Consider the following 144,179-nt stretch of genomic DNA (forward strand, 5'->3'; position numbering starts at 1 on the left):
CGAGAACTGGCTTGCAACCCAGGAGTGTGCCCTGACTTGAATTCTTGTTTCTTCAATCTGTTCTGGATGAATGTTGATTTCTTTCTACTGTTCCAAATCACTGATTTGAGTCCCAGTTCTCTTCCTTTCCTTGTTGGTTCCCTGTATATTTTTCTTCATTTCACTTTCATAGCCTTCACTTTTTCCTGCATTTTGTGAACACACTCAACCATTTTTGAAAGCATCCTGATTAGTAGTGTTTTGAACTGTCCATCTGTTAGACTGGCTATCTCTTCATTGCTTGGTTGCCTTTTTTTGTTGTTTTTTGGAGCTTTGAGCTGTTCTTTCATTTGGGCCATATGTCTTTGTCTCAAGGCTACAATTATGTTGTAAGGGGAAGAACCTTAGCTATTTACTTGGGTGAGGAACCCACAAAGATGTGTTGTGGTGTTGTATGTGGAGGACGCATCCAAGAGGGAAGAATGCCACTTGCTCAACTCTTGGCTGGCTTTCAGTCATTTTCCCTGCTACTCACAAGCAAATTGGGCCCTTCTGGTGCTGATTCCCAGGTGGGTGGGTTTATGTATGTTCTAGGACCCTGTGGGTCACTCCAACAGACTCTTCTGTAGGGCTAGGTGTTTCTCCTACTGCTGCTGTAATCCCCACAGCTTTTTACACTCAGAGGTTGTGAGGCTTTCTTTTACTGCGCTGGAACCCTAGGTTGTGTGGTCTGTCTTACTGCTGAGTTGTTCCCCCCAGTTCATCCTCAGGCAAGCATAGGACTGCCTGGTCTGCCAGCTGCAACCTTACCTTGATCAGTCCTCCAGCAACCACCTTGCCACATGTCCTCTGCATCCTGGCTGCCCATCTCTGCACCTCCTTCTAGTCTGAATGAATGTTTCTTCTTTAAGTCCTTGGTTGTCAGACTCCATACAGTTTGATTTTCTGGCAGTTCTCGTTATTTATTTATTTTTTAAAATTTGTTGTTGTCCTTTTTGTTGCGTGAGGAGGCAAAGTGTATCTACCTATGGCTCCAACTTGACCAGAAGTCCTGTACCCTCTCTTATTCTCCTGTTTTCATGGCCTCAGTGGAATAGGGCCCGAGGACCCAGTGTACTTTGTCTCTCTGTGCAGAGTTCAAAATGGGCCCTTTTAGACATTAGCCTTGTTGTCTTACTCTTGAAAAAAAAAAAGCTGCCTGCTGGTTGGTAGGCCTGCCCAGCCAGTTTTGCTGATCTTTCCAGCTCCTGCAGGCAATGCAGTGTTGGGCTCAATTTTCCCTTTTTGGTGGTTTTGCCAAGGAAGTTTGATCAGTCTGTCCTACAATAATCACAGGTTTCCAGCCCATGTCCTCACAGCACTCTGTAGCCCACACTCTGCACTCTGCACCCTGCACCATTGCACCAGGTTGGGGCCAAGAGATTGACACCTTGCTTTGCACCCCTTGGATCAATCCTCCAGTTGTACTGCGTGGAAGCAAATCACACCCTCAGTCCTCCTTCCTTGTTGGTCAGGCAGCTGTGCATGAGAGGTCCCTGCATACCATGCCTCAGTTTGCCTTTGAAAAAAGTTTCCATGGGTGCCCCTGTGGTCTGAGCCACTGCCTGGCTTTCTACACACTCCACACTTGATTTCTACACACTTGATTTTCTGTGGAAAACCAAGAGTCCATCTCAGTCATGGCTAGTAGTGGCCCTCCTCTTGCCCCAGCTCTGGGTGCTGCTACAACGCACCCCACTCTCTGGTACAGTCCTGACCATTGACCACTGCTCCAGCTTCACTGTGCTGCCAGCTGTGTGTGTGTGTGTGTGTGTGCGTGCTGCCTTTATTTCCCCTGGAGACTATGCATTCAAGTTATTTCTAGCAGGGGTCTGTGGTTTTCTTTCCCTGGAAGGGGAGGAAGTCACTAGGGTGCTATCCCTGATAGGGCTCACCTGGGATGTTGTTCCCACTGTTTCTGTGGTTTCTGGCACCAAGTCCAGGGACTTTCCCTGTCTACTTATAATACCTCTTTACTGTCCATTTTGAAATATCCACTGCACACTTTGGATTCCAAATTTCATATCAGCTAAGATTCTCTTGACTATTCACTTTGTTTTTTGGAAGATCAGCTAAGTGTCCCACTAGGATGCCCAGGCAAGTGGGCTCAGCTCCCACCTGATTAACTGCCATCTCCCACTCCTCCAGAAATTTACAAACTTTGATAAGTTATTTTTTAATGCACACTGATGTGACATCTGTCACAATATAAAACAATCTAACAAAATTGTTCTGAATAAACCTAAAGACAACTAAGCACTATTAGTTTCATCTTATAGAAAACAAACAAAATTTTTGGCCAACCCAATAGAATAAAATTTATCAATATTGAAAAAAACAGTAAAACAGTAAATCTGTCCAAAATGAGAACTAGATGAGTAAGATTATATAACCTTCAAAAAAAGATGACTCTAAGACCAGAAAAATGGCCCAAATAAAAGAACAGTTCAAAGTTCCAGAAAAAATACAAGTGAGCAACAAAAGATAGCTATCCTGTCAGATGCACAGTTCAAAACACTGGTAATCAGGATGCTCACAGGAATGGTTGAGTATGGTCGCAAAATAGAGGAAAAAGTTAAGGCTAAGAGAAGCAAAATAAAGAATAATATACAAAGAACCAACAGTGATGGGAAGGAAACCAGGACTCAAATCAACAGTTCGCAATAGAAAGAATAAATCAACATTCAGCCAGAACAGAATGAAGAAACAAGAATTCAATAAACTGAGGAGAGGCTTGGGAACCTCTGAGACAACTTTAAACATTACAACATCTGAATCATAGGGGTGCCAGAAGGAGAAGAAGAAGAGCAAGAAATGGAAAACTTATTTCAAAACACAATGAAGAAGAACTTCCCCAATCTGGCAAAGGGAATAGATTTCCAGGAAGTCCAGGAAGCTCAGCGAGTCCCAAAGAAGTTGGGCCCAAGGAACCACATAGCAAGACATGTCATAATTACATTACCTAAGATTAGAGAGGAAAAGAGAATCTTAAAAGCAACAAGAGAAAAGGAGTGACCTAAAAAGGAGTTCCCAGAAGACTGTCAGCTGATTTCTCAAAAGAAACCTTAGAGGCAAGAAGGGGCTGGAAAGAAGTATGCAAAGTCATGAAAGGCAAGAACCTACAACTTAGATTACTCTACTCACCAAAGCTATCATTTTGAATGGAAGAGCAAAGAAAAGTGCCTCCTAGACAAAATAAAGTGAAAGAAGCTCATCATCACCAAGCCCTTATTAGGGAGTTATCTAAGAAAAGAAAAGATGATAAAAAATATGAACAGTAAAATGACAACAAACTCACAACTATGAACAACTGGACCTAAAAACCAAAACCAAAACCAAAACCAAATGAACTAAGCAAGCAACTAGAACAGGAAGAGATTCATACAAATGGATATCACATGGAGGGTTATTAATGGGGAAGGGAAGCAGGGAGAAAGCAGAGGAAAGGCACAGGGAATAAGAAGCATAAATGATAGGTATGAATTGGATAGGGGGAAGTTAAGAATAGTATGGGAAATGGAGAAGCCAAAGAACTTATATGTACAACCTATGGACATGAATTAAGGAGAGGGATGTGGGTAGGGTGGTATGCAGGACAGAAGTGAATAAAGGGGTGAAAAAATAAAAAAAAGACATTAAGATTGAGATTCCCAATGGCTCACAGGCTAAATATACATATGTCGTACAGGCCAATATTTTCATATCCTTTGGCTTTATCTTTTATACTAAATAGAAGTAGGCAATTAATATAAATTTATAAACTCTTAATTAATTAATAGGAAATAACAAAATAAACACAAAGCACATTTCCTTAGATCACAGGAAACTATGTCCACTGACCAATCTCCTGCTTTCATAAAGTTTAAATGTACCACAACTATACCTATTGGTGCATCATTTGTGGCTCTGAGTAGGTATGGCATGGAAAACCTAAACTGCTTTTAAAAAAGAGTGTACCTATCCCTGCCTTAGGTAATTAAATAATTTTTAAATAAAATAATGTTCATTAGATTCCACATATGAATGAAATCATATAGTATTTGTCTTTCTCAGACTGGCCTATCTTGTGAGCAACTGAGCTAACAGGGAAAATGGGAACAGACTCATAGATGGAGAGCAGGGTGTCAGCTAGTGGTGGGGAAGCGGAGGGGTGGAGGGATTGAGCAAAAGGAAGAAGGAGTCATGGACATTGTCAATGGTGTAGTTGATGAATGCGGGGCTGGGGAGTATAAGGGCATGAAAGGGTAATTGAAAAATACAACAAAGATTAAATAAAATACAAAAATACTTAAAATAATGTTTATTAACAGTAGCATATTTTGATAATTTCTAAAGAGTAGTCTTGATGACAAAAACTGTTGTTTTATCTGTAAGCCTACTTATTTACATAGGTTTAGTATGAGTTGCTAATTGACTATATAAGCCTCAAGTACACAGTGTCAAATAAGTCCTAAGGATAGATAATAAATTTCTTTAAAGAAATTTTAATTTAAATATTTCATATACAATACTTTTAAAAAGCCTCTACAATTTATTCTTCTGCCCTGAGGCTGGAAAATCAGGTGAAGGAAACTCTCTCCATCAGGTTTCTCGGACAATATGTGCGGATTTCAAAGACTTACTGAGGTTCACCAGATTTTTTAAAGCTTCTGTCCTCTCTCACCTTTGTCACCACCTGAGAGCTGGAGACCCTGGAACTGAGTGCCACACTAGTTTCTTTGGAGAGAATTGAAAGTGTTGCCTCTATTTATAAAGTGCAATCCTTTGTCGTTAATGGTGGGCTTAGTATTAAATTGATTTATTAGCCAACATGACATTCCCAGTGATCTCAATTAATTTGGTCATAATTAATTTGATAAATTATACCACAGTATAGAGGAGAATTAAGTCTTATTGCACTTAGGTAAATAGAAATATTATAAAAAATTAGGAGGCTGAAGGAAAGTAATTGTTATTCAAATCACTTTCATTAGAACAAAATTCCTCTTTTCCTTGAAAAACAAAGAGATCCCATCATGTTTTGTACACAGTTGATGTCTTTTCCATGACGATTTCCAGTATAGAATCAATCACTCATATTAACTATAACTTCAGCAAAATGAAACTAACCACTCACCCATGTTAATTTTAACTTTTAACCCAGTTAACTACTATTCACAAAGAACCCTGGGATTTAGGTAATTGAAATTTGTATGTTGTATGCCAGCATCGTAGCAAACACAGAGCTCATGAGCATACCTATTGGCCACCTGTCGCTACCCACATCACTGTCTCACCAAAGATAAAGCACTCTGAAATAAGCACATAAGAACTAAAAAATATAATTTTGTGTCATGTGAAATTATACTTTGTGACCAATGTTTCAGTAATTTAGTTAGGCAATAACATCTCTGCAAAGATTACATACTAATGAACTCCATATTATCCAAAGTTTTCAAATGAAGGAGGACGCTTGGAAATTATATTTAGGATGACATACTAGTGAGCAAAATTATTGAAATGTTTTAAAAAATACAGTTTAATTTAGTGGAAACTATAATTATGTTTTTTAATCCTATACATGATGTAAGAGTAACACTGGATCATCTAGTAACCAGTATATGTTTAGGAAGTTTAGAATATTTAGTTCTCACAAGGAAAAAAATACTTGTATTATGTATTCAAAACCGAGAAAAATCAGAGAAAACATATTTAACTGGCTTGTTTTCAAATCAAATTTTCAAACCATCTGGTTGGTCTAAGAATTCATCTTGATTGACTGCATTTACATTCTTACATAAAACTGCTGCTGAAGTAGCAGTTTCTATAAGAGAGATTTTTAAGAGGGTAGCACTTGACGGTATTAAAAGTTCCATTTAAAAAATTATTCCTGATAATGAAGGAATATATTCTACTTATGTAAACTTGTTAATCTTTCCAAATTAGTCAAGAGTTGCTAAGATATTATATGGTCTTATTTATTAATATCATTCAGAAATAGGAAAATATTTCACATTCAATAAAAGATAAATGCATTTTTAGTTTTTCAGTCTAAACAATAGGTTAAGACAGTAGAAGCAGAGTAACTCATAATTCAGACATCAAAGGGCCATCCTTCTTTATAATGGTCAACAAATATTTTTCTAACTGACATGAGGTCATATGTATAATAAACAAACTAAAAGCCCCCAAAGAAAAAAAAATGTAGCAGAATGTTTTGTCTTTCGACTGACAGGAAACAGGTTTATATCAGAATATAAAATGTGAGTCACATCATTGCTACCAGCAGTGGGGAACAATTTATTGATTATGATCTATCATAAACCAAAATCAAAGTTGGCGAAGAACCAGAAACAAAGAGAAGAGAATCAGGGAAGATGAAATTCTGTTGTTCTAGTTGCCACCAGGTCAAGAAAGGGCATTTTTGAACCTAAAAGAGTTCATAAGGTACACTTTTCAGTTACTCAATTTTATTGGCTCCCCCAATTGGATTCTCTTACGCATTCTGAAGTAACAATCATACATTTCAAAATAAAATTTTCAGAAAGTTGAAAAAGAGGCATCATGCATTTAAAATGAATGAATGTCAAAGCTAAGTTTATTCTATGAAGAAGGGAACTGTAACTATAGGCATCAAATTCAGATAAAATTGATACATACAGACCTGGTTAATGTACTACAAGTCAATAATAATATAAACCTCGGAGTTACTATACTTGTCTGACAAAAAATGTCTATAAATGAACATGTGTGTTCACAGTGTCTGGACTCTAATTATGTGAGGGGGACCCCCAAAACCAGAATTTATTTATATAAAACTGTGTATTTATTCTTCCATGTTTAAACTTCAGTCACCTTCAAAGTACTCTCCATTTGATGCAATACTCCTATTGATACATATTCCCGCTGCTCAAAACAGTATTTGAACTTGTTAATTTTGATGCCTTTTAGCGCTTCTGTTGTTTTTTGTTTTATCTCTTCCATATTGACAAGGCATTTCTCTTTGAGAACTTCTTTCATCCAAGGAGATGAAAAAAAAGTCACTTGGGGTGAGATTAGCTGAATAGGGAGCATGGGGCACAGGGATCATGCCATTTTTGGTCCAAAACTGCTGAACACTCAGCATGGTGTGGGCAGATGTGCTCATAAATCACCCATCATGAAGTGGGAAAATGAGTTGAAAGAGTTTGTAGAAAATACTTCACTGAAGCCAAGCACCTTTCACAACAATGCCAGCTTGTATGATGACACAGATGGGTTCCTAGAACACTCACCTGGTGGAGTGGAGTATGTACTACAAGGGGCCCGCCCTCCAGAAGTTAATTTCATTTTTTTGGTCCTTTCATAATAATATCAAAACTAAGCATAAGTGAGTCACCTTCTAAAATTGAATAAATTTTGGGCTGGATTATTAAACACTGCCCAAGCATGATACTGACAGGTTAAAACCCCCTCCACGGTCTTATTTCCAAGTTTTAATTAACTTTTTCTTAGCAAGAAAAAAGCACCTAAGAGCTACAAGGGAGTTTATTGGCACTGAAATATAACAATGAAAACATGTAAGTTTTTGTCTTTTTGGAAATTGGAATTATTGGGGGAATTTGACTGCACAAACAGATAATTTTATAAGTGCTTATAAGTAGCACACAAAGAGATTGCTAAAATGAGAAATAATGGAGGAAAGAGAGGTGCTTACTTTAAATAAGGTGGTAAGGAAAAACGTTTTGAGGGAGTAACATGAGGATAAGACATAGATGAGGAAGATGAAGAGAATCATTCAAGGTGTGGGAGAACCATGTACAATGTATCTGAGAAGGGAAAGTGGCTGGCATGTGCAAGAAACTAAAAAGATGTGATTTTTCAATGGTACAAATAAAACTGTGTCTGATTAAAAAATAAATCCCACATATAAGATATGAAAAGGTCATATTTACCAGAATTTTGCATAGAAAAGCTATATAAACTTTAGTGGACCATAAGGTCAGTAGTATTTAGTTGTGTGGCAAAACTGTCAAGCAAACTAATGTTACAAGGCTGTATCTAAAATATATCTCTTATGAAGAAAGGAAATAGTTAAACTCTGGGAATTGAGTTAATTGACAAACTGCAGAAGAATCTAAATATGAAATGAGGAAACATTAATAGAAACTATACCATATTGGAAGCCCTGGGATAAATTGAGAATACATAGAAGACATTGTAGAGATGTAATAGTTATCATTTGGAGAAAGTACCAGAATGTGGGAGCATAATTAGATTGATTTTTGTTTGGCTTCAAAGTGTGGAATTAAGCCTGGTGAATAGAAGTTATAAAGAAGCTCATTGTAAGGATGAGTTCCATTTTTAAAAAAATTCTGTCTTCTATTGTAGTTAAGTTGATTATTACCAGAAGTTTTCAAATTGAAGTTGAAAGACAGCATTTCTTTTCTTGGGAAAGGATCAAAGTATGACATCCAATTTATAAATGTGTGAAACCATCATTTTAGGCTTATGAAGTCTCTTTAAGTTATTTCTCTATTTCTGAACCTGCTGCCCTATCACTACTTATTGTTCTCTCTCTACAACTGCCGACAAACTGATAGCCTCGTGGTGCTGCTAGCTGTAAAGCATTGCGCCTATATTACTCCTTAGCCTAAAAATTAAAGAGTGATTACACTGCCTCAATAGTTATCTATTTTTAGAATAGGAAAGGATATTATTATCCTGTTTTTAATGTCCTATTTATTTTTAAAGTTTATTTTTTAATATAGTTTTTTCATTATGCTGTTACAGCTGTCCCATTTCCCCCCTTTATTCCCTGCTGCCCTGCACACCTTCTCCCACCCACATTCTCCCCTTCCCCCTTAGTTCATGTTCAGGGGTTGTACGTATAACTTCTTTGGCTTCTCTATTTCCTATACTATTCTTAACCTCCCCCTGTCTAATTTGTACCCACGATTTATGCTTCTTATTCCCTTTTCCTTTCCCCTGCTTTCTCCCACTTCCATTCCCCATTAATAACACTCCATGTGATCCTTATTTCTGTGAATCTGTTCCTGTGCTAGTTGTTTGCTTAGTTCATTTTTGTTTTTGTTTTTGTTTTTAGGTCCAGTTGTTGATAGTTGTGAGTTTGTTGTCATTTTACTGTTCATATTTTTTATCATCTTCTTTTTCTTAGATAAGTCCCTGTAACATTTCACATAATAATGGTTTGGTGATGATAAACTCCTTTAACTTGACCTTGTCTGGGAAGCACTTTATTTGCCCTTCTATTCTAAATGATAGCTTTGTCGAGTAGAGTAATCTTGGATGTAGGTCTTTGCTTTTCATGATTTGAAATACTTCTTTCCAACCCCTTCTTGCCTGTAGGATTTCTTTTGAGAAATCAGCTGATAGTCTTATGGGCACTCTTTTGTGGGTAACTCTCTCCTTTTCTCTTGCTGCTTCTAAGATTTTCTTCCTGTCTTTAATTTTGGGTAATGTAATTATGATGTGCCTTGGTGTGTGATTCCTTGGGTCCAACTTTTCTGGGACTCTCTGAGCTTCCTGAACTTCCTGGAAATATTTCCTTTGCCATATTGATGAAGTTCTCCTTCATTATGTTTTCTTTTTTAAAAAAATATTTTTAATTTATTTATCTTTAGAGGGGAAGGGAAGGAGAGGAGGAGAGAAATATCAATGTATGGTTGCTTCCCATGAGTCCCCTGTGGGGAACTGGTCTGCAACCCAGGCATGTGCCCTGACTGGGAATCGAACCATGTTTGTGTGGTTCGCAGGCCCGCGCTCAGTCCACTGAACTATACCAGCCAGGGCTCCTTCATTATGTTTTCAAATAAGTTTTCCATTTCTTGCTTTTCTTCTTCTCCTTCTGGCACCCCTATGATTCAGATGTTGAAATACTTTAAAGTTGTCCCAGTGGTCCCCAAGCCTGTCTTCATTTTATTGAATTCTTGTTTCTTCATTGTGTTCTGGCTGAATGTTTCTTTCTTCCTTGTGGTCCCAATCTTAATTTGAATCCTATTTTTTTCCCTGTCACTGTTGGTTCCCTGTAAATATCTCTTGATTTCACTTTTCATAGCATTCAGTTTTTTCTCTATTTTGTGACCACACTCAACCCATTCTGTGGGCACCCTGATTACCAGTGTTTTGAACTGTGCATCTGGTAGGTTTGCTATGTCTTCATCTGTTAGTTGTATTTTCTCTGAAGCTTTGATCTGTTCTTTCATGTGGGTCATTTTTTTTTTTGTACTGGAATACCTGTTACATAGTAATGGGAGGAGCCTTAGGTATTCACCAGGGTGGGCCAACCCATGTCACTGCTTTATGGTGCTGTATGTGGTGTTTGAGAGGGAACAATGATGCTTGCTCAGCTCTTGGCCAGCTTTCAGTTGCTTTCTCTGCTACCCACAAGCAAATTGAGCCCTTCTGGTGCTGGTTCCTGAGCAAGTGGGTTTGTGTACATTCTAGGATCCTGTGGGTCTCTCCAACAGGTTCTCCTGTAAGGCTGGGGGTTTCTCCTGTTGCTGCTGCAACCACCACAGGTTTTTACAGCCAGAGATTTTGAGACCTTCTTTTCCTGTGCTGGAACCCTAGGTTGTGTGGTCTGTCTCACTCCCCAGTTGTTCCTCCCAGTTCATCTGCAGGCAAATATGGTACTACTTGGTCCTCCAGCCACAACCTCACCCAAGCAGTCCTCCAGCAGTCACTTTGCTATATCCTCTCCATCCCGGCTGCCTATCTCTGCACCTCCTTCTAGTCTGAATAAATGTTTCTTCTTTAACTTGTTGGTTGCCAAACTTCCATACAGTCTGATTTTCTATCAGTTCTAGTTGTGTTTTGTTTTTTAAATTTGTTGTCTTCTTTTTTGCTTAACGTGAGGAGGCACAGTGTATCTACCTATGCCTCCATCTTGGCCAGAGTTCTTGGAATTGTTTTAGTAAAAAGGAAAAATAAGCAGAAGGTAGAGGAATTTCTCACAAAACCCCTGCCCACACTCACGCATAGCTTCTCCCATGACAGACACATCATTATCATGCAGAGTCTATAGTTTACATAGGTTTCCTTTTGGCGTTTGAGATTCAGTGGTTTGAGCAAATGTATAATGACATGTATCCACCTTTCTATTGTTACATAGAGTAGTTTTACTGTCCTCAAAATCCTCTGTGCTTGATTTATTCATTCTTCCTCCCCCGCCCCCCAACCTCTGGTAACCACTGAATTTTTTACTTTTTCCATAGTCTTTTCCTGAATATCATATAGTTGTAATCATAGAGTATCTAGTCTTCTCTGATTGGCTTCTTTCAATTAGTAATGTGTGTTTAGGCTTTCTTTATGTCTTTCAATGGCTTGATAGCTAATATTTTTTAGTGCTGAATAATATCTCCTTGTTCAGGTGTACCAAATTTTATCCATTTACCTACTGGGGGCATCTAAGTTGCTTCCAAATTTTGACAATTATAAGTGATGCTGCTCTAAATGTCTGTGGTAGGTCTTTTAATGGACATACATTTTCAGCCTTTTTGCATGAATACCAAAGACCATGATTGTTGGATCCTACAGTGAGAATATGTCCAGTTTTGTAAGCAACAGGCAAATTATTTTTCATTCCCACTGGCAACGAAGGAGAGTTCTTGTTGTCCCACAGCCTTTATAGGATTTGGTGTTGTCAGTGTTCTGAATTTTTGCCATTCAAATAGGTCTGTGGTGGTATTTCATTGCTGTTTTAATTTGTATGACCCACAGGGCACGATATGGAGCATCTTTTCATGTGCTCACTGCCATGTATATATCTTACTTGATTAGATGTCTGCTAAAGCCTGTGGTTCATGTATTTAAATTGGGTTGTTTTCTTTTAAAAAATAAAATGACATATAAGTTTCTAAAATGATGTTTTGATATACATATAGGTAATGAAACAACTACCACAATCAAACTAACACATCCATCTCCTCACATAGTTACCTTTCTGTGTGTGTGTGTTTTGTGAGAGCAGCAAAGTCCCTTTAGCAAATTTCTAGTGCACAATACAACGTTATTAACTGTGGTCCTCACACTGTACATTGGATCTCTAGAATTTATTCATCATACATGATGGCATCTATGTTCTCTTTGAAAGACATCTCTCTATATCCCCTGCTTTCTCACTCATATTAACCACTGTTCTACTCCATGCTTATAGGAACTTGACATTTTTTTAGATTTCATGTATACGTGAGCTCATGCAGTATTTTTCTTAATGCGTCTGGCTCATTTCACTTAACACACGCACCTCCAAGTCCATCCATATTGTCACAGATATCAAGAGTTCCTTTTAAAAGGCTGAATAATATTCATCTGTATGTATTGTGTATGTGGGTTTGTATGATACCAGTTTCTTTATATATAGTCATCCATAGACACTTAGGTTGTTTCACATCTTGGCTGTCATAAATAATGTAATGAACATGATCAAGTTGTTTTCCTATTGAGTTTTAAGAGTTCTTTGTATATTTTGCATAACAGACCTTTCATTAAAAATTTTTTTTGTATATATTTTCTTCCAATCTGTGGCTTGTCTTTTCATTCTCCTGATAATTGCCTTTTGTCTTCTGCAGAGAAGAAATTATTTATTTTAATAAAGTCCAGTTCATTATTTCTTTCTCCCACAGATTATATTTTAGGTACTATATCTAGAATGCATGTCATAACCAAGGTCATCTAAGTGTTCTTATATGCTATCTTTTTAATTTGATACTTTTGTTTTTTTATGTTTAGATCTGTGACCCATTGTGAGTTAATTTTTATACAGTGTAAGACCTGTATGCAGTTATTTAAATCCTCTTTGGTCATGGTCTGTCATTCTTTTTATACATTATTGGACTTGGTTTATTAATTTTTGCTAAAATTTATATCTATATTCATAAGAGATGTTGATTCATTTTTAAAAATACATATGTGTAATTTTCATATAATGCTGGCCTCATAGAATGACTTAGGAAGTATTCATATTTGCTTCCAACTTCTGAAAGGTATCATAGAGTATTGGTATAATTTGTTTCTTAAGTAATAGGTAGAATTCACTAGTGAATTCATCTGGTCCTTGTACTTTCTGTTTTGTGAGGTTTACTAATTGTTGATTCATTTTATTTAATAGATGTAAGTCTATTCAGTTTGTCTACTTTCTGTTTGGGTTTTGGCTCATTGTGTCTTTCAAAAAATTGGTCTATCTAACCTGGGCTATTAAATCTGTGGGTATAGAACCAGTCACAATATTGCTTTATTATCCTTTTAATATCCATGGTATGTGTAAACATGTTCCCTATGTCATTACTGATAATCATTATTTATTAGCTATTTGTATCCTTTTCTTTAAAGTTTTCCGGTTAGAGAGCTGTAAATTTTATTGTTCTTTTCAAAGAAGTAGCCTTTGTTTTTGGTTTCATTGACTTTATCTATTAATTTTCCATTTCTTTTTTAAGAATTTCTATTTATTTTATTTTTAGACAAAGGGGAACAGAGGGAGAAAGAGAGAGAAACATCAATGTGTGGTTGCCTCTCACATGCTCCCCACTGGGTACCTGGCCTGCAACCTAGGCATGTTCCCTGACTGGGAATCAAACCAGCAACCCTTTGGTTTGCAGCCTGGCACTCAGTCTGCAAACTGAGCCACACCAGCCAGGGCTAGTTTTCTTCTTTAATGTTATTAATTTCTCCTCTAAATTCACTTAATCTTCATTCTTTCACTCAAAAACATTTATTTAGTTTAAAAGTATATGTTTGATACTCTTTCAGGTACTTATTAATTAGTAATGAATCAAAACAGACAAAATCCCACAACAAAATGGCATGTACAATGTTCCTGTGATAGAAGTATGCCATAGGATGTAGATCTCATAAATGATATAAAAATGTCAGTTTTAGTCTAAAACTAATGTTTATGTGTTATAGATTTTAATTTATTGATATGCTAGTGATGAAGAGAAGACTTCATGGAGTTTATTTATAAAGTCATTCATTCAGTAGTCCAGATGAGACTTAAATTGATCACTAGAATTAGACTTGGGATGATAGAATTTGAGAAGATTATTGATATAAGAGAGGTTTATTGTATCATTAAGAGATTTTATGATGGATTGAGTTGGAGGATTATAAAATTCAAATATGTCATGTCAAGCGTGATACTGAGGTTTCTTGGTTACTTCCCAGTTTGTAGAATAGATATGTAATATTGAGAAATAGGAATTATTACACATGCTAAATAGTTTAAAGTTACATAGATGCTTTAAGTATGACTTCTCTTTCGGTACCAGCTTTTTTTTTTAATAGACCAAACATAAATTCTCATTTTCCAACTAAAAAGTGTGAGTTGAAATTTCTTATTTTAGGAATTATTACATGAATATTCCTGCAAAGTAAAGCCTTGGTATCCCTGTACCCACTAGGAAAAGTTTATAGAGATAAGTGCATCATATACTTTATTTATGAGAAAACTGAAGCACTGATATATTTTATGTTCTGAAAATTTAGTGCTGGTATTATTTAAAAAATAAGTTGCTTTGCTTACTTTCCTTTTGGTGTTTCAGAATAATGGGCAAAATCTTAATTTTAAGGTGCTTAAGTAATAATATATTTATTAATATAACTTGAATCTCTTCATATTTGCTCTATCAAACAGATATTCTATATTAACCATATTTTTGACAACTGAAAGAGGGCACTTCTTAATTTATTCACAATGTAGTTTACTCATAAACTATCTAATACTAGGTATATTAATGTATTTATGCAAACATGGCTTAGTTTACCTATACCAAGTGGGTATGCCCTATCCTTCTATATAACAGTCTTTAAAAAATATAACAAACTGTCCAGGATCTCTCTGATACTTGTGATTATTTTGTTGATGATAGCCACTTAACATGTGTGAAGTGATATCTCATTGTAGTTTTGATTTACATTTCCCTAATAGAGTGAATTTGAGTATATTTTCATATACCCCTTGGCCATTTGTATGTCTTCTTGTAAGACGTGTCTGTTCCGGTTCTCTGCTCATTTTTTAATTGTATGTTTGTTTAGTGTTGAGTTGTATGAGTTCTTTATATGCTCTGGGTATTAACCCCATATCAGAGCTGTTGTTTGCAAATATCTTCTCCCATTTGGTTGATTGTAGTTTTTTTGTTTGTTTATTTCTTTTGATGTGTTGAAGTTGATTGTTTCTTTTCTTTTTCTTTTAGTTTGAAATAGTCCCAGTCCTTTACTTCTGCCTTTATTTCCTCTGCCTTTGGGGTCAGATTTATAAAATCTCTAAGTCCAAGATCCATAGGTTAGCACCTATATTTTCTTCTATGTAATTTATTGTTTCAGATCTTATGTTTAGGTCTTTGATACATTTTAATTCAATTTTTATATGTATAGGGATGAATAATGGTCTAGTTTTATTCTTTTTCTTGTAACTTTCCAATTTCCCCAGCACCATTTATTGAAGATTCTTTCTGTTCTCTATTGTACATTTTTAGCTCTCTATCAAAAAATCATTTGCCCATATACGTGTAGTTTTATTTCTGGGTTTTCAATTCTGTTCCATTGGTCTGTGTGTCTGTTTTACTGCCAATACCAGGGTGTTTTGATTATAGCTGCTCTGTAGTATAATTTGAAGTCAGGTGATACCTCCAGGTTTGTTCTTTTTTCTCAGAATTGGTTTGGCTATTTTGGGTCTTTTGTGGCTCCATAAAAATCTGGTGATATTTTACATTCTATTTCTTTAAAAGATATTGGGATTTTGATGGGGATTACATTAAATTTCGATATTGCTTTGGGTAATATGGACATTTTAACCATGTTGATTCTTCTAGTCTATGAACAAGGAAGATCTTTTTATTTTACTGTCTTTTTCAATCTCTTAATAGTGCCTTGTAGTTTCCAGTATATGGGTCCTTCATATTCTTTGTTAAGTTTATTCCTAGGCATTTTATTATTTTTTCTGAAGTCACCATAATGACTTACTGAATCAATTTCTGGTGTTGATCTAAGGTTCAAATCATTAAATGGTCAACCTTTTATTTATCTGATAATGAGATCTAAATTAAAAAGTCTCTAAGAGCATTCAATATACATCAAATATTTTACAAGTGTTTTTGAATACTTCCTGATACCCACAGCACTATACAGAAAAAGCAAGATTTATATTAAAGAGGAAGAAAATGTCTTCTTCATCCCACAATATTTTGAAAATCATTACACCATGAGAAAAATCAATTAAAAATTGATTTTATTTTCAATTGTAAGGGAGAAATTTTATCAGTTCAATGTATCTTTTGAATAACAATCTAATCCCTGTGCTTTAGAGACCAATGCAATATTTATCTTTGCCTTTTTCTCTTTTAATTCTTTTTGTTTTTTAATGCTATTTATTTGGAATAGCGAAGTTTTGTTAAACATGTTGGTGATATACTATAGTGAGCTTTGTCTGTGAATTTCATAAATGTCATGAATTGATGTAATGGATTGATGTCTGTAAGACATAGATTTTGATTGGTACATTTAAGACTGGTAAGAAGTGTTGAAGCTATTTTTACTCACTTGACCAACCTACTCATGAGCAATATAACACAGTTTTTAGGTGATTGACTAGATTTATAAATGCAGTTACAAACATTTTTTATTGGCTTCAAGACTAAAAGGTGGCCTCTCAGACATTTTTGACCTTCTTCCAGAGATCAATCTATGACCATACTACCCTGAATGTGCCCAATACCCTCTTTCAAGAAATCTGGTTATCATTAGGATAATAAAATTTAAACTCTAGGAACTCCTCATTACTCTGTAACTACAATTGTGAGTATTATCAAATACATTTTACATATTCATTATTTATTTGGATCAGATTTATCAGAGAATATAAAATACTGGGTTTTAAAACTTTTCTAGCGACCATTTTCTACTCTTTCTCCTATTAATATATTTGATTTGATTTATTAATAATGTTATATATTTCTTTCATGATTAGGACAACAACTATGTTTCTCAGACCACTGGGTTTCTTTTTAATTCATTCTATTTCACGTGTTAAAATTATAATGAAGACACATGGTATTATATTTCCTGTGTCACCTCTGACTTGTATGAGGTTTTGCATATCTGTGACTAGGTTACTTATGTGGCTATGCACATCCTACTTGTTCTGCTAATTTCTTCAGACACATTCCCTCAAACAGAAAGAAAAGATCTGCATCTCAACTTCTTTAAAGAATTTCTTTACATTATACCTTAAACTTTAAAAAGAAAGATGATTTGTCTCTGTCTACTTTTGAATCTTGTAAACGTAATTTAACATGCAATTGTAAACATAATTTAACATGCAATTAAGAAAGTTTAAAAAATCAGAGACATATAGTGTTTTTTATTATGCCTATAAAGAACTGTATAACACATAAAGGAAGTAATAATGTGTGTCATATCGCCAAACAGCAAAGAATATTAAGTAGGTAAGCACTAAGATTCGTGCAATGCAATACTATGATGAATGCATATAAAAGATGAATATATATTGTTTAAAGTTTCAAACTAATAAATTAGCATTTCAATATAAATTTGCATATAATATATTAATTGGACCATTATTAATTGGATCTGATTATAAATTAATGTTATTTACAAATTCCAATTGGGTAGCATTTTAGATAGTATTTCCTATAAATTATTCAAAGTTGTCTAGGCATAGCCTCTGAAATGCCAATTTGCTTGCAGAATGTTTGAGAAGAGCTCTCAATAGTATTAATGCCTGTGTTATAGATTGATTGTTTTGTTCCCCCCAACATCATATACTTGAAATGCTAATCCCCAAAGTCAGAGTATGAGGAAAACCTCATGATTGGGATTAGTACCTATATAACAGAGACCCCAGAGAGCTTTTAGCCCCTTCTGCCATGTGGGGTTACAGAAAAAAGAGAGCCATCTATGAACCAGGAATCAGGCCCTCACTTGACACCAGACATTGTGGCGCCTTGATTTAGACTTCCCAGCATCCAGAACTATAAGAAATAGATTTCTGTTGTTCATAGAACACACAATCTGTAGTATTGTATTACAGCAGCAAGAATGGACTAAAACAATTTGTGAAGGGGGAATAATGGAATCAGGATCCTGTATAGTAACTGCAATGACAGGCAGGGTCCTGCAGCAATTTTGGTGCTCCGAATTGTGAGTTGAAACAAGGAGGCTAGAGCTTTGTACCCATGCACAGATCAGGAACTTGGGAGGGGGTTCAAGCTAGGGTGAAGCAGTTCCCTTGGGCTGAAGGCATTTCCAACAAAGGAAGTCAACTGTGAACTGGCAGCAGGTGTCACTCAGCTGAGGGAATGAGTGCCTGAAATCTGAAGTGGGGGTATAGGCAGAACCATACCACATCTGACCAGTAACACAGTGTATGTTGGTGATGTTCAGGACTCCAATACACTTTTTAAATGATCATAAAAGGGTCAAACCAACAAATGTATAAAGGTGGTACTTATTTAATATTTTAAACAAAACACTAATAATATGATGAAGGAAACCATTTAAATTTCTCAAAAGGGATGAATATAAAAGTAAGTTATACATCAATAAAATATAAAACTCAAGTGTATTAAGGGGTCTGGCAGTAAGGACTTAAAAAACAGTAAAAATTTAAAAAGTAAAATATGTCAAAATAATAAAAGTACTAATTTCTTATTTTAGGTAATTTTTTGTAGTAAAGGGTTTTTTAACACTTTTTCAACTTTTTGTCAATGAGCATGCATTATTTTAATAAATAGTTGATTTTAAAAAGTAACCAATAACTTTGGAAAATAGTTGACTATGTATAAAGAAGCTTGAAGGTGAGATGTAGGAATGGTGACAGTTTTTGATGCTGGATTTCAGTGTAGTTAAGGACAGGCCCAGGTAGATTCTTCTGAATGATTTTGCAAGCCCTGGATTTCTTGATTTCTTGGTGTTGGTTTACTTTGTCTCTGGGCAGGCAACCTATTGTTAGTTTTAGCGTGGTTGTTTTGCCTCACCAGTTGCACATTATTTCTGCTAAATTAAGACCCCACTGTCCTAAAAATCAGTTTGTAACTATTTGTATGTAACTTTTGTTGATAGCAGTTGTTTTTCAACTTTCACTACATCCTTGAGGCATTTATATAGATCTCTTTCAGAGGTTTTGTTGTTTCGCTCTTTCATATCCCACGTGCAACAGGAATAGGTATTGACATCACAGAGTAGGGAAAAAGTAGATGTGTAGTTGTTCATATGGAAAATAATACAATTGTTAGGAAATAATAATACAAGAATAAACTGTGTTTTGTGTACTCACAACTGTAAACCTACTTTTGCCCCACCCTGTATTATGTAAGAATCCATTCAACTCTTACTCTTGAGGTTTTCTTACCCAAGAGCTGGAACCTATAGTATTTTTATAGAAAAAGTGAGTTATATAAAACTCTGTAATATGTGAGACATTTTTGGNCTTTGCAAGCCCTGGATTTCTTGATTTCTTGGTGTTGGTTTACTTTGTCTCTGGGCAGGCAACCTATTGTTAGTTTTTGCGTGGTTGTTTTGCCTCACAAGTTGCACATTATTTCTGCTAAATTAAGACCCCACTGTCGCCCTGGCTGGTGTAGCTCCGTGGTTGAGCGCGGGCCTGCGAACCACACACACGATAGCGGTTCGATTCCCAGTCAGGGCACATGCCTGGGTTGCAGGCCAGTTCCCGATTCCTGGCGGGGGACGCACGAGAGGCAACCATACATTGATATTTCTCTCTCTCTCTCTCTCCTTCCCTTCCCCTCTAAGATAAATAAAAATAAATAAAATATTTTTAAAAAAAGACCCCACTGTCCTGAAAATCAGTATGTAACTATTCGTATGTAACTTTTGTTGATAGCAGTTTTTTTTCAACTTTCACTACATCCTTGAGGTATTTATATAAATCTCTTTCAGAGGTTTTGTTGTTTCGCTTTCATATCCCATGTGCAACAGGAATAGGTATTTTTTTTTAATATTTTATTTATTTATCTTTTTAGAGGGGAAGGGAAGGAGAGAGGAAGGAAACATCAATATATGGTTGCTTCTTGTGCATCCCCTGCAGGGAACTGGCCCCTGCCAGAAACTGGCCTGCAACCCAAGCATGTGCCCTGACTGGGAATCGAACCGCGATCATCTGGTTGGCAGGCCCGCGCTCAATCCACTGAGCTACACCAGCCAGGGCTGGAATAGGTATTGACATCCTATTTCCCTAGAGGAGGGAAAAAGTAGATGTGTAGTTGTGCATATGGAAAATAATACAATTGTTAGTAAATAACAATACAAGAATAAACTGTGTTTTGTGTACTCACAACTGTAAACCTACTTTTGCCCCACCCTGTATTATGTAAGAATCCATTCAACTGTTACTCTTGAGGTTTTCTTACCCAAGAGCTGGAACCTATAGTATTTTTATAGAAAAAGTGAGTTATATAAAACTCTGTAATATGTGCGACATTTTTGGAGGAAAGGTGTTGGGAAAGAGAGAGAAATAAGAAAATATAAATAAAAAGAGATGCTAAGTGGCGTAAGTTAAATAGAAAAAAATTAAGAACAATATGATTTCACTTATATGTGGAACATAAAACCGAAAGTAAGAAATGAAAAACAATCAAATTCAGAGACACAGCATGATGGTACCAGAGAGAGGAGGGTAGGGGTAGGAAAAGGTAAAGGAAGTCAACATATGGTGACAAAAGAAGATTTGACTTTGGGTGGTGGGCGCACAATGCAATATCCACATCATGTATCACAGAAGTGTGTATTTGAAACCTATATAATCTTTGTTAGTCTATGAAACCCAAATAAACTTGATTAAAGCACAAAGAGAAATGAAGAGAAGAAAGTAAAATAGTAAAGGAATACAAAAATTATTTCTGGTTGTAGCTCTGTCTCCACCCCATTAGCAACAGGTGTATAGATATATACACCTATGGCCTCTGGCTGCAGGGCTAACATCTTCTCCTGGAGGTGCAGAGGGAGGCTATGCTGCTTTAATTTTAGCACAAGGGTAACTGTGCTCTCAACCTGTATCTTCATAAGGTAAATTGTTTGTTTTAGGTATCTGATCTCTAAACATGGTGCTTTTGTATTTGCTGTATTTTGGGGTGGCAAATTATTTAGGCTACAACCCAAATAATGATATGTAGGTATGTATGTATGAAATAATTTATCCTATGATTGTGCTATGTGTGGCCTCAAAGCAAATGTCGACACGCTTATCAGCCCTGGCCTTCTTTCTTGTTATTAGAACACAGTAGTTACAGAAACTCACTAGTGAATGTTACCTTTTTTAAGCTTTTCATTATCAGCTGTTTATCTACCAGAAATATGAAGTAAATGCCGTATTTTATTATAACTTAGTATTTCCAAATATCTACTGCTATATAGGATTTATTATGTTCATTGTCATAACTGAATAATATAGGCAACTAGTTTTTATATTTAATAATGAGAGGTAAATAGGATTTATATATTGTATACTAAAAGAAAATAGTAAACATGCACACATATATAAACTCACAGGAGAAAAAGCTTAAGAAACTTAAAATGTTAAATCTTGGTAACTTTCCAAAAGTCTGTATATTTAAACAATTATTAGTCTCTTGAATATAAATTGTACTTATAATACTGTACAAATAGCATATATTTTATTCAACAGGTAAATATGCCTTGTCAGAGAGACTTCAAAAGAAGAATGTTATTAATATCTTCTATGTATATGGTTAGATTTCAGTAAAAATTAAAAAAGTGAACCAGTGATCCTCAAAGATAATAAATCTATGAATCACACTGAACGGAGAACGATAATCGATGTCTGTAATTATCTTGCGAGAAGTGATTTAATATGGCATCACAACAGAAAGGAGCCTGTGCTCCTTGATTGTGCTTTTGTGTACATTAGACGTCTACAGTAGATTCGTGGGTGTGTGGGGATCCCATGACACGATAAGAAGCTCTGTGTTAGGATGTGGCTATGGTATCACTAGTTGTTACTCAAGAAAATGGCAAGGAAAAATAGGTAAAACAGTTGTGGATGGAGTATACTATTTGTTTTAGCGATGGATATAAATCAATCAACACACAAGACTGCGATCATTTTGGCCATTTCTGCCATTCTGGCTTCACAGAGGTGTGAGTGCCTGGCCTGGAAGGTCCACTCTGGTATGAAGCTTGAGAATCCAACCAACAGATTAATCAGTAAAATTTGTACAGTAATATAAATGTCAGTTTGCCAGTTCTTTTAACTCCAGTTTAATTTAGTTGTTTTTCTTTCCTTTATCTCTCTCACACTCAATTTCTTTAAACTATGAGCTCCTCATCTGAGATACAGATGAAAAAATGGAGATGATGAAGAGCAGCATGGAAGAAAGTGCAAATGCATACTCTGAAGACCCAAAAATGTATAGATTTCCTCATAAAATAGTATGGAATGGCCAACAGAAATAATATTAAGCAGTAAAAGAATAATAAGGGAAAGGACATTATCAAAAAAAAAGAGCATAAAGAAGCCTAGGGTTACATTTTATTTATTTATTTATTTATTTATTTATTTATTTATTTATTTATTTAAAGATTTTATTTATTTATCTTTAGAGGGGAAGGAGAGAGGGAGAGAAACATCAATGTATGGTTGCCTTTTGTGCATCCCCTGCTGGGAGTTGGCCTGCAGGGAACCGGCCTGCAACCCAGGCATGTGCCCTGACTGGGAATAGAACCATGATCCTCTGGTTCGCAGGCCCGCGCTCAATCCACTGAGCTACACCAGCCAGGGCTAGGGTTACATTTTAAGTGAAAGCATCAAACTACTTCACATTTTTTAAAAAGGAGTTAAGGTAAGAACTTTAAGAACCTTAGAGAACTTAGTAAACACTTATTAAATCTGAGCTGCTCTTATTATTATCTGTCCTACAGATTTGTTGACATAAATCAAGCAGAAGTTTTAACTGGCCTTAATTTTTGATATAGCTAATCATGCCCATGTAAGGACATTTTTTCTCATTAGAATCTTAACTAATTTTCATAAATTACCTCATTCTTATCATTCTAATGTCAAAAGTGAATTGAATATGCTTCTCATATTTTATAGGTGTCTAGTATTACCTTTTTTGTAGGGGCTTTATCATAAGTAGAAGACAGGGTTGCTTCCCTTTCATGTCTTAATATACATATATATCTATTTTGAAAATAACCATTCAGTAAAGCCTTTTCTGACATTTTTCAGGTAGAAAAAAATCTCACTTCTATGGACCACATTTAAAAAATTCAAATAGACTTCCATCCGTTAACTAAAGGGACATACTACCATCAACGTTTTTATCCATGTTTGGAATATATGCTACTAAAGAAACACAGTGAATTTAAAGGGCCATAACAACTAAGTAGTTAGCAGATTTGCAAGTATTTTAGAGCTTTTAAAATGAAAGTTATAGAGACACATTATAGTAATTTATTTTCTCTCTCTCTTTTTTTGAGTAATTGAAACATTTTTATTCCCAACGTGACTGTTAAGTCTGTTTAGCAAAGACTTACTGCTAAATCTGGATAATAGGGTCTTTTCATTCTCTCTCTCCTGCTTGAAAAGGACTGTTCTACTCTATCTGAAAATGAAGGGTAAGAAACCCAAACTGATCCTTTGGCTTGCTCTAAGAAAATTCTTTGGTATGCTTCCTCCTAGGCCCCCCACCCTCTCGCTTTGGTCTTCTTCTCTTTCTAACTTTGTTGGTACTGTGCTACTGTTGAGAAAACCACATAGTCATTTCATGTTAAATTTGATTTTTCTTTTTCTTCTTCACATACTAGATGGGAAAAAATGCTTTGTAATCTTAAAACAGTGGTCTTAACTAATCACAAAACTATTCATCTCCAATTTCAGGACACATTTTGAATAATTTTTTTTGTTGAGTGTATAAATTTTTCACAACTATCATCAATGCAACATTTTTAATCTAGCAGCAAAGTTAAACTTAATTTTTTCTCAATAAATATTACCAATTCATCCTTCTTTTCTACCAATAAAAATGCAAGGTAATTCTCCAAAATTAATGAAAACAAACATATTTTCAACTCTTAAGTTCTTACCTTTAATCTTCTCTTATAATATCATATGGAAAATTGTTTAGTTTTAAAAGTTAATTTGAAGAGGTGCTTGGCTAATTCGATCATAAAATAGAGACTAAACATTGTTGTTAAGTCTATGTGTTGAATATGTATGTCTTAATGAACTATTTGTTGAGAGCTGGCTAGCTCTTCTCATTCTAGGTGATGAAATACCTGGATGATAGTCATCATACTTGTACAGACTCTCACAGCATGTAGAAGGTAGACAGGTATAGAAATAGTCTTTATGGGAAATTCGATGAGAGCTATTCAAGAGAAGAGAAGCAAATGATTGGCAGTGTGAAAGATTTCATAAACACTGAACTGTTTAATTTTTTAAACTTGGTAAAGTGAGAAGTACATGTAAAGTTACAAAGCAGTACAGGAACTTCATGTAATAAGTGCAAGCTTATTACCATGCTCAATGGATTCTTCAGAAGTTCAGGAGCAGACCTTTTCATTTATGCAAGTTAATGATAAGTATTGTAAGAGGAAATGGAATTTGACAAAGCAAAGTGTGGAAAGGGAATTCAAACTAAGACAGCCAAATCTGTGTAAAGTAAGATGACTTGAACTCACTAATCCTCCCGTGCTTATTTTCTTTTGCTGCAGTAAATGTAGGAGGTTTCCCACTAAAGCTGTGTGCTAGTCATAGCTATGTTGGAAAATGAGCAATAAGCTGAAAATCAAGAAATTCCCTTTGTCATGTGCTGTTTAACATTATTTTGAGTGTGACATTTGCACAAGAAATTAAGTCCAGTTTCTTGATCTATAAGATGAGGGTAAACAGTATTGATTATGCCACTATTGCTCACATGATTGTTATATCCATGAAATTAGACAATAAACTTCAAACATTTTAATAGAATTAGTGTTTCCTTCCTGTGTGCATGTAAAATGACTTTGGGCCTTACAAGACATAATCAGAAAATGCAAAGTGGCTCGTGATATCTTTCTCCCAACTATGTAGTCACTTTTTCTCTTGCTCTGTTAATTATTTAAGATGTATCATAAACACTTTCCATAGTGTTTATACCACTATGGAAAACAGTATGGAATTTCCTCAGAAAACTAAAAATAGAACTGCCTTTTGACCTGGCCATTCAACTCCTAGGATTATATTCTAAGAACCCTGAAACACCAATCCAAAAGAACCTATGCACCCCAACATTCATAGCAGCACGGTTTACAATAGCCAAGTGCTGGGAGCAACCTAAGTGCCCATAAGTAAATAAATGGATCAAAAACTAGGGTACATTTACACAGCAGAAGGAAAGAAGCAGCTCCTACCCTTTGCAACAGCATGGATAAAACTTGAAAGCATTATGCTAAGCAAAATAAGCCAGGTGGTGAAGGATAAATACCGTATGATCTCTCCTTTAACAGGAAACTAATCAACAAAACAAACAAGCAAGCAAAATATAACAAAGAAACTGAAATTGAGAACTGGCTGACAGTGATCAAAGGGGAGGGAGAGGGAATTTTAGGGGAAAAGGGTGAAGGGTTTGCAAGAACAATTATAAAGGACACATGGAAAATAACAGGGGATGTGGAAACAGGGGAGGTAGGTAAATTGGGCTGGGGTGCAGGGAAAAGGCAGAAACCTGTACTTGAACAACAATAAAAAAAAGATGTACCATAAATATAGGAAAATGTAGGGGTTTGTTGTATACAATGAATTTCCAAGATTAATGGTCCTTATATTAATAGAGTTGGGTCTAAAAAGTTTATTTCAAAATTAATCTTGTTAGAAATTCTAAAATACCCTTTAAATCCCTAAGGCAGTTATTATATATGACACATTTTGCTAACATGGAATGAAAGTTAGGTTATATAGTACACGGCTACTCCATGACAAAGGTGAAATACAACCTGAATTCTGGAATCTTATTTCATTCTTTCCTTAGTGTATAGAACAATGTGTTTATGTTTTAAATCTTTATTATGTTTGAAAAGGTAAAGTGCTGTCACTGAGAACCTATTGTAATTGCATATCACTTCCGATTTGCCTTAGCTAATCAGAAGCATAATTTGCCTATGGGGAAAACTAACATTTATAAGATACATTAAAGATCCTGTTGGTTTATCTTATCTGTGGAAAGCGTAAGTCTACTTTCTAACTATCTCTTTGAATAAATTAAGTAGTAAGAGTTGTAAATGTGCCTTCTATTAAATTGCATTGTGTATGTTTTTTTTGTTATATTATTTCTGTTACCGAACAAGGGTCCGAGGGGAGGGCAATACTTGGCCCACCGAGGGATGCCAAAAACTGCTTCAGAAAACAGGGGCCCCTCCCAAGGACGGTATACTAATATCTATTAGGCTCTTCTGTCCGCCGCCAATTGGAAAGACATCTCTCAATGCCAGAGATTTGTGGAAAGGAAACAAAATGTTTATTTAATGCTATTCAGGCCTAATGCCTTCCTTAAAATATTAAAGTCTTTAAGGGTATACACCTACACACACACACACAGTGCTCCCTTCTCCCACTGTCCCAACTCCGGGTACCGTAAATCAGGAAAAGAGCACACGTCCGTTTTTTCAGGTCGCTGGCACATGAGCTGTGTCGCCTGCCTGTCCAGGCAGGATCTCCAATTAATCCAAAGTCATGTGGCACCTTTCACTGGCAAGAGTTCTTTGTACCAAGTCCTAGTCAAAGTCTCTCCTGGTTTCCAGGCCACTCAGCCAAAGGGAGCACGCCAAAGCCGCGTGGGCCTCTTCTACCAAAGCCGCACTCCACCAAAAGCGCACGTCTTTCTTCTTCACCTGGCCGCAGGGATCTCCATTCCGGCAAAGCTGTGTGGTCTACCCTTTCACCTGGCCAAGAGGGGGTCTGCACTCTGCTGAAACCGCTCGGCTCTCCCTCCTAATGGCTACAGGGGTCTACATCTTTCCAAAACAGCGTGGCTCTCCCCCTCACCTGGCCAAGAGGGGGGTTCCTCACTCTGCTAAAGCCACATGCCTCTCTCGCAGGCACTCTCTCAGAGAAGCAGCTTCAGTTCCCATCCTGGGTCCCAGCCACTCACTTCTCCCTGGCCCAAAACTTGGCCACAGCTCTTTAACATATCTATGAAACCACTTAAACGTTATAGATATGTTAAATGACCATTCCAAAGGCTAGCTGCAAAACTGTTGCTATGCAAAACAGCTCTCAATGGCCCTGCTCCATTCGTCCCTTCCCCCAGCTGACACTTGGGGGGTGGTGGTGGTGAGGACATCTTAATATTTCCTCCAATATTCCTTTACACTTTGAGTTCTGGACACCATTCCAAATCTTTTCCGCCGCCCCCCCCTCCCCCCGCCTTGGCTGCACCCTGTATCATTTCTACATACTGTAACTATTATTTCTCTTTCATAATTAAAAGTAAACACCTAATTGTTTTTCACCATACTCACCCACTTTGTTAGATTTGATAATATACTATGTGTTTAATGGTTTAATTTTTACATGACAGTAGGAGGCCGTTCTGCATGGTGTGGGTCCAGCTCCCACTCAGAGATGCACAGGACCCCCACCCACGGATAGGTTCTCTTGTGGGAAATCAGGCCTGCAATATGCCTAGGCTGCTTTGAGTCTTGCTTTTCGCTAAAAACTCCCTCATCTGGATTTGCGGCAAATATTTACTGCAAAATAACTTCCAAAAATCCATGCTAAACCTTCCTAGGACCAGTGTAACCGGCCCAACCACTTTCCCTTTTCATTTGCAAATATCCCTGTTCTGTGATGTGAATAGCAGCATTGGCTCCTTTGTTTTCTGTAAAAGGTAACCACCTAAAGCAACTTGGGCATAGTAAATGAGCACCATCCTGGGATGTACGGAAAAACCCAATAAAGGCCTGTCATGGTGGAGGCTGTGGATTTTGCTCCCCTTGAGAGAAAAGCCATGCTGTCCCTTTTCCTCTACTGGACTCCGTACGTAATCCGTGTGAATGTCTCATTTCACTCATAATGATGTGGACACTGCAGGCCAGTGTCTGCATCACATGACTACTACAGAGCTTTATAAAATTATACTGTATGGGTTTGAAATTAATTACTTTCGGTCTTATCATTAGTGCTTGGTATAATATTAAGCAAAAGTAAGATATTAATGCATATTATCTTTCTGATATTACTACATACAATATTACTATCTCCCATGTGAAAATTTATGACAAAACTCAATTTATGACAAATTAAGTTGCAAGGGGACTATCTACCTTGATGATTTTTAATTGATGTGAGAATTGTTGATTTATCACTCTATAGTAGTCAACAGATTCCATACAATAACTTTATCATAGGGATTTTTTTTAAGTAAAATATATATGACTGACTTTTAGGCTGATATCTAACCATGCTCATGTGGACTTAGTAGAAATATGTAGAATTGGAATTGAGGCAATGGTTAGATTCAAACAAAATATTTTTAAAATGCAATTTTACTTATCCATGCCATTTAAACTAGGAAATTTTTAAAAGAGACTTTATTTTCTGATCCTTTGAACACAACCTAGAAACTCATTTTAAGGCATTTAAAAAAATGGTTGAACTGTGGCTGGAATGGCTCAGTGGATTGAGCACCACACCTTGAAGCAAAGCGGTTGCCAGTTCAATTCCCCATGAAGGCACATTCCTGGGTTGTGGGCCAGGTCCCCAGCAGGTGGCATGTGAAAGGCAAGCGCACATTAATGTTTCTCTCCCTCTCTCTAAAAGTAAATATATAAATAAAATCTTTTTAAAGAGTATATCTAAAAAATAAAAATAAAAATAAAAAAGTGGCAAATAATTAACATGAATAGGTTATTGGAGTATATGGCAAGGGAAAGTTGAGAGCCAATCTATTAAATGAAGCCTAAAAATTTCCTTTGTGGCATCCTAGGATTTAGGCTGGTTGTAGTAACATGAGAAAAGCATTTTTATACTCTGGTATATAGAAATTAATTATCCTAGCTTGGTAGGTGCAATGTATTTGCAAGATGATTACAAAACTGGTTATAGTTTAATTATAAAGGTCCGCTTCAGTGTGAGATGTGGTGTTTTTACACAAATGGTTTGAAGGAAAAATCAGAACTTCTTCAAGATTAATAAATAAAGATGACTGCAGTGTATTCAGTAACAATCTAAAATTTTAACTGCCTTATAAATTTATAACATATTACTTAAAGTTTCTGTATGTTCCTTCAGGTTATGATAATAAATATTTTAGTTCACAATTAGACAATATTTTTTTATTAGTTTTCAAGGCAATATACTTTTTTATCTATTCCTTAGGTAGCCTAAATTCAGAGTTGGTTTGTGTCACATATTTTATTGAATTTTATAGTAGTTGTACACTTATTATTTAAGAATTATACTCTAGGCTATTAATAATAAGAGTTGTAAGACCAAGGATCAAGATATGTTCTCTAACTCTATCATTTGCAGTGTAGCTTTATTTTATTTTTTTTTGCAATAATTATTCTTAAAGCTAGTGAAAAAATAGAGGTGTGGGAGCATTATTGATCTATTTTTCACACTTCAGTTTTTAAAAATATGAATACCATTGAAAATCTGATTTTAAACACTAGGATTTTTGTTTAGAAACATACACTATTAAATTTATTGGGGTAACATTGGTTAATAAAATTCTATATTTCAAGTATAGATTTCTATACATCTAATACATCTAATACATCTAATAACTAATACATCTAATACATCTAATAACTAATACATCATCTGTATATTGCATTGTATGTTCACCACCCAAAGTCAGCTACTCAGCCATAGGAGAAGATGAATTTCTACCATTTATGACAATGTGGATGAATCTGGAGAATATTAAGCTAAGCAAAATAAGTCAGATGGAAAAAGTCAACACATATATGGGATATAAAACCAAAAGCAATATATGAACAAAGAAGACAAAAATTCATAGACCCAGAAATGGTATGGTTGTTACCAAAGGTGAAATGGGATGTGGGGAGGTTGAAGAGGGCAGAGGAGGTCAAATATACAGTGATGGAAGGAGACATTAGGATTTTTTTAATAAATAAAAATGAGAATTTTTAGATGGATTTAATATTTCCAAAAGAAATAACACATGTGCCCTGGCCACTGTGGCTCAGCTGGTTGGGGTGGAATGCTGTCCTGTAACTCAGGGTCCCCAACCCCCAGCTGCTGACCAGTCCTGGGGCCATAAGCCAAACTTGCCTCCTGTCTCCTCCCTGCCCCTTCCACAGCAGGCACGGGAGCAAAGCTCACCTGAGCTCTGCCCTGCCTCCTCCCATCTTCCACAAAACTAGCCTCTGTTGCCAAAAAGTTTGGGAACTATTGTGGTTACTGGATTGTGGAATCAATCCCCAGTCTGGCCTCTTACAGGAGGCAACCAATCAATATTTCTCTCCCACATAGTTGTTTCTCTCTATCTCTTCCTTTCTCCCTTCTTCTCTTTCTAATAGCAGTTTTAAAAATGTCCTTGCATGAGGATAAAAATTTTTTAAAAAAGAAATAATACATGTGTATTTCATTAATTACATACTCCATAACATATTATATATTACATGTAATATATACTGTAATAACTAGTTCATAACATTTTATAATTTAATCTTTTAATAGATTTGCTTGTGTTTTTCACTACTTCTACTGTGTTTCCCTTTATGCATTAAAAGAAGACACACACACTATGAAGCAAAGTATCATGATTCCCTGGTAAAGTGGGACTGGGAATCCCAGGTACTTCTGCACGAGCTTTTATAGAAATGGGTGAAACATAGCAAACATAAAAATATTGATAAAAAATGATACAACCTTGAATTCTGCTGTCTGTGAGTTACAATCAAGCCAAGTAGAATTTACTGACTGGGAAATTAGTCACGCAGTAGCTGTAAGACAGCATCTTTGCAGAGCATAAGTGTTAACCAAGTAAAAGAGAACCCAGCATCTAGACAAAAAAAGAGGTGGGGAAGCAATTAGCTTCAGGCATACTGTGGGGCTTATGCAACCAATGATTCCCACATTAGATATTACAGTTTAGGGCTTTCCATCTGATCATAGTCATTCTGTCATAAACTACAATGAAAATGTAAAATTAATTATACAATTCCGAGATTGTAGTTTACATTAATTAAACTAAATTTACATTAATTAAAAAGGCAACAATATTTTTACTACACTGATATGTAGATTATAACTAGGAATTCAAAAACAATTCTGAGACAAGATGTAAGGTATAAGATATTTTACTTTGAAGTGATGCCTTCTAAGATAGCATTGATAAGCACTTTTAATATTTAGCAATTACAGTGCATAAGCATAAGTCTATTTTGTTTACGTATTGGTGACGACCAATCTGTGATGATATTAAGGGTTAAGCTATTAGAAGCACCAGGAAAGCCACGTGTGTTTCTACATAAAATGTCAAACTAGAATGTGAGTTGTGTTCATTACTTTAATTCTTTTAAATATTCACACTATACAACCCATGTAAAATACAATACTCTGAGAATAGTTGATTCTTAAAGTAAATACGTTGGTGTTATACTTGGAAGTGAATAAGTTTTTTGGAGGATGTACTTTTTAAAAAATTTTCATGGTATGGTTTTATACTCCTAATACAAGGAATATAAGAGATTATGCTGGGTTTGAGTTGAACTTAAGGGAAGATAGCACACAAATCATCCCAATAAACTGCTCCAGGAAAGAGTCCACTGAAGTGGTCATAATTTTTAATCTTTTTACTCTATTTCAAAATGTTATTTCCCCGAGGACTCAAACTATTAGTAGTGAATGGAGAATACAGTTAGAATGATCTTCCGGTACCAAAATAAAAAATAAAACCAAAAAAAAAGAACATATGTTCTTCCTCAATCAAGTAAATTGAAAGACAGGAAGCAGTGTACAATCCTGAAGCTGGTCTCGTGACTGCTGGCAATCAACAGAAGCTAGCAGTCCCACTGAGGCTCACTTTAATCTTATTTCTTTGATACTGAGCTGAATTTTAAGACTCTGCACCAGCTGCTCTTTTAGAAAAACGCCTTGATACAATATTCTTGACTTGAATTTAGTTACTTGCACATGTTAAGTGCTGTGAGAACAGATTGAAAATCCTATTTTCGAGGGTTCTCCTAGTGGCATACCAATAAATGGTAAACTGATGACGCTCATCATCTTAACAATTATTTTGTCGGCATAATATATTCTTACTATAAGCTGCAGATTTAGATAAAAAGGTTTATAATGAAACTTGATGGCTCATATATTTTATTGGTAAGAATGGCATACTATTAATAAATCTTGTTAAGCCACCTACCTTTTTAAATTAAATTAATTGGGATTACATTGGTTAAGATTATATAGATTTTAATTGTCCATTTCCATGATATATGATTTGTGTATTGCATTGTGTGTTCATCACCCAAAGTCAAATCATCTTCCATAACCGTATATTTTTTACTCCTGATTTAACAAAACCAAGGTAGCAAAAATACGTACATTGTTAGTCAGGTTTTCATTACCATCAAATTCTGAAATCAAATATAGAAATAAAACCTTCTGGGACTTTTCTTGATAAACTAAAATTTGTATCTTGATTGATAAATGAAAGGAATAAAAACCTTTAGGACAGGGGTGTCAAACTCATTTTCACTGGGGTCATATCAGCCTCGTGGTTGCCTTCAAAGGGCTGAAATCATTTTAAAACTGTATAAATGTAACTGCTCCTTAGCTGTTAAGGAGTTGAAATTACATTCGGTCCTTTGAAGGCAACCACAAGGCTGATGTGGTCCCTGGTGAAAATGAGTTTGACATCCCTACTTTAGGAGAAGTAACTTATCTAAATTTAGTTGACATTATTATTTTACCTTTTATGAAATGATAAGTATCTAAAGTAGGTTTTTGAATTATGATTTATAAATTTGGTTCTTGTCTTCAAAGAGGAAATAATTCAGTAAGCTATGCAAGAATGGGTTATTAAGATGTCAACAAAGGAACAAGAATAATTTTGAAATATTTTAAAATAACACAGATTGAATTTATAGTTAAGTGACATTAAAAAATGAAAATACATAAGCTCTTTTGAGCTAACTTCAATATATACTTAATATTCTCATTAAACCATTAGACCACTCTAATTGATATAATCAAGGAAACCCTAAGTCATTATACTTTTATTATAGCATCATAACCTCATCATTTAAAAAAATTATAACAGAAAATTTAGGAAATACTGTTTCCTTGAATTACTTAATTTATGGTTAGTCGCTAATATAATTTGAAGCTAAATATACCAGTTCAAGCATCAAAATTCAAGCACCAGTTCAAGTGCTCAAAATTTAGACTAATATTAAAAATACTAGTCATCTCATATACAAATTCACTTAGATAAGAAATGACATTGCTGTTTATTCCAAGGATAACTCCATGGACTTCTCACTTGATAGCAGAAGTAATGTGGACGAGCACAACTGTAGAAGTTAACATCAATATTAAATTATGAGCAATGTCATAACATAGATCTTAAGTGTACAACCATACGATCAGAGCATTTTGAATCAAATCCAGCCTTGATTACTTTTGACTTGGACAAGTTACTGAGTCACCTGAGGCCTCAGGTTTCTCATTAGCAGATATGGCTATGGATGGTCACTGTCTCAGAGGGTTTCAGTCAAGGTTAAATGACACAAAACATGTGACATGCTCATTCCTCAAAAATTAATGGCATGGAAGGGAAAAAAGAACACGAAAAAAATGATTTGGGGTTATCACATGTGATAGCATAAAGAGATTTGTAGAAGAATCAAAAGTAGTTCTTGGAAAACTAAAAATTTAGACTATCAAGGCTTTCTACAGGAAATCATGGCTGAGTGAAGACTCCCTGAAGAATAGATACTGTCTTACCTGTTCAAGAAAGGTTAACAAAAATGTTAACAGTATAGGAAAGGCACTAAGTTATAATAAAGTATGTAAATTAATTACTATAATTCAAGGTTTAAAGTTTAGGGCAAGTAAAGAAAGAGCTATGGCTTGTAAAGAGGTGTAAATTATTTCGATTTACAGGTAGCTCCCAAGTCACAATCCCTAGAAACAGTCATATCAGGCTCTATCTTAGAGTGGGTGATCTCAATATGCTCATGCTTACTGGTCCCTCTATTCATCTTTCTTTTTACCACTCCTTTTGCCTGTGAATCAAGTCGACTTACACATTTTTTTCTGCCACTGTACCTTAGCTCTTATATATATATAAAACTAATCTACCATTGAGTCAGTAATGCATATAATTGCTAAAAAATTAAAAGCTAGGAAAGAATATACAATGAAATATGTTTTTCTCAATTTCTGTTTACCCATGATTGTTGTAATATTATTCTACAAATATTCTATATATTCATTGTATGTACTTACTTAGTTTTTTTCTTTTTATGAAGTGAACATTTGTGTATGTGTAAACACACACTATTCTACTTTTTCATTCAGTAATAAGCTTCGTATCAGTACATACAAGAACACATTTTTTGTTGTATTAGATAGTCAGCATTGCCTTGTATGAGTGTGCCGTAATTTAGTTGTAATTCCACTGGTGGACATATAATGCATTTCTAATAAAATTTCTGCCTTCTGATAGACATTTTCTGCTTTCCGTTTTTTTAACTGTTACAATTTTATAACAGGGTTTTTATTGTGTTATATTTATTCTTTATCATAGAAGTATAGTGAGGTATATTAAAATATTTCAAATAGTGACCCATCCTGAAACTTCTGATAAAAACTACAATATTGGTTGTATTTATGATTTGGTTGCTGAACTCTATTGGCTCATAATTGCAGTGTTATTGTATCCATATTCATGAATTATATTTTCCCTCCCTTAGCGTTATTAATAAAAATGTTCCTTTCTTCCCCTGTGCTTTGAATAGTTTCTTTAAAGTAGTATTTAAAAAATTTTTTTTAAATTTATTTATCTTTAGAGGGGAAGGGAAGGAGAGAAGGAGAGAAATATCAATGTATGGTTGCCTCTCGTGAGTCCCCTGCTGGGAACTGGCCCGAAACCCAGGCATGTGCCCTGACTGGGAATCAAACTGTGATCATGTGGTTCACAGGCCCACGCTCAATCCACTGAGCTACACCAGCCAGGCTGAATAGTTTCTATAGTGTCAAACATTTCAGCTTTTTACAAGAGTTTTTTACAATTCTCCCATGAATGCTTTTGTGCTTAGAATTTATCTTTGGAAGAAGAAGTTGATTATCTTTGAGGAATGTCTCCTTTTTTTTTAGATAAGGTATTTAGCAGACTTGCTAAGGTATCCTGTCCACATCTCTGTATTGACTTTACCTAGGACATAGCTGAACCCTCTGCCGGTTTTGTCTGAGACCTGCAGCTGAAGCTGTCTATTCTTGATGGGATCCCACTGGGTTACTAATTTTTCTTATACTTGGTAGCTCCTTCTTATTTTTTCAGTTAGGAGTTTACAGATATAACCTAGTATCATTGGAGATGGGTTTTATGTTTCTACATTGATTTCTCCACCTTGTTCCAGGGAATAGTTCTAAGTATGAAGACATCAGGTACCTTTTCTTTGAAATTAAATATAGATTGTTAAGTACTGAACTGTGTGTGCCCTTAAAATTTATATGTTGAAGTCCTAACTCCCAACGTTACTGTCTTTGGAGATAGAATCTTTAGGGACGTAATTGAAGTTAAATGAGGTCATTAGGGTGGGGCCCAAATCTGATAGAACTAGCGCCCTTATAAGATGAGAAACATAAACTAGACCTCTGCTTCTGGAAAGGTCATCTGAGGACCTAGTGAGAAAATGGCTGTCTTCAAGTCAGGAAGAGAGGCCTCCTCAGAAACTGTCTCTGAGAGCACTTTGATCTAGCAGTTCCCAGTCTCTAGAACTGTGAGGAAATAAATTTCTTTTGGCTAAGCCATCCAGCCTTATGGTATTTAATTATGGGAGCCCAAGCAGACTAAGACAGATACTAACACAAGGCTCTATGAAACATAACTATTCTGTGACTATTTGATATTCTCTTTGAAGTGCTACTTAGGCTCTAGTTTATATAGTTTTTAGTTCATATTTTATTTTATTTTTCTCATCTCTTCAACTGAGTTTTAGACTCTGAGGGAAGTTTCCATCTCATGCTAGTTTGTAGATTTCTATCAGCTAACAGATGGATGAGTATACAAACAGAACACTTGTAATTTGATTGCTTAGGCATTTTGAATGCTCTGGAAGTCAGAAAATTTATCTGGAACACTTTCAGTTTCTTTTTTACTACTGAGTGTAAAATTTTAGAGTAGGTCCCTACATAAACAGTTCAGACATTAAAAAAATAGCTTCTTAACTTAGCAGGTTTTTTGAGTTTTATTCAATTCATAATAGATGATACATAAATTAAGTATTTTTTCTTACTATGATTATCATAATTAATATAGTATTATACAAACAAGATAAACTAAATGCATTTGAACTTTTTAATATGAAGATTTAGTCAAGAAACAGAATATAAATATTAATTAATATTATTCTATTTTATAATTTTGTGAGGACATTTGTACATAGGTATTCAATATGCTAGGAAAATGATTCAAAGAGGATTGCTTTTGTATTTCAAATAACTTTCTAATTAATAATTTTGAGTTTATAAGCTGAAACTATAAGCACAGGATCTATATTTTTGTCAACAGTGAATACAAAAGCATTTTGAATATACAAACAAATATCAGATTTAGAAGAAATTAATTTTCGTTGGGTAGAATTATTACAGAATTTTCATAAGTTATTACAACTTGACATCAAACCTGCTGATTTTAATGCACTGGACCTGATGGTCAGCTGCTGAGCTGAAAATTGGTGTTGGCAGACAAAAAGGAGCTGGTTTCATTTTAAGAATACAACTAAATACTAGTTATAAAAATGGATTTAAAGTAACCAAGGGGAACATTTTTCACAAGCCTTATGAAAAGAACTGCCAGACAATACTCGATTAATTAAGACACCAAGAGAGTTCTTTTATTCCTTTATTCTAGTAACTCAATATTCTAACGGAGATAAAAGCAGGAGATTAACCTTTTGATTTGCTGCATTTTTATTTTTGCTTTTTAAAATGGGCGATCCTGCCTTTCCACACTGGTTTTTGGCATTTTAAGTATTTTCCCTCAGCTTTGAATATGAAGTATTATAGGAGAAAATAGAGGAAAAATGTATATATAGATTGATCTGTTAGAGGGGGCTATTGCTATTATCAGAAAACATGTTTTTGCTCTTAATAGAACAAATAATACAGGCATAATGAAATCAACTGTAACACAAATATGTATTTATTTACATTTTCTCTCCACTGTATTTCATTTAATTTTCAGTATTTTATTAAAATGTTTGTGAGGAATATAAAGAAATGACTGGCAAAGTAAGGAGATAGGCTTAGAGGCTTTATGCTCATTCATTCACTCATGCCTTCATTCATTCATTTAATTCACTATACATTTCTTTATTTATTGCCATTAATGGTCATTAATCTAGCATTTAAATCACCAAAATCTAACTGTTTCATTTGCTGATGCTATCTTTTCTCCAACATGTTATTAAAAGTGTAGACATATGCCAAAAAATTTTAGTTGTTCATCAAATTTTGCAGAGCAATTTCTTGATATTTGTTGGAGCTTCCAATATTTTAGTAAATGAAGTATACTCTTAACCAAAAATCAGTTTTGGAGATTAATTTTTAGTAAGTTCTTTTTCACACCAACCATTGATATTTAAAAAAAACATATATATTTGTAATTCATTTATGATCTTTGTATTTTATTTTTTAATTGTATTTTTATTGTATTTTTTCCATTGCCATTTAGTCCTCTTACACCCTTTTACCACACTCTTGTCCACGTCCATGAGTCCTTTTTCCTTTTTGCTCAATTCCCCCACCGCCTAACCTCTTCCCTCCTTTAGCTGGCATCCTGCTTTCTACCTATGAGTCTGTCTTGGTTTTGCTTGTTAATTCAGTTTGTTCATTAGATTCCACATATGTGTGAAATCATACAGATTTTTTTGCATTTTACTTGAATATTTCTCAGCCTTTTGCAATGGAAATTGAGAACAGAGTCCTACTGACCTGGTACTTTTTTTCTTAGGAGAGGGTCAGATGGTAGTAGAAAGTCATGCAGTTTTCATACCTTATGTAGGACAAAATCCATGGAAGGAACTTTATATTAATATTATACATAGTTAGAAAAACTTTTAGAGAAAAGAAATTAGATTGAATAGCCTAGTGTTATTTTATCAGATTACAGCCAAGAAGAAAAATCCCTAGGGGATTGTGAATTTGGGAACATCCTACCTTTGATTTTTAACATTAGTGTTAAAATATAAATGGCAATGAGTCTGAGATAAATGCTCACAGAATATAAATTTGCTTACTTGATGTAAAACAAAGGAAGTAAGAAATACAGCATACTAATATCTCAAGTATGAAAAGAATGCTAGGTAAATTTAGAAAATGATGTTATAATTATCATTCACTCAATGATTAAAATGTTACTGTAATTTTATGTAGCACAATATAAATTATTGGCAATATTTTGAAGATAGGGAAGGACAACAGATTTAGTCTTCATACAAGTAATTATGGAAGTGGCTGTCTCAACAGGGAGTGAGCTCTCCATTTGCATGATTACCTATTGTTCTCCACCAGCAGAAGTGAGCTGGCTAGGTTCAAAAGCAAGATATGCTTACCTGAGGATTCTTGGCAAAGATCAACAAATGAACTCTTAAGTCTGCCCATGAACAGTGCCAGGCATTAAAGTGAGAGGAGTAGTGTAAATGGACAATCTAGGAAGTAGATTATAGTAGTATCCAATTGTGCATCCAACCTAAGTGAAGCAGGCAGCATCACTAAAAATGTAGTCGTACAACAAATAATTATTTACTAAGTGCCTATAATGTGCCATGTGCTTTGATAGGCATCAGAGTGTAGTGGTGAACAAGAACAAAACTAATAACTCATGAAAATTACACACATGTTCAGAAAAGTTATCTTTATTATGAGAAAGTTAAAGTACATAAAGTCTAAATATTCTTTTAAAATTTTGTTTGTTATATTGTTATAATGGGGCTAATTATTGTATAAGGAAATGATGTTATTAGCTGTGTTTTGTTGTCTACTACCATGATGATATTTATAATGAAGGACATAACCATTTTGTCTAAAGGATCCTTGATGGGACCACTTTATACCTTCAGCAACTGTAATGTAGTGCTTTCCAGAAACTTCTCTGGAAACTCTCCATGGTCATATTCATTCAATTTTAATTGAACTAATTCTCTAGAAATACTACACCCTTTATAAAGAGAAAAAAAAAAGGACCTACAGATTCCCTTTGGTTTCTAACTTTCTACACAGAAACTTTTATTATTTTAATGAGACTGTCTGGCCAGAGTGAAAGTCAATTGAGACTCAACCAGCATTGACCAGGTTACCATTTAATTTTACTCTGTGCTAATTACATTTTAATCTCCAAGTTCATTCATTTTCCTTTCTAAAAGTCTATGGTCACATTTCCTATGATATGCTGAAATGTTCTCAAAGGATTAGAGTTGGAGGACTCTATGTTAGAGTCCTTTACCTATGTAAAAAAAATCAGACTTTTAGGTCTTACAATATTTGGCTTTATATCTACTACTAATTATTGATAATTATTTGGACAGTATCTTGCATGCCTTGATGATTTAGGCTTTTGTTTCACAACCTTCTTTGCTACTCTAATTTCTATAGTGATTCTGAGGGACTCCGAAGTCTTTTTCCATTATTCTTGTGATAATCTGGTATTTTGGCCCCTTGACCTCCTCTCTCTAATGACCATTTTGCCTACACCACCTCAACCACCCACTCCCAGGGTTACATTCCAGGACTGTCTTTTGTTCATTTCACTTCTTCATATAAATTGCGTTGTAAAACTGCACAGGGGAAAGAGAAAATATTTTATTCCCTAGTCCCATTCTGGTGAGATGGATACACCAGCATGGCACATTATGTGTTTAGAGCTTTAGTTGTTATTTTCTTTCTTTTATGTTGTGAATATTTTCTCAACTTGACTTTCATCTTTTATGTTGATTTTTTGTTATTAATAAAACAATATATTTCATGTGGTTGTACTGATACAATCTGTAGGACCACTATATATTCTATATTGCTTAAGAAATCCTTCCCTATCACAAATAAAAAAGAAATGTATTTTATGAGTTCTTGCTATATCAAGGATATATTATTCTTACCATAATAATGTTTCTTCTTTTTTAGGTATTGTTTGCATGTATAATAATATTTTCTAAAATATTTTTGTTCTGTATTATTACATGCTACTTTTACTTTGGCTCCCAAACCAAATATATAGCTCTATTGATAACCACTATTTTGAGGTCTTCTATTGAATTATTGTTAAGTTTAGAGATTTCATTTATTTGCAGAGACCTTTTTGTGTCTTTTTATTTTATTACCTTAATTGTTTTTGTTTAGTTTACCATTACAGATAGACTTTTGTAAAAGAGCGGTTTTAGCTTCACAGTAAATCAAACAAAAAGGAGAGAGAGTTCCCATATACTGGGTACAACAAACCCCACACAGAGTTTCTTTCATTGTCAACATTTCTGACCAAAGTGGTACATTTATTAAAACTGATGAGTCTATAATGACATTGATTAAACTAATAAGGAGATCTTGGTAGGTTTTTTTGGGGATTTTTATAAGAGTTTATGTGAGCCAACACTGATGATATATGTTGGGGAGCCAGATCACCAATGTTCCCGGTGGTTTTCAAGTTTCAGAATTTTGAATAAAGCTGCTGTAAAACATTACCTGCAGGTTTTTGTGTAAACATGGTTTTCAAATAATTTACATGAATACTAAAGAGCATAATTGCTGGATCATATGGCAAGAATAAGAAACTACAAAACTGTCTTCCAAAGTGTCTACATCAGTTTGCATTCCCGCCAGGAATGCGTGAGAGTGCCCACAACCTCCCTGGTATTTGGTGGCGTTATAGTGTTCCGTATTTTGGACTGTGTTTTGACATTTTGTTCTAGCTCACTTTTTTCTTCATGGCTTATGAAATGGCACATCTTTTCAAATGCTTGTTTACCATTATATGTCTTCTTTAGTGGGGTGTCCATTCAGGTCTTTGGCCCATTTTTCAATCAAGTTGTTTTCTTAATGAATTTTAAGAGTTCTTTGCACATTTTGAGGAAGAGTCCTTTATCAGATATGTAATTTGCAAATATTTATTCCCAGTCTGTGTGTATTTTCTCATAATCTTGACAATGTCTTTCCCAAAGCAGAACAATAAAATCCAGTTTATCAATGATTTCTTTCATAAACTGTGACTTTCATGATCTATCCAAAAAATCATTTTAATACTTAAGATCATCTAGGTTTTCTTCTATGTGATAGTCTAGAAGTCTTTTAGTGTTTTTTTTGCTTTACATTTCAGTCTATAGTTCACTTTTAATTAGTTTTTATTAAGGTTTATAAGGTCTGTGTCTGAATTTTTTTTTACATATTGATACCTAGTTATCCTGTCACTATTTATTAAAAGACTCTTAGATTAATTGATTATATTTATGTGGGTTTTCTTTTTGAGTGTGTTTTTTAATATGTAAATTGTATTGGGTCTGCCTGCATTGGTTGTACCTGTTATTATTTTTTTACACTCCTATACCTTTTATCATTATTTATGGGAAATAAGTTCCAAGACCCTCAGTGGATGTCTGAATCCAAGAATAGTGCTGAACCCTATATATATTGTGTTTTGTCCTACACATATGTACTTCATGGCTTTTCTTTGGCATATCTGAATTGTCAGCATCACTACTACTGCACTTTGGGGCTATTGCTAAGTAAAATGAGGGTTACTTGAACACACGTGGTACAATACAAGAACAGTTGCTCTGGTGGCCAGCTACTAAGTGACTAATGAGTGGATAGCAGCTACAGTGTGGATATGCTGGACAAAGAGATGAATCATGTTCAGACGGGACAGAGTGGAGAGGCACGAGATTTCATCATGCTGCTCAGATGGTGCATAATTTAAAACTTGTGAGTTCTTAGTGTCTGGAATTTTCTGTTGAATGTTTTATGGATCATACTTCATGATGGGTAACTGAAAATGTGAAAAGCAAAACCATAGATAAGGGGGTTATGCTGTAGTGACATATTAAATAATGAGACATCCTCAATCTTCTTGTTAGATGCTCAGCAAGTATTTTGGAGAATAGTAAGCATCTTTTCCATTTTTGTAAGATTAATCAGTCCCCTGATAGTGTGAACTTTTGTAAGATTCTCTTCCACACCTTGCCTACACTCACCTGAAATAAATTCATATCCAATGCCTATAAAACTCTCTTGTAATATGTATACTAGAGGTAATGGAACTTGAACTACATTTATTAATAAACTGGGAACACTTTAAGCATTTGAAGAAAAGTTCCCATAAACAAAAGCAGCAAAAATTTGACCGACACTGGGTTAATTATATTGATGGTATTTTAGTGCCTTTTTATACTGCACTACCACAATTTATAGGGCTTTATTTTAAGATCTGGCTGATAGCCAGGACATTTGCTCCCAGTAAAATCAATCAATCCCCTGAATATCTTTGCCAGGTCAATGCAAACACATGTGATTAAATGTTCAAGTTCTTAAGTATGTGTGCTGCAGAACAAAAAAGAAATGAAAAGGTTTTGTTGTGGTTGAAGTCATATGAAGTAAAATGGTAACTCACCAAAGAAAGTTCAAACATAGTATCTATCAGTGGAAGTAAGTTGTAATTGAAGAGATTCTACATGAAAAGGTGTGGGAGATTAGGTTGAATATTTACTGATCATAAGGCACATATTCTAATATAATTCACACTCTCATACCTTTATCTTTTCCCTCAGAAGTGAAATACACAATAAAGTGAATTCCATTCATCTAGGTTTATTCTACCACTGAAAATTAAAAAATGAAAGTTCATTGATACATTTAACTTAATTTCCTTTTAAACATTATCCACATGTGTTTATTTATCTTTCCCTTGAAGATAAGCAAAAGATCAATGAAAATTTGAATACTTTGAAAATAATTGTCCTTAGAAAAGTCAACGTAAAATGAAAAATGAAGATTAAAAGTAAATATTATGAAAATATTTTTTGAATTGTAATAAAAGCTAGATGAGATAATGAACTATACCTAAAGCATAAATCAAACATTTTGGGGGAAAATTGTGAATATTTCATAAGTAAATAATTTTGGGTAGTAAGGACTTTTGCCTCCTCAGGAAACCTCATTACAGCCAGGAATCTGATACCTATAGGGTAATGAGGACCTTATAGTTATGCATATATTATATATTATGTACATTTCCCCTTATATAAATATGACAACACATGTTTGAAATATGAGCAATAACATAATAAAAACAAAATTAAAATATAAGTAACCTTCAGTAAGCATTTAAATGGGCCAGGTAACATTATAAGCACTTTGCATATGAAATAAGTGTTATTATATCCATTTTTCTAAAGAGAATTTGCTTACTTGTCTAAGTTTTCAAAGCTAGAAAGTGGTCAGCTGGGATTCATGTAATTCACATGACAGTGTGTATAGGTACAATTAATACACTAATAAATTTACCAAGAATTTATTGCACATCACCTGTGTGCCATACACTTCTATGCTGTGAGCAAACGGGCAAAATTTCTGTTCTACAGGGACTTACGTGTTATTTGGGGAGGAAAACATTGTACAAATGTACACTGCATTGCTAGTTAGAAGTAAACATTATGAAGAAAATTAAAGTAACCCAAAGGGTGGAGAGTGATGGTCTAGGATGAGCTCTATGAAGTGGTGGCATCTAAACAGAGACATGAATTCTGTGTGAAGTGACCAGACCAGATATGTGAAGGAACAGAATTCTAGGAAGAGAGAAGAGCAAGACTTCATGTTTTAGATAGGCATGTGCTTGACACAGTAAAGGAATAGGAAGGTGACCAAGGTGGGAGTCAAAGAAAGTAAAGGGAAAAGTAGTAGGAGAATTGAGGATGATATTGAGAGTGAGCTAGGGACCAGATGGTGTATACCAAAGGAGGAACTTGGTATTTTATTCTGAGCATGTCAAGAAATATCAGAGAGTTGACACAGAGAGAGTGGCTCTGTCTGATTTCTATTTTATAAAGTTGGCTCTGAATTCTGTGTGGAGGAATCAGCATAGAAGGAGTAGGATCGAGGCTGTTTCTGCATTTGCACTGCTCACCAGCAGAGAGAGCGGGGCTTAGACTGTGTGGTGGCAGTGATTCTGGATATAGACTGGATTCCGGATGAATAAACTTCAAGTGCTTCTCTTCTGTGTAACATTTGCAGTTACACAGATCTGTCTCTTCAATTTATTTTTTCTTTCTTTAGCACCAGAATATGGCTGTACTTTGGAAGGGACAACTCAATAAATTTTAGTTAAACAAATAAATAGCAGCAATATATTTCTTTTCTATGTTTTAGATTTATTTCAAATGCAGTATTGAATCATTTGTTGTCAGTTTGTAATCTGGTAAATTCAGCAAGCTGTACATTTTCAAGGTCATTCTTTTTTAACTCCAGGTATCTGAATAATCCTAAAATGTGGCCTGTAGTATTGGGTTTAAAACTAAATAATCTTTTCTTGTGTAGTTCTTTAGTGCATATCAGATCTTTTAAATGTCACCAATGCTGACCTTTATTGTGGTATACTGATCAAACACAAGTGTGCTCCTGAACTTGCTGTTCCCAAAGTCCAGAGTAAGGTTTACTTAGATGGCCAAGAGTCTTGTTCTCTCACTTTTTATACTGAGAGTCCAAATTTTTTTTATCAGAATCCAAATATTGATTCATAACCTTTGTTAATGTCTTAAAACAGCATCTGAAATATTTTGAAGGAAAAATATTATGGAGGAGATTTATCACATGGAATTGGTTATGCAAGAAATGGTAGCATTAAGAACATGGGTTAGCAACAGGAAGACACCATCTAGTCCTGAGCAAGAGACACAAAAGGAAGAGGCAATGTTATCAGAACTTAAGTTTGAAGTCAATCAAAAAAATCCTGAAACATAGTTAATCCTGCTGTAGGAGGCAGAGTCACAGAAACATGGCAGCTGCAAGGGCACTGAAATAGATGTTCTCACTGAAATGAGAACATCTTGTTTTCTTTTGCCCTACTCTTTATTTTCCCCTATAAGGCAAACTCACCTAGATACCATTGTCTAAGTCAGAATTCTTGAAATATATAGTGATCAGGGGAAGGCTGAGCAACGGATCTCAAGACAAACACACTCCTGTCAGCATCCCTTTATTCAGCTCTTTCCTCTGGTATCTCCTTTCAGTCTGGCCTCCTCTGAACACTCCAGTTAAAATTGCTGCCCTGCCCCTAGTGTTTCCTAGTTTTTCTTAGATGATTTTTCTCTATAATATCTATCATCAATAAACATTATATGTTTTGTTTCTTAATATTTTATATGACTGTTTCTCCCAACACAATATATGATTTTAAAGGTGTGGGTCATTGCTTGTTTTATTTACTGATGATAGGCGAGGACCTGGGACTGTGTCTGGCGCACAGCAATAGCTCCTCAAATATTTGGGAATGAATAATTGAATGCATAGATAAACTGACTATGAAAATGGCTTCTCACATAAGAAGAAGCTAAAGGAGTTTGTTAAAAAAAGAGTTTGCTTTAAAAAGAACAGGAAAAAGAGAAAAAAACAGGAAAATAGTCTAAAATAAAATGGCACTAAATACATATGCATCAATAATCTCCTTAAATGTAAATGGCGTAAGTGCTGCAACTAACAGACAGCAGATAGCTGAATGGATAAGAAACCAAAACATGGGTGTGTGTGTATAGGTATAGATATGTGTGTGTATTTTTTATGCTATAAGACCCACTCCCCCCCAAATTTGGGAGGAATAATGGTTGTTAATGCTGCTATTGAGCTCTGTTTATATTTACATTGGTGAAATATTACATTATTTATGCTATTAAATACCTTACCACATTTTTTGCTTCAAAATTTTTTTCCTATTTTCCTCCTCTAAAACCTAGGTATGTCTTATGGTCTGAACACACACACACACAGCCTTTAAAAACCCACCTCAGATCGAAAGATACACATGGACTAAAAGTAAAGGCATGAAAAAAGAGATTTCATGCAGATGGAAAGGGAAAATAAGCTAGGGTAGACTTTAAAACTAAGGCTATAGTAAGAGATAAAGGACAAACATAACAATAAAGGGAACAATCCAACGAGAGGATATAACCCTAGTAAACATTTATGCACCCAACATAGGAGCACTTAAATATGTGAAGCAAATCTTGACATAAAGGGAGAGACTGGCAGAAATACAGTAATTGTCAGGAACTTTAACACCCATTGACATCAATAGATAGATCTTCCAGGCAGAAAATCAACAAGGAGACAGTGGCCTTAAACAACACACTAGATCAAATGGATTTAATTGATATCCTCAGAGCATTTCACTCCAAAGCAGCAGAATACACATACTTTTCAAGTGCACATAAAATGTTTTCTAGGATAGAATATGTGTTAAGACACAAAACAAGTCTCAGTAAATTTAAGAAGGTTGAAATCATATCAAGCATCTTCTTTGACCACCATGCTATGAAACTAGAAGTCAATCATAAAAAGAACATTGCAAAAGGCACAAAGACATGGAAACTAAATAATACATTATTACACAATGAATGGGTCAACAACATGATCAAGGAAGAAATCAAAATATCCATCGAAACAAGTGAAAATGAGAACACAACAATCCAAAATCTGTGGGACACTGGGAAAGCAATCCTAAGTGGGAAATTCATAGCACTACAGGCCTATCTAAAAAAAAAAAACAAAAAAAAACAAAAACAAAAAACAAGAAAAAGCTCAAGTCAACAATTTAATTTCACACTTAAGGGAACTTGAAAGAAAATAACAAAACCCAAAGTTAGTAGAAGGAAGGAAATAATAAAAATAAGAGCAAAAATAAACAAAATAGAGTATAAAAATGTTACAAAACATAAATGAATCCAAGAGCTGTTTCTTTGAAAAGATAAAAAAAAGATTGACAAACCTTTGACTAGACTCATCAAGAGAAAAAGAGAGAAAACCCAAATAAATAAAATTATAAGTGAAAGAGAAGAAATAACAACTGACACCAAAGAAATACAAAAGATTGTAAGAAAATATTATGAACAACTTTGTGCCAACAAAATGGACAGCATGGATGAAATGGATAAATTCCTAGAAACATACAGTCTTCTAAGCCTAAATCAGGAAGAATCAGAGAATCTTAATAGACAGATTGCAACTAGTGAAATTTTACCAGTAAACAAAAATCTCCCAAGAAACCAAAGTCCCGGACTGAATGACTTCTCAGGTGAATTTTACTAAACACTCTGAGAACTAATGCCTCTTCTTCTCAAAATATTTCATAAAATTCAACAGGAGGGAAGGCTTCCAAGTTCATTTTGCTAGGCCAGCATTATCCTAATTCCAAAACTAGATCAAGACACTACAAAGAAAATAATTATAAGCCAATATCTTTGATGAACACAGACACTGAAATCCTCAACACAGTATTAGCAAACCAAATATAGCAATGTATCAAAAAGATCATACACTATGGTCAAGTGGGATATTCTGGGAATGCAAGTTTGGTACAACATTTGCAAATCAATAAATGTTATTCACCACATAAACAAAATGAAGGGTAAGAACCACATGATCATATCAATAGATGCAGAAAAAGTGATTGATAAAATCCAGCACCCATTTATGATAAAAACCCTTAGCATAGTGGGAATAGAGGGAACATATTGATACATGATTAAGGCCGTATATGACAAACCCACTGCCAGCATTGTACTCAAAGGGCAAAAAGTAAAAGCGTTCCCTTTAAGATTGGGAACAAGACAGGGATGTCTGCTTTCACCTCTCCTATTCAACATAGTACTGGAAATCCTAGCCATAGCAATCATAGAAGAAAAAATAATTGCCATCCAAATTGGAAAGGGAGAAATAAAACTATCTATATTTGCAGATGACATGATACTGTACATAAACAACCCGAAGGATTCCACTAAAAAGCTATTAAAACTAATAAATAAATTCAGCAAAGTAGAAAGATACAAAATTAATATGAAGAAATTAGGTGCAAATTTATATGCCAATAATGAACTAACAGAAAGGGAAATTGACAAAATAGCTGCATTCATAATTGCTGCAAGTAGAATTAAATGCCTAGGAATAAACCTAACCAAGGATGTAATAGACTGAAGAAGGAAATTGAAGAAGATACATATAAATAAAAGATTATATTGTGCTCATGGATAGGAAGAATTATCATAATTAAAATGCCCATAATACCTAAAGTAATCTACAGATTCAATGCAATTTTTATCAAGATTCCCATGACATATTTTTCAGATCTAGAGCAAATATCCCCAAAATTTATATGGAACAACAAAAGGCCCCACATAGCAACAGTGATCCTGAGAAAGAAAAACAAAGTGGAAAGAATCGCATTACTTAATATCAAACTATACTAAAAGGCCATAGTAATCAAAACAGCCTGTCAGAATGGCTATCAACAATAAATCAACAAACAAGTGCTGGCGAGGATGTGGAGAAAGGGAAATACTTTTGCACTGTTGGCACAAATGTGATTGGTACAGTCACTATGGAAAACAGTATAGAGGTACCTCAAAAAATTAAAAATGGAACTGCCTTTTGATTCAGCAATTCCACTTCTGGGAATATATCAGAAGTAACCCAAAATACTAATTCAAAAAAAAACCTTAAGTGCTCCAATGTTTACTGCAGGGTTATTTACAATCACCAAGATACAGAAGCAGCCCAGGTGTCCATCCATAGATGAGTGGATATAACAACTGTGGTACATTTACAAAAAAGAATGTTACTCAGCCATAAAAAAAGAAGAAAATTTTACCCTTTGCAACAGAATGCATAGACCCGAAGAGCGTTATGCCAAGTGAAATAAGCAAGTCAGAAAAAGACAAATACCATATAATTTCACTTCTATGTGGAATCCGGTGAATAAACTGAACTAGCTAGGCACATAGAGACAGACTCATAGATAAGAGAGTAGCCTGACAGCTCTGTAGGGGGAGGAGTTAGTGGATGGAGGGATTGAGTAAAAAGGAGAAAGGACACATGGGCATGGACAACAGTGTGGTGATTGCTGGGGGTAAGAAAGTATAAGGGGGAAAAATAAAATTAAGTTATTGTCCTGTACAATATTTGAGAAGAAAATATTTCAATATGCAAATCTTATTGTAAACAATCAAAACTTTTTTTAAAAAAGAAATTTCCTTGCTGGATAAATGAAATTGTCCACTGTGTGTGTTATATATGAGTATAATAATACATAAAATATGATAAACTATCTTTAAAACTTATATAATTTTATTTTTTATTTTTTATTTTAAATATAATTTTTATTTAATTCTTGTTCAAGTACAGGTTTCTGTCTTATATTCCCAACCCTGCCCGCCCCCCGCCCCATGCTCCCTGCCTCCCTCCCCTTTCCACCCCCCCACCCTTAGTTATTGTCCATGTGTCCTTTATACTTGTTCATGTGAGTCCATTCCCTTTTCCCCTATGATTTTCTCCCCTCTTCCCTCTGGACCCTGTCAGCCTGTTCCATATTTGAGTGTCATTGGTCGTATTTTGCTTGCTTGTTTGGTTTGTTTAGATTCCTGTTAACGGTGAGATCATATGATATTTGTCTTTCACCACCTGGCTTATTTCGCTCAGCATATGCTTTCCAGTTCCATCCATGATGTTGCAAAGGGTAGTAGTTCCTTCTTCCTTTCTGCAGCATAGAATTCCATTGTGTAAATGTACCATAGTTTTGTGATCCAGTCATTGACCGATGGGCATCTAGGTTGCTTCCAACTCTTTCTGGAGAGGTTGCGGGGAAAAGGGGACCCTAGTTCACTGTTGGTGGGATTGCAGACTGGTACGACCACTATGGAAAACAGTATGGAATTTTCTAAGAAAACTAAAAATGGATGTGCCTTTTGACCCAGCAATTTCACTCTTAGGAGTATATCCTAAGAATCCTGAAACACCAATCCAAAAGAACCTGTGCACCCCAATGTTCATAGCAGCACAATTCACGATAGCCAAGAGTTAAAACTTATATAATTTTAGAAAATATAATTTCAAATTATATCACAATTGTTTGACTTTGGGCAAGTTATTAAACTGCTTTGAAATTGGGAGGTTTTTTTTAAAGGCTTACTGCAAGGGATAAATGAAATAACACTGATCTTTTTACATTACCTAGCACATAGAGAATGTCATTGTTAGGTTTTTGAAATTCAATTTAATATGAAGGAGGGCCCCCAAAATGAAATTTATTTATACAAAATTTTGTATTTATTCTTACATGTTTAAATTTCTGTCACCTTCAAAGTCCTTTCCATTTGATGTAATACACCTAATGAGGTGCTTTTCCCACTGTTCAAAACAGTTTTTGAACTCGTCAATTTTGATGTATTTTAGTGCTTCTGCAGTTTTTTGTTTCACCTGTTCCACATCAGCAAAACATTTCCCTGTGAGGACTTTTTTCATGCTGGGAAACAAACAAACAAAAAGTCACTTGGGGTGAGATTGGTTGAATAGGGAGTGTGGGGCATGGGGGTCATGCCCTTTTTGGTCAAACACTGCTGAACATTCAGCCCAGTGTGAGCAGGTGTTCCCATAAATCACCCATCATGAACTGGGCAAACATGTTAAAACAGTCTGCAAAAAAAAATTCACTGAAGCCAATTACAGTCTCTCACAACAACACCAGCTTGCACACTGATACAGATGTGTCCCTAGAACACTCACTTAGCAGGGGGAGCCTCTACTACAAGGGGTCTTCCCTCCAGAAGATAATTCTGGTTTTTTTGAAGGGGCCTGCTATACCCAAGTTCAGATAAGTATTTAAATTAGAAAATTGTATTTGGCTAAATATGATTTTCATAATCAATAGTATTTTAAAAAATATTTTATTTATTTATTTTTTAGAGAGAGGGGAAGGGTAGGAGAAAGAGCGGGAGAAAAATATCAATGTGTGGTTGCCTCTCATGTGTCCTCTACTGGGGACCTGGCCTTTAACCCAGGCATGTGCCCTGACTGGGAATCGAACTGGTGACCCTTTGCTTCAGAGGCCTGTGTTCAATCCACTGAACTATACCAGTCAGGGCTGATTTTCATAATCAATAGAATTTTAAGGTAGATTAAAATATAGTCTACTTGTAGCCTCTAAAACTTATAATAATTGTCAAAATAGAAATGCAACAGTTCTGGTTTGTGCCACCACCTACATAGACTGTTAGACTTTTTTGAAATTGAAGAATATGTCCTATAAAACTAAACTAGTGGTTAATTACTATTTAGGCTGTAAATGGTCAAAATGTCAAATAAAAACTCTTATTTTTTAAATTAAAAATTAAAACATTGATAATATGGCTTTGTCATCTTTTCTCTGATTTTTTAAATTTCTTTTTTATAAGCCCTGATTAAGACAACCCATTCACTCTTTATTTCTAAGGGTGACCATTTCAACATAATTGCCTGGAACAAAATCAATCAGATGGTAATGTGTTGCTGTTTAAAGGCATGCAGTTTGGGAATATAGTGATTCCTTGGTCTATTTATTTTCCCAAACATAAACATAAAGAAAATGAAGATGCAGTTTTGATTTAAGATATTAAGATTTTTTTCATGAGAAGTTAACTACATTTTCCATAGTATCTGGTTTTATTATTTGGGATTTCATTACATAAATGTGTGAAATGTGTTATAATTACCAGCCCTTAGTAGTTTACAGAAATGCAGTGGAAGTCACTCAAATTTGAGATTGATGTGATGAAGAATGTATAATTAAGAAAAGTTTAACTGTACTATAAAAATTTACTCACAAAAATGCATCAAAACAGTATCCAAAGATAAAAGTAACGTGGTTAAGGTGAACTAGAATTACTGTTTTCTGAGTTTTAAATCTAAATAGAGCATGAGAAATAATTTCCTTTCTTTTTTTTTAGTGTGGGACACTTCACGAATTTGCCTCTCATCCTTGCTCAGGGGCCACGCTAATCATCTCTGTATAGTTCCAGTTTTAGTGTATGTGCTGCTGAAGTGAGCAAAAAAAATAATTTCAATAATTACAGTATAAGATGCTAAAGAGAAAATATGGGGGATTAAATAGGCATTAATTCTCCCACCTTAGATACATAATAAATTTTATGGTGAGAATTGTTCATTTATCTCTCTAAAATCATTTTACTGAGCTTCTCCTACACATATAGCATGTGCTTTGTGGAAAATTCAAAAGGAAAGAGTAAATTTTATTTGCCTTCATAATTAATGCAATAGTAATATTAATGAATACACCACAAGAGAATTACAGTTCTCAACTCCTATCTACCACATTCCACCCATGTGCAAGCAATAATCACGTGTGTGTGTAGCCCTGTCTAACTCTTCAAGTAGAGAATCAGGCCTAGGAGAGTGGCAAGAGTTCCCATTTACTAGTGAGAGTAAGAAAGCAAGAGGCTGTTCTCAGCTTCTGGGATGCTGATATGGGAGGGTGTGGGATGTCCCTTGGTGTTTGGGCTCCTGGCTTCAGCCCCACTCCCCCTGCCTGTGTGCAATGATCCAGTTAATAGGCTCAGTGCTGAGGTTATCAATTCTGAATTTTTTTGGCAAGTTTATACCTCAGGCCTTTTCCCTGCTTTGATTGATTTCTGCCACTCATCAATAGACTTTAGCCTCTCACTTAACCAAGGCCACAGCATTTATTTTTCGTACAAAATGCTGAGAGCATTTAGCAGTGAAAGAGATTCCAGCTAAAAAAGATCAGCTAAGACTTCATGGAAGAATTTACCATTGAATTTTTCCTTGGTAGGATTTTGGAGCACAAGGACACAGCAGGAGTCCTTTAAAACAAACAACAGTATTAATAAATAAAGAGATTAAAGCCAGCATCTGGAAAGTGTCTGGAATATTGAAAGAGTCAAGAAAGGCATTGTTTGCCAGGACGGTAGGGCATAGGCAGAAAACCGAACCACTAATACTGGAGAATGAATGCCAGATTACACACTGCCCCATACCAGGCCCCGTCTCAGCCCCATAAAGAAGGCCCAGCCATTTGCTGGTCTTTGTGACCTCTCCTAAAAACAGGGAGTGACACTGCTTATATTATGAAAAGCCTCCTACCTGAGGCCAGTAAATTTTAGGAACACCGTTCCTGAGACTCATTCTGGAATTATCAACCTCCATATCTCACATCCCTGATTGTGCTCTACATTTGGACCATTCTCCTGGACCAGCCAGGTCATCTGTACAATTTACTTTGTCTGGAACTCTCAAAGGCAGAGTTGATATCTCTCTCTCTAGGAAACGTATCATTAAACTCTGAGGAAAAGGAAAAATATTCTTAAGACCTTTCCTTGTTAATGTTCCAATTTTGAGGGCACTGACTGGACCTTGTTTCCAGCATCCCACTGCCTTTTTTTCAGATAAAATGTCTAGAATGACCCAGACGCTAGCACACCTGCCATCACTGTCCTCCACTTAACAAAATGATCTCCAAGCTCCATTCCCAAGAATGAGTTACCTCGTGGCACTTCCAACGCCTGAAATAGTCTGCAATGAGTTTGCAAAATCTGTACTTGAACACTGGATTAATCATAGTTTTGGGTGACAGGTTACAAAAGTGAGCCTGGCTAGCTTAAACAGAAAACAGTAATTTACTGGAAAGATCTTAGAACTAGCACAGGTTAACAAGAACAAAATGTTATAAATGTTACAATCCATTTTGTGAGAAGCAAGCAACCAATGAAGATAGAGCATACCAGTATGCTGCCACAACTTGCTATCCCAGAAGCCATACACAGTCCTCTGTACTGGAAACAATAGATGTTGCTACCGCCTCTGGGTGTAGCCTTCTGTCCAGTCTGTGTGTGTGTGTGTGTGTGTGTGTGTGTGTGAATGTTGTTTACTCCAGACTCAGAGTTCTCTATAAAGCAGCATGTAGTGAGCCAGAGGTCATGGCCTTCATCCTTGACATTGTAGTGAGAAAATGAGTCCTACCTGTCTCCAGGAACTAAGAAATGGAACATTTCTCCAAAATGGAAAGGTTTGTATGTAGGAAAAAATTAAAATAATGACAAATGTCCATTAGGCCTAACTTTTGACTATAGAATATCCACATACATTTTTCTTCCATGCCTAACATTTATATAATTAAAATACTCCAGAAATTTTTGGATTCTGTACCCCATATTATGCTATACGATCAACTATGTTTAGTATTAACATTCCTGAGTCAAGATTCCCATAAAGTAGCAAGTAAAGAATTGAATCATTCTTGTATCTGTAAATATCTGCAAAATAGCCAGTAAATACACCCATGAAAATCCATTGCATTCTAAAGTTATGTTCTATACACTTTTGGGATCAAATCTCATATAAAATCCCCAGAATTTTACTAATAGAAATTAGCAGATTTCTTCAGGTTTTTATGTGCCTTCTCTTCCAAGTTTTATTATTATTATTTTTTATCCTCACCTGAGGACATTTTTTTCATTCTTTCAAAGAAAAAGGAAGAAAGAGAGAGAAACACCAATGTGAGAAAAACATCAGTTGGTTGCCTTCCATACATACCCCAACTGGAGATCAAACTCACAACCTAGGTATGTGTCCTGACCCTGGACCTGGGATCCAACTCATAGCCTTTTGGTATATGAGATGATGCTCAAGCAACTGAGTCATACTGGCCAGGGCTTCCAAGTTTTGACTTTGCAACTGGCCATATAGGGGGACATGTTAGAATATGATTCCATATGTATCAGTTTAAACTAGACTAAAATAGGTCACGAGAAAACATCCTGAAATAAAATAGAATTGGTATTATTATGCCTCAGAGATGTAGAAATAGAATTAGTTTGACCAAGGGAGTGCAATGGTCATTGGGAATCACTCTTGGGCTCTTGGAATTTGTGTGTGTTTACACTGTGGTGTTTGTGGTCTTACTACTTCCTAACAAATGCCCAACATTTCACAAGTTGTGGAAAGTCATGATTCAGTGGGTGCAGTGATTTAACAATTTGCAGAATCAAACTCTGGCTTTGGTTTTGGCTGCTATGCTAGAAAAATGAATATATTACATTAGCATAATCATAGAAAGTTACTGACTTAAATTGTTAGAAAGAGTCCTTCAATTCTATGACCATGAAATTCATAGCCTTTTACCATTCATATTTCCCATATTTCCCATATTTCCCTATGGTGGGGTCTCACAGACTTCCACAACATTTTGTTTAATTCATTTTCGGATGACTATAGGTGATTATGTAATTAGCTATTTCTCCTCTACTAGATTCCAATACTCGAATAGTAATCTAATGTTCTGCCTCTTGACATACAAAGGCCAATTTACAAAGAAAATAATAATTTGCACATTTCCTTAAGGGAATTCTGTCTTCAGTTCAGTTACAGTAATCCATGGATAACCAACATTTAATTCATGCAGAAAACACTTTAATGGAAGCATTCTTGCTCCCTAAGTGGGCAAGAAAGATTGAGAACTGTATTTTGAAAATAGACAACAACTAGTGGAAGTTAGCCATAAAACAACCCAGCTCCAACACTGCCATGGCCAGAGGCCACCTCTGCAGTGACCTCTGTAAAACAGCTTGCCACTGCACTCAGACATGTATTTCTGTTGCTGCCAAAACATACAAACTTCTTTTCCACTCCTTTTTGTGACATTTCTTCGTGACTCACATTTTAGTGGCCATACCTAATTATTTGAACCTGGGTCATTTGCTCACAGCACATTGGCTCACAGGATATAGGGAGAGCAAAAAATCTCTCTCTTAGGATTTCATGGAGGGTAGATACTTTGCCTCCTCCAGAGACACGTTGGGAAGAATTTCCTCTAAAATAGGAAGAGGTTTCATGATAAGAAGTCCAAAAAGACAAATGCCCATATAAAAATTAAGGGTATATCTTCCTTATTTTGCTTTGCATTTCTGTTGCACAGCAGACAAATGATCCATCCCCATGTTGGGTCCCTTTATATCCTGCTGGAAGCAAATGTGGGTGATGCAGATTTTTTAAGAGGGAGAGGGAAGCTGTTGGAGTCTATGTGCAGGGTGGGATGTAGTCATGGTGTGCCTTGGTGGTGTTTTCTGCCAGGAAAGATTGATTAGGAGGTCAGCTGGTGGAAGCTGTGACTCTGTTTTAGGATATTCTTGTAAAAGACAAAGTGGGAGGTAAGGAGAAAATTAAATAAGTTTGTGAAGGTCATAACAAAATAAGTGCAGTGAGCTTACCAAGAAAAGTGCCCAAAAGATGGTGTTTAATGACAAGGGGTATCTAAAGAGAAGGAAGAGTTAAAATTTATGTACAGCATTTTTTAGCATGGATAACTAGAAGAATGGTGGAGTCACTGGCAGAAATAGAAGAGTCAGGAAGAGAAACTTATTGTACCAGAGGGGATAAATGAGAAGCACAGTTTTGACTATTTTCAGTTTGATGATCCGGGGAAAAGCAAGTTTGGGACATTGTCATTACAGAACTGCAGGGTGCAATCCTTCATGATTTCACTTTGTTGCTTTGATTTATTAGCATAGGTGATTTCAGGCTCTCAACGAAACATGAGATGAGACGATGAATGGCACTGAGCATATGAGCTAATCATCATAAACTGGCAATAGATTGTTCACCATTCCAATGCATAACCTAGAAAATGGATTTTTAAAGTCTTAAAACCACTTGGTGAATAGCGAAGAGGAAAAAACAAAAACTTAAAAGCATGTGATTTATGAAGGTTATTAATGAAATCCTTTTGAAAAGTCTATACATTATTATTAAGATGAAAGGCATTGAAAAATAAACCTAGGTGCCCGTCAGTAAATGAATGGATCAAAAAACTATGGTACATATACACAATGGAATTCTATGCCACAGAAAGAAAGAAGGAGCTCCTACCTTTTGCAACAACATGGATGGAACTGGAAAGCATCATGCTGAGCGAAATAAGCCAGGTGTTGAAGGACAAATACCATATGATCTCACCTTTAACAGGAAGCTAAACAACAAAACAAATAAGCAAGCAAAATATAACCAAAGACACTGAAATAGAGAACAGGCTGACAGTGACCAGAGGGAAGAGGGGAGGGAATTTCAGGGGAAGTAGGGGAGGGATTTAGAGGAACATATATAAAGGATACATGGACAACAACTGAGAAGGGTGGAAATGGGAAGGAGGGGGGGAAGGAGGGGAGTGGGATGGGATGGGAGTAATAGACAGAAAACTGTACTTGAAAAATAATTAAATAAAAAATAAAACTCATATAAATAATCAATGTTCTAATAAAAAGCAGTATGTTTAGAAATTTTAATTTTAATAGAATCTTAAAGTTGAGATAATCTCATTTAATTGAATTTTTAGAGGTAAATTTCAGGAAAATATGTTTGAGGTGTATTTTCAAAATAAGCAATTGAATTATGACAATTGGTACATAATTATAATAGGAAAAGTTTAGATATTTACACAAATTTGCAGCACTTAAAAGAAGCATTTGTTTTTATAATCTTTATAAACCTATAGAAAAATCCATATATTTACTTGAAATTCTTCCTCCTTTAGACCACTTTCTTACAGACAAAACAACAAACAGCATAAGCCTGCTCACTGAAACAACTAACCAACACAAGAGGTTTTCAATATTGAGGTAATTTCATTTGAATTTTTAGGAAGCCTTATAGATACTTCTGTAGGGAGATTATAGCAATTGACTTTGGTGTGATTTAACAAGCAATTCTAGTTGATTCATAAAACAAAAACCTTGCAATTAAAGGACCCATAGACAAAGACAGTGGAGGTTGGGGAAAGATTGGGGAGGTGGGGTGTGTAGGGCAGGGGAGAGTAATGGGGGGAAATGGGGACAACCGTAATTGAACAGCAATAAAAATAAAATAGAAAGACAGTCTAATGATCTTGTGTTCTTCTAGTAAGACAAGTATCTAAACTAATGCAGCATTAAACATAATTTTATTTTATTTTTTATGGCCTTGGGTTTTGAATCATGATTCACATTTCTCCTATTTCTAATGTAATTCCCAGTAAATTGCAAGAAAAAATCAGAAATATCAAAGTCTTTTATCCTTTATTCATGTGTGTGTTGAATTTTATGTAATATTTTAAAGAGACTAAATACACTAATTATAATTTTTCTTTTAATGTAATTCCAACCAATATCTTCTAACAGATTTGTGATAAAATTGTGCTTAATTAAAACCAACACTAGGAACGAGTTTGCAAGCTTATAGATCTTCTGCTATAAAACATTGTCTTATTTATGATTCACAATGAAGTTTTAATAATTAACTCAATTTATATGAGAGTAAGCTTCAAAGTGGACAAGTAACCTACATAATGAAGTAACAAATTCAGGTTCCATGCCTATAAGCCACAAACATAGTATTTTCACCATTAAACTACTATTTTGAGTACTACAGTTTTTCTTAAGTTTTTTTTTTCTTTTTATTTTCTAGAAAGGGGGTTTTAGAGGGGCATATGATGAGGTTCAATACATTCATGCAGCAGTGAATAATACTTTAGCACATACTACATTCCTGTTATCTTTTCAGGCAATTATGACACAGTGCTAATGTTAAAACAAAAACCTTGCCCTACTGAAGCATACGTTCTATCAAAAATGTATACATAAAAACATTATATTATGTAAAATTATATGATAACTGCTTTTAGGAAAAGTACAAAATGATAATGAGATAGAAAATAATGTAGGGGAGAGGAGAATGGGTTTGCATAGCACTGTTACTTTTGAAAATGTCAGCCATTTGAAAACCAGAATAGACCCATGGAGTTATTTGCAGGGTAGTGTTCCCAAAAGACACTTCCAAAGGTAGAGATATTTGAAAACCTAGATTAAACTAACACAAACACATATATATTAGCAAATAACTAAACTGGCAAATATTGAGAAAAAGAGAAAACATAAGACCAATACATTCAATATTAAACAGAAATAAAAATTAAATCTACATTGAGTCTTTAATCTATAAGATTATTTTTGAAAATATAATAAGTCCCAGGAATAATGTAATAAAATAGTTCAGTTTACACATGAGTGGAATAGTATAGATTGGCACAGCTGCTTTTGAAAACAATTTACCATTATGGGGAACCTATCTGCATGGCATGGCAAATGTAGCCCAGCCCCTGATTTGGAAAACCAGCAGGTAGCAAGTCGGCACACAGGACCCCAGCCCATGGATCAGTTTTCCAATGGGGAATCAGGCCTGCAATGTACCTAGGCTGCTATGAGGCTTGATTTTTGCTAAAACTCCCTCACCCTGAATTGAGGCAGAAAATGTTTACTGCATATCTTAAAAGTAACTTCCTAAAATCTGTGCTAAACCTCCTGAGGATGGAGTGTAACTAGTTCAACCACTTTTTCCTTTGCGTTTGCAATATTCTTTTTCTTTGTAGTAATTAGCAACTTCTTCTCCTCTGTTATCTGTAAAAGGTAAATACCTAAAGCAAACCTGTATATAGTAAATGAAGGACCATCCTCAATATAATGTACCCAGAAAAGCAATAAAAGCCTGTCCAGGCAGGGGTTGGAGCTCACTCTCACTCAGAGAGTGGTCATGTCATCCCTTTTCTTCCACAGGACTTCTGTAGTCTGTGTGAATTTGTTCATTGCATCTGCAACAAATGGACCCCGTGGGCTGGGGTCCACATCATGCTATTTTCAGTAGAGGTGAAGAATTGCACCCCAAAGAAATTACCACATAGGCTCAAGAAGAGATGTTCAAAAATAAATGTAGTAGCATCACATGTGATAGCAAAAAGCTAGAAACAATTCAAATTTCTACTGATGGTAAGTAGTTAAGAAGTTTATGAATTTTCCATATAGTGAAACACTCTGCAAAAGGTACCACTCATGAATCATGGCTGTAGGTATCACTCAGGAAGGAAGCTGTGAGAAATGTCATGGAATGCATACAACTTCATATAACTCAATGTATAGAAGATGTTAAGCTTTGAAAAATTAATCAATATATTGATTATAAGTACACTTATAGTAAGGCTACAAATCTCTAAAATATATAAAGAATACATATAAAGAATACGACTGGACTCTAAGAAGCCAGGCACCCAATTAAAAAATGGGCAAAGGACTTGAACAGACACTTTTCCAAGGAGGACATACAAAGGGCCCAGAGACATGTAAAAGGACACTCAGTATTGCTATCCATCAGAGGGATGCAAATTAAAACTACAATGAGATACTATCTCACACAGGTCAGAATGACCATCATAAACAAAGCAACAAACACCAGGTGTTGGGGAAGTTGTGGAGAAGAGGGAACCCTAGTGCACTGTTGGTGGGAATGCAGACTGGTGCAGCCACTGTGGAAAACAGTATGGAATTCCCTCAAAAAACTAAAAATAGAACTGCCTTTTGACCCAGCAATTCCACAGCTAGGGTTATATCCTAAGGCTACAAATAAAAGCAATAGAATAATAAACTCAAAATTCTAGGAAGAGTTTATCCCTAGGGAGGAGGAGACAGGATTAGGGAGAGGACATTGTTAATAGTCTATTTTTTAATCTGTATCATGAGTGCATGCAGGTTTTCTTTTATTTTTATTATATGTATATCATACACAAAGATTATATGCATTTTGGTTTCTAAGCAATTATATTAAATGTAATTGTAATGAACAACAATGAAAAGCAATTATGTAGTGGAGATGAGTATATTTAGCTTTGTGTAGTAATTACATTGTAAAAGCAAAAAGAGATATAGGTAGTAGTTGGGGAGGGGACAATGTACCAAGGAGAAGATTTGTTTACATTGTGGCTTCTATTTTGTAAACAATTTTAAGTGGCTTTTTTTTGCTTTGTTTGTAATTTAATGGAAGTGAGAAGAAAGACAGAGGCGGCACTGTGAATTTTCAGTTACTGCAGCCACGTCACTGAGCAGAGAGCGGGGCAGAAATCCAGTCCTACCACTCATTAGTGGGCACTTTGTGCTCCAGCCACACTCAGATGAACATTGGGAAGTCTACAGAATGAGTGTCTTTCACAACATCGTACCTGCGTGCTGTTTATCTTCAATTCTTCTCTATTGCTCTGCCCCTGTGGAGGTTGCCTCATCCTTCAAATGCCTTCCTCAGCTCAAATGCCAAAAGGTTACTCAACCTCTCCTTACCAACCCAGTGGAATTAGTCATTCCCTCTACCAAGATTCCACAGTATTCCTACATGGATCTATTGAATTGACATTTATCATTCTACATGCTGACTTCCTCACTAGGCTGTGAGCACTTTGAGGAATTGACAATTGTCTTACTCATCTGTGTTTATTTTTTCTGCCTGAGACTGATATCATCATTCATCATAAAATGTTTATGTGAATGATGAATAGAAAATAAAGAGTTTTCACTTCAAATAACTGATTAAGATGGACAACGTGACATGTTTCAAGGGCACGATTAGTCCACCAGGTCTTCACATTCCAAATCATGAACATGTACAGTTAAAAGTAAGTGGAGTAAAAGTAATTCACACAAGTTTATATTTGTAACCTATAGTAATTACCTCATCTATTAGACTTACTCATATTTAATTCCTTTGATAATAATGTCTTTCTCTCTTCTGTCAAGGCCCTAGCAGTGGCAAGATGCACTCACTGTCAAACTGATTATTTGGGGATGGTTTTAAAAGTTGACTGTTTACCAAGATGTGAGCAGAAGGTAGGAAAAGGAGCGAGAGTTGGAGTTAGTTAGGCACTAGCGAAAATAGGAAGTGTTACCACCTCGGGGCTCACCACCTAAACTGATTCTCTTCCTGAATCTCATCTTTCACCCATCAACCCTACACCCAATCAGAAGAGGAGAGGAAGGGAATGCTTTGGTAAGAATAAACATAGCAACGTCACAGGTAATAGCAAAACACTAAAAACACTTCAATTTTCCATGTATCAGAGAGCAGGACAGAGATAAGAATGACAGATATATAAACACAAATAGGTTATATCCAGAGGAATCAATATTGTTTTTATTATTGATAGTATATTCAATTATATTTAACATGTACTCTCAAAACGTTAAGAAAAGCAGAGTCATTGGGAACATGAATGACGGACACAGGGACAAAGCCAAAGGTGCGTAGGATCCAGGGAGTGAGGTGGGTTTGGGTGGAGTTGGGGGGAGTAGTGGGGAAAATGGAGACAATTGTACTTGAACAACAATTTAAAAAGGTAAAAGAAAATTAAGTTTCCTATAAAATAAATGAAATAGTAAAAAACTTAACCACATAAATACTAAGATTTACTTATATTCAAATCATGTGTTATATAATTCACTTAATTAAAATAGAAGTATTTATTGAAAGTATTATCAAGATGTTTCTAATTTGAAGATTGACCATAATTATACTTTATCATTAATTATTTATAGAAATATCTAATATGATTCTCTTTATTTGTTTAGTGATTTGTATTTTAAAAGAAGCTTTACAACTATTATCTAATTACTAAGAATAACTCAATAGAATGAATAATAATTTTTAAGGTAATATTTACTTGAATAAAAAATCACACATGAAAGTTTAATAGTGCATATGCAAAGTTGAATATAAGTAAAATGGTTAATTGTAGAAAATTGGTTTTATAGCCAAGGCTTACTAGAAAAATAGCAAATATACATTAATTATCAAAAGTAAATATTGTGAAGAATAAAATATAAAATTAACCACATTATTTTATATTAATATTACCTTTATATAATTTATTAACTTGGGACATTTAATATCTTTTATCATAACTATTAAATATATATACAATATATAAAATCCTTTAAACACAATAAATGTTCCCTTTCTGGCTACAGTAATACCTTTTTCAAACATTGTGCCTTCCTTAAACATAATGCAAAATGATTTTTCTCCCCAAACTATTTAATAGCTGCAAGGAATTTTTTTTTTAATATGTGGGGAAATACAACTTCATTTACTAAGGGCTTTAAGTGTATGTTTCTCATTTCAGTTATTTTTAAAAATAATTTTATAGCTTATCCCTGACTTCCAAATTAAATAGATATCAGCAAATTGGCAATTTACTCAATTCTAAATTTTATGTCTACTTAAGTAAATTATATTTGTTAAAAATATCTAAATCACTTTAAAGCTTATCTCCAATAAACATGCTGACACATTTTCACATGAATCATAAGGATATATAAAATTTGTTCCTAAAATGAAAGTGCTTTATTTTTTTAGATTTCATTAATTTGTAAAAAGCCCTCAAAGTAGAGGCTTTTGTGTTTTGTTTTGTTTTGTTTTTTAGTATGCGCCTATAGAATAGATTTAAAGGTATATCTAAATTATGACTTCTAAGGTCACTTGTTACCTTAGGATGTTTTGACAAGAGTTTATGCTAGTTAAATTAGCTTAATGCAGGTCCATATGATTAAAGCCTAAATACTCTTCAACACAATCCATAAAAAAGCTTAATGCAGAGTAGACACTTTGATTTTGTGAGGGTTTTTTGTTTGTTGTTAATTGCTAATCAATTTAAGAATATTGCAGATAGTATTGGAAATGGTGTGTCTGTTTGCCACAGTGCATTTCTTTGAGTTGTGTTTAGGTGTCACACTCATCAAATGTTTTGAATTTATGGTTATCTCCACTTCTGTCCTGCAAAATTCTTGAGATTGGGACAATATGTCACAAACTTAAGAACCTACTTTTCTATGGAAATGTTTGAAAGGAAATCTTAAATTTCCTTCTAAGTAGCTATGGTAAGTCCCCATTTACTGTTGTCAATGGGTTCTGAGACTTTAGGGGAAACAACTCATAATGAAACTGATTTTATCATAGGCTGACTGATGCCAACAAAGTTGAGTTCGTATGGCATCCGTCTTATCAAGGTTGTAATGAAATGCCTTTGAATGAAATGGCATTATTAGAGGACCTGTTGTAGTTTCTTTTTATCTAATTGGTACTGTGTATTTTATAAATGATCTTTCCCTATTCACGGTGCTTCTGAAAGCTTCAAAATACATTAGTGGTCAATCTGTAGTACACACACAGGTTTTCGTTCTATGAGTTTTGTGTACTAAACGCATTCTTGATATCATCTTGTTTTCCTATATTTGTTCTCTCTCACTTTGTTTTACTCACTAAATTTATTTTATGTTATCTATTTGTTTTATATGATATTTAAAATGGAACATAAATAAGTACAAATATAGTGATATACAATAAAGATTGAGTGAATGACAAGTTATATTTTGTCTGTTTTTAATTTAATCATTCAGACACTTCAATGGCTCTCATCCTGTTATAAGTGAGAAATAAACTTTATATAACTTATTGAACACTCATATTAAATAGTGGAGCTAGCATTCAAATCTATGCAAGCCGACTCCTGAGTACATGCTTATAAAGACTAAGACGAATACCAAATTGAAACAGTCATTGACTTTAGAGACTCAAGGAAGTTTATGTTGTGACACATGTAGCAATCATTTAGCCATTGCCTCAGAAACACCATGAAGTCAAAAACCCCCAAATGTAGTGATTTAAAGCCATAATGACTCATTCTTATAGATCTCTGGATTCTTTGTAGAGCTGTTGATCTACGCTAGGTTAATGGGAACGTCTCTAGGTGGTTGGGTTAAATGATCTGGCCTGACTGACTGGGTGGTTCAGCTCCATAGCTTTTCATTCCCCTCCAGGAACTAACACAGATGCCTGGGTATATTCTTCTCCTCTCAATGATGCAGCACAAGAGAGCGATTAGAAACTCACAAGGGCTCTTAAGAATTAAGCTTAGGCTATCATTTTACCTAATTTTATTGACTAAAGCAAGTCATATGGCAAAATTCAAAGTTAAAAGGTAAAGGGTACAGACAGAAGTTGAAGAACTGTATTCAATACAGCCGTCCACCATACACCTTTCCCTTAAAGAAGTCATTGTAAATTGACACAGCAACTAATGGCAGAATGGGAAATCTCTATTCATATCCTGTCAGGAACATGAATTTGGCAGCACTTTATGGGTGAAAGTGGCTTTGTGGGAGGTTTGGAATCCAAGTAGAAGATTGTGAAACCCTGACAGGGCCAACAGCATGAGTGACTATAGTACATAATCTCACATGTTAAAATCTAAAATTGTTTTAGCTTTAGGAGTCAGTTAATTATAGCAAATGACTATCTTAATATTCTTACTGTTGACCATAGTCCAGATTTCTAGGTGTAGAATGATAAAACTGCCCCTATGATTCACATGCCTGCTTTTTCTTTACTCACAGAGTTTTCCCTTCACCCTGAAGTTGGCCTTTATCCATTTTTCACAGTCACTCAGCTCTGTTAGTAAGCATAGAGAACAGCAACTTAAGAGAAGGGGGATTTTGAAAGTCTTTCCTTCTTAGCAAGATGAGAATGCGTATTAAGTATAATTTTATTCATTCGGTATTTTTTTAAAAATTTTATTTATTTATTTATCTTTAGAGGGGAAGGAGAGAGGGAGAGAAACATCAATGTATGGTTGCCTTTTGTGCGTCCCCTGCTGGGAGCTGGCCTGCAGGGAACTGGCCTGCAACCCAGGTATGTGCCCTGACTGGGAATCGAACCGCGATTGTCTGGTTCGCAGGCCTGTGCTCAATCCACTGAGCTAGGCCAGCCAGGGCCTCATTTGGTATCTTTTCAATACACAGGTTTTAAAAATTCTGTGACCAGCAAGATTTTATTTATTCATTTTTAGAGAGAAAGGAAGGAGGGAGAGTGAGAGGAAGAGAAACGATCAATTGGTTGCCTTTTGTACAACCCTTGTCAGGGACCTGGCCTGCAACCCAGGTATGTACCCTGACAGGGAGTCAAACTGATAACCTTTTTGGCTTATGTGATGATGCCCAGCCCACTGAGCCACACCAGCCAGGGCCCCAAGCATTTTTTGGTAAAATAGCTATTATAATCTGTTCTCAGATATTTTCTACATAACAATGCTTGGGGTATTGTACAACAAATGTTTGTTGCTTATTATCTGCTAAATGCCATTAGGATGTTCTGTTTAACTGTGTTGATCAGTGTCTCCTCATCAAAATTAATCAATGGTCAGGAAAACTACCAAAACACTCAACCATGTAACCCCAGACTGGAAAAGAAACAATCCGAAGTATATTGCCTGTTACTAACGGAGCAGCAGCCAAGTGGAAGTTTGTGAGAGTTTTGTTGTGAAAAATATTTTTATTCCAAAGACCAATGCATAGGAAGAACACTCTGACCACAAGATTTGCAAGCATCACAAAGGACAGGCAAAATGAAAATTTTTAAATGGAAAACTGCAGTTGTAAAAAGAAATTTTTAACATATAAGGAAGAGTAAATATTAAAGCTAGAAGTGAGTATGAGGGAATAGAATGAGTACATGGTACCTGAACTTGAGCTGGAGGTCTTTGGCACCAAAGATTCTTTGTTAGAAACTAGCTAATCAATATATTAAAAAAAGAATTGATACTCTAAAATTATCTGTATTTTCTAACTCCTCTCATATTTCAAATCTGTTCTTTGTTATTATTCATAGACAACAATTTATTGACTGTCTTTCTTACCTACAAGTAAATATGCATTTAAATATTAACTAAATACATGAATTAGTTTTTGTACAATTGGTTGACTAACACAAAAGATGAAGAATCTAACTCACTAATCCTGTTAGTATCTTACCTGCCTCTGTGTTTTTAATGTATATATACATTATCTTTTAATCTTTTAATTTATAATTTTTAACTAATATATTTATATATACATTTTTTCACCATCGGGGTTCTTAAACTTTACTGTCCATGAGAATCAATTAAGGATTTTTGTAAAATGCAGATGTCATCCCCAGACATTCTGATTTGGTGGATACAGGGCAGGTCATGATGTCTGCATTTTTAACCAGCACCCCAGAATAACCATGAAAATGAATTCAAAAGATAGCTGATTAATAACAAATTGGTAAAAAAAAACTGTTAAAAATATCATAGGTATTACCTGAGATGTGAAGCTCTTTCATTGCACTCATAAATTTTTTTCATTTAATTCTTGTTCAAGTACAGTTTTCTGTCTTGTATTCCCAGCCCTGCCCCCCGCCCCATGCTCCCCACCTCCCTCCCATTTCCGCTCCCCACCTTAGTTATTGTCCATGTGTCCTTTATACTTGTTCATGTGAGTCCTTCCCCTTTTCTCCTGTGATTCTCTTCCCTCTCCCACCTGGACCCTGTCAGCCTGTTCTGTATTTCAGTGTCTTTGGTCACATTTTGCTTGCTTGTTTGTTTTGTTGTTTAGATTCCCGTTAACGGTGATATCATATGGTATTTGTCTTTCACCGCCTGGCTTATTTCACTCAGCATAAAGCTTTCCAGTTGCACTCATAAATTTTTTAAGACCTATTTTGATTTGGAGAAGTTAAAGAAGTGAATTCATGCCTTGTATTTTTGCTTTTCTCCAGCATCTCTTTGTGGTCTGGTCATAAAAGTAAAGAAAGTAGTTTTAAGAATTGATCCAGAGATGGTTTTTGGTGTGTTGAGTGTGACACAGAAAATGGGGTTAGAGTGAGCAGAGCGAGTCTATGGTAGGAGTAGGTCAGTGGAGCCAGCAGCTTAGAGAGAAGGGAGCTATGAAAACAGGAACAGGCATTGCTGGTGCACAGGAGGGGTTGCCTGTATCCATGCTCAGGCCCAGACGGAGGTGTGGGTAAAACGCAGCATAGAGACCTTGGATTTAAACGGCAGTGTTCAGCAGTAGCCTTTCTTAACTACAAGAGAAGGTGGTTTAGTTATTTGGAGTTTATGAAAATGTGTATATATATATATATGTATATATATATGTGTGTGTGTGTGTGTGTGTGTGTGTGTGTGTGTAAATACTAAGAAATAGCATTTTGTAGCAGTGTGTATGCATACATCTAAAAATTCAGTGAATTAAAATGGAAAAACTCTCTGTTTGCCATAGTTCCAAGGTAATTATCTCCAATAAAACAAAAATAATAGGAAAACCAGGCTTATAGAAATTGTTTTCCCAGTCTATGAGAGATTTTATGCCATTTTTACCTACTGAAATAATATAGTTTTAATAAATTTGCATAATTATCAAGAAACTTCTTTCTAGTCTAGGAACACAGACAATCCAACTAACAATATATGAAGCATATTTCTTATTATATACTCTAAATTCAAACTTCTTTTTATCTACCACTGGAAAAAATAAGATTTTTGAATGATGAACATCTAAAACATAAGATCTGATAACTCAAATGGATTGAGATGGGTAACACAGCTCTCATTAAGATTTCTATTGGAAACATGCCCTGGAGGCCTTGGGTCTCATACCTTGAACAACATAAGAACGGAGAGCAACTTTCTTTACAGCAAGATTGCTTTGCAAAATAAAGTAAGAGTCTGTTTACTGCTTAGGGAAAATAAAGTAGTAGCCCACAAGATTTAAAAGAAGGAAGAAAATAAACATCAAATGTGTGTGATTATATATATTTCAGTTAGAAACTGAAAAATTATAGCATTCTTCATACAAAGATATTTGTTGTCAAAAAATCAGTTCTGTATACTTGTTTACATGAAGTTTAAAAAATATGACATCAGGTTAAAAAAATAAGTGAAATCCTAAATGGTGTTACATAGTAATACTTTTATCTGGCAAAATGATGCTCATAAATGAAGTCTTTAATTTTCAGAGAAAAAAATTGACTTCATTAAGGTATATGTATGGCTAACAATTGTTGGCTTAAATTATTAATTGCAAGTAAAAATAAATCTTTTTATTAAACAAGGGATGAATTTAACATTGAAGGCACTATTGGGCCATTTAATATATTTTACACTCAATTGAAATGTACAGTGTTCTGATTAAATGAGGTTGAGATTACATCACAATTAGGTATCTACTTTTGTGGTTAAAAGGATGGTGACTACTCTTTATATTATTGTATGTTATTATATATGATGAGAAGCTCTTCCATTCATAAATTGTTACAAAGAAAAACCTATATTAATATCTGTTACGTTAAGCTAATAATTAAAGTGTTTTTATAATTTAGAACATAACCTGGTGAAAATAGAATACTGATGAAATAAAACTTGAGCACAGTAGGATCTCTCTGTGTAGGAGTCGTGATGCAAGCGGCTCCCGTGAAAGCCAAACTGTGGTCCAATGGACCAGAAAGGGAGGATGCTATAAAAGAAGCACTCTTCCTTTTAAGTTACTAGGCCACTTGATTGGCAGTACTGAACTAATTGTCTGAAATAACTGTCTGAGGTGCCAAATATGTGCAAAGAGATATATCATTTTACCACTTCAAACTGATTTTTGTTTAGATGACATTAATGAATATGTTAAACACTTTTGAGAAAAATAAAATTGCTTTGCAAGATCCTGTTTGCTTTTTCATGTAGTTATAGAAAATTAGAGATTAAAACATATTTTATTTTTTAAATTTATTTATTTAATTGTTCAAATACAGTTTTCCGTCTTTTACTCCCATCCAACCCACCCCCTCAGTGCTCCCCACCTCCCTCCCATTTCCACCCTCCTTAGTTGTTGTCCATGTGTCCTTTATACTTGTTCCTGTAAACCCTTCCCTTTTCCACCTGAAATTCCTTCCCCTCTCCCCTCTGGTCCCTGTCAGCCTGTTCTCTATTTCAGTGTCTTTGGTTATATTTTGCTTGCTTGTTTGTATTCCTGATAAAGGTGAAGTCACATGAAAATTATTTGAAGTGTAAACCTCATAAAGAGCCCTTTTGTGTATTTTATATAAAATATTTTCAACTAAAATACTTTTTGGATGAGATTGTAAACCTAAAATATATTTCAGTTGAAAACATTTTATATAAAATACACAAAGGGGCTCTTTATGAGGTTTAAACTTCAGAATTTTCATGATTCAGTTATTCATTCTTGTCATGTATTCATAGTCACAGTTTTTATTACTCACATCATTTTTAAAGCAGTTTTATGAACATAAAATCACCAGTTAGTTACAAATAAAAATAACAGTAGAAATTCTGTGATTGATTTTAAGAGTAGAATACTAATTATAATAAAACTAATCTTACTTCTGAGCACTTCTTTTGTACAAGATATTATTACAGTTTATATACATTAATATAAGTTTATCCTCATACCTGCCGTAGGAAGTTGGGATATTAGTTTTCATTTTGCAATGCAGGAAACCTAGAATTAGAAGAAAACTGGTTTAAGATTACATTGTTAGTAAATCAGCAAGGATGTACATTCGGGTTTGCCTGATTGCAAGGGTGGTTTTCTTAACATTTAGACCTGTTATGGAAGGGAGAGAGAGAAGCGAATCAGGAGGCCCCTCGCCCCAGCTTTGGTTCTCTGTCTTGCTCCCATGACAAGAGATGCATATTGTAGACAGACCTGCATATTGGAAATTAGATAGCAAGTTTATTTATATGCTTGAGCAAAAAGCTACAAGCGGGCCCTGGCTGGTGTAGCTCAGTGGACTGAGTGCAGGCTGCGAACCAAAGGGTCACTACTTGGATTCCCAGTCAGGGCACATGCCTGGGTTGTAGGCCAGGTCCCCAGTGGGGGCCACTTGAGAGGCAACCACACATTGATGTTTCTCTAACTCTCTTTCTCCTTCCCTTTCCCTCTCTCTAAAAATAAACAAACAAACAAACAAACAAATAAATAAATAAGATCTTAAAAAAAAAAGCTACAAGCGGGCAGGGCACTTGGGTAATTCAAGTGCCCTGCCTGTTTGGGTTTGGGGTTATATACCTCAGTTGGCCACTAGAGGTACTCCTGTTCTCTCTTTCCTAAGTCTTGGAAAGGATGTATGCCTATAAAGGCTTTCTTGCTCAGTTAGTAAAGGCTCTTTGTCTTTGTGAAATTGTTACAGAAGCTCCTTTCCCAGCATAGATTCTCAAGGACGCCCCCTCCTCCTGTGCTATTCCTGCTTGCAATACTTGGGACATCTGGCAATCTTATCAAACTGAGCTCAGGATGCTGAGTTAATTGGTGAGACATGTCTTCCTTTTGCTTTTAGCCTCCTATATTAAGTTCTTTGTTAGATTGTAATGGCAAGGGCCCTGCCTTTATTTCTTCTCTGGCCGCTCATTCCTAACTGCTACCTAACAAACAGACCTAGCTGATGTAGAATTCAATAAGGAGCCAAAAAAAATTCTCAAGTCTAATTAGCATCAGGTTGTGTATGGACTACACCCAGTCTATTACTCTTGGAACTATATCATATAAACTGTATTTATTTAACTTTATGTCTTAATTATAATTCCAGGCATAGTGCTATGTTTCTACTTAGAAATACGTCTGAAAATTAGCAATCATGCAACCAACCAAAAATCAAAAATATTTATTATTTTTGTTTTTTCAGTCTGTAGATTGCTGTGAGTAGTATGGTCATTTTAATGATGTTAATGCTTCCAATCAATGAACATGGTATATCTTTCCATTGACTTGTGACTTTCTTCAGTGACAGTTTTCAGAGTACCAGTCTTGCACCTTTTGGTTAAATCTATTTCTAGATATTTTATTGTTTTTGATGCAATTGAAAATTGCATTGTTTTCTTTATTGCCAATTCTGGTGGTTTGTGATTAGTATATACTCTGTACATTAATTTTGTGTCCTGGTAGTATATTGAATTTATATATTGATTCTATAAGTTTTAGGTGCATTCTTTATGGTTTAATATATATATATATAGTTTCTTTATATATATATGTATATATTAAGCTATTTTTAAATAGAGAAATTTTTACTTCCTCCTTTCCAATTTAGATACCTTTTATTTCTTTTTTTTTTCTGATTTCTGTGACTAGGACACTGGTAGGGAAAAAATTTGTAAATAGGCTTTGGTAGAATAAATTGGAAATTTTTGAATGGTTAAATAAAACATGCCCAATAAAATGCTCATTCTATTTCTACAGCTATACATAAAGAAATGTATATTCAGATGCAAGTATAGGAATATGCACAGAAATGCTATAATAGCAAAAGCAAACTTGAAATAATCTAAAGCTTAAATATTAATAATCAAAATGAGAAAAATGCATAGTTATATTTACTCAAAAAAAGTAGAAACAGATTAGTTAAAATAATTTATCTAAAGAAATTGTATCAATGTGGAAAAGTCTCCTATACATGATGTTAAGTGGAAACAAGTTTCAGCAGAGTATGTGCAGGATGCTACAGTTTGCACAGATGTTACAAATGAAAAAATAACATTATGAGTTTTTTACAGAAATTTCCAAAGGAACTCATGTAAACAATAAACACTTAAGTCAGAATTTAATACATCTCTGCAAAAAAAGAGAAAAAATGCATTTTAGGAAGTATATTCATAGAGTATCAAGAATATACTGGCTGAACGGTATTTGGATGTTATTAACTTTAAACATTGATATGACTAAAATACTTATAATAAATTAGAGTTGTTCAAAAAGGTAATTACACATAAAGAAAATCATTCATTATTTATTTTAAAATATAAAACAAAACATAAAAAGATAAACTTAATACCTAATTATCAAAATATTAATCATTTATAATTTACATTATAAGATTATTGAGTATTTGGTTAAACTGAGCTTGGGTTTTATTCAAATTTGACACAAATTTACTTTTTAAGTGGAAAAATAAGCAGCTTAGAGTTTTGAAGAATATTCTAAAAGAGAACATTGACGAGAGGTGAATCCACCACTGACCTTCTGATCAAAGATTCAGTGAGCAGGGCTCCACAGGACAGAACTGTCCCTGGGAAAATTCTTGACGCACAGGACATAAGATAAATAACAAGAGAAAATGCACTTGATTACCCATAGGAAAATAATCACCATTACGTAATATTAAAATATATGTGGAGACTGCACTGTCATGTTATTTAAGATTATTAAATAGTATATTTCCCTGTAATGAGAATGCTGAAAGTTTGAGGAAGATGTTCTGCTCCGACATTGTTGTGGAACAGTAAGTTAATATGGCCCTATCAAAAATAGAAAACAAATATAGAAACATGTATAATGTTACAACATTTCTATTTTGACTCCACAATTTCAGTTTTAGTGTTAATCCTAAGGGAATAATCTAAAGGAAAAATAAAACCTATGTGTGTATATGTTTGTATGTATGTATATGTATATGTATATATATATATATATATATATATATATATATATATATGGTGTTTCATGTGTGTATATATGTATACACACATATAGATAGATATCAAAATATCAAATAGGAATGACGTTTTCTTGGGCCTGTCTCTCGAAATAATGTTTGTGGATACTTGAACTGTTACTTGTGAACTACTAGTGGTCAAATTCAATGTCTTGAATTTCTTTTAATAACCAAATGACTAATGTACATTGTTTCTGTAAATGCATAATAGATATTTGGAGGAACATTTTTAGATAATGATTATTCATTTTTCCTTGTGAATCCTTAGATTTCTAGCCAACTTCTCCTGGTAAACATTATCATTAATTAGCCATGATCAAAGGGTTTGCAGCCTGAGGTCACTGAAGAGAAAAATGATCTTACCTACCCCAGAGGTTTTTAACTGATAATGAAACAACTTAAGCCATCTTGACTTCACACTACATAAATTTTTAGTAGGGTATTTAAAAAATTCTTAATCTACCTATAATAACAATGATAACATTGAGAGTTTATTATTATACAATATTGATCATATAATAATGCAATGATAGCTAATATCTAGAGAGTATTTGTAATGGGTTAAGCACTATCCTGACACCATACATGAATTATCTGACAATTCTCATCACAGCCTTCTAAGACAGGTACTTGTATTGTCTATCTGTAATTTACCTATGGAGTCTAAGGCACAAAGAGTTTATTTAATTCGTCAAATGTCACAGCCTGCTGGTAACAGAGCTGACATTTGAACCTGGTGATCTTTGTTAGAGATGAGACAGTACATTACTGACTAGCAATTTGCAAAGTAAGGCTTTGTCATTTTTTTTCCACTGAAGAATATTTGAGAATTTCTAAAACTAAGGAAAAAAGTTGACTCTTGAGTCTTCAACTAAATTCTTTATATGCGAAGGACATTAAAACAATAATGTGTTAATCAAAAACCTATTTTTCAAGATAATAATTTCTATTTTTCTTAATGCTTTGTTATTTTTTTCTGCTGTGGAATCTGATTGGAGAAAAATCTTAGTGTAACAGTCTGCTCTCAAAGACTAGTACTGAAGGCAAAGAACTTTTTAAAGAATAAGTCCTTCTGTTCCTTGTTTGACAAAACGTAGAAATGGTACAATGAAACCCCTCAAATGAATGCTCAGCAAAGACAAAAGGAAACCTGTTAAAAAGTAATAGCTATTTGAATAATTTTCCAAGATAAATCAAGTACATTTCATTAAAGTGAACCTTTTTTCATGGGAGTTGTTGTGAGACAGATTGAACAATACTAGAAGTAATCATAAACTTCCTGCAATATACAGTCAATACATGTAAACAGTTAATATGTCATATCTTTGAGTATATATGTATATCATCAGTCCAGTTCACCAAAGCAACTTTCAAATATATCAGAAAAAATATTTTGTTTAAATAAGATACAGGCATTACTTGTGAATTTTTAGGGGAAAATACAAGGTGTGGCAGAAGTAAGTCCTACTTGAGTGTGGTTAATAGGGTAATGATATAGGTATAATAATTTGTAGTTTTACAGTCCTGAAATACCAATACAAAAGAATGTGTACACCCCGATGTTCACAGCAGTGTTATTTACAATAGCCAAGTGCTAGAAGCAACTAAGTGCCCATCAGTAAATGAATGGATCAAAAAAACTGTGGCACATTTACAGAATGGAATACTATGCAGCAGAAAGAAAGGAAGAGTTCCTACCTTTCATGACAGCATGGATGGAACTGGAGAGCATTATGCTAAGTGAAATAAGCCAGGCAGTAAAGGCAAATACCATATGATCTCACCTATGAGTGGAACCTGATCAACAAAACAACTGAGAAAAATACAACCAGAGACATGGAAATAAAGAACAAACTGACAGTGAACAGAGGGACAGAAGGAGGGGGATACTGGTGGAAAGAAGGGGAAGGGTCAAGTTAAGACACATGTATGAAGGGCCCATGGATAAAGACAACAGGCTGGTGGGAAGAATTTAAGGTGGAAGGGTGGGGGATGGGTAAGGCAAGGGGGAGTAATGGGGGTAAAACTGGGGCAAATATAATTGAACAACAATAACTGAACAACAAATTTTTAAAAAATAATTTGTAGTTTTAATTTGAATGTTTCACTTAAAATGTCATATGGTTTCCTTGAATGTGATATTGTTATGTTACCAAATTACATGCTTCTGATTTTGTAATAAAAGAGTTTATAATATAAAAGGGGCCTTATATGTGCTCAACCCTGTCCAATCATATAGTCAAAGAAAAAAGGAAAAAATTCTCAATTCATTTCCTTAAGATAACCACACTGTCTTCATGTATATTGTTCTAGCCACCTTACTTTGCCTATGTTGGCATAAAAATGGCACAAACAGGCATAAAAATGAAAAATGTATTATATGTCAGCTCTATTTGAAACTTCTGTTTTCACTTAGTTATGGTTTATAGCAACAAAAATTTACCATAGGATGACTGCTAGTACTAAATACAACTTCCTTTTACTATGTATTTTATTCTAAATAACTGATGTGCTATCACTGGCCATTCAGCTTTTTCACTAAAGTGAACAATCAGTAATATATAAGAATGTATTTTAACATTTTAAAGATACCACAGGGCAAAAACTGCAACAGTGATATAGTCCCGACTTAATAAAATAGTTATTGATAACAAAAATACTTGTAACACCTATTATGTATCAAGTACCAAAGAGCTCAAATAAAATGACTTAAGAGATGTAGCTAGGCAGTAATACTCATTAATCTAAGCAAATGGTAATAGTAGATATGAGGATAGCCTCCTACTTCTTTTCTGAACTTGATAAACATTTTGTTAAAACATTTTTATCTCATTTCCAGAGTTTTATGTTGTTACCAGATATAAGTTAGCAAATATGAATTTAAAATTGAACTCTGAGGTCATCTAAACAAGACTGATTATATATTTTTGATTCATTTCTTTATTCAATTATGCATTCAATCACATTCAGGACTGCATTCACAGACTGTATACTTCTATCTCCTATAAATTTGCTCATAACATTTTTATATCCGATCTAAGCTCGAGAAAGACCTAGGGACTCACTGCGCCTAATAACGTGTCCCTTTAGCACCACCAGCAATAACAGTCCTTCATAGCCTTATTCACACAACTATTACACAATCTGGATTATTTTGTTCGTGGTAGTCCATTTAGAAATGAGATTACATGTTGTTTATCTTTCTCTGTCTGACTTATTTCACTTAGCATGATGTCCTATAGGTACACCCATGATGTCAAAAAATGAAAAACAAACAAAAAAACCCCAACGTGGATTATATTTTCTCTGATTTTGTCAGTTTCAAATAGATTTATCCAGAATTTTCCATAGTGGAAAATAATGTAATTAAGTTTGATTAAAGGGCATGTACATATATTGCCCTTATTTTACATTACCGCAAATTTTGTCATGTAAAGCAGAAATAATATTTATACAGAAATGAATGTCTCGTAGTACCATTCATAATAGCCAAAGGCAGAAAGAACCCAAATGTATATCAATGAGTGACTAGATAAACCAAATGTGATACATCCATACAATGGTATATTACTCAGTCACAAAAACTAATAAAATATGAATACATGGTACAACATGAATGAATCTTAAAATTATGCTAAGTGAGGAAGACTTAAAATAAGGTGACACACATTCCTTTTATATGAAACATCCAGGATAAGTAAATCTGTAAGGACAGGGATTGGTGATTTCCGGAAGGCTAGGAGGAAGGGAAATAGGGAATGACTACTTGAAGGGTGCAGAATTTCTGTTTGGGATGCTAAAAAGTATTTTGGAACTAGATAAGTATAGTGAAACAATGTGAATGTACTAAATTTTAATTTTACACTATTTAATTTTACACTTAAAATGGTTACTTTTATATTACGTGAATTTTATCTCAGTAGAAAAAAAATGAGAAAGATAGGTTGTGGGTTTGGTCTCTGGTCAGCGAACATACAAGAAGCACACAAATGAATGCATAACTCAGTAGAACAACAAATTGGTGTTTCTTTCTCCATCCTGTCTTCCTCTGTCTCTGTAAATAATCAATAGATAAAAATATAGAACATTTCTATAAAATAAAATGAGATGTTCTTATGGAGGAATTTTGGAGAAAACTACAGAGTCCTTAGTAAATTATTTTTCTGAATTTTGAAGTGTCAGTGAGAATCAAGTACCATGTAAAATGTTTAATTTCAGTTGATAAAAACATTAACTGGACTTGAAAATAGATGAAGAAAAAGCCCTTTTTTCTTATGCCTATTAGAAAACAGAACATTAAAAATTAATACCAACAATATGCCAAAAAAGTTACCACAACTACTTTTTACTCATTAGTCAAGTCAGTCCTGTATAATTAATTCTTTCAAGAAACAAGTCCTGGAAATTTCAGTAGTCCCTGATACAGTCTGACAAATGTCTGAGCAGTATCAGCTTTCACCTTTGAAGCTTGGTGTAGTCTTTTAAGTATCAATAGTTAAGAGAACCTGGTTCACTTTTTCTACACTATTCTGATGTTGCCTTTCTTGTTTAAGAAACAAGATCTAACCTCTGAGCCTTGTTGAGAGCTGAAGTCATGTGTCAATGTGACTAAATACATATGGTTAATTTAATATATTATTCACTGGAGTAAAGTACATAACTATTTCATCAGGATTCCCTCACTGTTTCCATTGAGAGTGAGAATATGTTATGGACAGTGATAGCATTACCTGGTCTATACAACTTCCTGTCTTCTCCATAGAGTGCAATTTTTGACACAGGTATAGACATTAATAACAATTCAGCTATACAAAAATATCTTTTAAAGACTATATGTATTTTTAGAGAAAGGGGAAGAGAAAGAGAAAGAAAAAGAGAGAAACATTGATGTGCTAGAGAAACGTTGTTTGGCTGCCTCTCTCTCACCCCCAAATGGGGACCAGGCCTCCAACCCAGGCATGTGCCCCAACAGAGAATCAAACATCAGTCTTTTGGTTTGCAGGCCGGCACTCAGTCCACAGAACCACAACAAACAGGGCTAAAAGTATTTTTGATTTAGCAACTTTTCTCCTGCAGTTTTTATTTGTTAATTTTTAAAAGTTTATTTTATTCTTGAAGATAAATTAATGTGAAAACATGGATCAGCTGGCTGTTGCAGGTCCCCCCAATGGGAGACTGAGCCCACAATCTGGGCCTCTGCTCTGATGGGGAATCATACCGGTGACTTTTAACAAACTGAGCCATGCCAGCAAGGTCTCTCCTGCAGTTTTTATGAAAGTGTTGAGTTAATTGAGAGTTATAGAACATACCACACACCTAATAAATGCAACTTTAACAAATCCAATGCTGTATTAAAAGGAAAATATATCATGACTAAGCGGCATTTGTCCCAAGAATACAATGTTGGGTCACATTTAACAATCAATTATTACAGTTAAAAAGATGGCTAACAAAATATAAAGAAAACCATATTGTCCACTTGTCCACTTGATAGACAGGGAATGGACATTGACAAAATCCAACATTCATTCTTGTTAATTTTTCCGGCAAGGGAGGTTATAAAAGAACTTCTTCAACTTGATGAAAGTAGTTTCCCGATGCTGCCATGGACATAGTACCATGAGTTTGGTGCCTTAAACAAAGATATATATAACTATTATTATTATTAAATGAACTCATACCTGCAATATGGTGAAAGGTATTGTTTTCCTGGGGTTGCCAGAAGTTTGAAATCAGGGTGTCCGTAGCATTGGTTCCTTCTGAGGGCTGTGAAGGAGGGACTACTCCCTGCCTCTGGCCCAGACTTGGTAGCATCGGGCATTTCTTGGCTTATAGAGGGTGTTCTTCCTATGTCTCCACATTACCTTCCCCAGGGGCATTTCTGCCTTCATGTCCAAAGTAGGCATTTAAATGGTAAAGTAAAGCTTTTATTGTAACATAACATGATCATCTATGTTGACAATTCAATGAGTTCTACAACACTATGTACTAACAAGAGTGTTTTATCAAGGTTGAAGGATGTAAGATCGATATACAAAAGTTAGTATATTTGAATATAGCAGCAACAATTAGATATTGAAACTGAACAATTACACTAGTTGTAATAGCTTTTAAAAATCTGAAATAGAACTAAATCTGACAAAGTATGTGTATGACCTGAGCTCTAAAAAAACACAAAGCATTGTTGAAAAAGACCTAAAGAAAAATTTACACTGTGTCAGATTAGAAAACTGAACAGAGGCAGATGTTGGTCTCTCCAGATTAGATACATCAATTCAATCTAAACCAAAGTTCCATGAGGCTTTTTTTTTCCAGAAATTCAGAAGCTAGTTTTAAAATTCATAACAAAATGCAAAAGACCTTGAATAGCTAACACAATTTTTAAAAATAAGAATACTCTAATACTAACATCATCTGATTTCAACCCATATTTCTTTTATCTTTTTTGTATGTATTTTATCTATCTTGGAGTTGTCCAACAGCTCCATTATCCTCTAATAACTTTTTCTGTATGTATTTTATTTTGGGTTAATTTTATTGTTATGCCTCATGTTTATTACATTTTCCTTTGTGATATCTAATCTGCGGTTAATTTTATCCAGTTTATTTTTCATCTCAGGCGTTGCAGTTTTTCATTTCTAGAGGTTCTATTGGAGTCTCTTTTCTTACTTCCGTATCTGTACTTAACTGTTCAATATTTACCATAGTGTTTGAACATATAGAATATATTTTAATATCTGTTTTAATGTTCTATGCTGCTAATTTCAACAGCTGAATTCTTATCATTTTGGATTGTTTTGATTGATTATCTCTCTTTATTGTGGTTCATATTTTTCTGCTTCTTTGCTGACTGGTAATTTAGATTCAGTACCATACTTTTTGAATTTTATCTATTGGTGGTTGAATATTTTTGCATTCCTATAAATATATTTTAGCTTTGCTCTGAGATGCAGAAAAAGTACTTGGCAACAGTTTGAATCTTTTCATTTTGGATTCCAAAATGTTTTAGACAACACTAGAGCAGTATTCTAACTAAAGCTGTTTCTGTCCTAATAATGAATCAAAAGCTTTACCAGTGCCCTGTTAATTCTGATGGCTTCCAGTTTGGCCCAGTGGGAACTCCCACGACTGTTTCCTTCACTCCTTGGGAGGCACTTTCCTTGGTCTGGGATAGTTTACTCACTGTCTGTGTTGATCAGTACTCCACTGCAAGTCTTTGGAGTTCTCTTTCTCTTCAGTTGTTTGCTCGGTGGGTTGTCTTAGAGTCTCTGTAAGTCCCTTTCCAATGGTTTCTTCTTGTCTATGTCATGACCTGGAAACTCCCCTAAAGCAATGAGCTATGACAGTCACAGGGCCACCTGCTTCTGTCCTGTCTCTCGGGGAGCACTGTCCTTTGTTGCATAATGTGCAATGCCTTAAAAACCATTATTTTGTATATTTCAAATGTTTTGTAGTTTTCTTGTTTTAAGTAAAATACTAAATCACATTTCTTTTCTAGAATGTTGCTTTGAAGAGGAAGTGATTCTTTACTGCTTAGAAGCAGATATTTTTGTCATAGACTCAAAAAAACTGATACGGTTTTAGTTGACACATATTTTTTTAAAGATTTTATTTATTTATCTTTAAAGGGAAAGGGAAGGAGAGAAGGAGAGAAATATCAATGTATGGTTGCCTCTCGTGAGTCCCCTGCTGGGAACTGGCCTGCAACCCAGGCATGTGCCCTGACTGGGAATTGAACCACGATCGTGCGGTTTGCAGGCCCACGCTCAATTCACTGAGCTACACCATCCAGGGCTGGCTGACACATATTTTGAGGTGAGGAATCAAGTCCAGTGACTTGTTGGCTGACAATAAGTTACTTGATAATAAAAGGTGATAAGTTGAAGTGTATGTCCAAACAATTAAAACTGGCAACAAAGAGTGACTTTTGAAGTTTTTAAAATGTTTGTAGTAGAACTTACTCCAATCTTGGACTCCAGAGGTCTAAAAGTTTAAAAGCTAGAAATATTTTTGCCATTGCTTATTTAGTATTCAAACTTCACCTTAAAAGAATCATTATAAACACAATTTTGGGGCAGGTAGATTAAAAGTGTCAAGGGAAATTTCATATATACATACATAAACACAGGAGGTCTATAGTGGTGAGTACACAAAACATATAGTCTATTCTTGTATTATTATTGATTAATTTGTATTTTTCCAAATGAACAAATGTAAACCGAATTTTACCCACCCTTGTATATATATCCTACATATATTATTTGGGATCACTTTTTAGATTGAAACTTTTGGCTGACAGATTTCTAATGTCAGTGAAGAAATGTGTTTATTTCAAAGAAATCCCTAATTTACTCCCATGCTGCTTTTTTATTCCATCGGCAAAAAAAACACTTGGGGGTATACATACATTAAATACATAACAAGACTGATTTTTAATGTCATCAAGGAGAATATATTAATTTTCCTTTCTTGTTCTTAGTAATGGGGAGCCAGAGGTATGCATATCTAACTAGACAATCATAAAACTCACAGACCCTGCTGATTGAATAAAAACTAAGTTCTAAAAATTTCTTATTAAGTTCTATGTATGAAACATTGTTCTAGACATTGATATTCAAAAATAAATATATATAGTTTCTCATTTTGAGGAATTAGAGGAGGAAAATGTTTTAATTATTTGTTTAATAACCTGTGATAACTGCTGTGGTAGAACTGGGAAGAGCCCTGGTGGTCTGGGAAGGAGTCCAAGGGCAAATGATTCCTAAATTCCGTCTTTAAAAGCATAGGTCACAGAAACAGGAGGGGATGGGCATACAGAAGGTTTCCAGAGGAAGGCTCCTGTGTGTAACATCCCTAACTTAATCCTGAGGCACTAGTCATGTTTAATTCACTGTTAGATCTTTATTGGAATGATTTTAAAACACATTTTGTATCTATACATTTTTAGATTAGTTGAATAAACTGCAGAAAGCCCACTTATGTCTCTAATTGGCTGTCCATTTTGTAGGTAGAGTATTTTGCAAACACTACATCTGTCAATGGCAATCTTCTGCTTAAATCTCCTTAATAGAATTCACTAAATTCTATTAGGAAAATACCCCAAGTGTTTAAAATGTGTTCCAAGTGCCTTCATGGACTATTCGTTGATAGTCCCTTTAACTCTATCTCTATTTCATGTTACTTTCCTCAGTGCATATAGGGCTAGCCATATTTATTTCCTTGTTGCTCCTCCTTTTAGTTATTATGCTTTCTCTTGCCAACCAACATTTCTGTGCTGCTTGAAATCCGTTTCCGGTGTTTTCCTATCAGCAGGAGTCTACAGAGATTCCTGCATGCTGAAACGTGGCTTTCTCATTCTAAACCTCCCAACTTTTGTTAGTAGTTTTTAAGAAAAATCTACACCAACTCAGAGACACACTAACCCTCACTTACCCTCACTGGCTTTTCATATCTTTACTTGCCAAAGTGAAGGGTGCAGCCCCACACTTAGACTTCCCAACATTCGCTGCCTTGTTACCACCGTCTGCCTTCTGCCCTCCCCAGGGCTCTCACTGTGCGCTGACTCCTGGCATGTTAGTCACACAAGAAGCGCAGGCCTCGAGGTCGCTCTTCATTTCCCCGTGGAAACTAAGCTTTTGTTTACTGAATCCCATCTGCCTTATTTTATTCAAGGACCTTCCTCCAGCAAATCTTTTCACTATTTAGGGAGTCACTGATTTTTCCTTTATTTTTTTCCTTTATTTTACTGAATGATTCTCATCAGCCATTAAACTTGACCACATTTACCCCTCCAGCTACTTCTCAATGGTCCATCCCCCTTATTTTTAAATCTCCCCACAGAAGCTACCTTATTTTCTTCCTCTCAGGTTTTCTGTTGTTTCTTTCTCTTCACTAAGCCCAGCGTTTTCGAAGTTGCCAATGATCTGTACATTGCTAAATTCAATTTCCATATCAACTCGCATTGACCTTTCAGGAGATGTCAGTAAAATTGTCATTTCTTCCTAGGAAACATATCTTTAATGGTTTTTATTTCATTTTTTAAAGATTTTATTTATTTATCTTTTAGAGGGGAAGGGAGGGAGAGAGGGAGAGAAATATCAATTTCTGTCTGGTGTGTCCCCTGCTGCAAACTGGCCTGCAACCCAGGCATGTGCCCTGACTGGGAATCGAACCACGATTGTCTGGTTCTCAGGCCCATGCTCAATCCACTGAGCTGCACCAGCCAGGGCTTTAATAGTTTTTAGAAAAGTGTACTTCCCTTGTTTTTCTTCCATCTTGTCTGTTTTGCAAAATCCTTTGTGGGATGTCTATCGTCTCTGAAAGTATTAGCAGAGGAATGTCCCAAGCTTACCTCTTGGCGATCTCTTCTATCTTCATACTCAGTCTATTGGTGATGTCATGCTCATGAAATTAAATTTCCATCTTCATTTGTTCCAAATGATCTAGTTCCTTGTTTCCTGGCTTGCTTGCTCATTTCTGGTATTCTCCTTGCCCTTTCTGTTCTTTCCACTAGATTCCTTGTTGCTGTTTGAGCTTCGTTAAGAATACTTCTACCTTTGGGACTTTGCATTTGATATTTCTTTCTGCCCAGAATGTCTTCCCTCCATACACCTTTGTGGCTCTCTCCCTCATCTCCTTTAAATACTTGGTCTAATATAACCTCCTCCGTGAAAAGTTTCCTGACTAATCTGTTTAAAATTGACCATCACTTTCACCTTGGCACTGACTACACATTTTCTCTGGTTAATTAATTTTTTACAGCATTTATCCTCTAACTTATTATGTATTTTACTCATTTATTTACTTTTATTTCTGTGTTCACCTAATATAATGTAAAGTCTGTGAGACAATAATTTTTTAAACTCCTTTTTGTTCAGTTATACCTCTCTACTGCTGAGAAAAGAACATCTCCAGGCCCATCCATGCTGTGTTGTATTTTCTCCTTTTTTACAGCCCAGTTGTATTCCATTGTCTAAATGTCCCAAGTCGTTTTATCTGCTCATCCACTGATGGACACTTGGGCTGCTTCCATATCTTGGCAATTGTAAATAATGCTGCAATAAACACAGGGGCGCTTATATTCTTTTGAATTAGTGTTTTCAGTTTCTTTGGATATAGTCCCAGAAGTGGCATTGCTGGGTCAAAAGGCAGATCCATTTTTAATTTTTTGAGGTCATCTCCATACTGTTTTCCACAGTGGCTGCACCAATGTGCATTCCCACCAACAGTGCAAATGTGTTCCATCCTCACCAGTACTGGTTTGTTGATTTATTAATGACGGCCATTCTGACAGGATGAATGAATGGCACAGGAGATAGTATCTCATTGTGTTTTAATTTCTTTGATGATCAGTGATGTTGCCCATCTTTTCATATATCTATTGGCCATCATGAAATAAGCTAGTCAGAGGAGCACAAATACCATATGATATTTGGTATCACTCATATGTGGACTCTAATGAACAAACTGAACTAAAAAGCAAAGTAGAGACGAAGTAGGGAAGTGCTCCATTCATCAATTTATCTATTCAAAAAGTATTTATAAAACCTACCACTTACGATGTACTTTTATGTTGTAAAATTTTTATTGTATGTTTTGTTACCATTTAGCCCCCTTGCACACCCCTCTGCCCCACATCCCCACACTGTTGTCCAAGTCCATGAGTCCTTTTTTCTTCTTGCTCAATCCCTCTGCCCCCCAACCTCCCACTCCTATTGTTCTGATGAATCTAAAACAAAACCAGCAAGAGTTTTGCTTCCAAATGTCAATAATTAACATATAATAATAGTTTCATGAAAACACAACTTAAAAACTCATGGAAAAATTGTCTTGGAATTTTACCTTATGTTGATGTTTTCCACTATTTAAGATAAAATTTTAAAAAATGTAACTATATGTTTAAATACAAACAAGCTACTCCAGATTGTGTGTTATATATAAATATAAGTTAAATGTGTTTCATTTGAAATTAAACAAAAACGCATCTTTGTAGTGAGTTGGCATTTTTGTCAGTATATATATATATATATATATGGTGTGTCATTCAATTAAACATTGAACATCTTTATGTGTCAGGCACTATTAGGATTTTTAGGGTTCAGTAGTGAACAAAACAGTCTCTGTCTTCTAAAACCATGTTTTTTTACTGGCTAATTTATATAATAAGTAAATCAACACATAAATCCAAAAGATGTCAACAGTGTTGTGTTATGAGAAATGGGAAAATTATTCTAAAAGTGCCTTATTTTAAAACATTCTGTAATGGGTTAAGGTAAGAGCACAGGGAAAGAGGCAATAAAATATATGTTTGTAGGTAAATCTATTCCTGTGGGATGAGATATCTTCAGCTCACAGGACCTAAAAAGAAACAAAACGAAACAAAACACCCATAAATCAACTGCAAGAGAAATCCATCTTTATTCTTGAGTCAGAAAGTCTGAAATCAAAGGTGTTTGAAATCAGAAGATGAAGGAGATATTATCTAGGGGACTGCCATCACAATGTGAACACTGGGCCTGCTAGAATAAAACCAAACAGAAAGAAGCCCAGAAGTTATTTTTTTCTGACTTAGATTATAAACCATTGGAAAGATTAAACAAGATAATTCTTGAAATTTCTACTTCTTTGCTAGAAGAAAGTTTAAAATGTACCTCATTTGGATTATGTATTTATTTTTCATTGAATTTATTGGGGTTACATTGGTTAATAAAATTATATGGGTTTCAAGTGTACAATTCTGTAATACCACATCTGTATACTGTATTGTGTGTTCACCATTCAAACTAGTCTCTCTTCATCAAAATTTATTCCCCTTTTCCCTCTTGTATCTCTCCACCCACTTTTTGTCTTGTAATCGCTATGCTGTTCTCTGGGTCTATGAGGTTTGTTTTGCTTTGCTTAATTTCTTTACCTTTTCACCCAGCCCCCAGACCCCATTCCTGCTAACAGCTGTCAATCCATTCTCTGTATGTATGCCTCTGGTTCCATTTTGTTTGTTTGTTTATTTTGTTCCTTAGGTCCTACATATAATGAAATCATGTGATACTTGTCTTTCTCTGACTGGCTTATTTCACATAGTATAATGTTCTTCAGATCTATCCATACTGTCATCAAAGAAGATTTCCTTCTTTTTTTATGGACATGTAATGTTCCATTGTGCAAATGCCACTTATCCACTTATCTACTGATGGGCACTTGGGCTGCTTCCAAATCTTGGTTACGGTACATAATGCTTCAATGAACATAGGCATGCATATATTCTTTTGAATTGTACTGTTTCAAATAATGTAAACCATTTTTATTCTAACCAATAAGAAGGAAAAGCCTTAACTTGCAGCATATTTAATATCTATAAAACTTAGACATGAAATTTCTTTGACTTCCTATTCTGCTACCCAAAGATCAACCATTATAAGGTGTTCCCTCCTACCAAGATTGTCATTTTAGTTTCTAAAGAGCCCAGAGAAAGAAAAAGAATTTACACTGCTGAAAATATAAAACTTACATTTATGTGAAATGAACTACAAAAATACACTGAACAAATTGTGATTTTATTAATTTTGGGTGAACATAGGAACAAAAACTGAAAGAAAACGTGTGTACCAACTTTAGAAAAGACTTACTAGCTAGTATATTTGCCACCAAAATTATTTTAGTAATAACATACCATACTGAAGGAAAAGCATTGATGAAATAAAATGAGGTATTAAAAGAACTTTGAGAACATTGGTTTGTTCTTTTATTTGGTGTATGTGAGGGTCAGGGATGAAAAGGAGAAGTGAAGGTGTGGGCAAGAAAATTCTGTCATTGGATCACCATGAGTCTAGAGGAAACTATGCTGGTGAAGAACACACACATCTACACAATCGTCATTAGGAGGGATTACATTGAAATAAAAAGTCCAAAATGAGAAAATGGAAAGTAGCCGTAGAAGATTTATTATTCACAGTTACTTTAGAAATTTTTAGCAGAGTTGGGAAACTCAAGATTGGAAAGAGATGAAGAGTTGACAAGAAAGAAAAGATAGAGGACTTTATAACGAGGTTTGTGTTCTGTTTCAGAAACAGGTGAGTGTGAAGTAGAGAGTACACAGGACAGGACAGGGGCTGTCTATTGCATGTAATAAACTTTATTTCAAAACCAAATTTTAATTTTTCATGCAGTAAATATCCTGAGAGGTCAGAAGTAAGCCTGTAAGAGGTGTGAGGTTGACATGTTTTCTACATGCAGCTAAAAGAGCAGTTTTGCCCTAAAATTAGAATAATTTTTATTAGTGTGAGTGAACCTTTACACACAAAGCATGCGATTTACCAGGTCATCTTGAAAAGAAAGCTGAGTCCTTTCTTCTTTTACACTTGATATTTTTTTGCATGTTGACATCACTGCACTGCAAATGAAGTTTGATTTCAAGTTACTTCAGCTTGCTCTTGGATAACCTATTCAGCAGAAAGTTGAGAAAAAACACTGTTCCAATGGGTACAAATTACATTTTTTGCTTTCCAGTCAGAAGGTTATTAGAGCGCTCATTTCACTATAAAACTAAATTAAACCAGTGAACTATTAAAGTAACATGAGGTTGAAACATAAGAGTGTAGATATGAGCTTAGTCCTAGCCTTTAGCTCTCACCTTACAAAAGCAGCCCTTAGTTTTGTGTGTCCCTCCTCGATGCTCATAATTGCTTCTCTTTCCCAATGAGAATGAGCTTATTAGTTTAACATATATATGAAATATATATGTATATCTTTATATGAGTTGTTTTAAGGACTCATGAATGAGTATAAATTTTCACTATGGTTACTCATCCAGCATTTGTGGCCTTTTCTTAAGTTTCTCTATTTGGCACTATTATACAATGGCACTAAGTTAGGCTCCCATTATACATTTACAAAACGAACAAATCAAAAACTGCATCTTAAACTGACATGGAAGTAACCACCATTTAAGTCTCCCTGGAGAGGCTGTCCTCAGGGACATTCCCCGAGGAGAAGGCAGCCATTAATTCCGACTGTGGGGATCTGGGAGAACGTAAGAGCAGAGCTGGTGTTGCTGCTGATTCAAAAAGCTGAGCTGAAGGTAGACAGTGAAAGAACTAGAGTGATGTAAGAGAAATCTTATGGGAAAACATTGAGAGATGTGAAAATTTGCATACTATTTTAATTTTACTCAGTTCAAGAAATATTTACTTGCCTGATCTTACGCATGAGGAATGGTTAGAAGTCTGACACTTGTTATTCTGGGTGCATTTCAGACCGACATGCAGCTGGTACACACTGACACAGTCATCCTTGGTATCAGCCTTTTGAATGCCGTGATTCTACTGGATAGTCAAGCCTTAGTCCTTCTAATGTTCCCCTCTTCTCTGTCTAGCTCAGGACTTACTTGGAATTTTCTATACCTTTCCAAAATCTAATGAAGAAAGCAAAACCTGTCTGGCTCAGCAAAGGCTCTCGAAGTGCCTGGTTCAGACCAAAGCTGTCTAACATCAGTTTCATAGTCAATAAATTTATCATGGTGGTGATTATGAATTCTGCGTTTGACTCCTGGGTAAATAGATTAGGATGAAAAAAATATTTGAGAAGAAAGATTAAAAACATATTGTGAGGAGCCTCAACTGTGATGCTCAGGATGTGGGGGGGGAGGGGTGGATTTAATGTTTGTTTGTTTGTTTAAAAGAAGTAGATGACATGATCAAATACTGTAATTATTTTTAAAAATAACTATAATGGTAAGGCAGTGCATGGATTTATATCTGATGTAAGTGTCCACATTAGCTGGGAGAAAGCTATAATTTCACTAGAACAAGTGGCACCCCATAGATACCATCCAACGCAATTCTTTGAAATATGTTCTGCTCCTTTTTCTCTCTAACCTGTATTGTTTCCAAATTCATAGCACTTTCTTTCACATTACTCATAAACTTATGCAAAACACTGTAAGATCATGTCTTCTTTTTGTGAAGACAGCTGGGGAGAATGGGCTCAGGTGCCACAAGCTCAAAGTCAGTTACCAAGCCCATGTTCATTCTCACTCTCTAGGGTCGCAGAAGGACCCCAACAGGAAAGAACAAGAGGAGTGTTGCCCAGTGAATTTCCCCCATCTGTTCCTTTACTGGGAGGCCCATGTCAAGTATAAGGATTTTACCAGCTAAGATTCCCTTGTAAAGATTCCCAACATTTCCAAGATTTAGTGCGTCCTGAAGAATTACTTTTTTTTTATAGTTCATGAATGATAGTACCCTAAGTTAAGACAGCATTAATTTCATTGGATTGTTTCACTTCATATTCTATATCTTCTATTGCCCACAATGAAGTTACTATCTCTTGAAATTATAATTTGTTTTGTGATTATGCATTTGCAGATTAATTTCCTATTCCCTCCTTTTAACAGTCCATCTGGGAAGGGTTTTTTGTTTTGTTTTTGTTTTTGGTCTATCTTTAGCAACTATCTGCAACAATTAGTTCAGTTGGATCAGCTTTGCTTTAAGCCGATGGACTGACAAACTTTGGGGGAATGACTCCCACCTATTCTATTTTGTACTTATTATATCTTCCAGGTTAGGCTGATTAATTTAAGGAGCTGACTGTGCCATCTGTGACATGAACAGAATCTCAGAGTGATGCTATGTTCACACTTTGAAAGCAACATGCCTGCTGAAAGGGAGCACCGCCTGTGGAATCTCGGCTAGCTAGCTGGATTCCCAGATGCTTCACAGGATAACATTTTGTGGGTGAGTTTAACTAGGTCTACAGCCTGAAACTGCCTCTCAAGTGCCCCCTAGTGGGGACTTGGCCTGCAACCCAGGCATGTGCCCTAGACTGGGGATTGAACCCACAACCCTAGATTTGCAGGCTGGCACTCGATTCACTGAGCCATACCAGCCAGGGTTAGGAACAGAATTTTATCTTTGTACCCAGATGCCAAATGCTAAGCAGAATGCTTCTTGGTGAGCAAGGTATTATCCTCTGATGATAGTGTTAAGAAGTGTTATGACTAGGCTAGTGGTTCAACCTGTATTCAGTGAAGCTCTGGAACTTCACTGCCCAATTGGCAACTTCTAGCGATACATAAATATTGACCACTTGAAATATGGCTTGTGATATTAAATAACAGGTTTTTAATTTTAACTTAGGTTTCAATATTAATTTATTTGAATTGAAGTTAAAATGGCTATTCAGTTTATTTTGGACAACTTAATGACATTGGTATGCAAATATACTTTTTCAACTCCAGTTTTTGTGAAATCTTTACACAGATCACACTTTTTTTTTTTGAAAATTGGCATCTGAATTATGATGCATACTAAGTAAAAAAGTACAATGAATTTGAAGGCTTTGTAAAAGAAAAAAGAATTTAAAACACCCAATTAATAAACTTTATATTGACTACATAGTGAAACCATGTGTTACATATATTAGGCAGACTAAAACAACGTTATAAAATTAATTTTACCTATGACTTTTTACTTTTTAGAAAGGTGGTTCCTGGGTAATTGAAAATAATGCACGTAGCTTGCATCGTATGCGCACTCAGCAGAGCCGCACTAGAGCGAGGGAGCGGGGCTATGGAATGGGGGGGGGGCAGCAGTGCTCTCCTCCCACGGCAAACTTCCTTCGACAAGTGCAGCTCTTCTCCTTCATTGTACTTTTTATCTCTTTTACACGTTGGCCTACTCTATAAGAGTATAAGATTCACCTCAAGACAGCACTCTGTTACTGAAAATAGTTTTAGAAACTTTATTTCAAATCAGAATGAAGTGTAATACAACAGTATGATGCTACTGGTTTTTGGTTTCTGTAATTGAATGTGGTATGCCTAGGTTTGCATTTTTGGGGGGGTAACTGATCTGCTTGGTGGTCTTTACTTTCTGGTGTATGGTTTGGTGTCTGTCATTAATTTTAGAAAAAATGCTGCCATTTTTCCTTCAATTATTTTTTCAAATGTTATGTCTTCTCTCTCTGGTACTGCAGTTATGTGTGTGCTACCCTTTTGCAACTTGCCCATAGGTTGGTTGCCCATAGTCGGATGTTCTGTTGTTATCATTGTTTTTCTCTTCTCATTTTAGTTTGGGGTTTTCTATTGACCGGTCTCCAAGATCACAGATTTTTTTCCCTGCCTTGTTTAGTTTACTGATGAGCCCATCAAACATATTCTTTATTTTTACTGTGGTGTTTTTGATTTCTAACATTTCCCTTTGATTCTTAGAGTTCCCTACTTTTTGCTTATACTATCCTTCTGTTCTTTCATGTTGTCAACTTTCTCCGCTAGAGACCTCAGTATATTAATAAGTTATTTGAAATTTCCTATATGATAATTCCAAAAATTTCTCGTAAGTCTCGTTCTTATACTTATTTTGTCTCTTCAAACTTTTTTCTTGACTTTAACATGCTGCATTATTTTGTTGAAAGCCAGACATTGTGTATTGGATAAATAGGCCTTTAGTGTGAGATGAATGTTAATCTGGCTAGAAGTCAGGTTGTGTTTAATGTTTGATATAGCTGTNTTGGGGGGGTAACTGATCTGCTTGGTGGTCTTTACTTTCTGGTGTATGGTTTGGTGTCTGTCATTAATTTTAGAAAAAATGCTGCCATTTTTCCTTCAATTATTTTTTCAAATGTTATGTCTTCTCTCCCTGGTACTGCAGTTATGTGTGTGCTACCCTTTTGCAACTTGCCCATAGGTTGGTTGCCCATAGTCGGATGTTCTGTTGTTATCATTGTTTTTCTCTTCTCATTTTAGCTTGGGGTTTTCTATTGACCTGTCTCCAAGATCGCAGATTTTTTTCCCTGCCTTGTTTAGTTTACTGATGAGCCCATCAAACATATTCTTTATTTTTACTGTGGTGTTTTTGATTTCTAACATTTCCCTTTGATTCTTAGAGTTTCCTACTTTTTGCTTATACTATCCTTCTGTTCTTTCATGTTGTCAACTTTCTCCGCTAGAGACCTCAGTATATTAATAAGTTATTTGAAATTTCCTATATGATAATTCCAAAAATTTCTCCTAAGTCTCGTTCTTATACTTATTTTGTCTCTTCAAACTTTTTTCTTGACTTTAACATGCTGCATTATTTTGTTGAAAGCCAGACATTGTGTATTGGATAAATAGGCCTTTAGTGTGAGATGAATGTTAATCTGGCTAGAAGTCAGGTTGTGTTTAATGTTTGATATAGCTGTAGGTTCCCGAGGCTTCAAAATCCTCTAGTGTTCATGTTTCTGTTTTCTTAGATGTCTTTGTGCTTCTCTAGAACTGAGCCTTCATTTCAAACCTCTTTTGGTTGTAATTCACCATTGCTACACTGGCTGTCTTTTGTGGGTGTGTAAGGTATAGGAGAAAGTTAATGTTGTGTAAACATGTGATCACATCTCTGTGTTTAAGTGGGTCTGTGTCTCTGGACTGTGACCTTCCAAGTGTTTCTTAGCTTTCCCACTCCACCCTATTAAGTGATACAGGAAGATGGAGGGTACTGGACTCTAAGTGCCCTTACCACAGGTAGGATTAAGTCTGATGGAGTTGTTCGGCTTGGAGAGTTGCTTTTTGTCATGGAAAAGATTTCACAATGGTTATTCTTTCTGCTCAGCCAGAACCACAAGGGGATTTTGTTCTTTTATTTTTTGATTCTTTGCTGTGAAGAACCAGCTAGGGTTCCTGGAGATAACATCAAATAAAGTGCCAGGGACCCCCAAAAAGGCTAGCTGGAAATGTCTCAACTCCAACCAGTTTACTTTTCCGGAGCTTTCTCCTCCAGGTAAACAAACCACAGCTGTTATCCTCTGGATTCTCCTGTATCTCCAGATTTTGGGTTGGCTGTTTGCCCTATGGCCTCTTTTTCCTGTTGGGTCTATGAGAAGTTATAGATTTTTACTTCATTTATTTAGCTTTTGTCTGGTATAAAGAATGGGAATGATTACTTTATATTTAATGTGTTGGAAGATAAAACCAAATCCAGGATGATACTATTTATACATGACTCTAGATAATGGTGGCTCCACTAGGCTTCTTTCCCCCCGATTTCTATCTTTCATGATATATCTTCTCCTCAGATATACATATCATTTTATGGCATTCCAAATAATAGATATTTTGCTTCCTTTCATAGGGGCTGGTTAAATTAGCTCTTATTTAGCTATCTTTGTCCTTATGTAGTGAAAGTTAAGAACATCTAACATTCTTGTTTCTACTTCTTTAATACATCACAAATTACCAAATTTGGTGCTGTTGGAGGTGCAATGGGGTAGAGCAGAATTTAAGCCCCAGTGAAACTTATCATGTACATGGAGAAACAAAGTTAACCTTCTTAAAAGAACTAAAGACAATTGATTACATACTGATGACATTTGGGGAGTGAAGAATGGCTTTTAAAGCCCCTCTCCTGTAAGCAGTGATGTAATGTGGGGTCCGGATAGGCATGCAGAGCATGGGACCAGCACAAAATGTGATGGCAATGAAATCTTACTTAGTAAGCAAAATATTGGCAAGAACCACTTTATAAATAGTTATTGGTGAGTTAATGATAGCCTGTATGTTTCCTAAAAGTTTACTGACTTGACACATAATTTAGAATTTTAAAAAATAATTTGTCTTTGACACACCATCTGCTTGTTGCTATCATTTTCAGATGGTGTATCTCAGCTAAACTGAGACAATTCAGGAATGTCATTTACTCCTCAATATTTACAAATGACCTAGTAGATAATGGAAATTGAGATTACAGCCCCAGTCTTCATCAGGTTCTAAAGAGTGTGACTGTGACTCAGGACACAAGTGCATTTTCTTATATATGCACTTCCAAACTGTGACCATCAACAAAGAGGGACTTCACGTGACATTTACAATGTTCTCCCCTCTAGCAACAGCATGCTCTGCTGTTTTTGGATTGTTTCCTGTGGGAAACTGCAAAATTTTCAAACAGCACTTAAATACTGGGACTTTGTTTTGAGCGGAAGATATATTTAAGGTATTCATTTTATGCTATTGTAATAAAATAATAAAATATATAACATGTATAATATCAGCAGTAATTATCTTTAATTTCTTTTTAAACTTATATTTAGGGCTGAAATAAACTTCCTGTAACCCCTGAGTCAAGCATTAATAAATGAGGGATTTAAGTATGGGAGATTTTATATTATGAACCAGTATGAAAACGCTATTTATCAAATCTTGCTCTTCTTACTCACTAATGTGCAATTTCTGCTCATCTATGTTTTTCTTCTTATAGTCCCATCCTGAAAAGGCAGTATAAACTGATCATTTAAAGTGTAGACTCAGCACCCTAAGTATAAATCTGAATTACAAGTCTCATTAGCTTTGACTGTGGTAAAGCCATTTAAGATTTCTGTGTGCAGTTTCCTCTTAGTACAATGGGGAGTACTACCTATCTCATAGGGTTTTAAAAGAATTAAAGTAATAAATTCCCTTATTCACTAAATATTCTTAAACTACCTACTATGTATTAAGCCCTGTCTAAAGGAGAGTGGTTGGTGGTTACATGAGAGAAATAGTGAGGGAATGTGCCAGGCTTTGTGAAGCAATAGTAAGGATTTTGGATTTTACTCTGAATTGGGAAGAAACATGTGTAGAGAATGTGTTAGAGAATTTTGTGTAGAACAGTACCATGATCTGCCTTGGGATTTTAAGGGACAGTTCCTCCGGCTTCTCATGGAAGAAAAGTCCATTGGGGATCACAGGTAGGTGCAGTAAGACAGACTAGGAAACCGTAGCCATGGTCTAGGAGAGACATTGTTGTGGTTAGATGAGACTACTTACTGGTGGCAGATGTGATAGAAAGTGCTAGATTCAGGATATATGTGGTAAGTGAAGCCTACCGATAGCCCACCAAATTTTTACCCATCACCTGTAAGAAAAGATTTGACTTTTATTGAGATGAAGAAGTCTGAGACAAGAGTAAGGCTTCAACTTGGGCAGGGCATAGGCTGGGTATGGCCCAGAGCATGGCCTGTCTCACACGGAGATGGCAGTACATGAGCTCTTTTTTTTTTCCATCACAAGTACTGTTTCTATTCCTGTGTACCTTTAACTTTACTCTTGCTCCTTGTCATCCCCAATTTTTCCTTTCCTTCAGAAGCCAGCTGGAAATTCATCTGCATTCTCACCCCAATCATTTTCCCTTTTATAAAATTTTATGTATAATTTCTATAGATTTTCTCATGTAATTCTCTGTAGCTTTATATTTTCCTATCATTAAAGAAGCTGTAACATTGTGAGTCTGTGGAGGAGAGTGCACAAAGCTATCATGTTACATCTCTTTAAAACTTTCAGTAGATTTGGTATCTGGCACACCAGCAATTAACACCTTAAACAGCACAAGGGAGCTAGTGTCATTGTGAAATATTCGCTAGAAAATTTTTCTTTCTGAGAACACTTGCAGACATTTAGATGTTGGGTGTGGCTGTAAATACAGGCTCAGTTATTTTCCAAGCAAGGCTCCAAGTGTTATTTGAAAATGGTAATTTTTGCTGTGGGGACAGTTTGTTAAATATTTCAGATATAGATCCTTATACACTGGTTATTTATTACTTCTTCCACTATAGATGTTCTTTGACTGTGGGTACTGGAATTCATGTGATTAAAAATGTTCACATTTGCCCTGGCTGGTGTAGCTCAGTGGATTGAGCGCGGGCCTGTGAACCACACAATCACAGTTCGATTCCCAGTCAGGGCACATGCCTGGGTTGCAGGCCGGTTCCCAGCAGGGGATGCACAAGAGGCAACCATACATTGATATTTCTCTCCTTCTCACCTTCCCTTCCTCTCTAAAAAGATAAATAAATAAAATATTTTTAAAAAATGTTCACATTTGCCAACTTTTATACCTCCATTCATAATATCTTTTCCCCAGAATTCCTTGTCCTCTATTTTCTAATCTTTCTTTTGTTTAGTATCTTCCTGTTCAATAACTAGATGGGGAGAACAAGAAAGAGCAAAACAGGGGAAGGAGGGACAGCTATTCTTTGAACTGGTCAGCATTGAAAACAATCATCAAGCTGGTTACCACTGAAGGCAATTGGGCTCAATGCCACCCCATGCCCTCTGAGGGGCCATGTGAAATATCCCTCAGCATCACCTCCTGAGACATGATTGAGGAACTATTTGTAATGGCTCTGTTCAGCTCTCCATTTGTCAAGGAGTGTCCCAGGGAACATAAAATCCACCTACCCCCACATTTGTTTTATGTATTGGCTAAATGGTTAGTTGGGCTACTGCATCCTGCGTTGAGTTCACTATTTTCCACATTACTATTATCTGACAAAGTAGAATTATTCCCTGCTTCCTTGCACTCCCCACAACTTCCTGATATTATATGTGGGCACTCTCTGTTTCTCACATCTGAGCAATTTTATTATTGTTTCTCTTTTCATAGTCCATCCTTAACACCAGCTCATATGGTCACTGTAAAGAGACTTGGCTACCACTGCTCCAACACTGTTTCACCAGTGCAAGACTGTCTGCAAAGGAAAACACTTTTGAAGTCAATATTCACATAAAAGAGGACATAAACTAGTTTTTGTGGGGTTTTTTGTGGTAAAATTTTACTTATTTTATTTTCACTTTTAAATTTAAATTTTTTTTTTTAAATTGTGGTTTAAGTACAGTTTTCTCTCTTTTACTCCCATCCCAGCCCACCCATCCAGCCCACCCTCTCCCTCCCATTTAGGACATAAACTAGTTTATCCATAAAATTAATATTTGTACTCAGAAATGTACACATGTTTAACTGAGTAGAAACTCAAGGAAACTGGAATATGTCCTCTTCACATGGATGAGAATAGTTTTTTTTTAAAAGAGCTCCTGAGCAGGTGATCCATACTCACCTTAATAAAGGGGTCCTAGAGTTCCTAACTCATCTGCAAATGTAGGGAACAAAAAGCTATCATCCATAAATCAATAGACAACAACTGCTGTCAAAGATGTGGAGGAAGGGAAACCCTTTTGCACTATTGGAGGGAATGCAAATTGGTGCAGCCACTGTGGAAAGCAGTATGGAGATACCTCAAAAAGTTAAAAATGAATCTGCCTTTTGACCCAGCAATCCTACTCCTGGGAATATATCTGAAGGAACCCCACACACTAATTCGAAAGAACATAGGTACCCCTATGTTCATTACGGCATTATTTACAATCAACCAGCTATGGAAGTGGTCCAAGTGTCCATCAATAGATGAGTGGATAAAACAACTGTGGGACATTTACATAATGGAATACTACTCAGCTGTATAAAAGAAGAAAATTTATCCTTTGCAACAACATGGATGGACCTGGAAAACATTACGCTAAGTGAAATAAACCAGCCAGAGAAAGACAAACACCATGTGATTTCACTCATATGTGGATCCCAATAATTGAACTGAACTAACAAGCAAAATAGAGATAGATTCATAGGTAGAGAGCAGGATGACAGGTAGTTGGGGGGGAATGGGATAGATAGAAGGATTGAGCAAAAAGGAAAAAGGACTCATGGACATGGACAACAGTGTGGTGATTTCTGGGGGAGAGCAGTATAAGGGAACTAAATGATAATGGAAAAAGTACAATAAAAACAATAATTTAAAAATTAAAAAGGACATAAACCGTTCATCCATAAAAAATAATATTTATACTCCTAAATGTGCACATGCTTAATGGAATAGAAACTCAGGGGAACTGGCATATGTCCTTACAATGATGGGAAATTTTTTTCAGAAAGAGATCTTGACCAGATGATCCATATTACCTTAAAGAAGAGGTCCAAGAGTTCCTAACTCATCTGTGAACCTGGGGAGCAAAGGACATCATTAGTGAGATCCAGGGGTTCCATCAGACAGCCCAACACAAATCTAATGAAGGAAGAAGGCGGTGGCAGGGGATAGCTAGATGAAGAGCAGGATTCCATGTTTTCAAGGATTCCTTTCCCTGTAACCTGTGGTATAGTCTGCAGTAGTGAGAATAGTTTTTACTCCTACATTGTACATCCCTGTTGGGATTTTTTCCAGGTACCTGTACAACCTGATATGATGAACTCAGAGACTGAAGGGGCAGAGCTGAATAGGGTAGACAGGACTTCTCACTTCATGTCTTCACTCATTCCAGCAGAGAGGCAGTTAACTGTGAGGTGTCTGAGTTCTATTTCTGACTAGACATATAGGAAATGATATAATGATGATATTAAAAGTGCATGTAATAAGGTGAAATCACCAGGAGGGAAACAAAGTATTGGGAGACAGTTCTCCAAGATGTTTCCGCAGTTTTTGTTTGTAACTATCTTTTTTTCCAGTAAGTATATTTGTGAATACCTATCTTTCAAGTCAAATTGCCTTGGAAGATAAAGATAGTGTATCCACCTGGAGCAGAGGTTAAAGTTGTTTCCTGACCAGGAGGATAAAACTAATGACTCCATCCAGCACAAATGTTGGGCATATTTGCAAGTAGTCCTTCAAAGATCAGTGCAGGGCTTTCCTGAACATGTGTTAAATCTGAGGCACAGCATCCACCTCAGTCACTCTGCAGTGTGTCTGTGGGCCTCAGGGAAGAAGGGAAAATTATGAAAACATAATGTTGATGCTAACTATTATGCCGAATAAAGCCCTTTGTCTCTGACTCAGGATCTCACATCTTCAACCAGCATCTGTAGAACTTTGGCAGGTCAACTTATTAGCTTGCAATTACAGTAAAATTTCAGAGTTTTTAGCATTTTTAAAACTATAAATGAAAAAACATTGAGAAAGACATAGCATCTTGGACTTGTCACTATGTACAGGTCAAGAGAGGTTGAGGATGCAGAAAAGGAAAATAAGGAAGAGGCAGTCATATAGCAGCAAAACCAGAAAAATTTAACTTTTTTTCCTGGAATCCTATATCTAAAAATATGTTTGAAATGTAAGATCGTCTTTTTTTTTCTGATGCCAAGTGTTTGGGCAGCTATTTGACTACTGGGTCTAACTAGTGGTAGGAACTTTTTAAGGAAATTAACTGGGCCTAAGTCAAAAATTGGTAATTTATTACCACTGACTGGAAGTTATTTACATATCTGTGAAAAAACTAAATCTCTAATAAATGGGTACTACTAACATCACACAAATACTGCAAATATTTATGAACTATCTGGGAAGTTTATTTTTTAAAACTGTTTACAATTTTTGAAATAATGTAGATTCACATGAAGTTGAAAGAAATGATACAGAGGGATTCTGTTCCCTTCACTCAGTGGTAATATCTTGCATAATTATAATATAAGACACAATCAGGAAACTGACATTTGCTGAAACTCACCGACTTCATTCTGATGCCACAAGTGTTGCAGACGTTTATGGGTATGAGTGTACCTTAGTTCTTGCAATTTTATTGTATGTTTACCCATGTGATCATCATCATATTTAAGATACAAAACAGTTCCATCAAAGGGTTCCTTTGCCATTCTTTTATAGCCATAGTCACCTCCCTCCTTTCTCAAATAAGAATTAGCCGAGTAAAACACACGTATATACAGAGGGAAACTGGGCCGAACAAACATGTACGAAAATTATGTGGCATGAGAAAAAGTATCAGTCTTATAGAACAGCAACTTTTCCTCTGTACACTAGTTAATTTTTCTTTGCTTTTTTATGGCTATATCTATAATCTTCTTTATGTTTGGGGCAAGAACAATTTATATATCTAAATAGTAAGTAAATGAAAGGATGGATAGATGGAAGGATGGACTAATAAAATAAATACTTTCTTCATTTCAACCTGTTTCTATTTTATCACTTAATCATTAGCAATTTACTATACAAATGTTATTCCACTTATTAAAATTTGCTTATTTAAAAAGTCCACTTAGAAAAAATAGAAATTGATAAGAGTATATGATCAATTCAAATCACATCTTTTATGCACCTCTAGGTCCCTGGCTGTAAATCCCCTTATGACAGAATCCAGTGATGTGATATAGATGAGTGTTTTGTAAATAAATTACTACTCTACAAATATTTTTATTATATAACTCATAAAGGGATACATGCCTTAATTCAGATTTTAAAAAATATCACTTCAAAGTGAGAGCAAGAGGGAGATATTTTCTTTTTGCTAGGAAGATAATTTTTTGCTATTGACAAGTTGTCTGTAGTCTCAATTTATAACCCTGATCCTAATCTTTCTCCTAAATTTATACCAATTTCAAGTAACACACATGTCTTTTAGGTACCAGAAGCTTAATATGAAAACAAATCTTGGTTCTCCTTTCTGACTCAAAACCTGTTCCCTTCTTCTCAGTAAATGCCATCAAACTCCCCTATTTTCTCAGGTTCAAAACTTAGAAGTTACCTGAATTCCTTGCTTCGTTCAATTCTCATATGCACAGCATTAGTAAATCTTGTTGAATCTGCCCTTAAAACATGTCCTGTGTCCAAGATGCAGTACAGAAATTACCACTACTATTATTACTACTACTGTTATTACTTACTTGACTTGTAGCTAGAAGTGGCCATGTAATATGTAAGTAGAAGTATTGTGTAGTAATTTCAAGGAGTCTATTTATGTGAGCTGTCTCAACAAGATGTAATGCTTTTTTCCCCAACATTTTCCTTTTTCTTTCCCGGAATATGCAATAGGAGGCCTAAAGTTCTAGAAATCATAAGCCATTTGCCCCAGACCTTATACTGTGTATCTCTTCCATCTCATTGTTCCTGAGTTTTATCCTTTTATAATAATCCTTTTATAACTGGTAATCTAGTAAAAAACAAAGTTTCTCTGAGTTTAGTGAACCACCCTAGCAAACTGGTCCAACCTGAGAAGGAGGCTGTAACAACCTGGACTTTGAACTGGTGTCTGAAGACCAAGGGAGGCAGGTGTCGTTGGAGTCTGCAATCTATAGTACATGAGGTGGTCAGAGGCAAAGGCGATTGTCATCTGAAGTGTTGGGGGAGAGGGGAGGCAGTCTCCTGGGACTAAACACTTAATCCGTGGAATCTGAAACTGTCTCCTGGTAGATGGTGTCAAGAGTTGTGCTGAATTTCAGAACACGGAGCTGGTGTCTGGAACATAGGTTGGATGTGTGGGGAAGCCACACCCCTGCACACACTGGAAATTAGGTGCAGATACCCAAAGGCTCTTGCTTACTTTTTGACCTGGCATCAAAGAGCTTCCTTTATTTGATTTTCTGGTTCTTCATCAGAGGGACACACATGCTTCATTTATTCTTCCCTATTGAGTCCCTGTGTCTAAAACAAGAGGGTGAAAAAAAGGTGACCTAGTCCATGTTTCTGAACCAAAAATGGACCTTTTTAAGAGCCAGGTACTTATTTTAATCGGCTCAGAAAATAAAGGCAATAAAGACAAATTTTACTGAGTGCTAAAAGTGGTGTGTTTCCTTTAGGGATTAGAGAGTAGCTTAAGGACACGAAACTACAAGCAGTTCAAATGCTACTTCCTCTGGGAAGCTTTTCAGATAAAAGATTAGGCCTGAATTAAATACACCTTCCTGTGTCCTACTTAGAGCCAAGTGCATGCCACTGTTACAGCATTCGTCTCTTGCTTTTAAATTGTGTCTCTTCTAATGCACTGAAAGTCTCTTAAGACAGGGCTTGCATCCTTAGATGGGGCTTGCATCCTGCATTTCTAGATCTTGACAACTAGGCCTAAGCTAAGTGAGTATCGTACGCTCAGTAAATATTGATTGAATAAATAAGTCGATGATTCAATGAGTGATTGGTATGAGGAAAAAGGGATGGGTGTCTTACGTTTCATTTTGTTATGGCAGATATAATAGCAATAGTAGTTGAGAATTGTTTCAGGTTACACAATGACTGAGCATAGAACCAAGACCTTGCTTATTGTTTCATCATTCAGTCAGCAGTTTGTTCATTTTATGAAGACCTGCAAAAGCCTGAGAAGTGGAGTCATGTAATGCTGTTGCTGATTCCTAGCTTTCTACTCAGTACAACTGGCATCATTTTACCTATACTATAGATTGTTGTTTAAATAAATAAATTGATAGTATTAAAGTTTTCAACATATTTCCCAATTTATAATAAGCACATAATAAATATTTGTATTTTGAAAATTATATTCAGGTATCATAAGTAGTCACTGTTTTTAGATTACATGGAGTCAAATAAAATGTAAGATATTACTGATTCAAAAGATGCAGTCTTATGCCTGTTCTTAGTTTTGCCAATGGGGAATAAAAATTGTAATGCATTACATGTACATTGATTGTAGACAATAGATGCTATCTTCTTTTGCAGAAATTATGTCAAAACTTAAAAAGAATTAATCCATTTATTTCATTTGACTTCTTTCTGTTAAATGGTGGTAACAAATTTAAAAGGTCAGATGGATCAAGTATCTAGTGTTAACATTGCATTTTAACTAATTTTTTGGGGGGAAGTATAGTTTAATGATTTTCTGTCATAATTTCTGCCTAACTTTTTAAAACCTTATGAATTCTATAGTCAAAGATACATTCTAGCAATGAGATTGAATGAAGAAAAGAGGAAGTTGACTTCCAAATACATTTCTAGAACTCTGTCAGTTAAGCTTTTATTCCCAGTGTCTCGTGGACCATGGGTGGCTTCATAAATAGGTGGGAGGGAAAAATGTAAAAAAAATTGAGTGGAAATGAAACTTAATATTGATTCCTAGCATGTTTCTTTTTATTGCGAACCTTTCAGCTCTTCCAGACGTCTGAACCAGCTGAAGTAAGTTCGGAAATGACATATCTGGTGGGTTTGCTTTACTCAATAAGAATTACAAGTGAGAGTGTTTCTCTTAAACTAAACTATAGAAAGATACATTGCTTTTTATTGATGTTGTACTTTTAGTTAATGTTGGAAAGAAGCATTATCTTATACTTTATGGGTATAGTAGGAAAATATGTATGCTGTGTGTGAAATAATAAAATATTACATATTCATTCAACAAAATTTATTGGACATTTAATATGTGTATCATTTTATAATTCAGAAGTGTTTGAAGGTATAAACCTGTGAAACCATAATCCTTAGCTTCAAGAGTAAGGATTGAAGAGTAAATTAGAAGAGTCGAGGTATAGTGGAAAAACAAGAAGAAAAAGCTGCTAATAAAATATTTGTGAAAAGAGATTATGTTGTCTGAGAAATCTCTCAGTTGGTTGGTAAAGAAACAGTCACGTGCCAAGCAATGGCATTTTGGCCAATGGTAGACCACACATGTGTCGGTGCTCCCCTAAGATTACAAGAAGCTCAACAATTCCTATCAGCTCAGGGACATTGCAGCTTTCTGACGGCGTAGCCCAACGCATCACTCAAGTGTTTCTGGTGATGCTGGTGTAAACAGTCCATTGCACTGCCAGCCTTATAAAAGTATAGCAAATCCAGTAATGTATGGTGCCTGTTACTTGGTAATAAATGAATATGTTAGTGGTTTATGTATTTACTTCTCTACCTATTATTTTAGGTTATACACATTCTACTTTTAAAAAGTTTGCTGTAAAAGAGTGTTCTTTGTTACTCAGGCAGCAGCCTTGTACAGGTTGTGTTTACTGTGGCTCTTGATTACATGACTTTCTTTCATGTTTGATTTAATCTCCTGTTGTTTTATACAGTGACATGCTGTACAAACTTGTAGCGTAGGAGCACTACTCTAGAATAGCTATAGAATATTCAGCCTAGGCATGTGGTAGGCTATACCACTAGGTTTGTGTTAGTGTGCCCTGTGATGTTCCCGTGACAAAATCACTTCAAAACGTAGTTCTCAGAACCTATCCCCATGTATGGACATATAGATTGATATGAAATACTAAAATATGCCTTAATAAATATTGCCTCAGTATGAATCTGGGTATAGGGTTTACTGCTTCAAAATGCTTTCATTATATTATTTAAGTAACATAAGAACTGTGCCTGCATGCTGGTATTATTGTTTGTTTCACTTTTGTGAAGGAAAATGACGCTCACGAAAGTCATGATCACAAGTTAAGAAAAAGGATACATGTTTCTCCTTTCCTAATTAAGTATAACAGCACTGCTTTCAACTGTAAATCATTATTTTGATATGCATGTTTAATTACATGTAGGGTAGTATTAGAGGCAATAGAACAGTGTAGTTAATAGCTTGGGACCTGGAATCATACACAGCAGATAGATAGTTTGTTTTTGACACTTAACCAGCTATTGTTACCTTAGTCAAGCTGCTAATTCCTTTTGGCTACCTTTTTAATCTAGATAATGGAAATAACAATAGTAATAGACTCACGAGGCAGTATATAAATTAAGGTACTTTCAACTACAAATACTGGAACAGTGGTTTAGTGGTTTAAATGACATACACATTCTTGTAAAATAAAATTTTCCTTTTTGTAGCAGTTTAAGGTTAAAAGGAGAATTGAGAAATTTCCCGCGAATAGTATCCCCCATTATCAGCCTCCACCACCAGAGTGGTACATTTGTTATGACTGATGAAATGACATTGACACGTATTTAAGACCCAAAGTCTATAATTTACATTATAGTTCATCCTTGGCGTTGTACATCCTATGAGTTTAGGCAAACGTACATGGCATGTGTCCATTATATGTTATCATAGTACTCTCATTGCACTAAAAATCCTCCCTGCTCCACCTATTTTTCCCTCCCTACCCTGTAGCCCCTGGCAGCCACTGATTTTTTTTTTTACTGTCTCTATAGTTTTTCTTTTTCCAGAATGTCATATAGTTGTAATCATACAGTATATAGACTTTTCTGATCGGTCTCTTTCACTTAATAATATGCACCTATATTTCCTCCATGCCTCTTCATAGTCTGAAAGGTTATTTTTTGTAGCAAATATTTCATTGTCTGAATGTACCTCATATTATTTCTCCATTCACCTACTAAGGGACATCTTGGAAGCATCCAAGTTTTGTGGTTATAAATAAAATTGCTGCTGCTGCTGTAAAGGTTGCTGTGTGACATTGTTTTAACATTTTGGGGGAAGTGCCAAGGAGAGTAATTGCTGGATCATATGGTAAGAATATGTTTAGTTTTGTAAGAAACTGCCAGACTATCTTCCCATGTGGCTTTATCATTTTACCTTCTCACTAGCGATGAATGAGAGTCTCTGTTGCTCCACATCCTTGTCAGCATTTGGTGTTGTCAGTCTGCTGGATTTTGTCCGTTCTAATAGGTGTGTAGTAGTATTTCATTGTTCATGTTTTCCTATGTTTATCTTCTTTGGTAAGATATTTTTTAAGGTTGTAGGCCCATTTTTTATTGGATTGTCTTCTTACTATCAAGCTATAATAGTTCTTTGTGCATTTGGGGTAACAGTCTTTTATCAGATATAACTTTTGCAAATATTTTATCCCAGTCTGTTGCTTGCCTTTTGTTTCTCTTGACATAATCATTCATAGAGCAGAAATTTTAATCGAAATGAAGTCCAGTTTTTCAATGATTTGTTTCATTGATTGTGCCATGGTGTTGTATCTAAAAAGTTAGTGCCATATCTAAGATTATCTACTTTTTCTCTTATGTTATCTTTTAGGAAACATTAGTTATTTTTCATGCAGATACTTTGAGGGCAACTATATACACTGAACTGTTAGTGGCGTATAAATTGTTACATAAGAAATTTATTTTCATAATTTTATCCAATTAAACAAACTTCTCTAACTTCATAACACATAGACACATAAAAATAAAAGTCTCTACACCAATGAAACCATTAGAGGCGAATTGTGATATTGTGGCTTATAATTTAAAACAATGTATGTTTGTTTTTGTGTTCATTACTGGAATGGAGCCCCTAAACCACTTGGAATTTTCTAGGTGATGAGACCAATTAAGACGTCTTGTTCTTATTCGGAAGTGAATTTCGAAATGCCCTTAGGTAACCCAGGGATGGGGTTGGTTGCCAGGGGAACCAATCATGTGAATATTTAGTTGCAACACCTGACCTACTCCAGGAGAAGAGGGAGACTAAAGAAGATTGAGTTCAATCACGGGTGACCAATGATTTAATTCATTATCCCCATGTCAGGAAGCCTCTATAAAAATGCAACAGAATGGAGTTTGAAGAGCTTCCGGGTGGGTGAAGCAGAATGCATCTGCGAGCTGGGAGGGTATTGCAACGTGAATTACACAGATTCAGAGACTCCTGTGTTTCGGAGCCTTCTGGACCTCGCCTATGCATCTTCGTTTGGCTGTTCATTTGTATCCTTGAAGTGGTAATCTAGTAGGTAAACTGGTTACCTGCGTTCTGTGAGCCTCTGTAGCAAATTAATTGAACCCAAGGAGGGACTCATGGGAAACTTTGATTTATAGTTAGTTGGTCAGAAGCACAGAAAACAATCTGGAATTGTGATTGGCATCTGAAGTAGAGCAGTATTGTACAAATGAGTGTTGTACATTCTGCACCCAGTTTATTTCCTGGTAGACAATATCAGATTCGAGTTAGATCTTAGGACCCTCTGACAGTGTCTGCTAAACATTTGAGAATTGCTTGGTGGTGCTGAAAAATACACACCATAAATCTACTTATAGAATCAGTAATAATTCATAACTAACCATGAGATAAGTTAATAGAGATTGAAAATCTTTTTAACTCCTGGAATTTGCACTTTACAAGGTGAAATAAAACTGATCTAAAAAACATAAAATGTGTTTTGTACCTTCCCACTTTAGTCTCTGTGACTCAGACTTTTAGGGCCTAAACAGACTTAATCCTTTGTTGCCCACTCATTTTCTGAGGGGTTGCTTTATGAAATAAGCAGACTGCTGTTTTCTCCATTCTATTTGCCTTGAGAACTGATAGCAACATAATTGCCTGTCCCTCAGCTAAATACTGCTGCGGCCAGGCAAAGAAATTTAGCAATTTAGCCAAAGAAATTATTTTTCTAGAAGATAAGCCTGGTAAAGGAGCAAAAATAGCTTAGTTTTCAAAACTCTTGGAGGATCATTAATGCTTGCTTCAAGACTCTCCATGCCAACTAAGGTAAAATTATTATGTTGTAAACTCCCTAATCACAATGAGTTTTCTGCCTTACAAAATCTGCCTTAAAATCACTGATGGCAGTTCCTAAAAAATCCACCTTAAAATCATTTACCTGAATCCAGAAGATCCTTTACAGCAGGTTCTAAAATGAAGTCCTGCTTTCATTAAACATCGTTTCGTTATAATGCTGATGAGATGCCTTAGGAACTTTACTTTTGCTTATATTCTAGTTAAATTTGGTTTTCTTCCACATCCTATTACCTAGAGTCACAGAACCTTTCTAGGACTTTAAGTGAGCTCTTACTGTATTCCTCTGACTTGACCCTTCTGAGGTACCTCTAAGATTCAGTCAAAATAGCTTTTTCCCTTACTGCAGCAAGTCCAATAAATTTAGCTTTCCTTGATCAGCAGTTTTTTTAAAGGCCTTTTAGAGAGTTAACATATAGCAGCTTCCACCTTAACCTTCAGCTGTTCTGAGATATTACTGCATCCACATGGAGACTGCAAATCCTAGACTATAACTGAACAAGACATAAGAATTGTGAAGGGGTGGATACCACAGTTTTAGATTTTGTGAGAAAAGTGAGGTTGGAAGTGTCAGGTACAAAAAGAACAAGGGTAACAGTTTATATTTCAAAGTAGCATTCGTGTACTGTATTGTCTCAGAGCACCAGACAACCAGGAGGTGAGGGACAGGAAGAAGATACAACTATAGTGCATTTTATTAGAAATGGGAATAGGACTAAGATAGGACGTGTACCTCACCAATAGGACATGTACCTCAACTAGACCACCGATTCCTGATCTAAGAAAGTATTCATCTCCTCACAGAGTGGAGAGTGAACAGAGAAGTCTGTAATTCCCTAACACTTTTGCCACACTCATTGAGCTTTGGTAGATATTTGAGAATAAATAGAGAGGGGAAAATAATTAAACAGCATTTTTTTAAAAATATTTTTTATTTTATTTATCTTTAGAGAGGAAGGGAAGGAGAGAGGAAGAGAAACATCAATGTATGGTTGCTTCTCGTGCATCCCCTGCTGGGAACTGGCCTGCAACCCAGGTATGTGCCCTGACTGGGAGTTGAACCACAATCATCTGGTTCACAGGCCCGTGCTCAATCCACTGAGCTACACCAGCCAGGGCTTAAACAGTGTTTTTTTTTTTTTTTAAGACTTTGTTACTAGAGTAGGTTAGAACCTCAACACTGAAATCACCTGAGAAGTTTTGAAATATAACAAAGCCCAGGAGACCCTGCTGAGATTATTCCATTGATTGGCTCAGGCCCTAGTTCCAACGTGCACCTGGCACCAAGAAGTGAAAATCTAGAACAGAGGTTGGCAACTACAGTTTGTGGGCAAAATTTTGCCTGCTGACTGTTTTTGCACAGCTCTCAAACTAAGAATAGTTTTTCCAATTTATAAAAGTTGAAAAAAGAGAACATTTTAGGACACATAAAAGTTATATGCAATTCAAATTATAGTGTCCATAATTAAAGTTTTATGAGAACATAGCCACTTTTCATTCGTTTGCATATTGTTTGTGGTGGCTTTTGTGTTACACAAGCAGAGTTGAGTAGTTGGAACAGAGACTGCATGGCTTACAAAGCCTAAAATTTTAAATATATGGACCTTCACAGAAGATGTTTGCTGACTCCCTATCTAGGAGATTGGGAGGGCAAGCATATCTCTGAGAAGGGTCTGCTGAACAATCTAGAATAAAATTTTAGAAAAATTTTTGATATGTTAATACATCATTACCATTAAAAATTGATAACAATTATTTGGAGAAAGGACGCTTAGTCACTCATAGTGAAAGCACAAGGCAAAATAAAGGGAGGAATTTGTTAAGGAAGGCAGGTGAAATGCAAGAGCAAAGCTGGACAACTCCTGTCCATGCTTTTACAATAACAAATCAACATTTTACTCTTCTTCACTATAGTTTCTATTTTATAACAACAGAAACCCAGAATGGGAAAACACAGGCAACATGAAACACACATCCGGCTGGTTAACAAACTTACATTCTCTGATGTAACTACTTCTGTGCAAGGTTCCAATGTTCAGGAAGCAGAACTCAATGCCTGCATTGAAACTCCTTGCGTTATAACTTGTCTAATTCCACCACACTGATATATATTCTCTATGCTCTGCATTAAAATAGTATTTCTAGCTGCATATCATTGCCGTTCAAATTTGTTATTGTAGCAGTGGACATGAGCACATTAGGCTTCACCGGTTCAGTTTCACCAGCTATATTCCATATGGCTGAACAAAACAGTGGCCATAAATAGCAATTTATACTATGTTATACAGGTTAGATATCATTCTTCTTGATATTACTAATAGATTTTCTACTTTGTGATAAGCCCACAAGTGTATTAACAATTGGAGGTAGTGAGAAACAAGAGAGACTTTGAAGAAACAGATCTACTGTTATTATATAGAAGTATAACTTTAAGTAAATAATTTTTTAAATGGAAAGAAAAGCAGGTCAAAATTGGCAAACATAACATGTTATTTTGGATTTAAAAAGGAGCATTAAAATTGTTCATAAAAATTCAGAACACAAGTTACTTCTTGGCACAGGGAAAAGAATGCATTTTTGGAAGCACGTAAATAGTTCAAAGGTAAGGCTCTTGCTCACTTGTTTTTGGTGCATACATACATGTTTACTTTTTAAACTTGTAAACTGTACATATTCCCTTATACAGAGTTATATTTATGAAAATTGCAATATGAAATATTTGAGTGTAACATTTAGTATGACTGAGGGCAGTTTTCAAAAAAAAAACACAATAAAAATAAATAAAAAATCATGGACCTTGCACTTGCTTACGTGTGAGTTTTGTGCCAATATGTTTCAGAAATATCAATCTTTTATGTCCAGACTATCAGAATAATCAAGAAAGCAATTTTATAATAATAACATGAGAACAGGAACTGAGAATTTAGTAATAAAAATAGTTAGGTGGAATAAAAAATAAGTAAAATAGGTGCTGGCCAGGTATGTTGGTTGGAATGTTGTCTCGATACACTAAGGTTGTGGGTTTGATACCAGATCAGAGCATATACAAGAAGCAACCAATGAATGCATAACTATGTGAAATAACAATGATGTCTCTCTCTCTTTCTCTCAAATCAGTAAATAAAAAATAAATAAATAAAATGGCTATCATCTATGTATATAAAAAGATGAGAAGTCTTAAAACTTTTTTCCAATTTTTTTATTTAATTATTTTTCAAGTACAGTTTTCTGTTTATTACTCCCATCCCACCCCACCCCCATGTTCCCCCCCTCCCTCCCATTTCCACCCTTCTCAGTTGTTGTCCATGTATCCTTTATATATGTTCCTCTAAATCCCTCCCCTATTTCCCCTGAAATTCCCTCCCCTCTCCCCTCTGGTCACTGTCAGTCTGTTCTCTTAAAATTTATTTTTAAGTTACATTGTAGTGCCTTGGAAAGATAATCCTCTTAACTGAAAACAAAAAGCATGAATATTTTTCAGCAAAATTGCAATATTTAAATCTTAAAGCATAAAGTGAATTTATGTATTTATTTATTTATTTTTTTAGGATAAGTCCTTACATTCTATTTCCAAAGACTATCTTGTAAGTGAGGCATTTGACTTTCACAGATTTTGCTGACCTTATTCTTTCCATCTGTGGGAGTTTAAGCATAAATATTTCATAATGCCAATGTGTAAAATATTTAAATGCTTCATTTCACACCTATATATATATATATAGCACACACACACACACACACATATATATATATATATATATATACACATACACACATATATATAGCAATGCTTCAGAAATACTGTATTGCTAATATTTCATGGAGTATATATATATATATATTTTAAAGGGATTATTAACAATTCCCTTTCATCATATAAGCTATACATATTTTTTTAAATTTAATTCTTGTTCAAGTACAGTTTGCTGTCTGTCAGCTATACATATTTAATAATAAAATATCAAGTTAAATGTTTGAAAAATGAATGACTCTGAACACAATCAGGTTATCAGTTGTAAAATTAATTTTTACTATGAACCTTGAAATATTCATATATTTACCATATTTCATGGGATCTGAGTTGCAATCTATGATAACACAAGCTATGATTTTATGTACCACAAGGAAATAAAAAAATGCATCTCATTAGTGACAAATCATCAACTATAAGAAACCTACCATTGTCAGAGTTGTTAAAATGTAAAAAAAAAAATTTCTAGGTCTTAAAATTTTGACAATAATAGAAAGTATTTTATCATTTTATACATGATCTACCACCCTGAATTCTCAACACATGTGTAGTGCATTTATTTTTTAATTTATTTCCAATTTGATCTGATTTTTCTGATTACCATTATACCCCAAAGCAGGATCTTCTGTATTTTTAGCTCTACCTTAATAATCACTTTCTTTTAACATTCCCTTTTATTCAGAGAAATGAAGGTTTTATTCTTTAGCTTCTGTAATTTAACATAGCTAATGCATTTTACTAAATGGTAAAAGAAGAGCTTTTATATGAGATTCATGTTATTATAATGACTATAAGCATGACTGGCTTCAAGATAGAGAAGATGTTTTCCTTTTTCTAGATTATTAGTGCTAAAAGATACTCTGTAAAAAAAAACATTCTGTAAAAGATCTTCATGCCTTCAGCTTAATTTTGCTGGGAACCTAAAATTACTCTAAAGTGTGTGTGTGTGTGTGTGTGTGTGTGCATATATGTATAATGAATGGTAGCGTTAAATATTTAAAAAGCTGGACAAAAATGTAAAGTCCTATGTATTTAAACTGTAAGCTTAGCAATACCACAAGTGATTTTGATGGAATGAAAAATTGAAAAATTTCAGTGTAAGCTATAGCTAATAAGCTTAGTAATCTACTCATGTAAATGGTTCCAGGAACTGAAGGTAAGACCCACCCGGACTCCAGGAGACCATAAGCAGTCCCACCTTTGTGCTCAGGAGGACTGCAAGCAATTTCAAGACAGTATCTGAGCCACTGTACTCCAGGGTGAGATAACCACCACTCAGGACACAGCTAAAGACCACCGCCCAGGGCAAGAATGCTGTAGTTTTTTAATCCAGTTAACTTTTCCCTGAATTCCAAACCCCTTATCTACACTTTGTTCTCCTTATAAAAAGGGACATTTTATAATTTTATTTATTTATTTATTTTAGATTGTTTTTATTTATCTTTACAGGGGTGGGAANGAAGGTAAGACCCACCCGGACTCCAGGAGACCATAAGCAGTCCCACCTTTGTGCTCAGGAGGACTGCAAGCAATTTCAAGACAGTATCTGAGCCACTGTACTCCAGGGTGAGATAACCACCACTCAGGACCCAGCTAAAGACCACCGCCCAGCACAAGAATGCTGTAGTTTTTTAATCCAGTTAACTTTTCCCTGAATTCCAAACCCCTTACCTACACTTTGTTCTCCTTATAAAAAGGGACATTTTATAATTTTATTTATTTATTTATTTATTTTAGATTGTTTTTATTTATCTTTACAGGGGTGGGAAGGAGAGAGAGAGGGAAATATCAATGTATGGCTGCCTCTCTTAGGTCCCCTGCTGGGAACTGGCCTGCAACTCAGTCATGTGCCCTGACTGGGAATTGAACTGCAGTTGTTTGGTTCCCAGGCCTGTGCTCAATCCACTGAGATACACCAACCTTGGGAAAAGGGGACATTTAAAAATGGAATTTAAAAGGGTCTGTTAGGGTACAAACCCACCATCTTCTCAGATTGCCAACTGTCTGCATAAAGCACTCATAAAGATTCAGTCCCGCCGTGGCTGGAGTAGCCCAGTGGATTGAGCATGGGCCTGAGAACCAGATGATCTCGGTTTGATTCCCAGTCAGGGCACATGCCTGGGTTGCAGGACAGTTCCCAGCAGGGGACACAGGAGAGGCAACCATACATTGATATTTCCCTCCCGTCCCCTCTAAAAAGAAATGAATAGAATCTTTAAAAAAATAAAAGATTCAGTCCCTGTCTCTGTTTATTGGTTCTGGTAGTGACAGGCAGCACAAACACCAGCTTTTCAGTTACAATTTAACCATTTCATCCAATGTCTAGTGTCTGTGGCATTTTTGCATTACCTGTATACCCTTTAGGGCAATTCACACTCCAAAATCAACTGAAGAAAGATCGAGAACTTCTGAGTATTCGGTATAGAGAAATTTAATCAACTATGTACTGAGCATCAATGACCCATAAACACTGTGCTGGTAAAACTAGATTTCACAGCATCAAGGAGCTTACAAGTTTGTTAGAAGAAAATTTGGAAGGGATGTTGGTAGGAGGAAATTGATATTTTCTGGAAAAGAAGATTCATTGTGGAAAGTAATAGGTTCTAAATATTCTCTGATGATAGAAAGGGTGGAGGAAGAGATTTCCACTGGGCTTTATTTTACAGTAATTATTAAAAGTTTTTGAGTATGAAACTGAAATATAAAAGGAGATGTTTAAAAATATAGAAATGTTTAAGAAGTAGGAGAATTCAGGGCATAGTGGGCTCTTGCGGTGGTCCAGATTTAAAATAGTAAGGGCCTGAAACAAGGAGGTAGAGATGGGCATGGCAAAAAAAGATGCGTCACAGATATTTGGAGAAGACATTGTAAGATTTAAAATTAGCAAAATTATATGAAGATATTGTAATGTACTTGACAAGGTAGTCAAAGAATATTTTTCAAATCTTTCCTATTTTGCCATGTTTTTGTCACAATACATAGCAAAATATTCATTGGGCTTTGTATTGGGATTACTGGGGTGAAAAACAATTATATGTCTATATAGGTATACACACATATGGATTTCTAAAAGATATATCAGTATACTTTATTAATACGGAATTATAATTTTATTTATTTTAAATGTATTTTATTGATTATGCCATTACAGTTGTCCCTTTTTTCTCCCATTTATTCCCCTCTGCCCTGCATCACCTCTCCCTCCAGCAATCCCTGTCTCCTTAGTTCATGTCCATGGGTCATACATGTAAGTTCTTTGGCTTTTCCATTTCCTATACTATTCTTAACTCTCCCTGTCTATTTTCTACCTGCCATTTGTCCTTCTTATTCTATGTACCTTTCCCCCATCCTTCCTCATCCCCATCCCCACTGATAACCCTCTGTGTGATCTCCATTTCTATGATTCTACTCCTTGTTACTTGCTTAGTTTGTTTCTGTTTTTTTTTATCAAGATAAAAGAAGGCACTTACTTACAAAGGATTTCCCATAAGACTACTAGCTGATTTCTCACAAGAAACCTTGCAGGCAGGAAGGGGCTGGAAAGAAGTATTCCAAGTCATGAAAGGCAAGGACCTACACCCGAGATTACTCTACCAGCAAAGCTATCATTTAGAATGCAAGACAGATAAAGTGTTTCATAAATAAGGTCAAGTTCAAGGAGTTCATCATCACCAAGCCCTTATTATTTGAAATGTTAAAGGGATTTATCTAAGAAAAAGAAGATCAAAACTATGAACAGTAAAATGACAAAAAAACTCACAAATATCAACAAATGAGCCTAAAAAGAAGAAATTATGCTGCAGTTTTAAGGATACAAACTTTATTCAGTGATGAATTAATAACACTTGTGACTTAATAACATGTGAGGGAGGTAACTCACTGATGTTTCTCTCCCCCTTTCTCTCCCTCCCTTTGTCTCTGAAATCAATAATCATGTCTTTGGTGAGGATAATTTTTTTTAATGCTGGTATCACCAGGCAGTCATCACTGTGTACTATCATAGCACTGCTGCTTAAACCGGTCTCTCTAGAGGGAGAGGTGGCTAAAGAACCACTAAGAAGTAGCAGTCTGCCTTAAATTCAGGCAATTATTTCTGTTTTGTGTGACCTTGGTAGAAAACACAGCTTTTCCAATCAGTATGACTATAAAGCCATCCAAATTTTTCAGAGTTTCACTGAGGAAGGAGAAATTATTGACCTCACAGAGGAGTAACTAATGTTTTTTGAATCTTTGACATTGTTCAAGATGACAAAATTTGATCCTGAGGTAATTTTTAAAAATTATAATTTTTAACATTTGATTAATTATGGCTTTTTGGATTCATATGTGGCAATTTTTTTCATATCTGAAAGATTTTGGTGTCTTAGATCATAATCATGTTTTAACATTAACATTACTAAAATAGTGAAATTCAAAGACTAAAATCCACTTATAATAATTATTTCTATATTGATCTAGTGTTTGATAATTATATTTAATTATATTTTGATAAATAAAAGAAAAACAGAACAGAACTAATGTGTATTATAGATATTTCATGCCTTATTGCTTGTGTTATATACCTAAAAATAAAAAGGTACTGATGTAGAAATTTCCGTGTGAAAGTCTAAAGTCAAAGATGCATGAAACACTCTCATTTCTTGATTAGCAACTAGATTTCAAAGTCATTTGTAATGACACTGTTTTAAATTAGTCCATTTTATTTAATAATGTTTCTTCAAAAGTAATCTATTATATATAAACAGTCAAATGGATTGGTACAGATATGTTCTCATCTGGCTTCACAGATGCACTTAGAAAGTTTCTAGCCATTTTTTTGTTAGCATATGGGAAATTTCCTCTTTTACATATTGTGTAGCTAAAATTTTTATGTGATGTTCTGAGTTTTCTGGCTGTAATGGGAATAATGTTTGGTAATCTGCTTGTTGCTCTTTCCCTATATCTAAACGGGTTTTTCTGCTTGTTTTCCACAATTTGGGACTCTGTTAAGAACGAGGAGAGCTCCTGTTGTACTAGGCAGGAGGTGTGAGATACGCAAACTCCTGCAGGAAGATCAGATAGGAAGCCCCGTCACTCCAAACACAACTGTGAAAGAGATTCAGGCTGTGATGGCTGGGGGGACAAGTGATTAGATACCTGTGTGGATCTCTCCTTCAAAGTTGGGTGTCTCATTGAATAGATTGACGGGAAAACAAAAAACCCAGAACGTTCTTCCATAATTCCTGTTTGGAAACTAGCATGTTGTTCTTCTGGGGAAATTTAAGAGTACTAGAATGGACATAACCAAGTAAGGTAAGACTGAGTTATGACTTCCAGCTCCGCACAGCCCGAGTGTACCACCTACGTATTCCCAAGAGTCCAGAAGATGTGATGAGAATGAAGTAATATCCACTAGAGAGGCTTAAAGCTGGAACCAAGAAGCTTTTCTCTTGAAAATGGCTGTAAATAGGTACAGCAGCACTGGGTGACAACACATTGGCCCTGAAAGCATGTTTTCACTGAAGTCCACAGTCCAATGACCAGGGATATAGAAAAAAGCACAGGCATGGTGTAGATCATAGTCTCTCCCTCTCTCAGTCCTGGAATCATTTAAGCCACCTGCTCCTGCGAATACGATTAGGTGTTATCTTGAAGAGAAGCAATCTGGTAGGAGTCAGAGTAATAATTGAAAGACTCTGTATTGACCTTGAAGAGCTGAGTTATCCAAAGATGACTGTTTAAACCAGAAAACACTTCAATTCCTCAAATATTCAGGTTGACTTTCTCATCTAATACCCAGTAGAGAGCTTAAAGCTTACTTAGAAGATTTAAATTGTTGTAAAATACAAAGTGTTACATTTTTTGTTCATTTGAGTACTAGTGAATAGTTTCAAGTTAGTATAAATACATCATTTCTATATAATTATTATTTTCTTTTAATTTATATATGCATATTTCCATTTAATGTATGTTTGTATTGCTAAAAAGTGCTAAATAGAAATGATACAAGGAGTGTTAAGTTGGTTTTCGTGAAAACTTCTACAGCAGAGCAACAGATATATTTATCTCCCTTTGTCTCTAGGTTGTAAACTTCCATTTCTTCTTAGATATATTCACCTTGACACCTGCCTGTCACATGAATTTAGTTCTTTCCCTTCCACTGTGTGTTCATAGGACACTGCATATGCATAATCTTTAGACTTAATCTGTATCTTGAAGGAAACTTTGGCCTGTGCCATCCACTGGGACAGTGGCTTCCTCAGAGAAAAATTGTCCTTTCTGTGATTTTCAGCCCACGGTGTGGCGGTCATCACACGATAGACGTTAAATAGAGTACAGTATTGAATGAATGTAAACCCAGAAAAACAAAACCAGAACTAACTGGACTATTTATAAACATTTTCTTTTTCTAGTTTTTTAAATAATTTTCAACAATAGGTTGGGGATTGACTGAGGGAATGGGCAAGAGGATGGGCAGGGCAGTGGAGAACAATGGGGGGAAATTAGGACAACTGTAACTGAACAACAATAAAAAAAGTGTTCCACTTTAGCGATTTTATCAAATCTCTGTAAGATAACTCCTACTGATAACGTAATTTAATGTTCATTTACCCAAATATTCCAAATGACTTTAGAAATATGAATCCATTTACTTTATGTGCTTAACAAAAGCCACAAATTGGTGCTTCGAGTGTTTGCACTCCATGGCAAGGTGGAAGTGTTGTCTGAAAATAGACATAATTATACCACATCATTATTATACTTCCATTAAAGATCACTTTTAGAATATAATTAACCAGAAAGATGATGCATATAATGCATGCATCATCTTTCTGTTTGGTGTTTCTCTAGAAAGAAAATAGAAAGTTAGTACGTGCTTTAAGTTAATGAGAGCTTCCCTGAATTCCTGTGCTTTTCCTCTGACTGATTTAAAGTTCGGTTCAATCAGGCATCATCTCTTCATTTTGTAGGAATTCTCAGTTTGTGACATTTCTGAATTAAGAATGAGATGATAATTTTAAATGATTTAAAGCAGTATTTTAAAATACGTTAAATCAGTCTTCAGTTTCATTTGCTTAAAATTAAGAATTGTCACTTTTGACTGCTTAATATGAATACATTTAATAGATTAGGAGATTGAATACACAGAGGCTTGTGAATAAAATAAATTCTATTTTAATTAAAATTGAATACTGAATTGAGTGTTGGGCCAACTAAACAAATAGAACGTAATTTGGAGGTCACAGTGGAAAGTTTAGGAGTTATCTGAGTGATAAGGTACTGTATAAAAAGTGCTGAGGAGTCCAACACTAGACAGCTAAATGACAGTCCATTAACTTCAGTCCTTCAATTTCCTGGTCTGTAAAGTAGGTGCATTAAACAAAGAAAACCCATAAACTAATTTTCAGCTTTAAATACTTGATTCATTCTGTGGGAAAATAATGAACTCCTACAGGGCGCCAAAGCATAAGTATTAAAGATAAATAAACATACAAAATTCCCCTAAAAACCCACTTTATCTTTCAAGAAAGAAGGACACCATCTTCTTTGCTCTTTGTTATTTTCAGAAGTTAAAGAAAAAATTCAGTTAACAAATTGGCATATATTGTATTTGTAGAAATAAGGAGCTATTTAGTAATTAATTTAGAGAAAAAGTTCATTAATAACTGATTTCAATAAATTATCTATAGTTTTTAGAGGTTGAAGGATGATAAATTCTATTTATAACTTAGGTAGGAAATAAAAATTACAATAATAAGTTGTGTCTTTGAAGAGTCTCTATTTTCATGTGTTCTGTGGCCATAAGACTACAAAAGAATACCCCATTAATTTTTCCCATTACAAAAGCAGTGTATTCTTTTTACAACTAGTCAAAATTTTATGGTACCTAAAGAGAAAAATATTAGATATCTGGGTAAACAGTGACATTGAATGAGTCCCTGGCATTCTCTCTTTCATATTCTTCTCTGAAACAATGCAGATGAACAGTGTTAAGCATTCTGACTGTGATTATTTTTCTAATTACTGGTTACAATTAGAGCAGAGAGAAAGTTTATCTTGGAAAAACAAAGAAGGTAGGTGATCTCATTGTTGGACCTCGTCTAATATCTTTGCATTAGATAAACAATGCATTAACTGATCTCATGGTAAAGACACCAATGATATTTGCTAAGAGGAGAGTCCTTATTTATGGAATGCTTTCAGCAGGGTGTCTTTCATTTAGGATTGCTTATGGTAACCACATTGAAGCTCTCTGGATTAAGGGACATGGCTCCCTGACAAATGTCACGTAAGGTAGGTGACATGTAGATATAAGGTAGACATACTCAATGTCCTGGATCCTCTCTAGTTTGAGAGATGGCCTGCAATTCTGACATGAGATATCTTGCTCTGGGCCATGGAATGTGATGTAGGAGACAAAAACCTGAGGAGCCACAAGGGCTTAGAGCGTTCTTTACTTCTGTGTGTCCTGACTTCTTTCTTATCTACTTGAATTTATTATAATGTTTAATAAGAAAATATGTAATTTCCTGACTGTTTAAAGGAGACTGGCAATTGGAAATCTATGGACAATTTTCATAGATGGGGTGCTGCTATTCATAGTTTTGATCCTTAGATGGTGTCATAGTCATGCTGCTATTGGTGGAATTGAGTGTATGGGGTGAGCCAGAGCTACTGATGTATTATGCGTTACTTCCAATGCCTATGTTTCAGAAACAGAACAGTTTAAAATATTGTCCTCAAACCTGGACGTAGACTGTATGATTTAGATGGCCTCACTCTGCCCCCACCCCAACAATTAAGGCTTGTTGATTTTGTGTGTCTTTTTAAAAAACCAGCTCCTGGATTCATTGATCCTTAGAATTGTGCTTTTAGTCTCTATGTCATTTAATTCTGCTCAGATCTTGGTTATTTCCTTCCTTTTATTTGCTCTGGTTCTATCTTTGTTGTTGTTCCTCAAGTTCTTGTAGGCATATGGCTAGGCTACTTGTTTGAAATGTTTCTATCTTTTTTTAGGTAGGCCTGTATCTCTATGAACTTCCCTCCTAGGACTGCCTTCGCTGGCTGTTTCCCATAAGGTTTGGGTTGTCATGAGTTCATTTTCATTTGTTTATAGAAACGTTTTAATTTCTTCTCTAATTTCATTCTTCACCCAATCATTGTTTAATAGCATGCTCTTCAATCCCCATGATTTTGAGTATTTGGGTTTTTTCCCTTGGGGTTCATTTCTTGTTTCAGTTCCTTGTGGTCAGAGAAAATGCTTGGTATGATTTCAATTTTTTTTGAATTTGTTGAGGCTTGTTTTGTGTCCTATCAGGTGGTCTATCTTTGAAAATGTTCCATATGCATTTCAAAAGAATGTGTATTTAGCTTCTTGGAGATGAAAGACTCTGTGTATATCAGTTAAGTCTATTTCATCTAGGGCGTTGTTTAATGCCACAATATCTTTGTTGATATTTTGTTTGGAAGATCTGTCCATTTTTGACAATGGGTTGTTAAAATCCCCTACTATAATTGTGTTGCTGTCAATATTTTTCTTGAAGTCCTCTAAGATTTTCTTTATGAATTTGGGTGCTCCTATGTTGGGTGCATATATATTTGCAATGTTGATGTCTTCTTGGTGGATTCTTCCCTTGAGTATTATGAAGCGACCTTCTGGGTCTCTCTTTATGGCTCTTTTTTTGAAGTCTATTTTGTCTGATATGAGTATTGCTACCCTGGCTTTTTTTCTTGTCTATTTGCTTGGAAAATTTGTTTCCAGCCCTTCACTTTCAGTCTGTGTAGGTCTTTTGTCCTGAGGTGGGTCTCTCGTAGGCAGCATATGTGTGGGTCATGCTTTCTTATCCATTCAGCTATTCTGTGTCTTTTGATTGGAGCATTTAATCCATTTACATTCAAGATTATTATTGATAGGTACTTATTCATTGCCATTTATGTACCTGTGTTCCTCTCTGTCTCTCTCTTCTCCTTCCTTTCTTTAAAGCAGTCCATTTACCATCTCTTGCAGAACTGGTTTGGCGGAGATGTATTCTTTTAGACTTCTTTTGTCTTGGAAGCTATTAATTTGGCCTTCTATCTTTATTGAGAGCCTTGCTGGGTAAAGTAGCATTGGTTGCAGACCTCTGGTTCTCACTAATTGGAATATTTCTTGCCATTCTCCTCTTGCTTGGAGCATTTTCATTGAGAAATCAGCAGCTAACCTTATTGGGGCTCCCTTGTATGTTACTTCTTGTTTCTCCCTTGCTGCTTTTAAGATTCTTTCTTTGTCTTGGAATTTTGCCATTTTAATTATGATGTGTCTTGAAGTAACATCGTAATTGAAGTCTTTGGGTTTCCCTTGATTGGGTTCCTCTGTGTTTCCTGGATGTGTGTGACTTTTTCTCTCATCAAATTAGGAAATTGTCCATCATTACTTTTTCAAATAGGTTTTTTATCCCTTGCTCTTCCTCTTCTCCTTCTGGTGTGTCTATTATTTGGATATTATTATGTTTCATATTGTCTTGCATTTCTCTTAATCCCTCTTCATTCTTTCTGAGACTCATTTCCTTTTCTTGCTCTTTTTTTTTTTCTTTTCTACTTTGTCCTTCAACTTGATGATCTGATGTTCTGGTTCATCGATCTTGCTTTTGATTCCTTCCACCGTGTTCTTCAGTTCAAAAATTGTATTCTTCATTTCCACTTGGCCCTTGTTGATAGTTTCTATTTCCTTTTTCATGTTGACTTAGTTTTCAGTGAGTTCATTGTAGTTCCCCTGTAATTTCTGGTAGCTCATTATGAGCTATTATCAGAATTTCCTGATAACCAGTGCTTTGAATTCAATATCTGATAGTTGACTTGCCTCTATTTCCTCTAACATTCTTTCTGAGGCTTCCTCCTTTCCTTTCAGTTGGGATTGTTTCTTTGTCTACCATTGTTTGTGAGATTCTTCTTGTTAGCTTCAGTTTCTTAAATTGATCTCTTCTGGCTCCCTGGGTTTATGGTGTGAACTTCTGTGTTACAATATTTATGAGATTTAGTGGTGTGGTCTCCTTCATCTCCCAAGCTCACTGGTCTTGTGCTCTTCTTTAAGTCCGCTCTTTGTTTGTCTTTGGATTTTGATTGTTTTGGGGTCTTTCTTTTGTGTGTTCTTCCCACCAGTTGGTTAAGTGATGGTCACTCTGTCCATCACCTCTTGTAATTTGTTGTGCTGGTGAGGGAAGGTAGTGTTGAAGTTAATTCTTCCCTGTGTACAAGGTTTTGAGGATTCTCTTTTGTGCTTGTTCAGTTGTTTGTACTGGGTAGTTTTTCCACTATTTAATTGTACTTCCAGATAGGTCCTGGATTGAGGTTTGTGTGGTTTCCACTTCCTCCTTCACCTTCTTTGGTTGTTATCTGTTGGTTGTTCCTTTGTTGTTGGGTTTCCTCTGCCATTGGGTATCCTGGTGTTCACCACTTCCACCTACTTTTTTGTGTATGATCAGTTGGAGGGAAAGACAAAATGGTTTATGACAGCAGGAGGGTATTCTATGATATTTACAGTAGCCACTGGTAGAGAAGACATAGGAGATTCTTTGGCTATGTGTAGTATTAACCATGATCTTCAACCCACCTAGCCACTTTTTAAGAAAGGATGGAAAGAAGGTAAGACTCTTGTTGGGGAGGGAAGGCTTGTGAGTTGGATCTAGAAAGCAGTGAAGTTGTGGGAGGTGAGATTCTGAGGTAAGGTGAGAATAAAGAATAGTGAATAGGTGTAGTGTGTGAGAGAGTAGAGTTAACCACTACAGTAATTACAGTTCAGGAAACCGTGAAGTGGACTAAGGTCTGGTAGGGATATTGTGAAGTATTTATAATTGTATGGAGCAGCTATTATTTACAATAATTTAGAGCAATGATTATATGACAGATTCTATGTGATCTGGATAATATAAATAGGGGGTATAGAACTTTGAGTAGTGTGCTAAAGGAACACAAGTGACATGAAGGACAGTAAATTAGCAATACACTGTGGAAGAGAGAACAGGGAAACCTGTCAAATGATACAATATAACCAGCCAAGCAAAGAAGACCATACAGAAAGAAGAGAAATACAAAAATACTATTAAAATAAAAGATGTAAGAATAATGAAAAAATAATAATATAAATATGCAGTACAAATACTTGTAGAAACTGAAAATACTTGTAGTTTCTCTGCAATAGCAAAGTGAAATTTGTCTCACTGTCTCAACTGTTGGGATGCCCCCTCTTTGAGTCCAACTCTGGTCTTTTCACAGTTCCAAGATTTTTATCTCACTTGTGGATATAAAAAAAGTGTCAGGAGAAGGGAGGAAGAAGAGATGAGTTTGGAAAGAAGGGAAGAAGGAATAAAACAAGAAGAAAGGAAAGAAAGAAAAGAAGTATTGAAAGATAAAACAATAATAAAATTAAGAAAATGAAAGTTTACTTGAAAAAAAAACAACCTCTTTTTGGTTTCAAACTAGTCAAACTGTTTTTTTCTGGTCTGGCTGGCTGCAGCCATCTGACGGGCAATTATTGCAGCCTTTATCCCTCCCCGATGTGTACTCAGCCAGTCTTGCAAGCACTCTCCCAAGAGCTAGTCTGGCACCTCTCCTGGGCACCTTATGTGGGGGATCCAGGTCTTCTTCAGAGCACTATTTTCCAAGGGGTTATCGCTGTGGACTGGGGTGTGGGTGCACGTGCAAGCATCCAACCACGCTGCCTGGGTCCCATGGGTTTGGGCGCAAATGCTTCCCAGTGCCATGGGGGAATGTAGGGCCTTCCACACAACCTTGGGTTTGCTGCTCGACTGGGTGGGGAGTAAGCCAAGCGGCTGTCCCAGGAGAATCCCCCAAACAGTTTTACTTTTTGAGACATTCCTCCTACTCAAGCCTGCCGCTCCGTACATCCCAGTTCTCCAGCCAGACTGGTGACTATCCAGGTCAGTGCTCATCACTGCAGGGTCTTAGCTCTCCCAAGCTGGGGACCACAGACTAGGCGGGTGATCACAGCCTTTGTGTGTTTGCCTCTTTGTTCTTATTCCTCTCTCTGCAACTTCAAGCAACCTGGTGTCTCCCAGTGCTGCTTAATCCCTGCTTGGCTGGGGAGGGAGGGAGCAGCTGACCCAGCTCTCTCCCAAGGACTCTTTGGCAGGCCCCCAGCTCCTAAGGAGTCTGTGGTAGACCCAGTATTGGGTACTGGGCCTGAGGCTACAGCTGCCCCTGTCCCTGCGCTGGTCCCTGGGACCTTATTGTACTGAAGCACTCTCCTTACCATCTGCTTTTTCAGTGTCTGCTACAATTTCTGATCTCTTATTTTCATATATGCTGTGGTACTGTTGGCTGTTTGCTCTGTTCCTCCGTAGATTGGCCAGGTTTTTCTCCTGTGTGTAGGGGGATGTGGAAATCTGCTCCCTCCCACTCTGTCACCATCTTCCAAGTCTTGGTAGTTTTTGTTGATAGTAAAATTGTATTGCATGCTACAACTAAATGGAAATATATGTTCTTTAGAGTTGGTTTACAAATAACTGAAAATCATATCACTAATGGCTATTTAGAAAAGAAATAAAAAAAAACACCCTGGCTGATGTGGCTCAGGGGATTGAGTGCTGGCCTTGGAACCAAATAGTCCTTGGTTTGATTCCCAGTCTAGGGTACATGCCTAGGTTGCAGGCCAGGTCTCCACTAGGGGATGCTTCAGAGGCAACCACACATCAATGTTCTTCTCCCTTTCTCTCTCCTTTTCCCTCTCTAAAAATAACTAAATAAAATCTTTAAAAACTAGAAAGACAGAAAGTTGTTGATCTAACATCTGTTGCTTAGATACCTGTAGAACTATTTGCTACTAACATCTGCTATTGCCAAGACTGCACTAGGGCTCTGAAAAGCAAATTCTGAAAATGAGTCATTTGTGTTAAGTTAGGAAAAACAAAATCAAGTCCACAGTTCGGTTTTTCATAGTTGCTGTGACGAGAAGCTGGTGCTACATGAAAATCCATATGGATCCTGAAATGAGGGGGATAATATCCAAACTGATTCCAAAGTGTGAGAAGTTTTGCAATGCTCAAGAATTCCTTGTATACATATTCCAGTAATAGATGTTAGTTAACAAACAAATAAAAATATTATTTTATTTCAGTTTGTATTCATTATTTTTTTCAGATATTTATTAAATTTCTAGGACTTAACTGCTCAAACTATTTAGTCCAAATCAGTCAATGAACAACTGCTATGTATTTCGTTGGGCCTCAGAGTAACACGGGATAAAACAAAACACCAAAGGTGTGGACAATGGGGAAAGCTTGTGAATGTCTTATTTATAGCATATTAATGACATAGAATCCCAGGCTTTTCTTATCTCAAATTTATTAGACCAGAATCTATATTTCATAGAGAGAATCATTAATTTAACAAGTACCCTAACTAATTCTAATGATGTATATCTACATTTTTAGACTCATTCTTTGTTACTGCCTATAACAAAGATTGTTCTTTGTCTAGTAACTGACTGTAGATCTCATGAAGTTCAGCTTAACATATTGTTTATATTAATTATGGTCTATTGATAAGGTGCTTTATATTAATTTTGTTATTGTTGTTTTCATTGTTATTACCAGTACATGGGCATTTTCACAGTAGCTTACAAATTTCAAAGAAATTAAAATCTCAAGAATTCCCATTGGAACCAATTAGCAGTTAAAATGTTTATCATGAAAACTCTAGTTGTTCCTTAGTATATGTACGCTCAGTTAATTTTTTTAAAATTTAATTCTTGTTCAAGTACAGTTTTCTGTCTTATATTCCCAGCCCTGCCCCCCCCCCAGTGCTCCTTACCTCCCTCCCATTTCAACCCCCCACCTTAGTTATTGTCCATGTGTCCTTTATACTTGTTCATGTGAGTCCTTCCCCTTTTCCCCTGTGATTCTCTCCCCTCTGGTCCCTGTCAGCCTGTTCCGTATTTCAGTGTCTTTGGTCATATTTTGCTTGCTTGTTTGTTTTGTTGTTTAGATTCCTGTTAACAGTGATATCATATGGTATTTGTCTTTAATCGCCTGGCTTATTTTGCTCAGCATAATGCTTTCCAGTTCCATCTATGATGTTGCAAAGGGTAGGAGCTCCTTCTTCCTTTCTGCAGCATAGAATTCCATTGTGTAAATGTACCATAGTTTTTTGATCCATTCATTTGCTGATGAGCACTTAGGTTGCTTCCAGCACTTGGCTATTGTAAATTGTGTTGCTGTGAACATCAGGGTGCATAGGTTTTTTTGGACTGGTGCTTCAGTGTTCCTAGGATATACTCCTAACAGTGGAATTGCTGGGTCAAAAGGCAGGTCCAATTTTAGTTTTCTTAGAAAATTCCATACTGTTTTCCATAGTGGTTGTACCAGTCTGCAATCCCACCAACAGTTCATTTTAATGAGGTCATTTATTTAGTTCTTTGGACAATAGGCCTTTATACTCTGTATGTGCCTTTGACTGCGGTTATAAATGAGCCGGTGTAAAATAGATTTTTAAAGGAACTCCCACATGAACTCTGATCTGTGGAAGTGTTAGTTTTATCCTTCATTAGTTTACGATACCTGAGAGTAAAGGGCACCATTGACTCTTGTAGGAAGACTTACTTTGGTCCAACTGTGGAGAAAGAGAAATGTTGTAAAGCATATTGAGTAAAAGTTAGCCATACAGATTATTCTTTAGGAGATGTGTGAGAAAGAAAGCTTATGCAATAGAATCAGTTGTAAAAGGCAGGGCACAAGGCGTTTCATGACCCTTCATTCACACTTTCTTCTTAGGGGCTCTGAATACTTCTGAAGTAAACATCAAGTTGATCGTGGTTAAATTTAGCATCGACTACCAAACCTTTATTTTTTTCAAGGTAACAATCATTATTAATCCAAATAATTAGTGTTCCTAGCAAGATACTTTCAGAAATCTGGTAAAAGAAATGTGATATTGAGCTATTAAATAATATTCAGTATTTATTTAAAGTCCATTATATATAATATATATAGTGCATAATATATATATAAATATATATAATATAATAGCAACAATTATATATAATAATATAGACAATTGTATATAATATAATATATAATATAATTAAACAATATAATATATAGAGCTTTTAAAAATATTCAGTATTTATTTAATGTCCATTATATACATATAAAATATATATAAAGCTTCATGAAAGTGGTTGTCCTTCAGATGTTGCCCCAGATAATGAGAATGTTTTATAGAACGCTGGGCACACACACAAAATACTTGTTGAATAAAAGGAACATGAAAATATTTAGTCATATTGATCATAGATTCAAAAAGTTTAGCATAGATAAAGTTAAAGTGTATAGCCAAAACCAACATGTGTTACAGACTAAATTCTTGGTCCCCCCAAAATTCATATGTTGAAGCCCCAATCCCCAGTGTGGCTGTATTTGGGAATGAGGTCTCTAAGGAAGTCAGTTGGGTTAAATGAGGACATGGGGGTGGGCCTTGATCCAATTAGTTTGCCTCTTCATAAAAAGAGACACCAGGGAGCTGACTCTGTCTCTTTCTGGTGGACATGTACTGAGAGAAGACTTTGTAAGAGTAGAGTGAGAAGGTAGCCCTTGATCATGGGCTTCTAGCCTTCAGAAAAAGTACTTTTCTGTTGTTTAGTCAGTCAATGGCATTCTGTTATAGCTGTCCAAGAAGACTAGGACATCATGTTTTTAAAGTTAACATATACTCTACATCAAATGGGGAACGCTTTAAAGATTTTAAGAAAGGGAGTATTATAAAACCCCTCTGACTGCATGTGGAAGATAGTTATAGGCTATTGTAGAGAAGTGGCCATGAGGAAATTGAGATGTATTTAAAGATGTTGAGTGGCAGAATTTTTAATCAATTCCATAATAGAATGAACATTGAATATGTCTTAGGTTTATTGATTAAGTGATGACAGTAGCATGCAAATTTAGGTTGTGGAGAAAGCTGAGAATCTGTGTGGGTCATGCTGAGCTTAATGTTGAGAGCTATTTAGTAAGGACACCCCAGAAATTGTCCAACATATGTCTGGTACTCAAAGGGCAGAGTAAACTAGAAATACAGAATTACCCTTCCTTGAGATTTATGTGTGAATTTAAGCCATAAAGAGATTTTGTAAAAGGATTAGGGGCCTAGGGAAGAAAACGGCTTAAAGGTTTAGAACAGGACAAAACAATTGCACTAAAATATGTCCAGTTGTGGAGAGGAAAGATAAAGCAAGGAGATTTGGGGGAAACAGTGGAAGAAAATTTTCAAAAGTGAGATCATAAGTGGTTTCAAATTGGACATAATTCTTCAGACAATGGAGAAAGCTATTTCCTCCTTCTGAACTTGAACAAAGAGCAAGATGTGGGTGATGGCAGTCAAAATGACAAACTTCTTTATTATTTTTATTCTATTACAGTTGTCCCATATTTCCCCCCTTTATCCTCTTCCATCCAGCCCAACCCCTGCTCCCGCAGTCAATCCCCACACTGTTGTCCATGTCTCTGGGTCAATTGTACATGTTCCTTGACCAGTTCCTTCCCCTTCTTTCTACCCTTATTTTCTTCCCCCCGCCCTCTGTCAGCTGTCAGTCTGCTCCCTGTTTCCATGCCAATGATTCTTCTAATTATAAAATAAATAAGTTCTGTGGATGTAATGTACAACATGATAACTATAGCTAACAGTACTGTTTTGTATATTTGAAAGCTTCGAGAATAGATCTTAAATTTTCTCATCAGAAAAAAAACACTTTGTAACTATGGGAGATGTTCGATGCTAACCGAATTTGTTTTACTGATCATTGTGCAGTATATACATGTAGTAAATCATCGTGTTGTAACCTTAAACTTACACAAAGCTATATGTCAATTATATTTCAACAAAACTGTAAAAAAATTGAGAGATTAAATATTCAAGTAGTCATTTCACTCATCAAAATTCAATTTCAAAAACAAAGAAAATAAAACTTTGAGTATCCAGCTTGGCTCTCTCTATATAGAAATCTTTCTAATATGAAGTATTGCTTTAGTTTTCATGGTACATTAATCATTCAAAATCTTAGCTTACACCCCCCTCACTTAGTATGGTTTTATGGACCCTACACAAGTACAGAAGTAACTTATTTGCAAAGAAATATCTAATTTGTATTTTATAAAACATTGTCAATTATTTGACAATTCTTTCCATCTGCAAAAATATAAAAATAAAGGAAATATTTTTAAAATAAATATTAGAGAAAAAAGAGCATTTAGTTAAAATGAATAGTGAGTAAAGCCTTGACCCTAAGACACCTGGTCACATAATTAAATTAGTTATGATAGAAAAATGACAACTTTTATAATAGCAGTATAGTGATTTGAATAATAATTTTAAACTTCTGATTATTAGAATGCATTGGGTTTTTATTTTATTTTATTTTATTTTAAATAAATTAACACTTTTTTTTAAAGGTTTTATTTATTTATTTTTAGAGGGGAAGGGAAGGAGAGAAGGAGAGAAATATCAATATATGGTTGACTCTCATGAGTCCCCTGCTGAGAACTGTCCTGCAACCCAGGCATGTGCCCTGACTGAGAATCGAACCCTGATCATGTGGTTCGCAGGCCCACGCTCAATCCACTGGGCTATGCCAGCCAGGGCTTGGTTTTTATTTCATAGTTAAATAATTTATATAGGCTCATTTTAAAATACTCTCCTTAGAAAATCAGATATATTTTAAGTAGCATCACCAGGATAATGGCAGAAAAAATATGGGGGAAAATTATTTTCATGCTATTTTAGCTTACAGATGAAATTCTTTACTGTCTCACATTTCTGGAGATAAAATGCAGCATATTAATATAAGCAATAAATAGCATTTTTCCATATAAATTGTATGGTAAACAAAAGAAAAAAGGGGTTTCAATGGAATAAAAGAATGTTCAGTAAAAGGTAGAAAAACTTACAGAGCAATAATGTTTTTAAGCATGCGATCATTTCAGTAGAGTCAACCTATTTAGAGGTGTGTTTAAATCAGGTACCAATCTTTTTGTAATAATTGCAGACTATTTAAAGATTTGGTTTTGGATTAGATAAATCATATATGTTTACAATTGTTTTGGAGGCTAAAGTTTTTACAATTTTATAGCCTCTTTTAAAAATAGGGTATAAAATTAGAAATAATAAATTAGGTAGTTTCTTTACATTTATTTATATTCGAAATGAAATGACAAATTATAAGTTTTAAAATGCTTATTAATACCACAAACATCATAAAATCCAGGAAAAATAATATTAAATGAATCTCCTGACACATCTCTAATTGTTCTCATATTTTTGGCTTGCATTTTCATATTTCCTCTTTATATGACCATGACTTTGTAATAAAAATTTTTATACAAAATAGAAAGGTAATTCAACATTTTCTTTATTGAATTAATCAAAATTTTATTGTTGAGATTTGACTCAACACATGGATAGGCTCATTGCAGCATCATTACAGTTATGTGATACACAAACTAGAAATTCAGGTCATATCTTTTTTGAATAATTGCCATCAGAGAAGTGATGCGGATCCTGGCTGGCAGGATCCATGAATGTTGTGGTTACTATGAACAAGTACACACGGACAACAGAAGTCCTATGGAGAAAAAGGCAGCATAGCTACTCTCTGAGAGGGAGAGAGAGGGTGAGAGGGCCCTGGCCCCTGCCTGGACAGGCTTTTATTGCTTCTCTGGGTACATTACATCGAGGACAGTCTTCATTTACTATGCACAGATTCACTACAGGTGATAACCTTTTACATATAACAAAGGAAAGAACGTTGCTAGTTACTTCAAAGAGAAGGATATTGCAAACCAAGGGGAAAGTGGTTGAACTGATCACACTCCATACTTGGGAGGTCACAGTAAGCGCTTTCTGCCTCAATTCAGGGTGAGGGAGTTTTAGCAAAAGCAAGTCTCATAGCAGTATAGGTACAAATGCAGGCCTGATTCCCCACAGAAAAACCTCTCCACAGGCATGGTCCAATGTCCCGACTCAATTCCTACTGATTTTCCAGGTGGGAGCTGAGCTACATTTCCACACCATGCAAAAAGGTTCCCTACAGAAAAGGTAAAAGAAAATTTATTGTGTGTGCATAATTATACTTAATTATATGTACAATATTATTGAATATACTCCTGATGGAAGAATTTGTCTAGATATTGATTAGAATTGAATCCTTTATTTTTATTTTTGATCATGGAATGTTTGGAAGAAGTTTCATGACTAACTTCTTACTCTGTTCATTTCAAACATTTCTCCCACTGTGTTCATACATGCAATGCAAAGGATCATGATGCACATTCTGTCAGGATAAGATCTCAGCCTCTGCACACCCACGTTCTGATGGTAAGTAAGGTAGCATAGTGGAAATCATCTTTACCAGTTAGCTATCAATAAATGACTTAGTCACTGCAATTCACAAAGACATTTCTCTACACCTTAACAAACATGTGACACAGATTTAACTTCTCCTTTCCTGAATCTTCCAAATGTCCAACTGCTCCTTCAACATTACTGTTTATAAAGTGCAGGCTTTTACCTGATTGTACTTAAAGTATTACTCTTGTAAAATTAAAAAATATGTACATAGAGTCATATGAACACATAGCCGGAATTTCTCCCAAGGCCCAGAAACAGGCCCTGGAAATGATTAGCTCTGAATGTTAAGCTTCATTAACTTCACATTAATCTAGTTCTGAGCTTCTATTCTTAATCACACATTTTTATAACTACTAAAAACAGATTTTGGGTAATAAAAATAATACATGATATATTTCAGGGACTGGCAAGGTGATTAATTATAGGATGAAATCTGGATTATTTTTATGAGGGAATAATTACTATCATTATCTTTAGACATGATATGCATTTAAATGAAGTATTTTTTAAAATGTTCTGAGTATCTTGATTTTTTGAAAAGCTTTCAAATCTCATTCTTATTTAAAACTTATTTTTAAAAGTAATATTTTTTGAGAGTTCTGGCAAAGATGGAGGCATAGGTAGAAATGCATCATTTCTTTGCACAACCAAAAAAAGGATAGCAACAAAGTTGAAAACAAAAAACAACCAGAACTGCCAGGAAATAAAACTCCATGGAAGTCTGACAACTAAGGAGTTAAAAAAGCATTCATCCAGACTGCTAGGAGGGGTGGAGATGGGAAGCCAGGAAAGAGAGCAGGGTGGAAAAGTGGTGGAATGCTCAGGTGAGGTAGGGGCTGGCTGACAGAGTGGTCCCACATTTGCACAGATAACCCAGGAGGAAGAACTGGGGAGTGGGACAGATAGAAAAACCCAGGGTTTCAGTGTGGAAAACTGAAGACTCAAAACCTCCAGCTGTAAAAACTTATGGGTGTTGTGGTGGCAGGAGAAACTTCTGGTCTCACAGGAGAGTCCATTGGAGAGGCCAACGAGGCCCTAGAACATAAAAAAAAAACAACTCAACTGGGAATCAGAGCCTGAAAGGACAAAATTCACTTGTGGGAAGCAAGGGAAGTGATGGAAAGTGGGGCAAGAGCCAAGCAAGTGGCACTGTTACCTCCGTGACCCCTCTCCTACATACAGTGCCACAATGCAGCAAAGAGGGTTGCCCTGTCCTGATGAATACCTAAGACTTTGCCCCTTACAACATAATAGGTATGCTGAGACAAAGAAATATGGCCCAAATGAAAGAAGAGATCAAAACTCCAGAAATAGAGCTAAGCAATGAGGTGATAGATAACCTATCAGACTTAGACTTCAAAACACTGGTAATCAGGATGCTCATAGAAATGATTGAGTATGGTTGCAAAATAAAGGAAGAAATGAAGGCTATACAAAGTAACATAAAGGAAAATACACAGGGAACCAACAGTGAAGGGAAGGAAACTTGTACTCAAATCAACAATTTGGAAAAAAAGGAAGAAATAAACATTCAACAGGAACAGAATGAAAAAACAAGAATTCAGAAAAATGAGGAGAGGCTGAGGAAACTCTGCGACAACTTTAAATGCCCCAACATCCAAATCATAGGAGTTTCAGAAGGAGAAGAGGAAGAGCAAAAAACTGAAAACTTATTAGAAAAAATAATGAAGAAAAACTTCCCCAATCTGGCAAAGGAAATAGACTTCCAGGAAGTCCAGGAAAATCAGAGAGTCTCCCAAAATTCGGACCCAAGGAAGCACACATCAAGGCACATCATAACTACATTACCCAAGATTAAAGAGAAGGAGAGAATCTTAAAAGGAGCAAGAGAAAAGGAGACAGTTACCTACAAAGGAGTTCCCATAAGGCAATTAGCTGATTTCTCAAAAGAAACCTTACAGGCAAGAAGGGATTGCAAAGAAGTATAAAGTCAAAGAAGACAAAGATCTACAACCAAAATTGCTCTATGCAGCAAAGCTATCATTTAGAATGGAAGGGCAGATAAAGTGCTTCCCAAATAAGGTCAAGTTAAAGAAGTTCATCACCACCTTACCCTAATTATATCAAATGTTAAAGGGACTTATCTAAGAAACAGAAGACCAAAAACTATGGACAGTAAAATAACAACAAACTCACAACTATCAACAAATGTACCTAAAAAAAAAAAAAAACAAAAGCTAAGTAAACAACTAGAACAGGGACAGAATCACAGAAATGGAGATATCATGGAGAGTTATCACTGGGCAGGGAGAGGAGGAGCATGGGGGAAAAAGGTACAGGGGATAAGAAGAAAATTGGCAGGTGCAAAATAGATGGGGAGGAGAGAGTTAAGAATAGTATAGGAAATGTAGAAGCCAAAGAACTTATATGTATGACCCATGGACATGAACTAAGTGGGGGATTCTGGAAAGTGGGGGCTGAGGGGTGGAGGAGGATAAAGGGAAAAAATTGGGACAACTGTAATAGCATGATCAATAAAATGTACTTAAAATTATTTTTCAATTACTATTTACATTAAAATTGCTTTAGTTTCAGACGTGGTGCATAGTGTTTAGACAATCATACACTTTTTTTAGTCTTTTTGTGGACATATTTTTTAAATGTAATCTTTATTGTATTTTTTCATACCAATTAGTCTGATTATATCCCCCTCCCCCCCAGCAATCACCACACTGTTGTCCATGTCCATGAGATTTTTTTCCTTTTTGCTGAGTCCCTTCACTCCCAACCTACTCTCAACCCCCATAGGTGACACCTGCTCTCCATCTATGAGCCTGTCTCTGGTTTGCTTATTAGATCAGTTTGTCCATTAGATTCCACATAAAAGTGAAATCATATGTTGTTTGATGTTATACTTCATGTTGCCCAAAATGTTTCTTAAGCTCTCCTCACTTTCTTAAATTCTTTTTGTTTTATCTATTTGTTTGTGTGTTTATTTGTTTTTTTTTGTTTGTTTGTTTTTTGGCTGCTCTGCCTGGATTTTTTTTTCTACCTTGTCTTCCTAAACACTGATTCTATCCTCTGCTTCATCTGACCTACAGTTTATTCCCTTCAGTGCGTTATTTTTTTCAGATATTGCCTTCCTTATTTCTGACTGGTTCTTTCTTATGGTTTCTGTGCCTTTTTTCATGCTCTTGAGTACTCTTTTAATCATTACTTTAAACTCTGTATCTGATAAGCTGCTTGCCTCCATTTTTGTATAGTTCTTCTGAAGAATTCTGTGTTCTTTCATTTGTGGTCTGTTTCTTTTTCTTCCCATTTTCATTGCTTCTTTGTATTTTCCCCTTTAGTTGTTAAACAAATCATTCAGTAACTGATCAGTGGCTAATATAATCAAGCTGTGTTCAGTTGCTGGGATTAAGCACCACAGGGCAAGGCAGAGTAATTCCTGTGGGCCTGCTTCCCCTCAGGCTGACGCTGAGCACTGCTCTCTGCTCTGCCTGAGAGTGATGGCTCCTGCAGTACTGGGAATGACTCAGCATAGGCACCCTGGTTGCTGTTCCTTCAGTTCTCTCCCCAGAGCCACCAACTCCAGACTCTTCCTCAAGCATCTTTAATCTACTGCGCTCCCTTTGCTGGAGCCCAGGGTAAGTGGCTGAAAATGAAATTTTGTATGTTGGCTCTTTAAGAGGCTCTCTGTGTCTCCAGATGTTTCTCCCTGGCAAACAGAAATCCTGCTGCTTTTCACAGGTGGATGTTACCAGGGTTCCTTTGAGATTCTGGTGCCGTAGAATAAGGAGCCCTGCTTGGGGTTTAGGCCCCACTCTCCTTGCGCAAGCCCCCTGGCCACTGAAATATCCCTCTGGCACTTCAGCTGCCACCTGGGGGAGCCAGCTTCTCATGTCTCCTCTGCAGTCCCTACCAGTCATGTTGTGGTGAATTGGTTTCTTCTGTCTGTGGTAGAAGGTTTCTCTCTACTTAGTGTTCAATTGGTTATTCTGCATGATTTTCCTTCAGTTTAGCTGTAATTCCAGACTGGTCCTGGGAGGAGTTTAGTGTAGCTTCCTCTCACTTCTGTCATCTCTCATTCTTCTTATGGAAACCAGTTTTTATAATACATGAGCTCTTAAGATAAATTACTTTAGCAATGAGTAATTAATGGAATGCCAAAGATTATATTAGCACTTTATATTTTTAAGTAATAATGTTTCATTTCCTTAAGAAACAAAATTATTGTGAAATGTGAAAGCTATCAAAAGTCTAAATAAAAATATATATGTATTTTATTATTAAATGGAGAATATTAGCTTTCATTTTTATGAAGATGGGTTTATGTGAATCAATCAAGCTTCTATTAGTTATATAATAACAGATTAACGATGTTTAGAAAGAGAAGCTTTAAAAAATTTTTGAACTTATTTGTGTGATATTGATTAATATAATTATGTAGGTTTCAGGTATACAATTGTAAAATACATCATCTGTATATTGCATTGTGTGTATCAGCACTGCAAGTCAGGTCCCCCATCACCATTTATCCCACCTTGACTCTCTTCTGTCTCCCCCATACCACTCTTCCTCTGATAATTACCACACTCTTGTCTGTGTCTGTGAGTTATTGTCTTTGCTTAATCCCTTCACCTTTTCACCCAGTACCCCAAACCCCCTCCTTTCTGACAGCTTTCAGTCTGTTCCCTATATCTATGAGTCTGTTACTATTTTGTTGGTTTATTTTGTTCATTAGGTTTTATATATAAATAAAATCATATGGTGTTTGTCTTTCTCTCACTGGCTTATTTCACTTAAATAATATTCCCCAGGTCTGCCCATGCCGCCTATTTTTTCTAAGGTCAATGATAGCATTCCATTGTGTAAATGTACTACAGCTTTTCTATCCATTCATCTACTGATGGGCAGTTGGGCTGCTTCCAAATCTTGGCTATTGAAATAATGCTGCAAATAACATAATTATTTGGCTTGAAAATATAGTCTCTGACAATTTCAATGCATCAGAGCCTATTTGTCAATTACCACTTTCATGCACTTACTTTTATAAATAAGTAATGGGAAATAAATCCATAGAAGTTACAAAAGGAATTTTGATAGCACTAACATGTAAATGGAATTTTAGAATTAGCACCATTGGTTGTAGCAAACCCAAATAAATCTCTAGTGACTTGACAAATATTTTCCCTTCAACACTAAATTTAGTGAAATTTTCTTGTGGTCTTCATTGTTCATTTATTTCTATTTCATAATGGATATTGAGCTCCACTTTCAGAAATGAGATCTGCCTTCTACAAGGAGAAACATTCCAAACAAACACAGGAAGCCTTCCAAGAAAATATGTTGTGCTATTAATAACTAGTCATGTAAAAGTAGACAATAGTAAACCCAAATTCATTTCCATTGAATATTTTCTTTGAATCGCTAATGTTTTTTTAATTTGTATTTTCAAAATATGTCTGACAAAGAAACAAAATAATTGTGCAGGACAATTTGTTGTGGATTCCACAGCTGTGTCCAGACACTGTGGAGACAAACAGGGTCACGTTTGGATGTGATTTCTCTAAATGAAGAACTCTGGATATAATTTAAAAATCTATGCAGTTGTACCTGATCAATATATTAATCTAAAGTAGTCCACATTCTAGGAAACATATGATAGGTAATAAAATCGATTCACATTACAAGTGCTTAAAATGTATAGGAAAGCTATCATATGTAAACACACATTGAAGTATTGTACATTAAGTGAAAATGAAAAGTCTTCTTAAATATGTGCATGACTATGTGACAGATAAGTGAGTTAGTAACGTATTTCTTAGAATTTTTGAGTGAAGCATGTAAACCTATTGCCCAAGAACCTGCTTATATAATGATGAGTACACAGGATAATCTGAAGTTAAGTGAAAATATTCAGAGTGAACAGTGCTACAAAAGCGGGTTGTTCCAACTTCTGGAATTTGGTGGAATCTGTTTTTGATTATGGGAGTGAGCATAAAATGGAAATACGCTGCCAAAATTCAGAAGCTACATATTCCAATATATTTAATAGCCAGCAGATTATTACACATATTTGAAGTCAAAGAGCTTTAATTTTATTTATTTATGTATCTTTAGAGGGGAAGGAGAGAGGGAGAGAAACATCAATGTATGGTTGCCTTTTGTGCATCCCCTGCTGGGAGTTGGCCTGCAGGGAACCAGCCTGCAACCCAGGCATGTGCCCTGACTGGGAATTGAACCGCGATCCTCTGGTTCGCAGGCCTGTGCTCAATCCACTAAGCTACACCAGCCAGGGCTCAAAGAGCTTTAAAAATAAGAAACTGTGGGCAATGAGTTGAAGTAGAGGGAACCTATTCCAACTAGAAATACTTGAATACATTCTTTTAAACACCTGCAGACTTCAGATGCACCACAGGACTTGAGTTTGTTTTTCCCTGTCATGATGACTTAAATTTAATTTGGAAACAGTAAAGGTACATGTTTCTTTTTTATTACCTCCTAAAGGCTAGGAACCATATCATAGTCATTTAAAAAGATATTTAAAGTCAATTTAAAGGCATAATTTGCACACAATAAAATATACTGATTTTAAGTGTTCAGTTCTGTGTATTGGACACATATGTTAACCCAAATAACCATCACAGTAGAAAAAAGTATATAACATTTCCATCATCCTTAAAAAGTAATATATCCATGCTACATTCAATACATCACTAATTTCAACACCTGACCTTACTCAAAACTCATCCATTTTCTGTCAGTGTAGATTATTAGTCTTGCCTTCCTATTATTTCATAAAAATGAATTTATCCAGTTTGTACTTTTTGTGTGTTTGACTTCTTTTGATTAGCATCTTACTTTTGAAAAATTAAGTGTATCAGTTTTTTTGTATTTTATTCCTGAGTATTATTTTATGAAATCAGTAAAACACAATTTGGTCATCTCTTTTATTGATGGACCCTTAGCCTACTGCTGATTATGGTATATTATGAAAATGTTGCTATGATCATTCAGAAATAAGATTTTTATACAGTTAATTTTTCTTGGTTGACCATCTATGAACATAGATATCTATGAACCTCTTTAAATAGACAGTTTTATTTATTCCTCAAAGTTTGTTTTTTGCGTGTACGTGTGACCTTTCCTATTTACTTTTTTTCCCAATTGCAATGAATAGGGCCTCCAGTAACATGTTAGGCAGCTGTGGTGAGATTAGACATCATGGCCTTGATTTCTGAGTGTAAGTGCCAGTCTTTTGTCATTACATATGATATTAGGTGTATATTGTTTACACAGTGCCTTTGTTAGGTTGAGGAGGATCCGTTCTCTTCTCACTTTGAATGTTGTCTAACATCTTTTCAGTATCAGAGATGTTATACTATTTTTCTTAATTTAGTGATTTAGTTTCATATTTTCAAGCAACCATATACTCCTTGGATAAATTACTATTGATCATAACATTATTTTTATAGATATGCTAGATATAATATGCTAATATTTTAAATCACTTTTATCATAGTATAAATTACATATGTACTTACTAATATTTAGCTAAGGGTTTCCTTTGTGTCTGTGTTAATGAGGGATAGCTGTCATTAGCTTTTTGTTAATATTTGTCTCATATTTTCACAATAATAGTGGTTTTATGTATTAAGTTCCAGTATGTTTTATGCTGTTCTTTTTCTTTGTAAAAGTTCCTGTTAATATTGAGGTCGTTTCTTCCTTAAAGGTATTGTGATTCACCTCAAAAGCTACTTGAATCCAAACTACTTAGGTAAACAGCCTTTAATGTAAAATCCAAAGCAAGATGTCAGAAGAGTAAGTAGAAGCTATGCTAACCTCCTCCAGGGACCAAACTGAAATCACAACTAAATTAGAGAAAAATTATCCTGTACAACCAACTGAGCACTAAGTGGAAAGAAGCCTTATAATCAAAGACTTCTGGAAGAAACCACACCACCACCGCGAGACTGGCAGGGAGTGCAAGCGGGCTGACTGGGTTTGCAATGGTAACAGCTGAAGTTCTTTCTGGAAGGATATTTCAGTGGCTGGGGGTTCCCCCTGAGAAGTATGGGATCTAAACCCCAAACTGGGCTCCCCAGCCTAGAACACCAGAACCAAGAAAGGAACCCAAATGACGTCTGTCTGTGAAAAGCAGTGGGGTTTCTGTCCATCAGGGAGAGATTGCTAGAGGCACAGAGAGCCTCTTAAATGGCCAACACACAAAACTTTGTTTGCAGCCACTACCCCTGGGCTCTTGCAGGGGGACGGCAGAGCAAACGAGGGCCGTGTGAGGAGAGTCTGGGCTTGTTCATAGTGGACCCTTATGATCCAGGGTATTTCTGTGCTACCAGTTGCAATGTCTCCCATTTCATATATAATGAAATTTATTTGAGTCCTCTTTTATTTTGTGTGCGGCTAAACTAGACAAACGTTTGCCAATTCTGCTAATCATTTAAAAAAAAAACTCTTAGTTTCATTAATCTTTTCTATTATCTTTCTAGTTTCTATTTCATTTATATTTTCTCTAATCTCTATTTCTTTCTTCTAATATTGAGCTTAGTTTGTTCTTTTTCTTTTCTAGTTCCTTGTGTAAAGTCAAGTTGTTTATTTAAGATCTCTTTTTGTGGGCATTTATTGCTGTAAATCCCTTCTTAGTACTGCTATTCCTGTGTACTATATATTTGGCGTGTCATATCTCTCCCTTGATTCCTTCTTTGACTCATTGGTTGATCCAGACTGTGATGATTAATTGCCACATGTTGTGTTTTAGTTTTATGTCTGCTATTGATTTCCAAATTTATTTCATGGTGGTGAGAAATATGCTTGGTAGTATGTTATTTTGTTAAGACTTATTTTGTAGCCTAACATGTAATCTATCTCAGAGAATGCAGAAGGTGCACTTGAGAAGAGTATGTGTTCTTGGCTATTAAGAGGGATGTTTTGTATATGACTGTTAGGCTCAGTTGCTCCTCTGTGTTATTTTAGTCCTCTGTTTTCGTTTTGATCTTCTGTCAGACGTTCTATTCATAATTGAGAGTAGAGTATAAAAATCTCATACTATTATTGTATTTTTATTTTTCCCTTCTATTCTTTCAATGTTTTCTTCACATATTTGGGTGCTCTACTAGGTCCATACATATTTATTATTACTATAAATTGCTTTTTCATAAATTGCTACTTATATCATTATATAATGTTGTTCTTTGCACCATAAGACAGTTTTTGATTTAAAGTATCTTTCTCTAATAGGGTGGCCACAGATATTCACTTTAGATATCATTTACATGGAATGTATTTTTCCACTCTTATTTTGACTTGATATATTCCTAATTCAAAAGTATTGTAGACAGCCTATACTTTAGTCTTGTTTTTTATTTAATCAGGTAATCTATTTCTTTGCATTGGGGAATTTAATCTGTATTTAAAGTAATTACTGATAGGGAAGAACTTACTATTTTTTGCTCATTGTTCTCTGTCTGCTTTGTGCAATACCATTTTTTCCTGTCTTTTCCTCTCTTACATTTTCCCTTTCTATTCCATCATTTTGTCTCATAACATACTTTTCTTTCTCATTTTTCTTTGGTGTATTTTCTATAGGTATTATGGTTATAATGGTGCTTATATAAAACATACTGTAGTTATAAAAATCTATTCTTAACTCACAATTTAATTTTAGTCACATGGAAAACAGTGTATTTTCACTTCTTCCCCTTTCACACACATTTTATGCCATCAATATCTCAAATTATTTCAATACTTCTATATGCTTTCGTATTGCTATAAAACATACCTCTATAAAATAAAAGACTCCCTTTAGCACTTCATGTTAAGTCAGGTCTAGTGGTAGATAAACTCCCTTAGCTTTTACCTGGCAACATCTTTATTATTCTTTCATTATGGATGGATACTTTTGCCAAATATTCTTGTATTCTTGTTGGCTGTTTTTTTTTCTTTTTCAGCACTTTGAATATATTCTCCCACTCACTTCTGATTTGGAAGGTTTGCGAATAAATCCACTGATACTCTTATTGGAATCTCCTTTGTACACCTGTCATTTTTTTATTCTTAAGTTTTGATTTTTGACAATTTTGTTATAATGTGTCTCATTGTAAATTTCTTTAGGTTCATCCATTTTCTGTCTGCTGAGCTTCTTAAATCTGGGTGTCCATTTCCTATTCCAGATTTGAGTTTTTTAACATTATTTCTTCAAGGAAGCATTCACTCCCTTCTCCCTTTACTTTCTGTGATCCAAAAATGTGTGTGGGTATATATGTATATAATATATAATATGTATTATATAAATGCATATAATATATAATGTATATTTTTATAAAGAGTATATATATTTGTATATGGTTGACTCAGTGGTATTCTATACATTTATTAGGGATTTTTTATTGTCTTTTATTCTTTTTTATTTTTGCTTCTCTGACTAGATGATTTCAAATGACTTGTATTAGAGTTTGCTTACTTTTATCTGTTTGATCAATTTTTCTCTTGAACCCCTTTGATAAACCTTTCAGTGCAGTTATTCTATTCTTGAGATCCAAAACTTCTCTTTGGGACTTTTTAATATTTTCTATCTCTTTGTTGATATTTTCACTTTGGTAATGCATGTTTTCCTTAACTTGGTAAGTATCTTTATAATGATTATCTTAAATTATTTTTCACATAATTTGTGGACCTCTGTTTAGTTATATTTAATTTCTAGAGATTTATTAAGTTACTTTGATTGATCCATGTTTCCTTATTCAATTGAGTTTCTCATAGTTTTGTGTTGGTAGATGTGCATTTGCAAAAACAGCCCTCTTTCCCAGTCTGCGTTTGTAAGGAAATATCTTCAATGGTCAGCTGCTTAAAAATTCTAAGGGCCTTTCATAGTTTTCTGTGGATGTGGCTTCCCCAGGCATGTGCTTGTAAGTGTCCAGTTGTATCGGCTTTACCAATTTCTCTTTTCAGGCACTGTGATCTCTTGCTCTCTCTGGAATCTGTCTGTATTGCTGCTGGTTTTGTGAAGCAGTAGATAGCTACAGTTCAGTAGGCCCCAGGATCTGGAGTGTTCTGGGTGCTTAGCCCATCTAATGAGCAAAAAGAAATCAGCCCTTCGGACATCCCTTGAAAAGCCAGAATATTAGATGTGAACTTCATCTTTTTCTCTTTTCAAGTAGGAGCCGGGAGCTGAGAATTTTCTTATAGTCACAGGGTGAAGAACTGTAGCAGGCATATATACGTGTTCATACAGATCCAAAGTCACTTTTGTTGTCAGTGACTCCCAGCTTGGCATGCTTTCATTCCAGCTCTTAGGTTTGGGACCGACTGTTGTCCCTAAAACCAGAATATTGGACACACATTATATCTCTTCTCCCTCGATATAGAGTCCGCCAAGCTAATCATATTCTGTCTGCTGTACCGTGTGTCCTCTGGAGCAGGAGCAAGGCACAAACAAACCTCCCTCCCCTCTTTTGTTCTCATTTGTTCCCAGGCATTCAAAATATACTGATTCCATCAGCATTCAGAGACAAGTGATACAAAAATCTTTGGAAAAGGCAGCCTCTCACTCCCCCAAAAGACACAGTGTTGGATGCATGCTACACTTTTTCTCTCCACAAAGAGCAGCTGGGAGTTGTTGTTTCTGATGGATTTGTGCTCCTCTGCATGCAAGAGTCTCTGGTGAGTGTAACACCAGTTTTTTTGAACTATCAGTTTCATTCCCAGCATACCCCCCGATTCAGGTAACACAGAACCTGTCTCTTTGACACTCTCCTGAAAAGTCAAACCATTGGGTGTGTAGTCTGGTCTTCTTTCTTTGTTTCCAAGAGGAGGTGAGAGTTGAGATTTTCTCATTCATTGCACTGTGCAGTGCCAGGGGAGGAGGTATAGAGAATGGGTGTCACGCATTTTCCTACCAGCTTCAAATAAACTGGTTTCACACTCACATAGGATGCAGGAACCTCTTCACTGATTTTTGTATTTCTCATAAAGGGAATTAGTCCATGTATTGTTCATTTAAATTCTTAATAAGGGAGGGAGCACCTTGGGCTTTCTCTTCTACAATTTTGCTAACATTACTCCCTTCAAAGCCATATATTTAGTCTAGCTATGCGATTATAAACTTTCTTCCTCTGGCTCCTGTAGAATTTAATTTTAAAATATTTTATAATACACATCTTGCATATATAAAGATTTAATATTTATTCTATGTCTTATAGGTTACAATTTTCTAAGAAAAGTAATTATGTATTTTTTTCAATTTATCAACACATGGACTAACCATTATCAAGATGTCAGTAAATAATGACTAAATGAATAGGTGGATGAATAAATAAATCATTAAGCCATATACCTCTTTCCAGTTACTGCTCTTATAGGGAAAAAAATATATTCCTCTGTTCTTCAATGATATCTCCAACTCTCTTCTTCACATGCTTATGTTGGTAGCTATCATTAAATCCCACTTGCCTTTGTATTTTTAATTTCAATTTCCAATTGTTCATTGCTAATATATAGGCAATCAAAAAAACTATTGTATATTAATCTTTTATTCTGCAACCTTACCTTAATTATTTATTAGTTTCAGGAGTGGTGGCATCTTTTTGTTGATTCTTTGGGATTTTCTACAATCATAATATTTTCTTTTTGTTTTGATAAAAAAATCCATGCTTATTTTCTTACTTTTTCAACAATACAATGCTATGATGATGACATAGGAATATATTATTTTTATTATA

General features: G+C 35.4%; 1 non-coding gene across 1 annotated transcript; it reads right to left on the bottom strand.

Annotated features, from left to right (window-relative positions):
* Positions 1-52,180: 52,180 nt before the first annotated feature.
* LOC118987855 (U6 spliceosomal RNA) lies at positions 52,181-52,287 on the bottom strand. The gene has a single exon (XR_005066658.1). It is a non-coding gene; the product is annotated as a U6 spliceosomal RNA (small nuclear RNA).
* Positions 52,288-144,179: the final 91,892 nt, after the last annotated feature.

The sequence above is a fragment of the Sturnira hondurensis genome, unplaced genomic scaffold (genome assembly GCF_014824575.4).
Source record: "Sturnira hondurensis isolate 20B ecotype Veracruz unplaced genomic scaffold, ASM1482457v3 Scaffold0005329, whole genome shotgun sequence".
Classification (NCBI taxonomy): domain Eukaryota; kingdom Metazoa; phylum Chordata; class Mammalia; order Chiroptera; family Phyllostomidae; genus Sturnira; species Sturnira hondurensis.